The sequence below is a fragment of the Cornus florida genome, unplaced genomic scaffold (genome assembly GCF_030987335.1).
Source record: "Cornus florida cultivar Cherokee Brave unplaced genomic scaffold, ASM3098733v1 CherokeeBrave_3.0.0_Hap2_Chr10, whole genome shotgun sequence".
Lineage (NCBI taxonomy): Eukaryota > Viridiplantae > Streptophyta > Magnoliopsida > Cornales > Cornaceae > Cornus > Cornus florida.
In genome coordinates this window covers 107,654,475-107,782,444 of record NW_026775580.1, presented here as the reverse complement: position 1 = coordinate 107,782,444, position 127,970 = coordinate 107,654,475, and the positions used below count along the sequence as shown (strand labels likewise).

The following is a 127,970-nucleotide window of genomic DNA, read 5'->3' as shown; positions in this document are numbered from 1 at the left end:
AACAGAACCCCAGTCTATGTATAATTAGAGTAAAACCCTAATTAAATCCTAGTCGGCCCATAGAATAAAACCTAAATTATAATCTACAGCACCTAAGTTATAATTTACGGCTCGACATACGTGACTTCCAAAAGACTGTAAGTAATTAACGTAATTAAAAAAAAAAACCTTATTTAACTTAATTACATAATTAGACAATTATAAAAACCACGTAAGGACACACCATCGAACAAGTTAAATCCAATAATGTAATTAATGCAACCAATTCAAATAATGACAATTAAGTCCATTTATCCAATTGAACAAATAAAAAGTCAATCAATTCAAATATCACACAAATAAATAATTAAATAACTAAAAATGCAACATAATACTTAATTAAAAATACTAGAATTATCCTTTTAAAATTAGGGGTATTACACTAATCGGAATAGAACTGTATACAAATGCCACTTTTGGGTTACTAGGCTGTGGGTACCTTCCCCTAAGTTCACATTATAAAGTAGAGAGAACTAATCTCCCATACTAAAGTCTTACTTTAGCCATATCAAAATAAAAGATGCCCCAAGGATCCAAAATCAACAAATAGTGCAACAAATGTATATCATATATACTTAATGCACTTAGCCAAATACCATGCACATCGAAGTCATGTAAATCACACAAGATATACCCTAGGAATTTAAGCTACAATGGCATATGAAATGTCAAATATACAATGTGCAATTCATTACACAAGGCAACCATATATTCAATATTGGAAACATGTTCTCATGAATTTAAATATAACAACCATATTATCCAATGCTTAAAACATAACCAAGTGGATATATAACAAGTCCAATTACATGATTTAAATATAGAAACAATTTCTAAAACATAATTAAATTTTTGGAACAATTAGATAGAATTTAATTAAATAAAAAAATAATAATTAAATTCTGTAAATTTCAAATCAATTCCAGATAGCCTCAAATTAATATATATTAAAGAGTATACCATGGTCATCAACAATATCAAGTTAAAAATCCAATTAAGTGAATAAAAAACTTAAAATAAAATTAATTAATCTAATTAATTACTTTCCTCTAGATTTTAAAACAATTCCAAATGGCCTCAAATTAACATAGGTTAAGGAACATACCAAGGCCTATTTTAATATCACATTACAAGTTGATTTCATGCTAGTTACAACCATGTGAATTCAAATTTCATAAAAAAAATTATTAAATAAAAGTCTCAATACTTATTCAAATAACTCTAATTTAATATATGTTAATGAACATATCAATGTCTAATTTAATAGCATGCCACAATTTAATTCCAAGCTATATATAATCGTGTGAATTGAATCTTATACAGAGAAATAATTAAATTTTTAGATTTAATATAAAGGCATGTATACAAGTTGTATAAGCACAAAATACATTCAATACAACACATATATAATCCTAAAACATCCCCTACCTCAATTTGAGATGAAAATCTCAAAAGCCACCAAAAGGAAACCGCCCTGAATCCGACGATACTTCGGAGTTACGACGGGGACAACGAAAGGAACAATAATCCTTCACGAGACACTACCAAAAACCAAGCCCGAACTCAAAAATGGTTGAAAACGAATTCTAATAGAGGGGAAAGAACGGCCTCGCCAAGGCCTACAATAATTCCTAAGGCATCACGGTAAAATTCAAAGGGGAAGAAGCCGAAAAAGAAGAAAGAATGGTGACAGCCCCTTGTGTTGCCATGGCTGTCGGCTAAGAGAGTGAAAAAAAGAGAAAGTTGACCTTTTCTTTTTAAAGTTCCCTTATTTATAGAAAAACCCTAAAAGTGCCTCAAACGGGTCTCGTCGGATCCGAAAAAGTGAAATTTGCGCAGACGCGCTCAAACGGTAAAACACTGTGAATGAAAAATAACTGAAATGAAAAAAATAAAATAATCGACGGAATAAACGGGGTAAAAAACTGAATCTCGTGCAGAAAGATATGCCCGAGCAAGTTCGGCGACAACCGAGGTCAGAAACCCTAAAACTGGGAAAAACGACCAGAAGACATTTATAAGAGTACACGACTAGACGAAAAGTGAAAATTAATCCCATACGAGGATCCAAGCTCCCCCACAAAAAGAGATGATTGCATAACTGGTCCATAATGAAAGATATTTTCTTAAAAACCCCTGAAATAAATATCTTCAAAAGATATTTATGAAAAATACCCCAAGAAACCAAAATGTTTCTGAAAAATCATTTCATCCATTCCCCTACGAGAAAAGGAAGCAACCGGCGAGTTTTTCTCCAAAAGTAAAACTACGCGTTTCGAGAAAAACAACTGTAATGAAAACTCATGAAGTCAAAACTCAACTCCGAACACGAAAAGTGTGGTTACGCCAAAAAAGTGATGAACGTGGAAAAGACAAAAAGTGAATAGTGCCATAAAACGAAAATGTGGAAATGACGCGGTACTAACAAGGAAGTTGTCAATCCAAATGAAAGAGCCTCAGAAACTATTCTCGAGCACTCGAGACGACACCAAGTGATGAGAGAAAATAAAATAACTATGGAAAAAATTTATCTGTAAAATTTGAGAAAAATGAAAGGAAGAAAAATGACCGGGTCATTATAAATATGAAATCACAAAATAGTAAAATTTAAACAATGAAAATTAGAGAAAATTTGGAAAGTCACTCTTATTTTGTGCTTGTATGAAATAAAATATTAACTTGCATAGAATGCATGAGACTCAGAGTATCAGGGAGACCAACTAAAATTATCATGAAATTAAATTAATATGTAGTATATATTTAAGAGAAATTAAAAGTAAGATGGGAAATGATACGAAAGCTTGTACTAGACCTCATTCATTTATAACATGATATAAGACCTATTCATTATGGGAAAGGGGAAAAAAAAAAAAAAACCAATGATTATGATGATTTGTTTATAAAAAAAAAGCAATAATTTAGGAAAACAATAATTTGTTTAGGGTGAAATGCAAAAAACCCCCTTGACGGTTACCTAGTTGCGAAAAACCCCTTATGAACCTTTTTTGGGAAATAATCCCCCCCAAAAAATCCCCCTCGATTGTCCCAATGGGGTGTTTTTAGCTGATGTTCGTTTAAGTGATTTTCTGAAATAATTTTTTGTCAAAATTACCCTTTAACATATTATTCTCCATAAAATGTTTTAAAATAAATAAGCAATTGTTTAATTTTTATAAAAATAAATAAAGAATAATAAAATGTTTAATTTTTATGTAATTTTCTCGATCATCTTTCACTTTGAGGTTTTAAATTTATTTTATTCTAAAATTGTTTTTCCTTTTCTTTATTTATTTGTACTTTCTCTCATTATAACGACAAATCAAATAGAAGAAACATAATTTTAAGCAACCATAAAAAATCAAGATTTAATTTGATAAGCTATATAGCAAAAGTAATACTCAAGCCAGAAGAACATTACTAATATCCTCACTGCATATATATTAACATAAACAACCACCAAAATTCAAGCATCAACATAAGATTTATAACAATTACAATCACAAAAAGAGAGGCATGCACCCTATTTGAATATACGTGATTATTTGAATATTGAATTTGGAAGATGCCATATATGTCACACTCTCTGTAGTATCCATTTATTTTCATTCGATCCATAAATGCAACGATAAAGATTTGAATTGATAAGCTTGTTTGAAAAATAAATTTGTTAAGGGGTAATTTTGTCCGAAAATCACTTAAATGGACATCAGTTAAAAACACCCCCATTGGGATAGTTTAGGGGGATTTTTTGCCAAAAATATTTATAATGTGGGTTTTTCGCAACTGAGTAATAGTTGATGGGGATTTTTTGCAATTCGCCCACTTGTTTATTTTCTTAGCTTGATTGCTTTCAAAACATTATATATATATATATATATATATATATATATATATATATATATATATATTGTGAGTCGTACGCAGCGGAATGTATATAGGAAAGTTTAAAACAGATTTGTGTCGTTACCAACTTTACTTATTTTAACAGTAAAACAATTAATCACATGCAGTAAAATAAAGCAAAGTATAAAGCTATAGATGACACCAGGATTTTAGGGAGAAAACCCCAGTTGATAAAATACGTCAATTGTAATGGGAAAAAAACCTCGTGGACTTGTGCAATCCAAAGTAAACCAATCCACTATGCTTGAAATAAAGTATACCGAATTTTGACTCTGGCTCACACCCTATCATTTTACACCACACCAATCGCTGACAATCATCTAGCTTTGTGACTCCCCGTCCAACAGCAACTCGACCTTAGACTTACACTTGATACTTGTAGAAGAGAAGCAGGTAAATCAGACAATACTCCACGAATACTCCAACCCTTTCAAAGTGTGACTGCATTTACTCATATTCTTCAATCGTTTGAATGATTGACGGTAATACACCTGTATAATCACAATCAGGATTTGAGCACCATAACTCTAAACTCTGTTTATGTGTATGTGTTCTAAAAAGATATCAGATAAATCAACTCTGATTTTCTGCAAAAATAATCTTCCTAAGGCTTTGAATAAAATTTGAATAATAATGTAAAAGCCGTGAATAAACCAATGTATATGACATTGTTTATATAGAGTATAGAATGACCTAATATCTCTGAAAATAAGGTAAATTTCGTGCATATGATTTGGTATAATTCTAGACCAACTTGGAAATAAATCAGAAAGAGGAAACTGTAGTTGTATTGCAAACAGGAGTTCTTGAACCGGTTCAAGTTTGGCAGTAATTCAACCTTGAACATCTTGAACCGGTTCAAGGAAGCTGAATCGGTTCAAGGTTGGCAGACTTGGATATTTCGAATTCTTTCAGCCTTGTTTCATTCTACAGGAATTGTAGATCAACATGGTAAGGTAGAATGTCCAACCTTGTTCATATACCTTCCTATAACGATGTTTTTACCTTTTTCTTCATAAACTCTTCAAATATGGTAAGTTCAAACCTCTTCCCAATTTTGTAGTCCTTGTCGACCTCAATGACTTGTAATACAAGTATTACAATTACAACTCAACTTGGACTTGTTATGTCAACGATAATTGCCAAAACTAATTAATATCTTACATATATATTTTTTTACAATCTAAGTCTCACTAGTGAGAGCAGGAATGCAAAAGTGGCAAAATCTAAATCACGGGAATGAAAGCAAAATTGTGTATAGAGTGTAAAAGCGTCACCCTATTGCAAAAATTGTGTGATTTGGAATACAAATTTCATTTTATTTTCTATTACTTTTATTTATTTATTTCTTCATTATAATTTAAACACAATACATGAAATGTAAATTTAGTGGTGTTATAGATGATACTCAAAGAGCAAAACATTATTTAAAATAATTCTTTAGGATCATTTGTGAAGTATTTATTTTGTTACTTAAGATCATTCATATACACAATGAAGAGACTGAAGATAACGTTAGTAGTAAAATTGAAAAAGGTGGGACAAAGTGAAATAATGCTAGTGGGGTTGTTGGGTTTCCATGATAAACTCAAAACAATGATTAGGGTGACTATTTTATAGTAATTTATATAGTGGCAAAAATGAAAACTGAATAACCCATTTACGTGACAAAAATGGGAATGTTAAGAATAAATATGAAAGAAAAAAAAATAATAGTTGATATGGCATATGATAAAATATAATGGATCAATATAATTTATCTCACCGACTCACTTATATGTGATAAAAATAAAGGTGATGAAGGTTTTACATAAGAAATTTAATTGTAAAAATTCAAGATGATGAAGGCTTTACATAAGAAATTCAATTGTAAAAACTTCAAATTGTTTATTAGAGTTCAAGTAAATATGAGCAATGTTAGACATCTTAAAAAAAAAAAAAATTTAAGACATAAAAAATTATTATCACCTTTTCACATTATATAAAATGTGGACCGAAATAGTAGTATATTAGAGTCTAGTCAAATTTCATTACATTTTATAAAGTAGGGCTCTTTATTAATGATTTTGAAATCTTACCGTGTAATATATTGAAATTAAATGCATAAATCAAATGAAAAAAACAATTTAAATCATGCAAACATTTATTTAACCTTAATCCCAATCCCAATAAAATACTATTTCAATCCACACGTGTCACCTGATTATGTTAAATTAATTAGGGCATTAATTTATTTCATTTTTTTTTAATTTTTATTCTGTAATGACGTGTGTCATTAAAAAATCCCACTAGGTTAAATATTGGGTTTAAATGAATTAGATCAAATATATATTTTTTCATTTAAGTATTTTTTTTTGTTGTTCATTGTTTTGTTTATTTATTATTTAATAAGAGTCTCTTTTGCTTGACGTACAGTTCTAAAACCGCAGACTCGAAGATCAGATGATTCCCCCTCTTTCAACTGTATACACAGTACACCATACTAGCCTCTGTGCCTTCTTTATTTGATTTAAATTATTTTCCTTCATCTTAGTTACACTTAAAGCGAATTTAATCGGTTCTCTTTTTGATCTCACAGTGTCGCGCATGTAGAAACCCGATTCTTGGATTTCAATGGAGTTAGTTCAACGTGCTTCATGTTTAGTATACACTCCTAAGTGCAGTCCTCAGAACAATCAATACGTGAATCTGCCGAAAAAACTCCGAAAGCAAAGCCACAAGAGTGATTTGAGCTTGGGTTTGATAGAAAATGGTTCGAAAATGAAGTCGTTGGTTGTTAATGCGAGGGATGGAGGGGCGGTGGTGGAGAAGCCGAAACTGCGGCGGTTTCGGGTATTCGAGGGTTATCCGGCGCCGTTTGGGGCTACTGCTCTCGACGGTGGAGTGAATTTCGCGATTTATTCAACCAATGCGGTATCGGCGACTCTGTGCTTGATGACTATATCAGATATAGAGGAGGTAAATTGGTGGTATCAAATTTGTTTATATTTTTGTTTTTTTTTTTTTTTTATCTTTTACACGTGTTTTCTTGTTTTTGTTAATGTTTAGAGACAATTTGTGCTAAATTTTATACTTGAAACTGTTTACTTCATCAAACCGGACTAGTGCTAAACACTTTGTGTGTGTATATATCTATTATCCTGTCAAAGAAAGTCACACAAACCCCACATGCCCCTATGATGAGTTGCCTTAGACCTTCTACTTTGGGAGGTGGGAAAGCACACTTAGGCTACAACCTGTTTATTGACGTGCTTGTAGTTTCATACATTGTGAACCCTAATGTCAACACTCATGTTCTTGAATTTGAAAATCAGATTTTATTGCTGTGGTTGTTTATTTTTATTTTTTCAATGTTTTTTTTGGTGAAGGCTTGGTCTAGTAATGATGCTTTTATTTGAGTTGGTTAATAGAATATGATTAATTAGAATTGGGACTCAAGAGTTATTCATGACCCGACTCTACCTTAAAAAGACGAAATAAAGTGAAGAAAGGGAAAGAAATTCAGGAAAGTGTGAAAGCAAATTGTGATGATGTGAACTTGACTATTTTTCACATTTGGAACTGGTATCTTAATTACAACATTATATTCATTTTATTTATTTAGCATGATTGGGCTAATTAATGTGCTCTTACTTGTGATATTGGCAGAAACTCGTGTTTCAATTGCATCAAACTCAACTAGTAATTCCAAACCCGAAGATTTGGAAAATTAGTAATAATAATTGCGCATGCTATCATGTGATTAACTTAGAAAGAAATTCATCTAATGAACTTACCATGTGAAGAAATTTATCAAATGAGCAAAGAATTTTGGTGATTCTCTCGCTTAACACGGACCTATAGATGCATTAGTGAGAAGAGGAAGATTGGTTTGTATAAGAAGGTTAGAGAGAAACATGTAGACCAAGACTGAGTTGAGATATAATAGGACAAGGCAACACAGCTTCACTAAAATAATGAGGTTAGATGGAGCATAATTATGAAACTTGATTCATATAACGAATCCCAAATAGTTGGGAAGAGACTTTCTCGAGTTGAGTTGAGATCAATTGTGCAGGATTGATATGTATGAATGTTTTTGTGAACTTAGACATGGAGATTGGATTGGAGTGTTTTTTGTATGGTTACTGTTGTATATATTACTAAAGTAATAATCTTGTTTTGCTAAAACTTGCGAAATTTTATCTAGTTAAAATTCTTAATCTTTTTTTTTTTTTTTTGTTTTTCCCGAAAAGTGAAGCAAAAAATTCTTAATCTTTCATGAAGATAATAATGATATATTTTTTCCAAAGTGGAATCAAAGTATTCAAAACGTTTTTCCAAAAATTGAAACAATTGTTGAAGAATTATTAATTCTCTACCAATGCTTTTTCTTTACCTCTTTTTTTTTTTTTTTTTACTTATAAATTATAGTTTCCTCTTCTCTATTTATTTCTTTCTCATATCAAATTTTTCTGTTTATTTAGGTTGCAATTTTTTTTTGGATTTTCTCAAGGTTTATACTATAAACAAAATTATATTACAATTGATTCTAAAATAATTCATATTTAATTACATAGTACAAGTTGCCTGCAAATTCCCCCCACCCCCCACCCCCCAACCAACTAAAATTCCTGGGTCCGCCCCTGCATATATATATATGTATATATTTATTTATGAGACACATGCACCACCACACATGGCAACACTAATAGTACAAGTGTCTTTGGGTAAAGATTAATGTTTTCTTCACCTTATTTCATAACAAACACTTACTAGACTTGTTAAATAAATTTCCTTTGTTGGCTTTACTATCAACTACTAAAGGTATTGGCTCCAACTCAGGTTCAGAGAATAATTTGAACACGAAAGGAGCAAATCCTACGACCTTCATTCATAACATTAGCAAATACACAAAATGCTCCTCATTACATTTGAAAGCAATTGAGCAAAATTGTACAATGGTATAATGTATCACTCCCAAAACCAACAGTCTCAGATACATTTTATTTAGTAAACAAACAACTAATGAACATGACTGATATATATCTTATAGAGTTTGAATTCCACTGTCAAACTTATCATCACCTCTTATTATGACAAAGGCTAGGATCAGGTACTCCAACTTGAGAATGACTCCTGCAATCCATCAACAATCTTATTAAATGTCACCATTGAAACGAAGCTATTCAAATTTTAAAATACCCCACTCTTATATTTCCTATATTATTTACTACCGAGAGTTTTCATCTGGTGAAACCTCAATAATAACATCAATACTTTTTCTAACTAAAGCTCCACTAGTTCTATAACATCACCTTTATTATCATAGAAATTACTCCAACATTAGCAATCAATTTTCAACACCTGCTTGATGACAGAGAACATCATATCTTTACCCAGAAATGCAAACTGCTTAATTTAGAATGTGCAGGAAGTCTAGAAAATGTTTTCACAAACACTCTTTAGAGATTTGTTAATGATCTCTTTCCTGTCTATTTCTTACTTAAAAATCAATAACTCTTAAATATCAAAATCAAGGTAAACCTAGAGAAATAGCATCTCCCCAAGAGTAGCATTACACCAGAGAAACAAAATCCGCGTACAAGCCCCAAAATATTCATCATGTATCAGTATCTCACATAATCCACAATTTCTAACTTTTGTTGCTCAGAATATCATTTCAAATTGACATCCCTACTATTCCTCAGTTACTACACAACCACACTTTTATTAGAGATCTGCATCTCCTCATAGATTTATAATTTGACTAGTAAAACACAGTTACTTTTCTTCATTCCAATGAATGCAAACCTGGAAGTCTAGAATCCCTCAAAGTTGACACCGTCAAGAAATCTCTCAAAATTTTCATTATTGGTTACTTTGCCTTGTAAAGATGTTTGGGTCACATTAATGCTAAATCTTCTGCCAAATTATATATATATAGCTCCCAATAACTAAGTTCATCAAACATCTTAACCAATAGGATCTGAAGTTTTTAATATAACATCCTTTTACCCTAGTTAAATATAACTCCCAACCATACATTCGGATAAATCAAATCCATCATTTAAGAATTGATAGGCCTAAACTCCAAATTAACATTCAGCGATATTCTACCATACTTTAATCCATAGACAGATTTCATTCCGTAGTTCTAATTATGCACTTAAATTTCCAACAAGCTCATCATTAAGCTTATATACAACTTCCATTTGAAATCTGAATCTAAAAGCTCACTGATGAAGAAACTGGAAAAACTTGAGATCGAAGATATCAAGAAGCAGAGTTTCATTCTTTTTCTGGGTGAGACTCTTACAACATAGACAACCAAGAAGTCACTATCAATCTAGGTAGCAATTGGGCTTGGGCTTCGTAGTGGGAAGAGAGTCTTCGAGAGCAGAAGCAAATGTCTGTTAATAAAAAAGAGAGGCTTTTCCACCCTCTTCCCCTCCATCCCTTTCCCCAAGCTACAGGGGGGAGTAGCCTTTCTAATTATATATCGCTTTAGCCCATACTTCTATCTATCATGTACCACAACCACAGAATCAAGTTCTCGGAAAGGGTGCGGAGTAGAGCCTGAGGTCGATGTTTGGCTGCCACAGATTCACAACCTAGAAATCTAGAACAGATCATTACTCCACTATTTGGATTTAACATTGGCTCCATTGTCCTCATTGCATACTTGTAAAAATTCCTTTGAGAATGATTTCTAAGGTGCAACACCTAACCTCAAGTCAAATAATTGCATCACTCTTTCCAAGACCTCAATCCAATCGAAAAGTTTTGGTCCTCACTTCATTGAACACGCAATTTCTATTCCATTCTAAAATTGCAATACATTTCTCAATTTTCAATACATAATCCTACAGATGTAGGATTCGTTGTACTTAAAGAAGTCATCTCTTTTATCATCGAATATATTTCATATCACATATCCAATACACCTAAACTCCCAAAGAATCTACTACTGGGCTCTGATACCAAATTTGTCACGCCCTGTTTTCCGAAAGCGTAAGTTAACCAATTACTTCGAAATTTATAAGGAAATACTTCAATGGTACTTTAAGGAAAAATAATTCTAATGCCATGGTAACACCAAGGCATGAAAAACTAGTTCACTTATGAGAAAACAATTTTAGAAATTTCCAATATTTAACAATTTAGAAATCAACTCATTCAAAAATAGGTATGGTGAGGAAAAGTACCTCTTTGGGCTTTACTTTGAATTTTCTCCAGATTTCTTTCTCTACCATGGCTAGATCTGGGTCTTCCTTTTCTTCTTCTTTCTCTCTCTTTCTTTCTTTCTCTCTTTTTCTTCCTTTTCTTCTCTGGCCGTGTCTTTTTCTTGTCCTCCTTTTCTTCTTCTCATTTCTTCTATATAAATATACTACACTAGAGACTTAGTCAAAGCTTTTCTTGGAAGATTTATAATGTATGCACATATTTATATATATATATATATATATATATATATATATATATATATATATATATTTATGAGACACATGCACCACCACATATGAAAACACTAATGGTACAAGTGTCTTGTATCTTCCTTAATTTGATGACACACATTTGTTTTGTTTATTTATTTATTATTATTATTTTTTGACACTTGTCACTATAAAATCCATCCATCTTTTCTTCATTTATCTATTTTATTTTCCCACCACCTACTTTCATTATTTCCAATGTAATCACCGTTAAAATATTTTACTTACTTAATCCAAGTCCTTTTAACTTTTAGGATATTACACTCAATAAAGCGGAATGATGATATAAGATATATGTAATTAACTTCAAATTATTGTGATAACACTTTACTAAGTTTATTGAAGGTGGAGTTTGAATGTGATGTGGATCATAAAGACAAATCCTGAAAGTTGGACATTGGAATAGTGAAACTCAATAGCACAGAGTCTGGCATAAGTGCTACCAACAAACAAAAAATTAACCATGGCAACCATTAGGCTTTGGGGTCAATGTGTGCTTAATATGGAACTTGATACAATGACAATTCCTCAACTTGTGGTGCACTGAAGATTTTGATGCCTACCAATGTAAGCATTTTGTGATCAAATATTGACATGGGGAAGGTTGTAGAAAACCTTTCCTTTGAGAATTTTTTCCTCAAGATGGTATAAGCTGTGGATGAGCTCTTGTAAGATAATTATGTTGGAAAATTATTTGAACAGACTGATGTTGGGAGGGGTCAGATTCATTGGTTCAATTGGTAACACATGATGGTGAGTGGTTTGAAATGCTGTCTTTGATCATTGTGGTATCCTTTGGTTGTGTGAAGCTTTGGTTCTAGCTTCCTATGGGCAAGTGGGTTTATGTATGTTAGAGTATGAAGAGTGAAGGAGCCCAAATTGACGTCATGTTGAATGGCTGTGTTTTCTTACAAGATGTTTGGTTGGTCGTGTGGCAGCTGTGATGTGGGATACAAGTAGGATTCAGGCATATGTTAAAAGGCTGAGAGGCATAGATACTTCTAGGAAGAGCCGAGTCCATATTAGACATTTGTTAATATCAAATCACCTTGAATGTTGCTTATCCACATATAAACACACACAAGTACATTCATATAGACATTCATTGTGTCCTTTATCTCTCTCTGTGTTGTGATAGTGTAGATTATAATTCCATGAATCATAGATTACAAATTTCATGTTTTTATCATAGAATATCAATCTGTGTTGTATAACATAAGTTTCATATAAAAATAATATATTCTATTGCCTTCTTCTAGACACGGGTCCTACTTTTTAAAGATTCCTGTCCATATCCATGTTTCTTAGGTAAACAGAGGCTACTTGAGGTTAGAGTGATGGATCTCAATGGATTTGTCTTATTGTTTGTGTTCCATTCAGTCGAGGAGGCAAGGATTTTGGATGTGAGGGATTGGATTTTTGAGAATGAACCACCCTCTTTCTGCTGATGGGTTCCTATGAGTGATTGCTTCAAGGTCAAAGCCAGGCTTGACTCTCACTCACCCGAGGAGACAATGATGGGAACCCTGTCTTTAGCCACTATGGAAAATGTTTGGGGTGTTAGGTTTTTAGATTCGGTGGTTTGGTAGCAGGAAGGCCTCCAGAGGAAGTTGGGTTTAGTTGTGGGGGGGTTGGGGGAAGACTGCCCTTTGTGGGATAGGAGGGTCTTTAGCAAGATGAAAAAAAGGACTCTGATTTATTCAATCTCATGCTTGTCTTGAAATGTGGAGGATGGCTTCCATTGGTCAGTCTCACAGGTGTAAGGACCAATTCTAGAAGGGGTTATAGTTGTGAGAGGACTTGGTTGGAGTTGACAGTTGGTTAGCCAGGAGAATCTAACCAGGCAGGTTGTGGACACACCGTAAATGCCTAGTTGCTGGTCAGCCACGTCATTTAAAATTTGTTGAAGGTGTAGATAAAAATAGGCACTGCGTGCAAGTTAAAGCCCTGCTGACTGGAAAATGAGTGCATGAAACCACAAGAAATATGCTTTGTCAAATGATATCATTGTACTTGGCATCTGGAAGCCCATATTTTCATGATAAAATTCTTTTAGGAGTTATCTCATGTCAATATAGTTGTGGACTTTTTAAAATATGAGGCATGAACAAAGTGGCAGCCTGCAACAATTCATGTATTCTGGGTGTTTTCATTTGCTTTCATAGTCTTTGAGTTTTTTCATTTGTTTTGATAGTTTTGAGCTGTTATTCAACTGAATATATGGCAATCGTAATTATCTATATTCTTTTAATACCATTTTTTCTGATGCAGAAAAGAGTGACTGAGCAGATTTTTCTGGATCCACTGGCTAATAAGACAGGAGATGTCTGGCATGTATTTCTGAAAGGAGATTTTAAAGATATGCTATATGGCTACAAATTTGATGGGAAGTTTTGTCCTGAAGAAGGACAGTACTACAATTCTTCTCAAATACTGTTGGACCCTTATGCTAAAGTTAGTGGCCTATTCCATTGCATCTTTTGCTTAAAACATATGATATCCTTCTATCCAGTTTGTGCATCCCAATTGTATACTTTTTGCAATGTGTTTTACTTGTCTTTTGTTGTGCATTGATTTTCCTGTCACATATTCAGGCAGTTGTAAGCAGAGGGGAATTTGGTATTTTGGGACCTGTAGAAAGTTGCTGGCCCCAAATGGCCTGCATGGTACCTTCTGCCAATGATGAGGTAATGAATATGTATAGATACTTCTACTGCAGTAGTTGTGTATCTTTGATAAAGCATTGTAGTTAAAAAAAAATCCCAAGATTAGATGTGGATGAAGACGTCTTCTGACACTCGAAATCGTATAGGCTATAGCATTAGAAAAACTCCTGCATGTATTTGACAAGGCATTTCCTTCATCATTCTGGGATCTGACCTACTATCCATTCTTTGTGCTTAATCTTGGAACAGTTTTACCCTCAGTTTGGAGAATCATTCACCGGTCGTATCTTTAGGTTATAAATACTTTTGCCTGCGAATAGTTGCACTTTCTGATTTCCTTCTGCATCAAGTTTACTTCAAAATGTCCAAAAAAAAGTGTCAAATTTTTATTTCTAGATATCTTCTCTTTCTACAGGAGATTTATTCTCTGAAAATCTTATTAGGATCAAACATCAAAATTTTTATGCTATAATTCTTGCCTTTAAACGGGAGATTCTTTTTAAAATGTAATAAATCCAGATTCGGACAGGTTTTTCTCATTACTATGCTTAATTCCATTTTTCAGCTGATTACTTGTGAATCATGATTTGTAATATATTTGGTTGTTCACAAATCTTTGGTATAGGAATTTGTCTTCTTCCTTCTGGCCTTATTCATTCGGTTAAATGGGCTACCTTGCTTTTAGACAATCCTATTTCCATGTCCAAAGAACATTTCCTTTTGGTATGTGTAAAGAGCATTTTTTTATTGTGAAGCAATTGTACCATCTTTTTTGTTACTATGTCCTATTAATATGCATGCACGCGCGCAATGTTTTGAAACTGAAAGAATCTGTCCTCTGAGTGGTCTTGATTATGGTCTGGACAGACTCCTCTTAGCTTTTGTATGCTTCTGAAAAAGATGAGTCACTTCTATTGCAGGAAAAGAGCTATCTGTGCCGAATGTGGAGTTGTTCGTGCTTCTCACTCTTACGTAATCTGCATTTTGTTTAGTCTGCTTGAGCTTATGATGAGCTCTGCTGAGACTGGTCAAGCCTAGCCTTTTATTATTTTGACTTTCTTTTTAATTTGCTTTTTGTAGAATCTACAACTGATGCAAATATAAATGGTGATTAGATTGGAAAGAAAGAAAGTAGGTGAAGCAATTGGAGATAAAATGAAACAAAATCAACGATGATGGTCAGGCATCTGAAATGAAGGCCAATAATTGTACCAGTGAAGAAGAGTGACATGGTTTACATTGAGAGAAGTGTTAGGGAAAGAAGGATATGGCATGAAATGTTAAGGAATTATATTGTAGTGCATGGATTTATTGAATCTGTAGATTTAGAAGAATGGTGAATCATCTTGTATCCAATTCCAATTAATTAGGGTAGTGCTTTGTTGAGGTGAATTGAGTATATTTTTAGATTTTAAATTCCGGGAGAAGCATTATCACCTATTGGTCTCCTTTTTCCTATTCTTTTCCCCACTTGTTTTAAATTGAACATTATAACTGACTCTGAATAGTTAGGATAAAACTTTGTTGACTTTAACTGATTTTGAACTGAAAATTATGACTCTGAGTTCTGATTGCCCCCATCTTTCAGAAATACCATATCATAAGTTTCGATTTTTTATTTTATTTTTTATACCTAATTTGGTTTCATATTTTACTTTTGTTGATCTTTTACAGTTTGACTGGGAAGGAGATTTACCCCTTAAGTGTCAACAAAGAGATCTTGTTATATACGAAATGCATGTTCGTGGATTTACAAGACATGAGTCAAGTCGAGCAAACTTTCCTGGTACATACCGTGGTGTAGTGGAAAAACTTGATCACTTGAAGGTAAGAGTAATTAATTTTAGAACTTGATCATCTTAAAATGCTCCTTACTTGACAGCCTCAAACAGCCATTATATGAGAATTTCAATATGTAGACTACTAGAGCACTTGGATATAGATTTTAAATTATTGATCAAGTAAATATTTATTAGTTTTAGAGATATAGGGTGATGATCTCAGATTTTAGCCTGGAGGTAATGAGTTTCAGTTATTGAGCGGTGTCTGTGGTCTCTTTATGGGCGTATTCGACTAATTTATAATTGTTTTTATGCTGAGTTACATGAGCTCAATAGTTTCACAAAAAAATACAATTTATTGTACACTCCATATTTTTGAAATATTGGATCTGGAACGATTGCTTTAAGGATTAGCCATCTAACTGTAGTGCGTGAGGTTGGTTATAGTTTGTACTTATTTTGTATGTATCATAAAAAGAATGTTGTGCATTATTAATTTCCACTTTCCCGTTTAATGTATCTTTTATTGTGGCAGGAACTTGGTATCAACTGTATAGAGCTAATGCCATGTCACGAATTCAATGAGCTGGAGTACTACAGCTACAATTCTGCCTTGGGTGATTATAAGTACACAACTCTGACCCTTTCACGAACTATTTCTTTTCTCTATCTTTTTTCTTTGATTCATTGATAGTATGGAAGATTCTACAAATTTGGGGATTTATTTTTATATATAAAAAATAAATTTATACCACTACTAGTTTTTATAGGAAAATAATCCCTTATCTTAGCTTTTGTATCTTGATTAAAATTTTGTCTATGGTAATGCATATAATCTGTAACCTGTAGGTCATGGATGCCTTTCCATCCCACCTTTAAAAAAAAAAATGGGAAGAAGAAAAAATTCTGCATTTTTTAGAAGGGGAAGATACACAAGTTTGTGAACATAAAAACTCAATAAGAACATTTTGGCACTACAAGAATATTTGGTCTTATGGAAAATAATTCTTTAGGGTGAATTTTTGGGGATATTCAACGGTCAATTTCTTTTCACCAATGACAAGATATGCATCTGCGGGTACCGATGATTGTGGCCGTGGCGCAATAAATGAATTCAAACATCTTATTAAAGAAGCACATAAACGAGGAATTGAGGTGATAGCTTGTTTCAACATGGTCTAGGATTTCTTCTTTAAAGTTTTGGTGAGATTTTTCTCTAATTTATATATTAATTTATTTTTTAACAGGTGTTCATGGATGTTGTTTTCAATCACACCGCTGAAGGGAATGAGAATGGTCCCATATTGTCATTTAGGGGTGTTGATAACAGTGTCTTTTATATGCTTGCGCCTAAGGTATGACTGTCCAAATTATTTTTTCTTTCGGTGTATTTCTTCAGAAGAAATTGTATGATTCTACTTATTGAATTTTTTTACCTACATATCGTTTGTTTGAAACTTATAGTTAATGGAGGTGTCCTCTTTCAATGCCTTCAAATTCCTGTATAAATGTTGGTTAATTTTATATTTAAAGAAGGAGATCCTGTGCTTCTGTCCAGACTAATTTCTTGATCAGCCAGCATACAATTTTATCTTCTATATAAAAGAAACTGCTTCCCACTCAGAACTTTCTCAAATTAATGTAGGGAGCTTTTAAGAAATTGAGGTACTAATGCTTGGTATATGAGCTCCATATGTGTTTACAAGTTCTCATAGAACAAAATAAGTGGAACAAAAACTGATTTGTTGTTAAGATATTTTAAGACCAGGAGATGAAAACTGCAGCTTTTGTTAAACTGGACCGGTGGCTTAAACTGGGAGAATTACATCACTATCATCAATTTCGTTCTTTTTGGCTAAAAAAGCAGACGTGTGGGAATCTTTTAAGAAATTGAGATACTAATGCTTGATATATGAGCTCCATGTGTGTGTCTATAAGTATCTGAAAGTACAAAATAAGTGGAACAGAAACTGATTTCTTGTCACATTTTTTTAGGACAACGAGATGAACGCTGCAAGTCTTGCTAAACTGGACTGGTGACTTAAATTGAGGGTGTCAGATCACTATTGTTGATTTCTTTTTGTTTGGCTAAAAAAGCAGATGACACAAATTGGGCTGAAATTCAATTGTATTGAAATCACAATGAAATTACACTGTTTTATACACTTCAGAGGATCTAAATTAGGAAACTCTAAAACTAGGAAACTGTCTAATCCTAGAGATATTGACCAAAGACTAATTCCCTAAAATTAGGGATTTCAATGACTAAAAACATTACAAAATCTCCTAGCTAATTACAGCTATACACAAACGGTTTCCTTATTTATAGAACTGAATTTTCCACACTCCCCCTCAAGCTGGTGAATGGATATCATCCATTCCAAGCTTGCTTGCTAGTCTCTGAAAAAACGTCCCAGACAATCCTTTGGTGAGTATGTCTGCAAGTTGATTGCTAGTGGAAACGAATGGAGTGCAAATTAGGCCATTGTCAGGCTTCTCCTTTATAAAGTGCCTGTCAACTTCAATGTGCTTTGTACGGTCGTGTTGCACTGGATTATGTGCAAAATTAATGGCTGACTTATTGTCACAATAAAGCTTCATTGGACCTTCCCACTTGACTCTTAGATCTTCTAAGACAATTTTCAGCCATAATAATTCGGAATTCCAAGTGCCATTGCTCTAAACTCGGCTTCTGCACTGGATCTTGCCACAACATTATGTTTTTTACTCCTCCAAGTCACAAGGTTGCCTCCTAGAAAAGTGCAATAACCCGAGGTAGATCTCCTGTCAATTACAGACCCTGCATAATCTGCATCAGTGTAGGCTTCAAGAGTTAGCTCCTCCCCCTTCTTAAATAGAAATCCTTTGCCCGGTGTGCCTTTCAAGTACTGTAGGATTCGATACACAGCCCTAAGATGTGACTCTTTGGGATTGTGCATGAATTGACTTACAACACTAACTGCATAGGCTATGTCTGGTCTAGTGTGTGACAAGTAGATAAGCCTTCCCACAAGTCTCTGCTAGGAGCCTTTATCTACTGCCGTGTCTTCCAGAGCATCTCCAAGCCTGTGGTTGAACTCTATAGGCGTCTCTGCTGGTCTGCAACCTAACTTGCCTGTTACCATCAGCAAATCTGTTACATATTTTTGCTGAGATATGAAAATTCCTTCCTGAGAATGTGCTACCTCAATGCCGAAAAAATACTTTAGTTTGCCGAGCTCTTTGATTTCGAATTCTTTCACTAAACAGTTCTTTAAATTCTCTATTCCTTCCAAATCATCACTTGTCACTATAATGTCGTCTACATAGACTAACAATGCAGTCACTCCCCTTGAAGCCGAGTGCTTTACAAACAAGGTGTGATCGCCTTGGCTCTATTTGTATCCTATATTGAGCATTACCTTGGCAAACCTTCCAAACCAGGCTCTTGGAGACTGTTTTAATCCGTACAACGCCTTTCTTAACCTGCATACCACCTGTCTTGTATTCGAACCAAACCCCGGTGGAACTTCCATATAAACCTCCTCCTTGAGATCACCATGTAAAAAGGCATTTTTGACATCGAATTGTTGTAATTTCCAGCCCAAATTAGCAGCCAATGACAAAACACTCTAACGGTGTTCATCTTCGCAACAGGGGCAAATGTCTCAAGATAATCTATTCCATATGTTTGGGTATAGCCTTTAGCAACTAACCTTGCTTTGTACCTTTCCAACGAACCATCTGACTTGTATTTCACCGTGAATACCCATCTACATCCCACCGGTTTCTTCCCTCTCGGCAATTTCACCAAGTCCCATGTCTTGTTATTCTCAAGTGCTTCCATTTTGACGTTCATGGCATTCTTCCAATTCTCATTACCTAATGCCTCGGATATGGTTTTGGGAATGGAGATTGTGTTTAGGCTTGTGAGAAAGGCTTTGTGGTTATGGTACAGATTCTTGTATGACATGAATAAGCACAGAGGGTGTTTGGTGCATGCTCTAGTTTTCTTTCTAATAGCAATGGGAATATCATAATCACTTTGATCAAGAACTTCAGTGACACCATATTCATTAGAAATAGGTTCAGTAATTACCTCGCTAAGTCCAAGAGTAGGGGTTGATTTGGGTGATTGAACCTGCACAGATTGAGTGATTGGTGCCCTTCTTCTTGAAAAAACCAGCAGTGGACGAGTAGAGTCTTGAATTTGTTTTCCCTTTATCATCTCTTGTGGCTTGGGTGTATGAGGCTCGGTTTCAGGTTGTATGGATTCGGACTGAATGTTTGGTTCAGGCTGGATTAGCTCAGGTTGATCAACAGGAATGGACTGAGTGTCAATAGGAACAGACTGAGTGTTTGGCTGGACAACAAAGACAGGAACCGAGGAGGAGGATAATGGAAAATCAAGAAGAAAAAGATCCTTGTCCTTATCTTCCGTGAATGAGATCTCCCCCTGAAGATAAGGACGAGTAAAGTAATGATCTTCTTCAACAAAAGTGACATCAGCTGACACATAGAATTTTCTTGTGGGAGGATGATAGCATTTGTACCCCTTTTGAGTGGAAGAATAGCCAATAAAGACGCATTTGACAGCCCGTGGATCAAGTTTCCCCTGTTTTGAGAATGCACATGGACAAAAGCAACACGACCGAATATTTTGGGAACAAGACTACTTTGAAGCATTGAAATTTGGAAAGAATTTCGTTAAAATTTGCGTAGGACTTTTAAAATCAAGAACCTTTGTAGGCAATCTGTTTATCATATAAGCAGCAGTTAAAACCGCTCCCCCCCCCCAATATTGCTTAGGAACATTTTCTTGAAACAATAATGCTCTTGTAATAGCTAAAATGTGACCATTCTTTCGTTCAGCCACACCATTTTGTTGGGGTGTGTTAACACAAGAAGATTCATGTATTTTGCCCTTTTCTCGGAAATATGGTGAGAGAAACTAATTAAAATAGTCTTTAGCATTGTCAGAACGAAATCTTTTTATTTCAGTACCAAATTGTGTTTTGACCATGTTGTAAAAAACAGGAAAGACAGAGCTCATATCAGATTTATTTTTCATAAGAAAGATCCAAGACACACGAGTGCAATCATCAATGAAAGAAACGAACCACCGAGCCCCAGAAATGTTAGAAACAGTGGACGGTCCCCAAATGTTAGAAATAGTGGACGGTCCCCAAATGTCACTATGAATGAGTAAGTGGAACATATGTTCTTTTATCGCTTATTGAAAAGAAGCACGTTTGTGCTTTGCAAGTTCACAGACATCACAGTGAAAATTTTCAACATCTAATCCTTTGAACAATAAAGGAAACATAATTTTAAGGACTTTAAATGACGGGTGACCAAGACGGAGGTGTTGAAGCCAAATCTTGTCTTTATTGGATTTAAAAGACTTTGAAAGAAATGATAATGGTGAGGAATTCGCAACACTAACTTGACCACTGGGTTCTTCAAGATGGTAGAGACCATCTCTTTCTCTAGTATGTCCAATCATCCTCCTCATGCCCTGTTCCTGAAATACACAACGAGATGGATAAAACACCACACTGCAATTAGAATCTTTAGTGAGCTTGTAGATTGACAAAAGGTTGGTAAATAATTTTGGTACATGGAGAACATTTCTAAGTGTGAGGGTTCTGCTTATAAAAATATCTCCCTGACCAGCCACTGTTGTCATAGAACCATCGGTTATTGTTATCTTCCTATTGCTAGGACAAGGTGTATATGAGATAAATTTTTGTGATGAGTGGGTCATGTGATCTGTAGCTCCTTAGTCAATGACCCAAGATATTGTGGTGGATATATCTGAAACTTTAAAAGCATGAGCAGAGGAAGATATATCTGAGAACTCCAAAGTGCAAGTACCTGTTGTAGATGGTTTCTCCAAAGATCCCAGCAGATTCTCCAATTTCTCAATTTCCTCTCTATCGAACTCAATAGATGATTCTTGAGATTTACCTCCTCCAGCCTATTGTATATTTGCCATATACGCCTGCCCTTATCCCTTTGGTTGTCCACCTTTTGCCGTCCAATTTTTGTTTGCCGTCTCCGGTTTGCCGTAGAGTTTCTAGCATTTGTCCCTAGTATGGCGGGACTTTTTGCAATATGTGCACCATAGGGAATCTTTATTGACTGGCCTTGTAAAATCTGCCCGCTTGTTGTCTTCATTAGATGGCTGCTCTTGGCCAAAGTTCCTCACATTTGCAGCTTTTGTAACCAAGGCTGAACTGTCCACTGGGTTATTCTCAATCATAACTCCTTTTCTTCCTTCCTCAACACGAACAATTGCAATTGTTTCATTAAGTGATGGCAGATGTTCCTTTCCGAGTATTTGGACTCTTACTACATCAAATTCAATGTTCAATCTTGCAAGAAAATCATAAGTTCGGTCTTTTTCGACAAACCTCTTAAGGAGGGCTGCATCCTCACTGCATTTCATTTGAATGCACTGGTAATGATCCATCTCTTGCCATAAGCTCTGCAATAGATTGGAGTACTCTGTGATTGATCGACTTCCTTGCTTGGTGGATGAAATCTTGGTCTTGATTTCATAGATTTGTGCAGCATCCCGGACTTTAGAGTAAGTCTGCTTCACGGCCTTCCATATTTCTTTGGCTGTGTTAAGAAACATACATGTATCATTGGTTTTTGGCAACATAGAGTTCCATAACCAAGACATCACCATAGAGTCTTGTTCATCCCAAGCATCAAATTTGGGATCCCCTTTGTTAGGCCCAGTACCGAGTAAGTGACTCAGTTTGCCTCTTCGCTTAAAGAACGTGTGAACTAATTGAGACCACTTTAGATAGTTCTTCCTGTTCAACCTGTACGCTGCCTGGATGTTCTGCAATTCCCCTGTTGGAATCGAGTTGCTGCCTTCAGTCAAAGGAACCTCCGAGGTAGTCGTGGTGTTGCTGTTGTCGGCTGTTTCTGACATGGTCTTTTGGTAAAAGGGTTACGGTCTTGAGGGGTGATAGTGTGGGGTTGGAGATTGATAATAATCAGTCTAGCGATATGAGAGTTCGCAAGACCAGAAATACAATTCCCAGAATTGAGCCTACAGCTCTGATACCATGACACAAATTGGGCTGAAATTCAATTGTATTGAAATCACAATGAAATTAAGCTGTTATATACACTTCAGAGGATCTAAATTACGAAACTCTAAAACTAGGGAACTGTCTAATCCTAGAGATATTGACCAAAGACTAATTCCCTAAAATCAGGGATTACAATGACTAAAAACATTACAAAATCTCCTAGCTAATTACAGCTATACACACACGGTTTCCTTAGCTAATTACAGCTATACACACACGGTTTCCTTATTTATAGAACCGAATTTTCCACAGCAGACATGATATTTTCCATTTACTATAGGCTAAAATAGATTCCACTTTGGCTGATTTAGTTATTTTGTCATTTTGATCCATTTTGATCTTTTTCTTGTCAATGTTGCTTATTTTTTTCTCAATCAATTCTGTCTCTGGTTTTGTGTGTGTGTGTGTGTGTTTCTAATAAGTTTTTGATGCTTGGATTTATTGTTTTTTATTTTCTTAAAAAAGTATGACCAGTGACTGTTCTTATATATAAATTTCATTATGGTTGGTTTGACAAAACATCAAATTATCTGGTACCAGCAAATTGCATTCTACTGGATAAATCCCATTGCGTACAGCCTACTGAATTGACAATATTGGTTTTAATCAGGAACCGGTAATATCTGTTATTAGTTTTAAGGCTCGGCTCAACTGGTGAGTAGCCCATGTTGCAGGTCTTTTAAGCCATCCAGTTGTGTCCAGGAGTAAACAACTTAACAACTGAAATACGAGTATTTCTGAATTTCAATACTATGAATGCCTAAAATTCTATAATGTTTCTTCAGTGTTATAATCATTGTCAAGTAACTACTGTTTTACCCTTTTTCAGGGAGAGTTCTATAATTATTCAGGTTGTGGAAACACCTTCAATTGCAACCATCCCGTTGTACGCCAATTCATATTGGACTGCTTGAGGTAGATTTACGCAAGATTATAAATGAGTTTTTTTTTTTTTTTTTTTTTTTTGACCTGAATCAGTTATATCTGTAATGTGAGTACTAGTTGTACATATTTTGAGAAAAGTTCAAGTATGTTAATAACTTCGTTAATGGAAATTTTAAAATGTTATTATGAGTTTTGTTGATTTTTTATCCCAAATTTTAGAAATAAGAAGTGGTTCACTTGGTACATTACTAACATGATCAAGAATGCAGTATCCAGAAATTTATAACAAGTAATTTTAATCATGGATCATTTATTGATAATATACAATATAATTTATGTTTGGCAATATAAGGATAATTTATTATCTTATTTTATGTTTGTAATCTTTTATACTGAAGTTTTTAGTGTTAATTTTATGTGTAGTCATCTTTATTGCTACATGAGAATAAAAGATCTTTTCTATTTTAATGGACAACAGATATTGGGTAACAGAAATGCATGTGGATGGCTTCCGCTTTGATCTTGCTTCTATCTTGACAAGGGGAAGCAGGTTATCTACCTGATATTTTAGACATAGTTAAGTTTATAAGAAGATCAATTTTACACTTTCTCCCCTCTAATGTTGGTTTTCACCAGTCTCTGGGATGCGGCGAATGTATATGGAAATCCAATAGAAGGTGACATGCTGACAACTGGCACTCCTCTCAGCATCCCGCCACTAGTCCATATGATTAGCAATGATCCAATACTTCGTGGAGTAAAGGTATTTGCTACAGTTCCTCTTTGTGCTCATCTGAAAACCTTAACGTGTCCTTTTATCTTAAGAAGAGGAAAGTAGATTAAAAATAGCTTCCTTTTCTCTTCAAATATAAAATATAAAGAAGAGAGATAAGAATGTCACCATGAGGTAAGAAGATAAAAACCAGTCAGCATGATGATGACTCCATTATTCAGCCTCCTTGTTGGCTGCCCAATGCAACCAAGTGTAAATAGATACGAAATTCTTTCAAATACGTGAGTACATTGAACAAGTACGGTGGAATATTTTTGAAAGATATCCAGAGAAGGACCCATTTTTACTAACTACTTCAGATGGATTTTTTCTTTCAAGAGCCTGAGATCAATAAAATTTTTTAAAACCTGAAAAACAACTACACTTCAAAATTTTGGTTGGAATCATTCTGAAATTTTAGGAGATGAAATGAAAATTTGAAAACGAATCTGAACAGGCCCTGAATATTGTGAGAAATTGTCAAAATTAATTTTGTTCTTCCCAGGGTTGGATGCAGGTGTACACTTTCTATCTACTATACATGTTTGTGTTGGTTTCTGTCGTCTGTTGGCAATTTTCTGCATTTCTGTTTCTGCCATTCCTATTAAAAAGATGACTAAAACTTTCTGTACTTCTTTCAAACAGCTTATAGCAGAAGCATGGGATTGTGGAGGCCTTTACCAAGTTGGCATGTTTCCGCACTGGGGTATTTGGTCAGAATGGAATGGGAAGGTCAGTGAGAATATTTTGCTGTTTGATCATCATCTCATGTATTTTCATGATTGGAAGATAGAGACTACTGAGTATGATGCTTCAATTAAATGGGAATTTTTTTTTTTCCCCAAAAAGTATATGCATCTGTATACACAAATTTCATAGTTTGCAAATAAAGAACAAAATAGGGAGCAAATAGAATTTTATTAATTTATGAAAATTGAGTATAATCCTCTGAGATATTCTTTACAAAAGAAAGAAAGTATCCTTTGATTCGATCTCCTTTGTTGGTTGGATCCAAAGGCTGTTGGAGCTTGATCTTGAATCGGGTTGCTGACAATCTTCTTTAAGTATTTGTAGTTGAAGATGATCGCTGATGATTTTTGATCGAGGACTGATGAAGCTTGATCTCGAACAGTGCTGTTTGATGATTCTTTGAACTTGTCTGAATCGCAGGGAAAGAACGGCACGATTTTAATGTGCTTGTTATTCTTTGTTGAATTTGAGAAAGAACGACACGGGCTTTGGATGTGCTTGTTGTTCTTCGTCTTCAGAAATGAGAGAATTTGTTGAATTTGGTGAAGAACGGCACGACTTTGGATGTGCTCGTTGTGCCTTCAGAGAGAATTTGTTGAATTTGATAAAGAACAACACGGCTTTGGATGTGCTTGTTATTGATCACCGTGGAATTTGGATGAAGAACGGCACGATTTGATGTGTTTGTTGTTGATTACCGTAGAATTTGATAAAGAACGGTACGATTTGATGTGCTTGTTGCTCTTCGCCTTCAAGTTTGGGTATTGGGAATGAATGTTGGCAGAGCTTCTGTATTTCTCTCTGGGATTTCTGGCCCTCTGGATTTCTGAGTTTGAATTTCTAGACCCCTCTCCTCCTTCCTCTAGGCCTCTATTCATAGGCTTCTTGGATTAATAGGATGATGACACGTATCCTCTCCTGATAAGGACAAAATCATAACTGGGTCGGGTCGACTATATTGTGATGATTATCTATAAAATAATTATTCCAAATATATTTTATTAGGAATAATTATCTTTTTATTTAATCATCTGGGTTGGGCTAATTAAATAATTTAATTAAACATGAGACCCATATTTAATGGGTAAATTTGTCAAAACAAAAGTGCAAAAAATTTTAGTGTCTACAAATTGCCCCCATTTCGAGTCCCATGTTTGACAGGACTTGTTTCCTTTTTCAAGTGGGACTTGAAGTATCCAACTTGGTCTTTGAATTGTAAAAGGCTTTCCTATCCAATTTTGGATTATAATTTTACTTTCCCATTTGAACTGAATTATACAAATCCCAGTACAAATAGAAGATATTTTATTATCTATATATACATATCCATGCTATAGGGTTAGACATCAATTTCAAAGCCTCTGAAGACTTGTTAGATTGCGGCCTCTGCTCGAACAAATAATACGTATGACTTTTTTTTTTTTTCACTCCTTTTCCCTTTTTATTTTTCTCTTTTTTTCTTTTATTTCCTTTTTATTTTTTTTTTTTTTCTCACTTTTTTTTCACGCATTTTTTTTTTCTTTCGCATTTTTCTTTTCTTTTCTTTTCTTTTTTTTTTTTCACGCATTTTTGGAATGCATCTTTACTGTCCCTCTAGGACCCATTGTTCCGTCAGAACCCATTGTTCCGTTGGAACACATCTTTTTTTTTGATAAGTAAAATGTATTAGAAAGCGTTTAAAAGGGGAACGCGTCCCAAGCTATACAAATAAAAACAGAACCTATGATCTCAAGGAACACATCTTTACTAGTCCGTCCGGACCCATTGTTCTGTTGGAACACATCTTTACAAGTCCGTTAGGACCCATTGTTCCGTTGGAATGCATCTAGTCCGTTAGGACCCATTGTTCCATTGGAACACATTTTTACAAGTCCGTCAGGACCCATTGTTCCGTTGGAACGCATCTAGTCCGTCAGGACCCATTATTCCTTTGGAACGCATCTAGTCCGTTAGGACCCATTGTTCAGTTGGATCACATCTTTACTAGTCCGTCAGGACCAATGAGTTCCGCCGCTTCTTTTTATTTTATTTTTTATTATTATAATACAGAGAAATCCACTTTGATAAAAGTCAAGAATGAAGTGAATGGTGAAGGCAATCAAATTCTGACCAAGATCCCAAATAAAGTAAACTTGACAAACTTTTCAGCAAAACTCCATCAGAATCTTGACATGTTGCACAAGTATGAACCGCCTTTGAATACAAAACTCCACCAGAATTTGACTTTATATTCTTGTGCATCTAGACATCACTCTCGAATGTGAAATTTGACTTGAAGTTAACAGCTTACGCAAGTGGGCTTGAACATAATCTCCATAAGAACTTGACTGTGTACAAGTGCACTTATGCATTAGTTTCGAAGACAGAGCTTGATTTGGAGTTGACGGCTTGCACTAGTGTAATCCTCTTTGAAGATGGAGCTTCACCTTATCTTGGCAAAGCCTTATGTAATCCAAGCTTGAGTTCGGTGTGGACTGGCCTGAAATTTGAAGATAATTTAAGCTCATATCAAGGAGCGTTGTTGATTTTACCTTTTCTAATTTTTTTTGAAGGCTTGGAAGTAGTCCAAGTTTGAGTTTGACATGGATCAATTTGAATTTGAAGATAGTTTATGCTCGTATCAAGGAGCGTTGTTAAGATTTTTTTTTTTTTGTTGGGTTGACTGAACTTGGAACAGACCTCCAAGACGCCTACGTACCCTGAATAGGGATCAAGTCATCACGTAGTTCAAATTTTTTATTTTTTATTTTTTATTTTTTATTTTTGTAAACAGTTTATACTCATGTCAAAGAGTTTTTGATTTTTTTTTTTCTTCAGGCGAACAATTTATACTCGTGCCAAGGAGTGTTGTTTTTTTCCCTTCAGGTAGACAGTATAAATTCGTGTCAAGGAGTGTCATTTTTTTTCAAGATGACAGTTTGGGCTCGTATCTGAGAGCAGTTCAATTTTTATTATTCTTCAACTTTGCAAGAATCAGACGGCAATCCAAACCTATGTTGAAGGGTATGGACTATCTTGTCATCACTTTGAGGATTTTCTTCTTGGTTTCCTTGACTTAATGCCCCCTGTGATTTAGCACTTTCAGTTGAAGTCATTGTTGTAGCATGGTGCGCTTCTTGATGCAAGTCTCTCGAGTTGATGCTTATAATGAAAGATGATACTACTTCATCATCCGAGTTATGAAGTACATTGTCTTTTTCTTCGGACTCACTTCCCTTATCTTCTTGAAGGTTGTCGGGTATATCTGGAACATCTTTCCTAGCACCATGATTTTTCATGCTAAACTCCATGTCGTGGGCTCGAGTAACAAGCTCTTCAAATGTGTGAGGCTTAATCCCTTGTAGGATTTAAAGAATTTCCCAGTGCATGCCTTGCATGCATGCTGCAGAAATTTCAGACAAACGATCCTTGCATTCAAGACTTAAAGCTCGCCAACGGTTGATGTAGTTAACCATGGGTTCACCCTTCATCTGTTTTGTGTTTGTAAGCTCCAGCATACTTACAGTACGACGAGTGCTGTAGAAACGGTTGAGAAATTCTCGTTCCATCTGCTCCCAACTGTCAATACCTCTAGCTTTGAGGTCTGTGTACCAATCAAATGCATTCCCTTTGAGGGAACGAATGAATTGTTTGACAAGGAGATCTCCGTCTGTACCAGCATTGTCGCAAGTTTATATAAAGTGTGCGATATGTTACTTGGGATTGCCTTTTTTGTCAAACTGTTGAAGTGTTGGAGGTTGATACCTAACCGGCATTTTTAAGATGTTAATTCTTTCTGTGTAAGGCTTTGAGTACATGCGAGCACTTTGAGATACACTATTGTATTGTTCTCTTATACAACTCCCTATCATGTCTTGAAGTTGTTGGACAGAAAGTGAGGCGACATAGGCATCTTTAATTGCGTGGTTGGCGGATATGACATTTTGATCTTCAATTGGAGTGATCTCTGGCATGGAATCAGAAGGAATTCTGCCTTTGCTTGACTCAGCATTGTCGTCATGCAATTTCAACTTTTCTGTCAGCGAGGCAATTTTCAGATCTTACTCCTTGAGAGAGTGTTGTAATCTTTCAATTGCACCGGCCATACTTGCCAATTGCTCTTCGTACGAGGTAGTAATTGTCATCATGACTGCATAATGACTAAGTTAGAGGAGATTTGTGGCCTTGGGACCAGCCTTAAGCTTGAACTTGTGTCTAGAGCAACCTTTGAGGTTGTAGGAACCTTCGTCCTTGCCCCCAGCGAGGTAAAGGCGGTATGAGCTTGAGTTGTTAAGTAGACAAATTTGGCGGATTTGACGGAATTTACTTTTACCGCATCGTGTTGCCTTTTGGTTGGAACGGATGCTTTGGTTATGTTCCGCATCATTGGGCTTGCAAAGATGTTGGTACCACTTGATGAAGTTGCAACCTTCTTGCCACCTTTTGCGGTGGTAATGATGTTGTCCGTCACGACTGCGATGTCCTTGGGGGTATTCTTGTTCTTTGTCTGAATTTTGTTAGATAGAATCTGATGATGAATTTGTTGAGGATTTGATGTAGGAGAAAGAGATGAGAGGCAGAGGGTGTCCCACTGGGCGTGCCAAAAATTTGTACACACAAATTTCGTAGTTTGCAAATAAAGAACAAAATAGGGAGCAAATAGAATTTTATTAATTTATGAAAATTGAGTACAATCCTCTGAGATATTCTTTACAAAAGAAAGAAAGTATCCTCTGATTCGATCTCCTTTGTTGGTTGGATCCAAGGGCTGTTGGAGCTTGATCTTGAATCGTGTTGTTGACAATCTTCTTCAAGTATTTGTAGTTGAAGAAGATTGCCGATGATTTTTGATCAAGGGCTGACGAAGCTTGATCTCGAACAGTGCTGTTTGATGATTCTTTGAACTTGTCTGAATCGCAAGGAAAGAACGGCACGATTTTAATGTGTTTGTTGTTCTTTGTTGAATTTGAGAAAGAACGGCACAGCTTTGGATGTGCTTGTTATTTTTCGTCTTCAGAGATGAGAGAATTTATTGAATTTGGTGAAGAACGGCATGACTTTGGATGTGCTTGTTATTCTTCGCCTTCAGAGAGAATATGTTAAATTTGATGAAGAACGACACGGCTTTGGATGTTCTTGTTGTTGATCACCGTGGAATTTGGATGAAGAATGGCACGATTTGATGTGCTTGTTGTTGATCACCGTGGAATTTGATGAAGAACGACACGATTTGATGTGCTTGTTGCTCTTCGCCTTCAGGTTTGGGTGTTGGGAATGAATGTTAGCAGAGCTTCTGTATTTCTCTCTTGGATTTCTGGCCCTCTGAATTTCTTCCTCCAGGCCTCTATTTATAGGCTTCTTGGATTAATAGGATGATGACACGTGTCCTCTCTTGATAAGGACAAAATCATAATTGGGCCGGACCGGCAATATTGTGATGATTTTCAATAAAATAATTATTCCAAATATATTTTATTAGGAATAATTATCTTTTTATTTAATCATTTGGGCTGGGCTAATTAAATAATTTAAGTGGACCAAGTTTGGGCCAATTAAATAATTTAATTCAACATGAGACCCATATTTAATGGGTAAATTTGTCAAAACAACAGTCCCTAAAATTTTAGTGCCTACAGCATCTCACTATGCCGATGTTAATTTTTTCTTTTGTATTTTTTTTAAAGGAAAATTATGACCCTGAACCTTGCGCTAGAATGTTCTTTGTTGCTGACTAGCCGCAGTGGATAACAATCTCATATTTCCTTATATTTTTTCATTTTCATGATATACGAGTAAATTTCTTAACTTCTGTGTCTCTCATGGTGTGCTGGACACCAAAACCAGGGGCGGAGGGGTGTGGGGGCAATGTAGCACTATATAATTAAAATCATAAAAAAATTATATTTATAATATGTTTTCTTATAATATGTCTTAATATAGATTATTAAGATCATGTCTATCATGATGACACTCTCACCTAGTGGTTGACTTTTATAGCCTTGCAGTTCAATGGTTAAAGTGCGCAAGCTTAGTGAAGGCGCTCTCGTCACAACTTTTTCCTGTTCTTAATATAACCTAGGTTAAAGTGCGCAAGCTTAGTGAAGGCGCTCTCGTCACAACTTTTTCCTATTCTTAATATAACCTAAATAGTGAGGAACGTACAGCCTAAAAATATTAGGAAAAAACAACTTATATAAATAAGATGAAGAAACTAATACAAAGAAGTTGCAAACCGATAAATGAGACCATTGAGTGGCGACCATCTTTTTTTTTTTTTTTTTCTCGAACATATAGATTAGATATATTTTTTGAATGTAGCATTAATATGTTGTAGCAAGCACTACCTTTCTGATGGAATTACATAATCTTTCACTAAATTTGAATTTTCGAATGTTCAATAATTGTTATTAAAAGGAACCTATAAAAAAAATATTAAAAAACATTTGGGGGGACCATGGCCCCTGCTAGCCCGCTTTTGGCTCCACCCTTGCGACCAAACTTTTTCCTTCTATCTATAACTTGTGGAATATGGAGGATTCCTTTTAGGACTAAGTAGGTGATCAGAGTTTGAGATTTTCTTTCTGAAACTATTTGAATCTCTTTAAAAAATTCAAAGAATTTGGATGACCAATAATTCTCTACCCAGCTGGAGTTACATCGGAAAGGGATGTAGGGCTTTGAATTATACACAAAGTTCCACCTCTCTGATTCTACATGAAATTTGGCTATCATATTCAGTGTCCTGACTCTGCCAGTTGATATCTTTTTTGTAATAAGTACCTTTGGTAGAGAGGAGAGACTATCCAATTTTCAATGAAATGCTTCCATTTTTTTTGTTGAATAACCTAACATGCTGAGATAACCGTTTGTTAGATTAATAAACCTATAAAGGAACTAATTTCATAGTATTTTTGGAGTCTCCATGTCAAATATACTTACTTCTCTCATATACATCTCAAAATAAATAAATATTATCCTTGCAATCATGGTGCAATTTTTAACTCCATCCATTGCAAAAAAAATTCCTCTTTCCTTGGTTGAATGTTTCAAATTTTAACTTTCCCAAATTGTGCTTGGATTTTGAAAACTTATTCAAATGGAGTAATTGTATATGTTTAAATCTTGTTGTGTTAGTTTTGTAACATTCAAGGGAACAATGCATTAAATGCCTGTCCTGTTAAAAAGTTCAGATGCTTTTACTTTCTTATTTTTACTTTCGAAGAAAGTAAAATCATGATTTTGATTTTTTAAACTGAAATAAAAAGTAGAATCGTGTTCAATAATTTTTTCTACTTTCAATATTTTGAAAGCAAAAAAATAAGAAGTTTAGTAATTTTAAATTTTAATTTTATTTTTGATGGTCATTTTTCTCTCTCAAAAAAACGCTCTCTGTGGCTTACCTTCCATGGCCGCTTTATAATTTGCCACAAAGAGAAATTGGTGAAGTGGGTTGAAGGGATTGATGGTGGGCTTGTGAGAAAAGGTGAGCTGGAGTGGGTTGAAGGGATTGAAGGTGGCCTTGTGAGAAAAGGTGAGATGGATTTGGGTAGGAAAGAAGTCGTAGACATTTTTTCAAGTATATGGTATATACATATCTATCAATCTGGTCCCATTGTTGTTGGTGTTACTACTGGTTATCGACTAAAGGGGCGGTGGCGGCCAGGGACGGAGCCAGAAAAAAATTTCAAGGGGGGCACATTATAGTACTATATACCATATCATATATTTATAATATAATGTACATGTATATAAGTCAATATTTATGAGTATGTATATATATATAGAAAGAGATAATGATATTTTTGGAATGAAATTAATTTATAAATATAGAATATAAGGATTAAGGAAACAATTTAGGATAAAAAAATGTGAAACATATATAGAATTCTACGGAGAATGAGAAAATTGAGGGGGGGCACTTTCCATATTTTCATTAAAAAAACATATATATTATTATAAAATATATATAGAATATAAGAGAGGGAGAAAATCCAGGGGGGGGGGGGGGGGCACGTGCCCCTCCTGGTCCTTAATTGGCTCCGTCCCTGGTGGTAGCAGTTGTGCGATAGGGATGGTGGTGGCCGGATTTGCAGCAACGATGACGAATGCGGCAGTGAGGGTTTGTGCTTTCGATTTTTTATTTTCTGTGACTGGTACAGTTCAAGTTGATTTGCTGATTTGGTATATTGTTGATGGGTTTTTGAAGAATCTTTGTGTATGAGAGAGGAGGGAGATGGTTGTGAGCAGTGGCAATGGTGGGAGGAGGTGGGGAGGAGGCGATGACCATAGTGGGAGGAGGCGGCAGCCTGGGTGGAGGTGATACAATAATTTTGGGAATTTTGTTTTATAGGATAAACAGTGCTACAGTAAAGCTACAGTAGGAAAAAGTAATTCTTATACACAGTGGAGAAATCACAGAAAGCATCATTTTCTTACTTTCTCTTTCCTTCATTAAATCTGAAAGTACTTTCTAAAAGGTGAAAAGTAAAATTACATTAATAAACATAATTTTTACTTTTACTTCATATTTTAAAGAATTGATAGTAAAAATCAGAAAGTAAAAGTGTTAGGGCCCGTTTACTACGCTTTCACTTTCTTACTTTTACTTTCTTTAAAAGTAAAATCATAATTTTCATTTCTAAAGTTGAAATATGAAGTAGAATCATGTTCACTAAATTTTCATACTTTCAATATTTTCAAAGCAAGAAATTAGAAAGCAAGTTCATTAATTATAATTTTGATTTTGTATGTACAAAATTTCGTCAATCTTCTCTCTCATTTCTGCGACTCACCAGAATTGAACCCAAATTCACTATCAGTATGGCCCCTGCCCACCACCATCCAAAACCTTCATTACCAACACCTAAACCAATTTGCACCAAACAAATCACAGAGACACTGCAACCCTAAAAAATAAAAAAAAAATTCAGTAGTAGAGAGCTACCGTCGCTGACCGCCAAATGCAAACACCACCACCTCTATCCAAAACCTCCATCACCACCACCCATCACCGCCTACTGTAAAACTCAAACCATCGACACCCTAGCCGCCACTACAATCTAATCACAGAGAACCCAAGTCCCAATCCAAGGAACAAAAACCAAACCCACCACCGGAATTATGTAGTCACAACATCTCCGTCCTCGAAATTGTTGGTTGTTGTCACCAGAATTGTCAATCCTTCGTCGCCGGAATCTGTATAACTTTGGTCATTGGAGCCTGAAATCACCATATTCATAAATTAAACCAATGAAAAATAGGTCTTTGTGTTGATTTTAAACAGAGAGAAAAGAGGGGTGGGTGATGGGGTAGAGAGAGATAGGAGAAGGGGTGAAAATTGATGGTTGTGGCAGTGGTTGCAGTTGGCTAGGGCTTGAGGATGAGGAGCAAAAGAGGGAAAGAGCAGAAGAGGGGTTTTGATGGGTTGGTTGCGGTCGGCTAGGGCTTGAGGATGAGGAGTAGAATAGGGAAGGAGTAGAAGAGTGGTTTTGATGGGCTGCGACGAGTGTTTTTTTTTTTTTTTGGTGATAAATGATGCTACAGTAGAGAAAGTAATTTCAGTGAACAGTGTAGAAAATAGAGAAAGTAAGGATTTCTCACTTTCTCTTTCTCTTCACAAAATTAGAAAGTACTTTCTTAAAATTAAAAAGTAAAAGTATTTTATTAAACATAATTTTTACTTTTGATTCTCAATTTTAGGAATTGATAGTAGAAATCAGGAATTATTCCTGTTACTAAACAGGTAGTAAACGGGCCCTAAGTGGGACACTTATTTTGGGATAGAGTGTTTATGAAGTATTGAGCAAGGAATCTCCTTGGTATATCCATACTTTCATGATCACATGAATCCCATAAATGTTTTTCTGCAGCGTTTGGTTTGCATTTCATTTTATGTTTTATGTTGAGGAGTGTATATTACGATGCCAGTGATCACATTTAATTGTGTAAACGGGCCCTAACTGGGACACTTATTTTGGGATAGAGTGTTTATGAAGTATTGAGCAAGGAATCGCCTTGGTATATCCATACTTTCATGATCACATGAATCCCATAAATGTTTTTCTGCAGCGTTTGGTTTGCATTTCATTTTATGTTTTATGTTGAGGAGTGTATATTATGATGCCAGTGATCACATTTAATTGTGTAATTTTTCAGAAGTTATATTCTAGTATATATAATACAATAATGCTAAAGAGGTATAAACCTGCGGCACTTTCATCAAGCCGATGCATCCCCCCTCTCTATCCCTTTTCTTCCTCTATTTTCTCCTTTTGCATTAAATGGAACATCCATACAACTGTGTTCTTATACCATTTTTTACAGTATCGTGACATAGTACGGCAGTTTATCAAGGGTACAGATGGATTTGCTGGGGCTTTTGCTGAATGCATTTGTGGCAGCCCCAATTTATACCAGGTACTTCTTGTTTGTACACTTGGTTTTTAAACTTGTCTTTCTAGTTGTTGGTAACAAGATTGTTTATAACTTTATATTCTAACTCTCTAGTGTTTATATTTAACTTAAAATACCATCTTTTAGTGTCTTTGTTTTTCTTCCACTTTTATGTAAATCTCAAAAACTATGTACATTTTATTTTCATGTTTAATTTGGATGTGATATCCACACTCCACTTGAGTTTTCAATAAATGAAATGACAAAATCACCCCTCAAAAATGGAGTGCATGAGTACTTTTTGGAGTTATCGTGGAGAGTGAGTGTTTTTGAGGGGTAATTATGTCCTATTTTTATTTTTTTTTTGAAAAAAAACAAGTGGGGTACAAGTGGGGAAAAGGTGGAGCTTGAATATCATTTACCTTAGTTTCTTCTTGTTCTTTTTTAAATTTGGATCCTTTTAATGAATCAGGAAGGTGGAAGGAAACCATGGAACAGTATCAATTTTGTGTGTGCACATGATGGTTTTACTTTGGCTGATCTAGTGACATATAATAACAAACATAACTTAGCAAATGGGGAAGACAACAATGACGGAGAGAATCATAACAATAGCTGGAACTGTGGAGAGGTAAATTTCAATAAAAAAGTGTTATCAAATCTATGCACTGCATTTGGTTCCTTTTCAATTCTTACTGTTACTGTATGGTGATTTTTCTTTTTTTGGTAAGGTACTGTAGTATGAATAGTCATTATTTCCTCTACTTGTCAAAAAAAAAAAATGAATAGTCATTATTTTCTCAAATACTTGGAAATTTGAGTCTCCCCTTGTAGTATTATAACATGAAGGAAATTTTTTTCTTTCTGACACATTTATTAAATGATTTACTTAGGAGGGGGAGTTTGCAAGCATTTCCGTGAAGAACTTGAGGAAACGACAAATGCAAAATTTTGTTCTTTGCCTCATGGTTTCACAAGTAAGATTTAATTTATATTTACTCTTTCCACTTTTTTCCTCATTGCAATGACTTATGTGCATCCTGTGAAACACGTTTAACTGCTTCATTCCTTTCATATATTTAAAAATGAATGGTGAGACCATCAGGGCTTCTTTAATTTGTTGAACTTTTTGCTAATATGCGCTCTCGAAGCGATAAGAATCTGTTTGAGTCATAGACCAGTCTTCTGACCTTCACAGAAGTTTGGTATCAACAATTTTCAGGAAAGAAAAGATGTAATATGAATCGGCTACTGTGGATGTGTTTAGAGGTCCCGTAGATTTTGAATGGTGATGGTCTCTCATGTGAAAATTTCACTTAGAGAATGGAGCCCTTAATGAAAAGAGGGCTTGATCTATAACGCTCCATTCAAGATGATACATATCTACATCAAAAGGTATGTGTGATGATGCAATTATTTGCATTCAAGGGGTTTAGGGTGAGTATTGTGGATTCGTGTCTGACTGGTGACTGATGGTGACCTTCAATGACTACTTATATTGTTTACTTTCTTGAACTCTTTTTTTTTCCCCCATTTATTCAATGAATGAAGTTTAAATCATATTAAGGACACATGAAAACCAAAACAGTTGTCAATAAAAAGGCAAGAGAAGACAACAATTATAGAACTGAAACAAGTGTATCTACGTAGAATTATTCCATTGCCCGTTATCTGTACTGTGGCAGGGGCAAATCAAATTGAAGGGCCTTTGACATCTCATTAAGAAATGCGGGCTTTGAGTCACTATTTATCAATGATTTCTAGTATGTTTCTACTAATCTTAACGAACGTAATAAGAAAGGAAGTTAAAGGTGTATAGAAACTTGACTGATGCTATGCAACCACTGATTCTAATAAATTTTTACCTACTGAATCTGTTAGTGTGTTGAGCTTATGAAATTTGCCCTTGTTGTATGGAAATAAGTATATTCTGTTTCCAAGTAACTTTTATAATTTTCCAAATGATGCCTGTAATGAGAAATGAGATGCTATGCCTAAGTTATAATGGAGGAGGAAAAAATGGAGCTATTTCAGGACCTTTAAAAGTATTTTTTATTTGATATGAGCTTTTAAAGTTAGACATTATCTATTTGGTTATTTGGTATGAGCTTTTAAAGTCAGACCTTGCCAATCTGATAATTTAGAATCAAAATCTCGTGGTTATAGTGATTTCATTTAATTTTCATAATAAACTTAATATACCTTGTACTTGGTTATTTGAGGAGTCACTTTCCCCGCTGCATGTTATATTGCTTTTCTGACTGTGATCTTTATCTCACCAGGGCGTCCCCATGATCCATATGGGTGATGAATATGGTCACACAAAAGGAGGGAACAACAATTCCTATTGCCACGATAATTATGTGATTCTCCTACCCAAAACATTCTTCTGCATTTCTATCACCAGAGAGCTATTTAAGGTTTCTGTTGACTGACTGCAGCTTTGGCTGCAGATCAACTACTTCCGATGGGATAAGAAGGAAGAATCCTCATCTGACTTCTTCAGATTTTGCTGCCTTATTACCAATTTCCGCCAGTAAGTGCTTCCTTCTTAGTGTTTTCTTGTGTTCATCCTTGTGTCTTTGCTTTCCGATAGAACTTTGGCAGCTCTCTCATTTAGTTTGAGATGTTTTCAGTGAATGTGAGTCACTTGGATTAGATGACTTCCCTACAGCAGAGAGGTTGCAGTGGCATGGTCATGCCCCTGGGATGCCAGACTGGTCCAAAACAAGCCGATTTGTGGCATTTACATTGGTATACTATTTCGTTGCATCTTGCACTGCATACTCATATATAAGCATTTTTATTAACATTAGCTTTGCTACTGTATAAACTTTACTATTATGCAAAAGTGGCTCAAACGGTCATGTTTTGATTTGATTTAGCTATTGCTATCGAAATTAATGAAAATGTGAAAGTGAACCTGGAACTGGACATGGACATTTTCGCATGGCAAATCATAAAAGAGTCAAATGGACACAGCAAGTCAACAACAAAGAAATATGTTTTTATATATATAATATAATGTATTTGTTCTAGGCTCCAATGCATGAATCTGACTTAGAAAGAGACCTTCTTTCCACAGACGTTGGAATACCTTTCCCTCAATCTTAACTTGGCTCAGGTCAAAATAGGGAAGGAGCAGAATCGGACCCCTTTATGGGTATTATAGAATATAATATAGTTGATAAACATTACTTCACAATGAGTAAATCTAATATTCTATGGCTATTACATGCAAACTTATGAATCATAACAATGAAAAATCACTCAGTGCGCATAGAGAAAAACACAGAAAGGACATGATTAAACACAAGGATTTATATAGTATATGCATTTGTAAATACAGTGTATGGGGATATGCACACATAATCTTGACGATTCCTCTTCTCACTCGCTAATTTGATGAAGTCTTCCTCTGTTATACTTTTGGTTTTTGGATATGGTCAAACTTGTATAAATCTGTTGTAAACCTATAAGTTTTTTTTATTTTTTTTTAATTATAATTTTTTCCATGTTAAAATAAATTCACAAGTACCATCTAACGCTCATTGTGCCATATGTTGGTGACTGTTTGGAAAGTGTAGACCACTCGTTGTAAATTAAGAATCCTATTTTTGAGCTGTGAGTGTGTCCAAGAGGTGTCACACAGATGTCGGAAAAGTGTTGGAAAATTTTCAGTGAGCGACATGGATACGGCTCCTTCTTAGAAATGTTCATGCTGCTTAGGTTGCGAGCACTCTTTTCAAGTGTGTTATTAAAGGTAACATGATGCAGTTTGGTTTTTCCTCCTCCTTCTCTGAAACAACAAATATAATTTTTCACAAGTTAAGACTATGCTTTGGTAGTCAAACTTTTATGTAAAGTATTTGCAAAATGTTCAGAAAGTAAAGGTCTCAATGGGAAATGTATTAATCTTTTCAAATGATTTGTGAACTTCCTCTAATGGTTTTCAGATTATTGGCTTCTTTCGCATCTTGCCATCATTTCTTACCATGTTTTTTTCTTTTGGTTGATCATGTAGTTTGTTCTCTATTGCAAATAATTATAATAATTTTTTTTTTATATGCTTCTTTAATGACTTCTTGCTATTACCAATAATATGGATGGCTCACTTTCTCTCAGAGATGCTATGGTCTCTCTCTCTCTCTCTATATATATATAAAGTTATCAAATTTTATAGAGGCATTTTCAATTTTTAATCAATTGCCAAGTCTTACATACATGTATCTATATTTTAACACATTTAACACACACACACAAATATGGCATTAGGAGCAAGTAAATCTAGGGTTTGGGTTGTGAAACAATGGATGAAGATACCCGTTATCAATCCTAAAAAGGTTTTCTGTGTTTAATAGCTATCTTGCCTTATTTCTTTTACTTCGTACATTATGTTCAAATGATTCTGGTATCAAACCAAAATGCAGAAGGACTCAGTGAAGGGAGAACTGTATGTTGCCTTCAACACTAGTCATTTACCTGTCACCATTACATTGCCACAACGGCCTGGCTACAGGTGGGAGCCTTTGGTGGACACCAGCAAACTTGCACCATTCGACTTCCTCTCTGAAAACATTCCAGAAAGAGAGACAGCAATAAAACAGTATTCACACTTTCTTGATGCCAACCTATACCCTATGCTTAGTTATTCTTCTGTTATTTTATTACTCTCACCAGGTGATACTGCTTAGCTTAAATCCAGTAGCCCCAGGATTAAGTTGCTTCAATTGATGAAACTTTTCGATATCATGCACAAATATCCAGATCACATAACTGTGTACGGAGAAGTGGCCAGATGGATAGTTGTGAAAGAGTCTGTGGAACAAGAAGGCAAATGATGTAATTAGTGGAATCCATTATTGAGGAGGGGAAGGATAGATTACATTGACTGGAAATCTATATCATGATGGTGGAATTACGATTTATCTGCAGCTATATTAACTTTTAAGTTCTACTGTAAATACTTGCCAATGGTTTGATTCAATGAAGTATTTTTTATTTTTTGAACTCATGTTCTATAGTTTCAACAATTCAATCAATAACTTCTTTAGCTCTTGTTCTGGTAGAAAAGATGCACTTAATTTATTAATCATCCCTGCGCCTGTCATGTTTATTATTACTGGAAATGATGGTTTGGAGCCACAGAACATCCATATTTTTCCAATAGATGTAAACAGATTAAGTTGTATCCATACGGAATCTCCTCTCGAAGTGCCAGAATAATTTGACAGGTAATTCTTCACTCCAGGTTATCACCCGGACCTCTATGGATTGACGACTAACTCTTTCAGGGTTGTAAAGCTACTTTGAGGTTGCCAGGTTTGTCAAACTATGATCTTTCATTCAATTCAGTGGATTGATTGTGTGGCGAAATATCGTTGCTTTTGTTGTGAATCTGAAAGCCTGGACAAATAATCTGGGTGGAGCTAGCTCCTTACTCAATGGCTGCTATGGCATTCCTCTGTGCTGGAAAATTGTCTAGGTTGGGAAGGAATTTATCAAACCTAGCAAACTCACAGATTGACCCCAGTGAACTGGTGGAGAGTTAGTTTGCCTTGATATTAACCAAAAATTATTTCGGATGATGTCTTGTCCTTTATTTGATTGAGCGAATGAACTCCAAATCAATGTCTTTCAGTTTCTCTATCAGCAATATATATATATATATATATATATATATATATATATATATATATATATTAGTGACTTCTTATTGAGATCCTGAATTCTAGGAGCATGGCATTGGAAATGATCATCTTGTCATCTTATTGAGTGAAGAACAAAGCTATTTGGACCGATTTTTCTAATTGATGTATGTAGCCCCTTTGGCTATCTATGTCGGTTTGAAAAATTATTTTTCTAGAGTGAATGAACTCGCTATCAATCCCTTTATTTCTATATTAGCAATATGTATAGTGCTTCTTAATGAGATTTGATTTCAAGGGCAATGACATCTGGAGATGGTACGTGGGGATTTTGAATTTGTCTCATTTGATCACCTCTAGTTTCCTTTTTATTAAATATCTGCTCCTCCATTTGTTGAAATTTGGATGCAATTGATTTAAATGGTGTAATTGCTATTCAGCCTCGTGGCCTCTTTTTGACTTTAAATTTTTCTTCTTCTTCTTTTTTTTTTTTTTTAAATAAAAAAAAAAAAAATCAATTTGCATGTGTTTTCCGAATTTGTATTTTGGTTGTGAAATAATTTGAATACGATTTTATTTGTTTTTCTTCCGAGTCCAAGACAGACACCTACCACGCCTTGACCAGTGCTACTCCCGGCCAAAATGTGCCGCCAGAAAAAAATGAAAATGGAAAAAGGGGTAATATAGAAAAGATATTTGATTAAAAATATGGTCGTTTGTCAATTAAAAACTGGCAAACTGGCCTACCTATAAATTAATATTATTGGAGTATTAAATAAATAAAAGTTAAACTCCATTGTCGGGTAGTGACTGGGCCACGGCCCACAGGAGAACAAAGGCAGTTTAGCGCTGGATGATTTTGAATTATGGAAGTTGATGAGAATTTAATTCAACGTCTCTCTTGAATGATGAATCTGACTGAAAAAATAAATCATTTTATACACAAGAATACCGTGCTAAATACATATTATACGTGCAAATTGTAAAATAGTTTATCATTAATGGTTACTACATATAATTTAATGATATTTTTTTTTGCAAGTTTAATAGTATCTTTTTCACCATCAAAAAGTGAGGATTTAAGTTCTATATAGACTAATAAATGTTGAGTCTCTGGTCTAAAAATAATAATGATAAAAATAAAAAATAATAATAATAACATTCAACAATTGTATTTGGTTGGAAATCATATAAGAATAGAAAGAGAAATAATAGCCAACTTTATGTTTTATAATCGATAAGGAAAATATTTATTTATAGGAGGTTTAACAATATAATTTGAGATCAAAGAAGTTATGGACTTAAAACTCTTAACCTTTCACATTATGAGATATTACCATTTTAAAATTTCAAGACTTCTTTTGACTCTTAATAGCATAAATAAACTTTAATTTGCTGTACAAGAAAATATATAACACCAAAGAAGAATTTTTAATATCAATAAATAATTCGCATTCAATTTGTCCTTTGTTTTTGTAAAAATTTCAACTCTGAAACCTCCGTCCATTGTTAGAGTTTCTACAAACTCAATCTTTATTATACTAGTAGGAGTTTGGAGAGTTCAAAGCAAACCCATTTTATAAAAAAATTATATAAAAATATAAAAATTACTGTAAAAGAATCTAAATAAAATCTTAAACTCTACAAAAATATTGAAGTTTCTTTCACAGTGGCGTCTATAATCTTCCTCTCCTATTGTCTAATCCGATTAAGGCTGCAATGCAGCCCTCCTTTATTAACTTTAAAAATATATACCCTCCAAAATGCATAAACAAGAAAACGCGTTATCTTTGCAAATACTCCGTAAAGTTAAATTCACACAGATACAAACAAACAAACAATACATACATACAAGAGAGCCAATGTATAATATAGATGGTCCATACATATCAAGATTCAAGAATCAATCAAGTGCTCAAAATTTTTGAACCCAAAAGCGTTAGCAATGGCTTCATCACCAACCAGAAGAGCTTCTTCACCCCCGGAGGAGACCACAGAGACGGCGGGTCCCACTCATCTGTGTCCCACACTCCCTTCCGATCTCATCTTCAACATCGTCTCAAGACTGCCGGTCAAGGTTCTCGGTAAGTTCGAAAGCGTTTCTAAACAATGGCGCTTCATGATCACTGACCCATACTTCATTCTCACACACCGTAATCGATCACTGCAAAACCCTAATTTACTTTTACTGCGAAAAGTTCCCAATGATGATGATTCTGATAATCCCCAGAAGAAGAAAACCACTGTTGAAGTATGTGGGTTGGATTCTGATGGGAAGCTCAATATTGGGTTCACACTGGATGTGAATGATGCTATTGATATGTTGCCCTCGAAATGGGATTTGATATGTTTTGCAGGTGAAAATGGGTTTTATGTTTGTAATCCAAGTACCCAAGAATTTGTGAAATTGCCTGAGGCAAGTTGTTGTACTTCTGGGGAAATTAATGCTGGGATGGGTTACATTTCGTCTAGAAATGAATATGTTTTGATTCATTTGTATGATAGGAGTTTGGATATCTATGTTGATAATGATATTGGGTGTGAAGTTATACGTTTGTCGGATGGGTGTGTGAGGAATTGTTCTTGGAAGGTAGTGGAGGCGAATTGCCCTCATGTGGTTAGAGGATGGGGAGTTTTGGTTGAGAATGTGTTTTATTGGATGATTTGGGAAGAGTATGATCATCCAGGGAATGAAGCTATCGTGTCCTTCGATTTGGAGAAAGAAGAATTTGGGACGATTTCGCCGCCAGAAGGGTGTTTAGACCCTAATGGGGTTTGGTCCTTGGTGGAGTTGAGAGGGTCTTTATGTCTGGTCGACAGTGCAACACAACCTTCTACAATGGATATATGGGTATTGAAGGATTTAGAGAATCACAAATGGGTGAAGGAGTTTAGGATTGATTGGAATGGGTTTAGTGAGGAGTTGCTGAAATTCATCACCCCTCTGGATTATCAGAATGGAGAAATATTGATGGATGCGAAACAAGAGAGTCTTCACTATTACAATGTAGAGAACAAATGCTTCAAAAGAATGGACAACCTGGTTGCAGGTGGGTGGACGTGGCTACGACTTTATACCGAGAGCTTCTTCTCCCTTGGAAGTCGATAGATATGATATATACATTTTCATGAAGGTCATTAGTTGCTCTTTTATGCAGCTCTCCTATAAATACTTTGTTTGGTTAGCAATTTATTTTGCTGTCAATAGCAAGATTAGAGTTGCAATGCTAACCATTTTCAGGTTATAATCCTAAAGAACTGTCAAAGGACCACTCTTTTTTTTTTTTTTTTTAAGTTTTTGGTTCAATCTCCATTTTTTTTGGTTGAACTAAGAGAATGAATCTTAGTTTTGAAAGTGTCTTTGTATTTGGATTGAATAAGAGTTATTTCTCTTATTTTTTCCATTATATGTTTCATCTAGTTCTTTTGTGTTTCATTTCGTTCTTACTTTTATGTTTATGAGAAGTTCTATATAATGATGAATGAGATGATTTTTTATTGGGTGATACTAAACATTGCAGTCTCTTTTGTGACACTATTTTAAAATCCTTTGCTTGGTTAAGCCACAATGTTGGATTGGCTTTTAGCTTTAGAAAGGTGAAAATAGCATTCCTTTCAGAATTCAGATGGTGAGAAAACATTGCATATTTTAAATTATACTGTTAAAGGCCATTGGACATAATTCCCAGTCACATGGAATTAAAATCAGCTTGTTTGACAATGTTATTAGTTGAGGCCTTCGTATTCAGCCGGAAATATTTTTTATAGTAACAAAATAGAGTCTATCACAAGTGTCAATTCCATGGTGATGCATATACATTGGTTTACCTTTTTAACTCAACGTACATGCAATTGAAGGCTCAAATATTTGGTGCTTACTGATTTCTGTCAGGTTACAGTTGTTAGTGAAGTTGTTCATTTAATCCCATTTTCAAGAGGAACCTTCTGTCCTATTTAGAGGAAGAATTTCACTCTTGTTTAGTGCTTTCTAGACTGCTCCTTCTTATCTTTCCTCCCATCTAGTATCAGTTGTGGATTTTCACTTACTATATGCACAAAATATCTCCATTTTTACAGTAGTTGAAAATTGGGTATTTCTTGTACCAAATGAGTAGATTTTTGCCTATCTGACAGGACATTTTCTAAATTTCTGCAGTCCTAAAAACATCTTACTGTGCTTTTTTTAGACTTTTGAGGAGATTTCTTGCTAGTATAGGAGTGGTTTGCAAAGGAACTTGCCAGCAAAATCTGAAAACAGTTGACACTTTTTCTTTCTTCTGTTTGGTAACAAGTAAAACTGTTAGAAACTTGTGAGTTTTTGAATGTTTATACAAGGTGTTCTGTGTAAGGTTATAGTGCTCTACTTGAATAGTGTTTGCGACACTTGGTATCTTTTGGATAATGCAGCTGTAAGTATTATTTAAGACATGAAAATTGCTCTTAGGTAAATTTGAATTTCTTATATGTGGTTCATCATTATCTAGTATGTTCTTTTCGAGAATTGGCATTGTGATTATCTATTAGGGCTTTATTATTGTTTGAATTTTTATACAAATTATGTTATCAAAATATTTGAATATTTGTGTATGAAATGTGATTGGGTTTATTATATTTTAACATTTAAGGTTTTAATTTAAGTGGTGTCTCCTTCTCCTTCCACATAGGAGATTGAGGGTTCAAGTTCCCATGGGCAATAGTGGTCTGTATGTGAGAAGAAGTTAATGGCCTTGTTGCTAAATGTGCTAGACCAAAACTTATCTGGTTCAATCTGTATGGCAAATCAACCTAGGGATTCAAAACTGGTATTTTAATGTCAATTTCAATTTTGATTGTGCTTATTGTCTTTTCTCTTATTGTTGGGGAATTGGAAACAGGCTCAAAAGCATAAATTCATCCTATCTGCATCTTGTGTGGAGATTCATAGTGGAAAACACAAAGAACCCTTCATGTATTAACAGACAAAGTCTTTCTTTCACTTTCATTGTCTAAAGAATGGATTTTTGTGTGTCCTCCTGTAATGGTGAAAGTTGCAACTTCTTGATGTATGAATCACAGCTTGTGTCTTGAATCTTGTAGGAATGCTCTTCTGGTGTAATTTTTATGATCGTTGTCGTAGCCTTCGAATCAGTCGCTGTACCTTAGAGGTTGGATTCCTACATATATATGCTAGTGCCTTTTTCTTTTTTGGGGGTTTGGGTGGGTTCAATGTCACTGTATGTGACTTTAGTGCTCCATCGGGCAGTTGGTTAGTCTCTATTGCCTTATGTACCATGATTTAGAATGCTGTCATCATCTGAAGCTTGCTAAAAAAATTCCATATGTGTCTGTCAGACGGCCTTTCTGTGTGTGTGAATGCAGGCGTTTTAATAAGGAAGAGCTGTTCAAAAGCTTCTGTCGATGTGGACTTCAATCGAACAGGATAAACTTGGTCATCATTCTGTAGAGGTCTAGGCTCTTAAATTCTTAATTTATGATTGTAAGTTTTTCTTTTGGTCCTATTAGATGCGTAAGTCTTGTTGGTGTGACATCAGACCTTCTATTGGCATTATGTCTCAAAGTGTTATTTGTATTTAAGAATTTCAAAAGTTCGTTTTGATTTGTGTATGCTGGGGGCCTTTGCATTCACATAACATTTTTCTCTTGCGAACTTCCTCAAGTGCAATAATGTGGCTTATGGTCATTATTGTAGATGTTTGATGAATAATATAATAGATTTTTTTTTGATGACGTGGAACCCTCGCAGCAAGTTAAGTCGAAGGTAATAATGGAGGTGGCAAGGCTCGAACCTTGGACCTATGGGTGTCCAGGCTAATACCTTACCAACTCAACCAAGCCTCCCGAGCACTCTAATATAATAGATGCTAACAAATAAGTATATGTTTTTTGTCTGAACTCTTTAAGAAGTTCACCATGTTGAATAGCTTGGTTACCATTTGACATTGTTAATCCGTTGAAGTGTAAAATTTTGCTGCATTTTTGCATTGCCTTGAAAGAACGTTTCTTCGTCTTCTCGTTATTGTTCTTTTACAGTTAATTATTCTTGTCAAATTTGTATAATGAAAGAAAAGTGGCATCTATGAGCCTCGCTGTATTAAAAATTTTACTCCTGAGAAGGAGGAAGTTAGTGTTGGAAAACAAGGCGTGCAGTAATTGGGTAATGATATGCTAGTATTATTTTGTTCATTTTAGACTGATAATTTATATGGAAATCATTTAATTTTCTGTCATCATGATCCATCAACATTATGCAGTTCTAATACTAACTGATTCTGAATCATGGTGTTGGTTTAACAACAATTTTTCTTCATATGTAGAGATGGACCTTCTCTACATGTGCCTTAGGTTATGGGAAACCAGAAGTTCGCCGTGTTTACAGTGCTTGAGTTTGTGTAATCGGTGACTATAGTTGACTTCTCTCTGGGCAGCCATGGATAGTTTTTGCTTTACCACTATATCAGAAGCTGTGATGAAAATTTTGCCATTCTTTTCTTTTTGTTACCTGTTTTGCAGCAGATTCTTTGTGCTGTTTTGGGGAATTATAGAAGTTAAAGCATCTTTAATGACCTGTGCTTGAAAATGGAAGTAGGATATGTTTTACAATTTTTGCAAAGTTGTGTTCAAGAACATGGCAATTTTCTACTGATTGAGTTGGAAACTGTTTTCTACATACTATGGGAATTGGAGTGTCCTCAATTAAATGGGTAATCAAAATTTTGCTAATTTCGAGGAATTTGGAATGCCAGGATTGCACTCCCATGTAATCAAACAAGACCTAAATGATAGTATTACTTACCAGAAAAGAAAAAGAAAAGAGAGAGATCTATATGATCTTATTGTCAACAATGGTGGTGTTGTGTCAACAATGGTGGTGTTGTGGGTCACTTAGAGTACTTAATAATTAATCATTGGACATATATAGTCCTATTGTTTTATATGCATGGGACAATTATAGAAAAAAATTCTACGTGACTTCAAGGAGATTCAAACTTTCAAATTTTCAAACTCTAAGCACATTTTATAATATATTGCAACTTGACTACTCTAAAATTCTCCCAATTACTTTTTCTTTCTTTATAACCTATAATGAAATTTTCGTTTGAATTTTTTTTTTTTTTTTTTTTTTTTTTTTTTTTTTTCAAGACAAGGCAATGTTGGTGAATGAAGTATGAAATGTTATGAAGTGCTATATAAACTATGCCTTGCGTAAAAAAAATTATATTCACTGGTTGGAAAAAAAATCGTTAAGATTTCGTGGTCGTTAAAATTACAATGCAGCACTTATTGATAATTATATATGTGAAAGAAAAAAAGAAAGAGATTTTTAATGGCTACCAAGAGACTTTTTTAGCCTACCCAATTGTCCGTGTCCATTGAAATTAATTCTATGAGTACAACAAAAAAAATAAAAAGATATATAATTAATAATAGAGTCAATATATTTCTTTTCGGAGTAATTATAGTCATGGTCAAAAATCAATGGTCTTTATTAATCACTAATTTATACCAAATAAAAAAATAAATATACCGTAAATATAAAATGATTTATAAATAACTTTTGATACAAATAATACAATGTGTATATATCCCTGAGTCTCTTACAAAGTTATTTATTAAAATTATTATTTCTTTAATTTTTTTAAAAAGACAAAAAAAAATTTATGCAATATAAATTTATTAAGACCTATTATCGTATTTAATAAAAAAATAAATTTGGTAAATTATCATATTTTCTTCTAATTTTAATGTTATGTAACCTATGAAATGATACTTTTTGATATATATATATATTGTTTTAAAAAATTCGCATTAACAAAAATACATATTAGAAAATTAAATTTTATTTCTTTTATTTTTGTATATTAATTTTTGGACCGATAAATCTTTTCTATTTTTTTAATGGAGCGCTTGAGGTCCCACTTGTCTTTTGCTAGGGTTTACTTCTTTCGAACGCCAAAACGAGTTCGTGCCATTGAAGAGGGAAAGAAGAGAAGAGGGCTCTAAAAGACTTTTCAACAATCCAAAAAGATCGCATTCCTTAGCTCCTTTTCATTTCCTCACAATCATCACACTGTATCAGGTTCATTTCTTCGATTAGGGTTTGTGTTCTACCGGTTTCTTGTTTATCTTTGGATGGATTGATTGATAAATGATGAGTATTGTGTTAGGGTTTGTTTCGACTTTAATACCCATTACCAAAACGTTTTCATTTTTCATCGTTATCAATTTTCGACTGTATATATTTGCTAGCAGTAAATTTGACATACTTGCATGTGAATTTATGCATATTGTGCAGGTAAGCCTTACTGATGGCGAAGGATGACTTGAATACGAAAGTTCCTGTTGAAGAAGAAAAAGGAACTTCTAATCTTGCTGATGGAAATGAAGAAGCTAGTGACCCTTCTACATTGCAAGAAGAAGTTGAGGGGAAAGTTGATGGTCTAGCATTAGATGAGCCATCAGGTTATTATATCATAAATGTGTAATTGCATGTTATCATCATCAAACTCATCATCCTTGTCTTTATCCTGTACAAACAGGTTGGACACTTGTAATTGCACGTGATCCAATCTATAATTTTTATTTTTCTTGGGGATGAATAATATATATATTTTTATGGCTAGCGAGGTGTCAAAATACATTCAAAATGATATTTCATATGATCCAAAACATGATGCTATTCGAGTAATTGGCAAACTCAATTCAAATGTTATGCAAGTTTGAATAAATTTGATTCCAAGTTGGTAAAAATAAAATGAATTTGGTTCAATATTATATACTTTTCTTGCTGTGATTTGCTCCGCATAGGGCCAAGGAACTATAACATGCTTGCACACGATTTCCTTGTCTTTTTTTTTTTTTAATAATTTGGATGGGGTGAAAAGCTTGGAGGTCAGTAGTAATAGTGAGGAGGAGAAGGTCTGGTTTGCAAAGCCACTCACTTGGGGATGGGAGATGAGTTTCTAGATGGTCCAAAAGAATGTGGGAGGAGATAAGCCCCTAGCCCTGATGGGATGACTATGGTTTTCATTTATGCTCCGTTTGGTTGGAGGGATAGAAAAATGGATGGAGGGGGGGGGGGGGGGGGGGGGGGGGTGTGGTGAGGCATCCTTAGGGAAGGGAAGGTGTCTCCCTTACTTTTTGTTTGGTTGAATGGAAAGGATAGTAGAAAGGATGGATGGGTTGACAATTTTTTTTTTTTTGTTGGAAGGAAGGAAAGGAGAGTTTTTTTTTTTTTACCAATATACCCTTATTATATGTGTGAGAGAATTTTAGTAGGGTTTAACAAGTGATTTTGTAATTAATTAAAGGTTAAAATTGGTATTTCATATTTGTAGTGTAGCTTTTCTTTCTTTCCCTCCTTATTATATGTGTGAGTGAATTTCAGTATGGGTTAGGAGGGATGCTTCATCCCTCCTTGCTTCCTCCCATCTTTCCCTTCCTTCCAACCAAACAATGGAAGCTTCCTCTATCCCTCTTCTTTTCCATTCTTCCTCATTCCTTCCTTCCAACCAAACATAGCATTAATATTGTTAGTGTGCGATTCAGGAGGAAGTGGTGGATGTGTTGGCAGCATACTTTTAGGCCACAATGCGGTCATGGTGTGACAGAAGCATTGTGTAACATTATTAGGTGACAATCTCAGAAACCGCTTTGTAAAAATTTATTGATCTTGCATGCCATCAGATATTGTCTCATGTGATTCTAATTCTCACCGGTATATCAATGAAGATTGGACTTGGTCTCAGCCAAGTCCATTACAACTCAGCCATCGTGTGAAGATGTGTCCGAGTCTCATAATCAAGGTGTGTAGAACTATGAGAATGGGGACTTTGAGGAGAGAGATTTTTTTTCTTGATAAGTAATCACTAGCTTTGCTTCTTAAACTGGTGGATAAAGGTGATATTTATGTTCTAACTCATAAAATGCCATTATGGGAGGGTAACATATTTTGTATGAGTTGTTGGTACAAATGAGAGCATGAACTCTAGATCGGGAGTAGCAAGGAATCAGGTGTGGTTTTAAAATTGGATAGGGGATGCCTCTGACCTTGTGGGTTGGAGTTTCTTGCTTTATATCATGGAGAGGATAACTTTGTTAGTGTATGGTCGAAGCAAGTTAGTATATTCTATGTTGAAATTCTCCATTTTGACGTTGTTCTTTTCAAGGTTCTTTGTGAGTTCAATTAGGCTTGCTGCAAGGGGGATCTATCACCCTCCAATTTGTTAATGATGGAAGTCTTGAGTAGAGTGTTACAATAGAGATTTTAGGCAAGTCAATATGTTATTGTTTGTAGAGAATCGATGTGTCTAATTTGTATACATGCGTTGGACGCATCCCACATCCAATGTACATGTTGTATCAATATGGGTGTATTGAGGAAAGAAGAGTGCATGTAACAACACACAGGGAACATTTCAATCTTCCTAAGAAGCTTGAAATTTCCACATTGAAGATGATGCAATTGGTCCTCCTTAACACCACAAAAAACAATGGTACAATCTGTGTACAAACATGAGAAACCTCTTGAGTCCAACCTCTCAATAACAGAAGGAAAAGCTCAAATTTTATAGCAGAGAAGGGTTTTTTATTTGTGTGACAAGTGAGAACTCATTTTTTCACCACATTCCATTTAATTTGTATTCTAATTGAGTATATCCTTAAACAACATTATCATGTTATATGACACTGTTACATAACATATGTAGGAAATGTTTATATACCCATACCCAACTTTTGGACATATTTCAGGTCAAGTCCTTTGGGCATGACCTTTTATAGTGATTTTTCTTTGGTTGGAGCCATAAATTAATTGATTGAGAGTAATATCTTTATATAGTGGTGTATTTATGAGTTACTTAAATGAGAACTATTTTTTCCCGTGTTTCTCATACATGTATTTCTATTTTTTTGGAAACTGTTTCAGAAGGTGCAAAGAAGAAGAAGAAGAAAAATAAAAGCAAGTGAGGACTATCTGTATTTTTCACACACACACACACACACACACACACACACATGTATATACATACAGATATATATTACGTTTTGGCATAAACTACAGCTGAATTATCTTGTAATGTGCAGGAAGAAAAAGGAACCGCCACGGCAAACTGATCCACCATCTATTCCAGTTGTTGAACTTTTTCCATCAGGGGATTTCCCAGAGGGAGAAATTCAACAATACAAAGATGAGTTAGTACACACTAAACTTAATGGACTATAACCACTTGCACCCTATATCAAGCATGCGTCGATCTTTTTCCTTTCTTGGAATTAATTTCAACTTGGTTTTTTCTGCTTTCTTTGTGTTTGAGTAGTTGTACAATTATACTAGCCCTTATAGTTTCATTGATTAACTAGGAGTAGTAGTGTGAAATTTATGATACTCTGTAGTTGATCATGAGAAAATCTATATGTTTTTTACTTGGCTGTCAATCACATGAATAGATATTGTCTGAATTCAACCTTTCACTAGGAGTAGTAGTGTGAAATTTTTTATACTCTGCAATTGATCATGAGAAAATATATATGTTGTTACTTGGCTGTCAAATCACATGAATTAGATATTGTCCAAATGCAACCTTTCTTTGGATGATACAATTTCATCAGAATGTTTTTTCCTAACTTCCATTGACAGTGTGCCCTAGATTTGAGCTGAATTTATGATTTGTTTTTCATATTTCTGTCTAAATGCTCCGGAGCTTCATTCCCAAATTTGATGGTTATCCTGCAGTAATTTATGGAGGACTACATCTGAGGAAAAGAGGGACTTGGAGCGCCTGGAAAAACCCATTTATAATTCAGTTCGCCAAGCCGCAGAAGTTCATCGTCAGGTTACTATTTTCTCTTATGTGTATGTGTTGTCAGTCGTGTTATATGTTGTATATGTACATTTACATATTGTGGTTAAAAGCCTGAAAGAGAAAAAAGAAAAAGAAAAAAAATAAAAGAAAAGGAAAATCTCTGTTAAGAATATGAAAACATTTCATTGTGGATTTTTGCTTCCGGTTCTTGACATATTCCTTGAGTTCTGTTTATTTGTGGTTAGGTTCGGAAATACATTAAAAGTATTTTGAAGCCTGGAATGCTGATGACTGACCTCTGTGAGACACTGGAGAATACTGTCCGTAAGTTGATATCAGAGAATGGTCTGCAAGCAGGCATTGCATTCCCCACGGGATGCTCTTTGAATTGGTAAATTTTTTTAGGTTGGCATTTGAAAATCCTTATAGGTTCCGGGTTTTTTTGTGTCCTTTACTTGTGTTTGTGTTCAAATATCTTGTCATTGCCAGGGTTGCAGCTCATTGGACCCCAAATGCTGGAGATAAGACTGTGCTTCAGTATGATGATGTTATGAAACTGGATTTTGGAACTCATATAGATGGTAACACTAGGGCAATTTGTCTCATTTCATCTCTATATTTTACTGCCTATATTTGTTGGTAGATTCTAATCTTCAACGCAATATACCTCTCTTATCTTGTTGGCTTTTTTACTTGCAGGACATATAGTTGACTGTGCGTTTACAGTGGCTTTCAATCCTATGTTTGATCCATTGCTTGAGGCCTCACGGGAAGCTACTAATATTGGTATAAAGGTAGTTAATGCTGACTTATAACCAGTTTTTAGTGATTTAATTGGTTATAAACTTATTGTGTAAAGCAGATTTGTGCTAAATTCTTTTCCTGGATTGTTTCAATACTGATGGATATGGAATGACCTTTATTTTCGTTTTGGAATATAAATTGACTGTAGATCAGTCTTTGGTGCTTGACATTGTTTTGTGAAAGTATTCAAGTATGGGCACAAATAGATGTTGATGATTCCGTTAAAGATTTTTTTGGAGCAAGACAAGTAGTAACTTATAGTAACTAGAAAGAAAGAAGGGGATGAGAATGAGAAGATAAGATAAGGCTACATGAAGGAGGTGAGAAGACAGACGAATAGGGTTGAGAATCAGATTGAAGGAGGTAGGATAGATAGACGAGGGATTAAGAACATCAAGAACAAGGGGGAGAAGAGAGACAAAGGGAGTTCACAAACTCAAAGAAAACGATAATCAATAATCTCCAAAACTAAGTTCCCAAATTACAAAGGAGCCTTTAAATAGGCAAACTATTAAGAAAACCCTAAAACATAAAAATACCAAAATAACCCTAAAATTTAAACATGATAAAAAATAACAATAAACATAAATAAAACCCTAAATCACTAAAATCCCCAATTTTATTTCTCTTTCCCTCTTCCCCAAAAATAATGTTGAAGCATGTGCAACTCATGCATTCGAGTCATATCCCGTTCCCCATCACAGGGTTTGCATATGTGAATATTATCCAATTCCAGGACTTATTTTATTTGATTCTAGAGTGAATCTTCATCTTGCATTGTGGGCTTGTAGCTACTGATGGCAATTAGGTTGAATCTTTTCAAGGTAAGGATACTCGACTATATGGATCAATCCATAACTCCTGTCAAGATTTCAATCTAACGCCACCTCTTCTTTATGGGTGGCACTGCTGAAGGTTGTATAGAATCATATACGGCAATGTTTGAGTAGACATGAAATCAGCAAATGGTCCACAATCCTACTAATCCACTGTGACACGACCCGTTAAGAAATCCATTTTAACATGTTTCAATCCAAGCTTGCAGAAGCAATAAGTAAACAAACTGATTGATCTTCATGCATTTTCACTTCATTCTTAATTTGGGATCATAATATACCATAACATGGATGAAACAACTAATAAAACATTATTTCCAAAGCAGAAATAGAGAAAGAAACACTCCTTAATAAAGCAAGGTGGTTTTGAAACCAAAAAATCCTTAAATAAAAAAAGCAAAAATAGAAAGTAAAAATTATTGCTTTTGTTTTGACAATGCAGTGGAAATGCAGCCTTGAAAGGGGGAAATCATTTCTAAACAGAGGATTAAAAGAGCTTTGATGTAGGAAATTCTGTATTGAGACACAGCAAAGAATAGTAGAGCAGAAGTAAAGAATATTGAACAGCAGCCTCCTTCAATTTGAGTGGTTATAGTCTTCAAGCTTTGGAATGTGATCTATTTTTGGTTTTTTAAATAAATCGTGCTGTTTGACTTTCGCACTAGTTTCCAAAGATGTCCCTGCTCTAATAGACGATTTTGTTAGTTAACAAAAAAGCCCCTTTTTAACGTGTAACATGGTTTTGGATCATGTTAGTGTCCACGACACAAATACTAAACGGGTCAGATTGGGTAATTCAGGTTGGACGTAATAGCCTTAGTATGACCCATAAATTATTCGTTACCAGTCTTATTAGACCTAGACCTGGTAACGGCATAAACGTGATTAAGGCCAACACAGATCTTAGACCTTCCTGTCAAGTACAACCATATTCATGGGTCTTGTCAAGAATTCCCACATCTGGTAGGTGCAGTCTGAAAGGGGTAGAGCGCTTAGCGAATTGCTAGTTGGCTGGTTAAGATTTAAGAAGCAAGTATTGAAGCAAAGAGGCTCGAAGTTTTCGGGCTAGGCTCTGTTTGTTTGGGTGTAAAATATTTTATTTTTTATTTTTTGGTGCTGGTTGTCCAAAATGTAAGTAAAATATTTACCAAGTAAAATATTTTATCAAAACCTAACGAAAGTAACTTGTGCTTTTGTCTTGGAATTTTTTTTCAGAACCTTTGCCAAACACCGAAAAAAATATATATGTATATATTTACTTGAAAAAGTTTTATATATAAAATATTTTTTGAGGAAGATATTTTACGTCAAAACTTTTTTTTTTTTTTTTGGATACGTAATAATCAATTAGAAAAGCGTTCAAAAGGGGAACGCGTCCCTAATACAAAAAACGAAAGCTGAACCTAAGGACCTATAGAATCCAAAAGATCAACTAAATCAACAGTAGAGGAGCAGGTGCCTCCTTTCACATAACAAAAAATAGAGCGAAGAATATGAAGTTTCAAGGTCGCTAAAGACAATTCCTTTCCTTCGAAAATTCTGCTATTCCTCTCTTTCCATATGCACCACCAAACATAGTGTGGAACAATCCTCCAATAATTGTGAGCGTGGCTTCTCACTGGGCATCCTCTCCGTGAGTTAATCAGTCCTTTGGAAGACTGAGGCATTACCCAATGTACGCCAGATATGCCAAAGATTATGATCCATAGGACAATACATAAGAATATGATTCACAGACTCACCGTCTCGTTTGCATAGACAACACCTATTAACGATAATGTTGCCTTTCTTTCTCATGTCCAACGTCAGATCTTACCCCAGATGGCAGTCTAAACAAAGAATGCTACTCTAAGTGGAGCCTTAGAGCGCCAAATATTCTTCCATAAGAAAATAGGACCAACAAAGTTGGAAAAACGTGGGAACATGAACCGAACACCAAATCTTCTGTGGGAGGAAGGAACCCACAAAATGCCATCACTACCTCTTCCAACTTCCTCCTGCTGATACAACATACCCAGAAAAGGCACATACCTCATCTGTCTCCCAATCCTGAAAAGGACGCCTAAAGCATACATCCCACGTAATCCCGCTACTATCAAGCCGATAACAGTTAGCTACACAAGCGTGTCTATCTTCGGCTATACTATAAAGTCTAGGAAAGGAGCAAGACAACAACTGATCTCCACACCATAAGTCCTCCCAAAAGCGGACACACCTACCATTAGAAACCTTGAATCTGATATGGGAAGAGAAGACATCCCAACCCTTCCGAATGAATCTCCATACGCCGACCCCTCCTGCAACAGAGACTGGACAGGAGACTTAATTGAAAATATGCTTAGTCCCACGATATGACTTGCCTGACCTTTATGTAAGGTCTCCAGGGATGTAGTGGACAATTGGATTACGAGGTCGGAGCCAATCATAATACAATTTCAATTGCCAACCACCAGGGCCAGCCCAGGCCTTCTGGCAGACCAGCACATGAATTTTGTAGTTAGATTCGTGAAAGAACTGCAACGTGTGTCATAGCTACGACCGCTCATCCTTGTTATAGTCCATTGAAACGAATTCTGTTACCTAACAATTCTATATGTGTCCTATGAGTCCTGTCTCTGACCTGGCAAGATTAATGTGTTTGGATGCATAAGAAAAGGAGGTTCCATCTGGATTTTGTTTGGGTGGATTTAGTACTCTTTAACATTTTATGGTCTTTGCTGTGGTCTTTGTGCCACAATGGCCATGACTGATACCATGTGGTTGAAAATGCTTAAGAGAATAACATTTTGTCCATGCATGTGTGGCCCTGCATTTGGAACAAACTTGAAAATTTTGTTATTTTGTGTCCTTTACTTAATTTAATGTTATGGGTCGCATTGGCTAGCTGGGGACTGCATAACATGCATCTGTGGTAGGGATGCCATCTTGTGGCTTGCCTTGTTGAATGTTCTCATTACTGCTCTTGTGATAAGACCGTCATTTTGTCTGGAAGCATTTTTTGTTTGCTGCTTAACAAGTGGGCCCCCCCCCCCTTTTTGCCGATTTAAATTGGTTCTCTTATGCTACCGTATTATAGATAAGTTGTCACCTTTAACGTTAGTTTATACTTGTCATTGTCTTCTTACAAACTTATACTACTTGGGTAAGGACCAATTTTTAGGCTTGTGTCAGGATATACAGCAACACAACTGACATGTCGAAGACAATACTACATTTCTTTTGGTTCTGTCAGTATCATCTATGTTGATTAATCATTAATGTGATTCTGTACCTTCTTATGGCTGGACTGTGGGAGGAAGGAGTTGTTAGTTTGGGTTCTCCAAACATATAACTATATAAGTTATATGATGGAAAGTTGACGGGGTATAACTATATCACGTGGACTCTCCAGTTGCCTTCAATATTTCTGTTTGGAAATGACAATACATGGGTATTGGTATAGATTATATGTCCAACACAAATCCAAATTAGATACATAATTCCTCAACATGCGACATGCGATTTTTGAAGAAGAATGAACTCAGATTTGATTATATTTCCTGCTTTCAAATCAAGAATTGGATAGAAAATCCTTTTTTTACTCTTGATTCCTAAAATCCTTTTTTCTCTTGATCCCATTTAATTTAAATTTTATTCCAGTATATCCTTAGATGTTGATAACATCATAATTTACGATAAGAAAGAAAGCCATTACTCAGTGTTGGCATTATTTGCACAGATTGACAATCCTTGGCTGAACTCACATTCTCATACTTGAAAACTTAGGCTTTTAACTCTGAACCATGCAATGCTCCCTAATATCATGTATTACGGTATCATATAAAATTTAATATTTAAATGTTCAAAATGTGTTAAGATACCCATACCCAGCTTTTGGTGGTTGGTACATTTCAAGCCAAGTTCCTATATCCTGAAATATGGGATTCAAGGAATCTAATACGTTGATTTACACTTGCGCTCGGTCCATGTATCAGAGTTCATGTATCATAGGCAAAAGCTCAGGTTTGCCTTCGAAGCTGAGATTTCCAAACCTTTTAAGATTGGCGGTGGATGAGGATGCAATTATCTTTGATTTAATCGTGGTATAGTTTGGATCCTCGCCTTTTGAGGCCGTATTAAGATTGGGAGGTGCAGTCAGTTTAAGCCTTTTCAGTATGTTATATGGGTGGGGTGGAGGAGAGATTTGCTGGAGATGGGAGTCTCCTCTGAGAGGCCGTAAATTTTCTTGATCAGTACTGTCTGTGCTAGGGAACTGAGGAGAGTATGACTCATTTGTTGATCCACTATCTTGTAGTGAATGGACCTTTAGCCCCTTAATTTTCTTTGTTTGGGATCATTTGGATTTCCTTGAGGTTGGTGATTGAGGTGCTGGAGTTCTGGAAGCTGGTTGTATTGGGAGGCAGAGGTGGGAGGTTTTGTGGCGTGCGGCTTATGCCAGTGGCGGTTCTTGTGGTTTGCATGAAAAGGAGACATTTTAAAGGCGTTGAATCACCAATTTCCAAACTCAAGAAGACTTATTTGAGAACCTTAATTTTTTGGTTTCAGGATGCTTAGCATTTCTGATCATAATTGTGTGTGTGGTGAAAGAAAAAACGGGAGGGCTTTTTTTTTTTTTTTTTGTGGGGGGTTGTGTATTTCTTTTTTGAAACTCACACTCACTTTGCCCCTATGGGGACTTGAACCCGCGACCTTCTACTTCGGAAGGTGAGGGAGTACCATTAGGCTACCGCCGTTAGTGGTAATTGGGGGGATAGTCATTGCTTATATTTTTGTGTACCCGGGGGTATAAGTTGTTAATGGTTTGCATTTTGGTTGTCTTTTTTAATTCATTTATTTTTATAGTGTGTATGTGTATATTGTATGTATTGCATGTATCAGGCATGTCCCCCTTGATGCTGATTAAGGAAAAAAAAAAAAAAGAAGGAAAAAATCTTTATCTAACATGCTTAACTTCTTTTTTATATCCTGTGAACAAGTTGAGAAATTCTTATTCCTATGCTTAAAATAGAAATTATGGTCCTTCTAGGAACCAGTTTCATCTGAAGTGATTCTTATATCCAGTCTAGAAATTTTCACTTTCATATGAAGTGTTTGACATTGAACACTTGCTTACACTTGCTTAAATATATTAGAATTAATTTGTTCATGGTGACCTTATAGTGTTAGCCTTGTATTAGACAATAGTATTGATAATTTGTTTTGTGTTATTTTAGGAATCTGGTATTGACGTACGCCTGTGTGATGTTGGTGCTGCAATCCAAGAAGTTATGGAGTCATATGAGGTTGAAATTAACGGGAAGGTGTTCCAAGGTATAATTTGTACCTAAGACTAGGGAGTAATAGTTTTATCAACTATTCTCTGTGGTTTTATTATTTGTGCTGCATATTACTACTGCCGAAAGGTATGGAAGAATCACCATAACTCATGCATTAGTGTATACGACATGCTTCTTTGGCTTGGTAACAAGCCAGCTGGTTTAGCTTTTCTTCATAAAGTCGGGTTTGTTTTGACATTTCGTGAAAATCAATATAGTATGTATATATATATATATATATATATTCTTTTTAATGTCAATTATATGCAAAAATCAATTTTCCATCATTTAGATCGGGCTTGTGAATAGGAAATGTGGCCATGACCTCAGACTAGGGAGTAATAGTTTTATCAACTATTCTTCGTGGTTTTATTATTTGTGCTGCATATTACTACTGCCAGAAGGTATGGAAGAATCACCATAACTCATGCATTAGTGTGTATGACATGCTGCTTTGGCTCGGTAACAAGCCAGCTGGTTTAGCTTTTCTTCATAAAGTAGGTGTTGGTTTGATATTTCGTGAAAATCAATATAGTTTGTTTATATATATATGTATATTATTTTTGTTGTCAATTGTATGCAAGCATCAAATCTCCATCATTTAGATTGGGCTTGTGAATAGGAAACATGGCCATGACCTCAGTCAAGACTTGGTCATTGTTGAAAACTGTCTTAAAATCTGATTCAGCATGCAGCCCGGAGCTTATAATAGTGTCAAACTGAGATCCAGGTCCTTTGTGTGTGTGTGTGTGTGTACCATGAATTGTCTTCTTATGACGACTCAATCAGATGGATGAATTTTTATTTGTTGTTGTTGATAAATTATGAACCTGTTTGCTCTCTAAAGCTATTGAAATTTGGTCAGTGCTCTCTTAAACCCTAAATGGGTTAGTATCATTACATATTATGGTGCTTTTCTCCCATAATTTCTTTGTATAACTGCAATTAATTTTTAAAACAATATTCTTCCATACCATTTTGACGATGCCCAACTTTTCTTCTATTTGGAAACTCGTGATTTCTTTTTTCATTCCTCCCATCTCTTCAGTTTTCACAAAACACATTGTATTGATCTGTATGGAATTTGGCTGTTTTGGCAGTTAAAAGTATCCGTAATCTGAATGGACATAGTGTTGGGCGCTATCAAATCCATGCTGGAAAATCTGTTCCTATAGTGAAAGGAGGAGAACAGACAAAAATGGAAGAGGGTGAATTTTTCGCAATAGAAACTTTTGGCTCTACAGGTAAAAATGATATTCGGTCTAAAAAAGATAGATAGTGGATGTGCATTATGATGTAACATGTCCTTATTTTTTTGGTGTTGTATGCAGGTAAGGGATATGTAAGAGAAGATCTGGAGTGCAGCCATTACATGAAGAATTTTGATGTTGGTCACATTCCACTGCGGTTACCAAGAGCAAAGCAACTACTTGCCACAATCAATAAGAACTTCTCCACATTGGCTTTCTGCAGACGTTATCTGGACCGCCTAGGGGAGACTAAATATCTAATGGCACTAAAGAATTTGTGTGATGCTGGTATTGTTCAGGTTTGTCTCGAGACATGCCTTGCATTTGGTTTTCCTTTTTCTTTTTGCCTTTTTGAAGTGTGCAATTTTATTATTTGTTATGGGAGTGAGTTCATTTTTGCTTAATCTCGCTTTCTTTTTATTTGATTCTTGTTTGTTAAAATTCAAGACTATGGAAAATAAGTAATATTGAGTTGTAACTTAAATTCAAGAGTTTACAGCATAAGGTGGGGGTGGTTGCTATTAGAAATTTTTTTTGATTCCCGGCTGGAATTTGTAGAGGCAATAGTTTTGTGGCACCTTTAATACAGAAAACAAAAAACAAGAAGAATGAAAGAAACGATCGTTAAGATGGGCTGGCTCTCTATTTCTATATTTGTACATTTAGTGTGTATATCCTGCCTACGTGGGGGATGATGATAACAGATTATTATGTGAAATGCATAAGATTAAAGGAATTCATTTAAATTTTACTTGATAGCGTGGATCTCAACCTTTTTTAATGTGTTCCTGATTTATCTATAAGAATGCTATTTCTTTTTGTATGTGAATTGAGACTAATGAAGAGCTTTGCTAATATGTTTTTGGCAGCCTTACCCTCCTCTTTGTGACATCAAGGGCTCCTATGTGTCTCAGTTTGAGCATACTATCTTACTCCGACCAACTTGCAAAGAGGTCATATCAAGAGGTGATGACTATTGATTGTGACGAATCAAATCTTGGCTTTGGCTTGGTGATACCCGCACGTTGGCTCTACATTCCAATTCAGATGTGAAGGAATTGCGCCAGATCTTCTGTTTTGAAATTTATGATTATTCCACCGCCAATTGCCATCCCAAGAAAAAATCTAGCTTATACAAGTATATTAAATAAACTTGTCTGTCTAAAAGAATACACTTGATAACCTTTTTGGTACTGCTTTTTGGGAGATACTGGGTAAGGTTTGCTTGTACCCAATCTCTGTTCCACATCCCAATCTATGATTTAGCTATTGATCCAAAAAATTGTGAAAGCAAAATATTTTTAGTGAAGCATGGGAAATGAATGAATACGCATAGATGTTGGCTTGTGCTCTCCTTCTGTACTTACCTAAAGACGAAAAGTGCGTGACTAGCGCATTTTAGACAGGTGCTTGGTTTGGGTTTCTTCTTCAATTCTCAACTCTTATGCTGCAGGGCACTTCTGTCTCCCTTTTCTTTTACATTTCAGTTTTGGGCCAGTATTCAGCTTTTCTATTTATCATGTTTACATGAATTTAAATGCAATTTCAATTGTTGATCTGCGTCGCACGCAAAATTGAACATTAAGGAATGAGTTTTCATGAGTTAATGTTCCCAAAGAAAAGGAATGGCTAATCTTATTATATAGGGTAAAACATGTTTTTATTTTTATTTTTATTTATTTATTTATTTTTGCATGCCATCTGTGTGAAGCCAAAATTGGAAATAAAGTGATGTCCTACTAGGTCTCCTGAATTAAACGGTGTGTCATTTGGAATTTGAAGCAGTATTAACTATACACAAGTAATGGTGACATTGTGTTTTTTCTTATTTAAGATAACTCTCATGCAAGATCTTAGACATTCAAAACTAACAAGATCTTAGATATGCCAAAGGAGAATGTTTCAGGGTTCAAAGATTCATAAGAGGCATGGATTCACCTATTTATAAGGACATTTAAGGGTGTTTTTTCGTTCAGGATAAATATACTTCTTGTACCACAACAAATGGCTTGTTTGATTGACTTGAAGGAGCTCAAGTACACATTATCAGCCTTTAAAAATAATGCCAGAGGATACTTCATTTTTTTATGGCTGTATGGTTGGATCGGGTGGAAGAGGGAGACTGCAAGGAGTGGTTTGTCGGAAAATAAGATATGAAGAGAATCGAAAAGTCCCAAGTCCACGAATAATGTACATCAACACAGAAGTAATTCTATGAACAAGTTTTCACTCTAAACATGCATGGTGCATTGGTTTGGCTAAACATAGATTTTGATATGATTCCGAGTGAATCTCCCACTTTGAAAATGATATGCTTTAAAATCTTGTAAGCGAGATTGTAAGTGAAGAGCTGGGGATTACTGGCAGTGACTTTCTAGTTAAGGGGTGTTGCATTCATCTGACTTAATTATCAAACCCCTCAAACACGCCCAACAAAAAAGAAACTGTTTTTAACAGTTAACAATATATCAGACCTAGATTATCAACCCTGGAAGGAACACACATGGTAAACAAATATGACAATTAGATGAATTCTCTTTCACAATGTTCATTCAGCACGTGCACGTTCAAATGCAATGCAATTTCTATTACACTGGATCGGTTTCTATTTTTCCAAACAGCCAAATAGTTTCAATATCAGAAGTGAAAAGTTAAAACTACATTGCTCTTATTATGCAACACGTGATCCTACAATGCAATATATTAGCCATTTGACTTCTTTTTCTGCTAATAAAATTAAATATTTCAGATTTGCACAGATAATCGTTCTCTTTGATAATGTGAACAAAGACCAAAAATAGGATTTCCTCTCATTTTCTAGACTGTCAGTGTCTGCAAATTTTATCTTCGTCATCTTGTTCATGGTCATTGACCCAAGTGATCCTCACCGGCCCCTCCTTCATCTCCTCTTCCTCCATAATCAATCCATGGTAGCATAGACTCAAACAAGACAGCTAATGCATTTCGATTTGCAACATCACGAGGAGCACGTGCCCCACCAGCTGGGTTGGCGAATTGATCCCTGTTCTGCTGTTCTCTCATCCTCGGATCAGCTAGAAAATTTTGCAGGTTATCAGGTGGCAGAGTTGGCACTGAATCAGAAAAATCTGATACCAGCAGATGCTTGTACCTGGCAATCAAGAAATTTCTGCATTTAAACTCCCTGCATGTGTAATAACTAAACTACAGTACTAGCATAATGGGTGCTACAATTGTACATTTTACATAACGACCTGATTAACAATACTAAACTTACAGGAATCCTTCCTAAGCCTTCTAATTTATCGAACTAACGTAGCACACATGCTTTTTGGGAGACCAAAAAGATTGATGCTATGTGTTCCTTGACTTGAAATATTTGTAATAATTTTTACATGAAGAGAAAAAATCAATTTTCTGATATATATATATATATATATATATGCTTGGTTGAAATTTTAAAACTATTTGCCAAATTTAAAAAATGCAAGAAACATTCATATAGAGAAAAGCATTAGCAATTTATATTAGCGTACATGTAAGTTTAGATGTCAGACATGTATATAAGTGAATATATATATGAAAATATACAAGTGTGAATATCTATGTAAATGTAAATATATATATATATATATATATATATATATATATATATTTAATTTATTGGAAAAACTGAAGTAAATAAATTTATATGTACGCAAAGAGGTAAGTGTACATGTACTGTAAACATATATACTAATGAACATGTCTATACAAAAACTATTTGGACACATGATGGACTCTAAAAATTTAAAGAACATTTTGGAAAATGACATGGAAAAAGAATCAGCAAGTCATTTTAGATTTTGCAAGTTACTTTTACTTGCTGCAAAAAAATTTGTAGAACACTTTGTGCAACCAAATGCCCGAAAATGCTGATATATGTTTCAAGAAATGTTATATATAAACAAACAGAATCCCAAAGGAGCTGCATCTAAAAGAGAGAAAAATAACACTGTATTCATTTGATAAACTACTTACTCATTTTTCTCAGATGAGAATGCTTCTTTTCTCACACAAGCCCAATCTTTTGCATCACTTCTATTATGTTCCAGCGTCTCAACCACCAGTAGTGCAGAGTCCTTAAGCAATTTTTGCATATCAGGGAGCCTCCATACAAGGTAACTCCTCTCAACATATATATTATTCAGGTGATCCAAGGATGGGATTCCGGTTTGATCTGACCCAAAGAAGCTATGCTTGAGTATCTTTGTCCATATCTGATCCTTTAAAGGTACTTTTGCCACTAGTTTTTTTAAGATTGAAGGATGAAGCATCAAAGCCTGCTTCATGAGATCAGTTGAAGAGGCTTTTCCAGTGTCTGTTTGACTATCTTTTGAGAGCCCCTCCTGCTCAAGATAAAACCGGCACACGGCGAGAGAGTATGAAAAATTTGGAAATAACCACAAGGAATTATCACTTCTATATTCTTCAGAGAATCGTTCTAGCCATGTGTACTCTTCTGCTCTCAAAGAGTAGTAGTCAATGCAATAAATGGCACCCATCGGATCATCCGAATCCAATGAAAGCAATAGTTTGCAAATTTCAAGTGCAGATCGATGGCACCCACGCCTATCCATATTTTTCATGTGACTGAAAAGTGTAGTGAACAATGGCTTGTTCGTGTCATGGCCATATTTCAACTGGCAATTACTCTGCAAGGGGCTGAACATTGGATGCCATGCACATTCCAAGGCATATAGACACTTCGCAATAAACTCTGCCGACATTTGATGCTCACCCGAGAATTTAAAATACTCTGCCATAGTAATGAGCGAATCTACATGGTAAGGATTGTTAAATAGAACACTTGCTATACCATTAAGATCATTTATTGCTTTGGTAGCTTCGAATGATCTCTGAGCTTGGCTATAGGAAGATGAATGTACATATCTACATGATATTGACAAAAACCAAAATAAGAGACATGATAAACAATAAAACCAAAAATTACTACAGAGTGAAATTCTATTGTATGTCATTATGTTCATAAGTGACAAAAAGCTAACTTGTATATAATGCATATGAAGTAGGGGAAAAAAAGAAAGAAAAAAAAGATGAAGACTAAAGTTTGGAAGAGGTTGTGAGTTCCACTCCTTGAAGATGGATATTGCACCCGAACTTTGTGCATCTATCAAAAAAATAGGAGACTATTCAATCATAATACACAATTGTGGTTGCTTATAAATGGGATATCTGGCAAAAGTAGAATTTGTCTAGAGATATAAAACAAGCTGAGCTGTAGGCCAACATAGAGGCTCAGATCAGCGAGATGCGTGTGCATATGCAACAAGTAACATTTTCATAGAAGAAGAAAAACAAGCTGAGCTGTAGGCTAACATAGAGGCTCAGATTGGCGAGATGCATGTGCATATGCAAGAAGAAGAAGAAGAAGAAGAAGAAGAAGATATAATTAAACTGTAAGTAAGACACAGATTTACGTATAACTTCAATATTTTATTTTTGATGGAATGATATTTAGGCCTTCCTTGAAAAGCAATTTTGTTGATGGAAGTTTTCTTGAGCTCATATTACAGGATCCTGAGTGATAGAGGGCTGAAAGCATCTTAAGCTTTCCTTGAAAAGCGATTTAGCTTAATAAAGTACGCTTGAAGGTGGGTTCCATTGTGTGCCAAGCAGTAAGAGATGCCACCTTATAATTTGAGAAGGGGAAGCCTTTTTATTCTTGAGTGGTGGAATGTGTATAAGAGAAGAGAGAGAGCACCGATCATCTTCCCTTTCACTGTGACTTTGCTAGGGATATGTGATGGGTGCCTCTTATTCTCTTTGTTTGGGATGCTGGGTCATGCCAGAGACTTGGTGGACAGCCTTTAGGCTTTCCGACGGGGGCCGCATAAGGTAGGATGTTTTAAGCTAGGACTTAGTTCCCGTGTATCTCATGTGCAGCATAGCAAGTGAGAAAATAGAAGATCCTTTGAAAAAGAAGTGTAGTCCACCCAAAGAGGTGATGAAAATATCAAATTCAAGTGCTGTGGTATCAACTTCTTTCGCTCAATGAGGTTATGAAAATATCCGTGGATGCTTCTTGAGATTTTGGCAAAGAAATATTTATCTTTTTGACTCGCTTCTGCATTCTCGCACCCGCATTAAAAATATATATATATATATGAAAAAAAAGAAAACCTATATTGGTAGCTTCAGCAAATTCATTGGAGTTTCATATCAGAGGTCGAGGATGAAGCAAATGTTATTACCAAATGTTATTCATTGCTCATCATATACATCATTTGTAATTTATCTTTTTGACTTGCTTCTGTATTCTCTCACGAAAAATAAAAAATAAAAAAAGAAGAAGAAAAAGAGAAAAAAAAAAAAAAAAAAAACACAATATTGGTAGCTCAGCAAATTCATTGGTTTCATATGTGAGGTCGAGGATGAAGAAAATGTTATTTGGGAGATAGTTATAGCAAATGTTATTCATTGCTCATCATTTGTACATGAAATGTGCTCCCTTGGTTCCTTTACCCAATATCTTTTACTCATCAGAAAAATTATAGTGAGTAGAAAAACATGAATTTAAACATTTCACTAATTAACTTGGGGGAAACATAGTGAAGTTGTATATTAACAGCTGCAATAAATAAATACATATATACGATGCTATTCCAACAATGACTAAAGGATTAGGGATGAAAATCACCTGAAATAGTTGTATCCATCTTTGGTTTCCAGAAGTTCCATGGACAAAGAGCCATCCCAACGAGGCCAATGGTCTGACGGAGAGACAAGAATAGTCTTCCTATGGTTGTGGACTCCACGTCGACCCCCACGTGATTGTCTAGAACTGCCTGTTTGATTACTTTTTTCAAATAAATTCACTACCTTAGAGCCAAATATTCTTTTTAGCTCATTTTCTGCACTTAGAAATTTGGGATCCACTTGTAAAATAGACGGGATACATTGTTTAACCAGGCTGTCACCAACTTTTACATTTCCTTGTTTAGCTTTTAAAGGACCAGGCTGAGGACTAGCAGACTGAGCTTCAAAAGATAAACCTTCTAACATCACATCCAAGGGTCTTTCAACATTTTCTACATTTGAAGAGGGAACCTCCTTTCTTTTTTTCTTTTTCTTTTTTTTCGCCTTGTTATTAGACAATGGAATTGAGTTCACAGTAGCTTTCACCACAGAGGGTTCTTCATCATCAATGTGTCCTACCAAGGATTCATCGGCAATTTCTGACTCAAACACCTGCAGCTGAAAATATTATTAGGTAGCGAAATCAAATAAAGTGCAGATGCAATATGACTGCACTTGCTGCTATTGCCAATAACGTGTTAAGAGATAAATAAATAAAACCTGAGCGTGTGTCATAAAATCAAAATGTCAACAGATGACAATCAAAGATAAGGAAGAAGCGTCGAGGAAAAAAAGATTCATATTAATTACTTATTCTTGCAGGCACACACCTAGTATAATTGCTTATCATGTTTCTGAACAGTCTTGCAATATGCATTATAAGCTAACAGTGAGGTTTACACCCTCTAGTCTTCAAGATGTTCACAAGTGAGCTAATCTGCGGGCAGAATCTATAGAGGACTTGGCTTAACCAAAAGCACAAGAACATGATAAAACACAAAGAGCAAGTAAAAGTTTCATGTAATTCCTCATTTTTCATCATTATCCTTTGTTCTTAGTAAGGAGATAGTAACCTGGTGCAACCATAAAGCTTGAGTTGACAAATGATGATATAGATTTGACTTAGGTTAAATTCTTTTGTTTTAGGAGTTCTCAATTCATAAAAAACATGACCGAATTGGCTATCAAGCGGGACGAAAGTAATAGTCTGGTTTTGCCCACATCAACTCATTGCAACGAAGTTGGATTACTTCACAAACTAAGAAGGATATAAATAATTCCAAATATGTTTAAAAATTTAAATGTACGGTTGGAATAAAGAAAAAGTATAAAACATTTAATGGGGTAATTTATGAATTTATCCATAAAATAGGTGTAATTGAGAGACGCAAAATAAGTATGGTGATGGTCCACAAGGTTTGCCAACCCTATCTTGGGCTAGGGATTGCGCACCACTGTGTGTGTGGTTGGGCCTCGGTGGCCCAAGTCATGGTTACTTGTTTGAAGTGTCTGTAAATTGGACCCTAAATTAGAGGCATAGTAATAAATAAAATAAGGTAAATAAAACCTGATTAAGCGAACAGATTAGTGGAAGCTATAGAATTTTATTTTAAGAAGAACAGTAAGTAACATTACCCTAATTGAAGTCAGAACTAAAGATATAAATATTCTAAACTAAGTAAGCGTGAAGTTTTAGTTTGAATAGAAGAAGGAAGAGGACTTTAAGTTTTATTTTATGCCTAAATCACATGTTATATGCCATTGTCTAGGTTGATTCGATCATGAACTTATATGCTGGCATCTGTTACTTGTGTATAAATCTTATATTGAGATATATTTGCATTTCATTATATGTTGGCATCAAAGACGACATCCGGAAGGTGTCTATTATCCATGTACGATCTTGTGAGAAGAAGTCATTATATATGGAATCTTGTATTGATTGGAGATCATTTGGATCAAATAACAAATTTATCCCTGGGGCATGAAAGGGCTGTTGGTTGAAGCAAGAAGGGACCTACGTGACAAGCAAGAAGGGACTACTATGAGCTTTTGGGTGAGAAGCTCTAGTCACCATATGTTGCCAATATTTCAATGTGGCAACGGTCTGTGCTGCATTATATTTCATGTTGCCAGGACATCTGAATTGTGATCCCATTTATTTAATAGTTATTCATATTATATGTCTATTTTCTTAGATCATGTTATTAGATCACGAAGTGTTTTTAATACTATGTATAGGTTGTTTTCCTACTGGGAATTACTTATTCTGACCACGTTTGCAGAGAATGATGGAGCAAGGGAGCAGTTGACGCTTTGGTTATGTTGTAGATTTTTTTTCTTTTTTTTTTGTTTTTTTTTTTTTTTTTTTGTCCAGTAGATTATTAATAGTATTTATTTTGGTTTGAGATATTTAATGATACTAAAATTTTTAGTGGTTTGTAGCAGTTTATGATATTAGACTTAAGATTTTAACTTTATTATAGTTGATTTTCGGATCAAATTATATTATTGTTAGTTTTTTTCAGTAAATAAAGTTAGATTTCTGTACATTCATGATTGTTTTGATAATATTACAACAGAGACATTCATCTGACTGGTTAAAACTTAAAAATCATAACGAAACAATTCAATTGATTTTTTTGGTGAAATTCAGAAGTAATAACAGATAATAGGCGAAACCCTCAACATCTCGAAACTCGCATACATACATCAATTTTATAAATACAGAATACGTAACGCAGATATCAGAACAGGTAAGGAACCAAACCTGATCATCGTCGTCGTTGAGAAGATCAAAGAGATTTCTGGAAGAGCGAGCGGTCGATTCAGGGGAATCCTCGGAGTCATCACCGTCCAATTTATTCTGAATTAGTTGTTGTTCTTCTTCTTGTTCTTTGAGGACTTTCTTCAGCAATCGAGCCGACATTGTTAACCCTTAGAGCTCGATTTCAATGGTTCCTGATTGCTTTCGAATCAGCTTATGCAGCTGATATGTTGAGAGATAGTAGAGTATATGATAGAATATTGTTGTAATTGGGCTGAGAAAAGTGGTTTAGGGCTAACTCGTGCCCTATGTCAACTCGGATTTGGATCCTTTTTGGAGAGATCTCGACTTTTTTTAGTTGGGCTCAGTTGGTTGAAGTTGGATACAGTTCTTAGGCCTACTCTAGTTTCTGCTAAGCCCAGTTTGAAAACAGGCCCAACAGGGGTCGAGCATCATAGTCCAACTTGGATTGTTGAGCCCAAGAAAGTAGTGGGTTGATGGCATTAGCGAGAAATTGTCATCCCGTGAAGCGTAAAAAAGGCTGTCATCCAATTACATTCTAATCTAGGAGGTTCTCGGACTGATACGTACAAAAATTAAAAAGAATATTGATAAAAAATGTGACAATCCTCAAATTAATTTTATGTAAGTAAAGATTGACGTTATAATTACATCATGACGATGTTAGTTCTCACCTACATAAATTAGTAAGGCTTATAACGCATGTATAACTTTCCGACTCCAAATTATTAACCAAATGAAAAACAAAAGTGAGCATTTTGAAAAGGAACATTGCGAGACAAATCATTATCTTTTAGCTTTCCCTCAATCCTAGTCCTCACGCACAACATATATTCCTTAATTTAGCTTAGTATAACTTAGCAACCACCTTAAATTTATAATTGAAGAAAATTTAGTTAAAAATGAGTATATTTAATACAAAATTGTTTCTGTTAGACAGCGAGAGAAAGACTAATTTCTGTGAACTTGATTGTATCTCATGCAACCTTTTAAGATGTAGTTTTTGTATCTGTCAGATATCAGCTTCTGCTAATTGATATAATATTTAAAAAAAAATGTCCACTGCAGGTTTAATTAACGTTCATATCATTATTTAGAATGCAAGTATGGGCAATTAAGATGAAATGTATGAGACTATGCAGATTTTGATAAACTGTCTGAAATTGGTTCAAGTTTGAGTCTTACCCAAATTAACATCCAATAGACAAAAACTGGCCCGTATATGAAAAAAAGTAGTAGATCGCCGAAAGGGTACGGATAAAAAGAAGAAAAACAAGCACAAGCACAAGACTGCATCATAGTTGGAGCACTGTGTATGTTCCTGTATACAGAATAATGATATCTTCTTGCATGCTAAAGTGAAGAATTAGCAGTACAAAAGAGAGAATATTAGCTTCATACCACACCTGCAGTACAGTGACAGACGTGACATGGCCACACTGGTCCCTCCATCCCCTAGCTTGCCGCCGCACAATGCCAGTCCGCATATTGCGGACTTAGGGTTCTTTCATAATCGAATGCTGTGAGAAGGTGTAACGATCCACTCCACCACATGGTATGATATTGTTCGCTTTGGACCTGAGTCCCGACCACGACACACCCGCCCATGAGGTCATCACAATCCACCTCCCTTAGGGGCCCGACGTCCCCGTCGGCACACTTCCGATTGAGTCAGCATCTGATACTATTTGTAACGACTCACTCCACCACATGGTATGATATTGTCTGCTTTGGGTCTGAACCCGCACGGTTTTACTCTTAAGCTTCACCCCAAAAGGCCTCATACCAATTGGAGGTGACACACTTACATATAAGTACTTCACATTTTCTCTACCCAGACGATGTAGGACTGTGCACCCGTAGCTCACCAGTGTGATAGCTTGACAGTGTTTCTCGCACCCGCCCACGACACACCCGCCCACAGAATTATCACAATGGGGATCAGGAATTATATATGCGTATATATATAATATGTGGAAGGCATGTGAGTGGGATTGGGGCATATGATTAGGCACACCACTAAAGGATGCAAACATCATTACAAGCACCATTAGCATGGTATGGATCAATAATTTGCATGCACACAACAAATATAATTAATTTACATGGTATTGATTGATTTGGATTTTGTGTCCATCCCAAATCATCATTGCTAATTCTATATCATTACATCTGCCTTTATCTTTCTCTACTTTGGTAAATTAAGTGTCAAAATTGTGAATTGGGCTTATACTTTTTGGGTTTGTGCTTGGATACTTGAACATATCTTAACCTGCAAAATTTCCAATAGGGAATAACTGCTCAATATTGCACCAAAGGGCTTCAATTAGAGGCAATTGCAATCTCATAAAGAAAAATATATAAATTACTAGCAATATGTACATGGAAGTTTGATGCAACTATCAATTATCTTAGTGAAACTTTTGGTGCGACTATCATTGCCTATGATCTTTAAGGATACGTTTTTCTTAGAACTGAATATCATCTTACTTGGGAAAGGCATTGTTAACTTGTATTATGGAGCTTGAGATGTTATGACTCATGCAATGCCTTAATCATATATGTAAAAGCATTCTTAATAATAATAATAACTTCGTTGAATTGAATGCCTTGCCTATAAGTTAGCTTGATATATTGAAATAAATCTGACATTAAGCTCGTTGCCGAGTATCTTCATCTAAATAGTTAAAAGAACACAAGCACAACATCGTCATTCTTCTTGTTTTAATGAGGTTGGGTAATTTAGGGGAAAAAAAATGAGGTCGGGTCTATGAATTTTTTTTTTACATTTTTCTCCCAATATTTAACTATTTCACCTCACATCTTAAAAGTTGAGAGTTCAAATTCCTTTGAATATATAACTCCCGGAAAATTTTATTTTTAATTGTTCAACACATGTGAGACCAAATTATATGTAATAAATAAATGGGATATTTTAAGAGGCCCGAACACATCATTGTGGACTGAAAAAGAAAATATCTATATTTTAATTATTTCTATTAATTTCATAAAATAAAATTAAAAAGAAAAGTTAGTTACTAGGTGTGTGGACTTGAGAATTTGAAATTAAAGTTACCTCGTATCCTCCCTACGATGATGATGAGCCTATGCATAAAAAAAAAAATAAAAAAAAGCTAGTATAAAAGAGGTTGGTTGGGTGTGTGACTAGGGCAAGGCCAAAATGGGGCATAACGGTGGCGTTGCTAACTTGAAGAACGCTCTAATAGCGTTGCTGGCACCTCTTCCCTCCATACTTTTCTATCTCTCCTTCCTTCACCATGGTACTCTTGCTGAAGACGATTTTCTCTCTCCTCTGTGGATGTGGTGCTATAACCACCCTCTCCTATTGGCCAATGTCCTCTTCTTCATCAACGTTAACCTCCTCTTCTGGATCATTGGTCTCATCCAGTCAAACCATTGGGTAGCTCATTAATTTCATACTTTTTTTTTTTGTCCCTCATCCAGATTCTCATATCATGCACTCACTTTTTGTGCAGATGATTGATCCATATTGGACTGTTATACCAGTCTTGCTTGTTCATTACTATGCAACTCACCCTCTCGCTCAATACAACGCTTTGAGGTCGAAGATTGTGATCTTGTTGACTTGGGTTTGGAGTACCAGGCTCAGTCATAACTACTTCCGCCGAGAAAAGTGGCAGTGGGGTGCCAGAGAAGACTGGAGATTCTCCGATATGCGCCATCAATACGGCAAAAACTGGTGGTGGGTTTCCTTCTTTTCGGTCTATCTCTCTCAGCAGGTAAACTTTTTTTGTCCCTATCCAACACTTCCTTATCTTGCAGCGCTCGATGAGGTTAGAAATAGGTAAATTATGTGATGAGGGATATCTGTTCGATGAATTGACTGAAAGAGATTCCTTGGCAGTTAATCGGATGCTTTGTTGTTTTTGTTTGTTAACCAACATCAAGGCTTAAAACTATTAGAGAGCAGTGCAACATATCCATATTAATACAAATGCTTCTATTTACGGGTTGGTTGCTTTGGGTCTTAACTTCCGAGTCACATGTCATGCTTTCAAGACTGGTAAAGAGAAGAAGAAAAGAATGCATCTAATTGAGTGATTCCATCACTACATGTCTATATTAGTATAATGTTATTAGTATCACCGTCGTATTAATTTTTTTTTTCCTTCTACGGGAGGCACATATTGGGTAGGGGTGAATCTTATATTTTTTTAGGGAGGTGGTATTGTGGTATGAACGCGAGACCTTTCGACACTGTTAGTATGTTATCCATCATTTGCTCCAAAAGTTTATAACATAGTTGTTTCAATATTATTAAAATTCAAAACTTTGCAGGTGTTTTTGATTGGAGTATGCCTTCCATTTTATGTCGTCCACTCCATCAATGAGCCATGGAATCTTTGGGATGTTGTGGCGACAGTGATCTGTCTGTCTGGTATTGTTGTTGCCTATTTTGCTGACACACAACTTCACAGTTTTGTGAGTAGAAATGAGAAAGTAAAAGAACTTGGCAAGCCAGTGGTTGTCAATCTTGACAAGGGCCTATGGAGGTACTCTCGGCATCCAAACTACTTTGGAGAGCAGTTATGGTGGTGGGGACTGGTCGTCTTCGGATGGAATTTGGGTTGTGGCTGGATCTTTGTTGGGGCACTCATAAACAGCATGTGTTTAGCATATGTCACCATGCTTGTGGAGAAGCGCATGCTAAACCAAGATTACAGAGCTGAAGCATACAGGCAGTATCAGAAGACCACATCAGTATGGATTCCTTGGTTCAAGTCATCTCCAAAGGGAGGAAAGGATAAAAACAGTTGATTCGTTGTTTCTTCTGGTGTGCCTTCCTTTATTACATGTACCTTCTTTTATGCATTTAGTTGTGTTCCTATCTTGATAAGGTCAGTATTTGTTCATGTACTCTGTTGTTAATTTGGAAGAAGGGAGAATGTTATTCGAGTGTAGCCACATGGTTCGTTATATGAAATTGTATAAATCTTTCCTGCATTTACGAAAGCACCACCCTTGTTTCAGTTGCCTAATGTTTATTAGGGCTCTAGCTTTATTACCGGTTCAAGATTGTTACACCGGACAAGAGATCGATATAAATGCTTTTCATCTCATGATTTGAATGGAGCTAGACAAAAGCTTTAGCTGCCCAGAAGCTGTAGCTTGTTAAGTAAACACCTTTGGTGTCATACGATGCATTTCTATATGTCTATTGTGGATTTCCTGCATTCCTAATGATAAATCATTTTAGACATGGGATGAGTAACTATCTCATTTGGGATGGATATAGTCTTAATGTTCAACTTTCTCGTTGAATTAAAAAAAAAAAAAATGCAGAACAGTTATGATAATCTTTGTTAGAAATGTTGCTTAGATTGGATTCTCTGCTGCAATGATCGTGAATACCACTTGTTCAATATACTTTGGTCAACATTTTTTTTTTTTTTTTTCGCATATTTTTAGAAATTGTATTTGTAACTAACACAATCTGTCAAGCAAGATTCAGGTTAAGTTATTGGGGAACATCTAAATTCTCATTAGGCATTCTAGTTTCTACCTGAATTGGTATAAATTGACTTTTATCAGTCGTGACTCGTGATGTGTATAACCCCTAATGACGTCTTAGTTTTTTTTACCCCCAAATTAATTTTATTGGAGATGATGTTGTCATGTTGAATGTTTAGTTGCAATTTTGGTCGTATGTAAATCTTTGGCAGAAGAACCGTCAGACTTCCAAATTCAACCGTTAAGACATCTTATTCACCAAACCATTGAACCCTAAAATAAAACACATGCTTCAAGCATTTCTTCACAATATCTTGATTTTGTTGATAGACAGAAAGCTAAAGAGAAAGTAGAGAAAGTAGAGAAAGAAGAAAGAAGAAAGAAGATTGGCAAGGAGAAATTATTACATGGTGGTCCGGGACCATGTAGTTCCGGGCAATAACAGACTATTACGTAATTAAATGTCAATTTTTATGTAACTTTTTAGTTGAGTGGTGGCTTGTTATTGGCCGGGATCGCATTGTTCCAGACCATATAATATTTTTTTTCCAATGAAGTATTTTCACTCACACTTTTTTGTTTTCGTAGAAATTTGATTTCTCAACCTCTTTATGTTGAAAAGGTATAGCTAGTTATACTACTTGGTTTCATTAAAACACCTAAACAACTTTTATTGAATGTTGAAATCCACTAAAGACAGTGGTTGCATGAGATTATCTCTATTTAAATGAAGTATGAGAATGATTTTGGACAAATATTACAACTTATCTAGAACCTATCAAATAAGAGTAACTCACATAAGAGTCACGACTCATGAATCCTTTCACATTTCACATTTTTTAAGATTAATAAAAAGTCAAATGAATTAATTTTTCAAACAATAATATCACAATATATTTATTAAGAAAAATTTAAAATATACTTATTTTATGTTTGTGAAAGGAATAGTATATAATATCTATATTATATTAGTGATTGTATTTAAATTCATAATATTTATAAAAATTAATAATTAATTTTTTATTATCATATCCTGCTTGTACCCGAATTCTATTTATTTGAAATTTATCGCATCACAGCTCACTATATTTACTTATTTTTTAAAAAATTAAAGAAAGAGATAGAAAAGTAAAGGTTATTATAATTTGGGGGCTATATATACAATTGTGGAAAAAAACAAGATTATTATGCAAATACTAATAGTTAAAAGAGTAGGGTTTTGGGAATTGTTTGTCGCGGAGATAATCGCCGAGGGAAAGAGAAGACGGTCAAGACGAAGAGTGCAAACCTACTTTCAGCGCTTTTCCGACCACCATTGTCGCTTCTTCTTCTTGCTGCATCAATAGCTTCTTCGTCTTCTCCCAGTTTTCGAGACCTTGTTTTGTTACATCTACATATATATACACATACTCTCTCTCACACTCATATATCATACCAGTAAGTAGTGCTTTCGTCGGGGAGAGAACAGTGGTAATGGGAGGGAAGCGAAAGAAGAGCGATAGCGAGGGGTTTATTGGAGACGGAGAAGAAGAAGATGCGCGCAGTGGGAGAAAGGAGGATGAGAATAAGAAGATGCAAACGAATGGGCAACAGTTGCTTCCATCGATGATAAAAAACAAGGAGAAGAGATCTGAGATCCACGCCAAGCTCAAGCACCAGAAGAAGCTCGAGAAGCGCAAGAAGGTTAAAGCTCGCGACGCTGCTGAGAAGAGAGCCCTTGAGCTCGGTGAGGAGGTCCGTTCCACTTCCCTACTCATATCTCTCTCTCTATATACACACACATGTACTCTCTGATGTTCAGAACCCAATTGAGATATTCAAAGAATTTTGAATTTATTTGATTGTATGAGGATTATTGCCTTTAATTGACTTGCTCTGATGGTTTGTTGAGGTATTTTTCTTCTTTTATTTCATGCGTACAGCCTCCGCCGAAACCGATTCCTCGGACCATCGAGAATACCAGAGAATTGGACGAGACTGTTTGCAAGCCAGATGATGAAGAGGTTTTTTGCCCTACCAATTTTCTATGTTATTTCAATGAATCTGTTTGGACATTGATAGTTTATGAGAAAAATGTTGCAGCATTTTAGTAATTGAAGTAGCTTTGGATTGAATAACTCTAATATTACTGTTTGATATATTGTTTAATGTTTATAATGTTACACTATCTCTCGTTCATTATAGTAAAATCGCGTCTTTCAATATTTAGCAACAGGAAGAAAAATATGGGCCTTTACTTGTATTTAGGTGCCCATTAATTGTGTGTTGATTTGCAGCTATTTGCTGGTAATGATGCGGATGAATTTAGTTCTATTTTGAAGCAAGATGTCACTCCGAAGATATTGATTACCACTTGTCGATTCAATTCTTCGGTATGTATTCCTTTCCTATTCACCACTTGTTGTAAAAACAACCATTCAATTTAGCTTAGAAAATATGTTTGCTTCTGATATATCTTCACATATTTAAGGGTATTCATGTTTCTTTTCTTTTTATTGCTCTGTTTGTAGAGAGGACCTGCTTTTATTTCAGAGCTTTTGTCTGTGATCCCAAATGCTCATTACTACAAGAGAGGAACCTATGACTTGAAAAAGGTGCTGCATGATCTTATTCTTCATCATCTGTTCTTTTTCTTTTCCCCCTATTGTTATATCATAAGAATTTTTAGTTATAAGACGACATGCTTAGATATATTTTGTTATACTACTTTCTTATATAATATGATATCTTAATATTTATGCAGATTGTAGAATATGCAAGGAACAAGGACTTCACTTCCATAATAGTTGTCCACACTAATCGCAGAGAACCAGGTTAGTGCTTTCATGCTTTACATTACATTTCTCTAAACTATAAATGTGTATTTATTGAATAGAAATGCAGCGAATTTCTTTCTGTTTCTTCACTTTATTGTAATTGTAAGGTTCAATGCTGGTGGTTTTTCTGTAGATGCTCTTCTAATCATGGGCTTACCTGATGGACCCACTGCTCACTTCAAGCTCTCAAAACTTGTTTTGCGCAAGGATATTAAGGTCTTCTTCTGGCTGATGTTTTAATTTTTTCTTTTTAATATTACAAACTTCCTCATTCTACCTTCTATGCAATCTACTGTGCATGCAAACTTTTTTCCCGGAAGTTGTGCATACAAAATTTTCGCTAGTCAAGATAGATTTTTATTTTCTTCAAATAGAGAATGAAAAAGAAAAAAATAAGTTAGAGAGGACACAGATTTGTGCATCATCAATCTATTGCAAATGCTAGTCTTATTTGTTCGTTATTTTTATGATAATAATATATATTTGTTATAGCAAGTATAACATACCAATACTCTCTTTCAAACAAGCAATTGTTTCAGTTAGATACAAGCAGATACAACTATCTTTTGTGGGCTAATATTATATGCATAAAAAAATAAAAAAAAAATTAAAAAAAAAACAGATGCATCAACATTTTATGAGGTTTGAACATTATAAATATATCAATGTGCATCTTTAATAGATGAGATTAAGCATGAGATTGTCTTGCTTCAAGTTGGACTTTGCATTATTTTGTTGTTTTTCATATGAAGGGAATTAGTATCATTTGTATGTTTATTAATTGTCATTATGTATATTGCTTGCAGAATCATGGAAATCCAACTGGTCACAAGCCTGAGCTAGTGTTAACTAACTTCACGACACGACTGGGTCATCGTGTTGGGAGGTTGCTTTCTTTTTTTTCCTTATTTTCACTACATGTAGATATTATTTGTGTTTAATCCCAATTATCTATGACATAACTGCTATAATCATGCTTCATCATATATGGAGTCTATATAAAGAAATGTCTCTCTCTCTCTCTCTCTCTCTCTCTACACACACACATACATATCTATATATTCTGACAATTATGTGTTTTTCTGTTTCATTTAGGTTGATACAATCACTTTTTCCACAAGATCCAAATTTTCGTGGCCGGCGAGTTGTAACCTTCCACAACCAGCGTGATTTTATATTCTTCCGCCATCATCGGTGTGTGTCCATTACACTTATGGAGGTTCTATTTTAACAATTTGTACTTGTCTATGGGATGAGATTTTATGATAGTTACATTTTGTTATCTTATGTAAAGGTACATTTTTGAAAGCAAAGAAAGTAAACAGAGTTCCTCAGAAGGTAAAAAAGACAAGAATGCTAAGGATGAGAAGATCTCTCAGGAGAAAGTTATTGCCCGTCTTCAGGTTTGCCTTTCCCAGATCATTTGCTCTCTATAAAGAATACTGTTTTTTTTATGGGGTTTTAATGACAAAATTTCCAGCTTCTAGAACCTTCAGCCTAGACCTCACCCATGTCAGTTTCGCTGCTTAAAAAGGCTCAAAAGTCGCAAAATTTTGAAAACTAGTTCAGTTGATTACATAAATTCTTGGACTTGGTGAGAATTAACTAGTTCTTGTTGAAGAAATTAAGATGAAATTTGTATTCTAAATTATGCTAGTCTCTTGTTCAAGGAATAAGTTGTGGAGTTCGGCTTTCGGGGCTACGTACTTTAGGTCTTATGTAATATATAAAGAAGAGATGAAACTTATATTCTAAGTTATGCATGACTCTAGTCAAGAAATATTCACTGAGCTACTTTGGTAAGCTGTAAATCATTTTGCCATGGAGCACTATTAGGGCAATTTTTTGTTTACGCATTGGCCACCATTTCTATTATCGCTGCCTTGAATAATGAATTTCACCGCCTTTTATCCTTGTAGCACTTTTTGCTTGAATCCATCACTAAGCCTTGTTTGTGTGGTTCAACTGCACATGATCAAACACCATTCAATGACTTTTAATGTTTTAAGTAATGAAAAATACTGAAAAAGGCAAAAAATTTGACTATTCCTATGCCATTTAACCTCATATGTCCCTGGAAACCCTGCTGTTTTTATTCACACAGCCATGCATTAATTCCATAATTCAATTCTTATTTACCAATTTTCAATTGTTACAGTTTCCAAATAGTGGTTGAAAAAGATCAGTTAGTTGAGAAGAAATCACATTGTAATACATCCATTAAAATGCCAAAAAAAAAAAAAAAAAAAAAAATTGACATTCATCATTTGTGGTCAAACCAAATTGCAGACATAAACCTGAACTGCTGGATTAAAAGTTAGTTTTTATTTTTATTTTAAATAATAAAGTGCCATTGCTTGGTGGAATGCTAAAATTTTGAACCATTGTTGCATGACAAATCGGGGTTTAAATCCGCAAGTAACCATTTTGTGTAAAAATAATAACATTCTATCTATCCCAGCACCCTGTATAAGCCGGACAAATGTTAGGTAGCAATAGTGAGATTGAATAACAATCTCTTTGAAGGGATGATTGAGAGTAAGAGAATCTATTGTGATTTGGTTGTGATTGGAAAGGCTTTTGACTCAGGGTTTTTAACAGAGGACTGAAACAATTTTGCAGTTGGGTAAAACTTGGTGATATAGAAGAAATCAGGACCTGTGACCCAAATAATATTATAAAAATGGCCAAACCTACCTAAATATTATGAGTATGAGACCTAAGGTTTCATCTTTGTTTGCTCCAGCAAAATCAATTGTTCTGGCATTTTAAGCTATTTGACTACTTATTTTGACTAGTAAGTGTAAGATGTTTTGGTCATTCCACTATGATGTGGCCGACGACTAGACTACTCTCTCAAATTTAGTAAGTTTTGTTTCAAATTAATCAATTTTCAGTTCACACAGATCCATTGCTCCTTTTGTTCTTTCCTTGTTTCATATTCACGGTGGATATTTTGGGTGAGTGATGTACCCTAAGGCTTAAATTGTTAGGGTGACATGTGGAAGCCTTTGTCCCTCAAAAATGTTTTTCTTATTTTTTCTTTACATATATTCAAATCTTTTTCATTTGGGTGAGTGGTAACTTTCTCTCTTTGTTTTTTTATTATAGGCTTGTTCATTGTATATTTTTAAAAATCCCTAAGATGTACAAAAAATACTTGGTAATAGCTTTCTCATCTTGTAGTTTCTTATGATTTTTTTAATCTGATTTTAAAGACCCCTATCAGCTCAATGCATGATCCCAATTTCAACAATCTTGTCATATCTGTGTAACTACATTTGGTTTTCTGTTTCTTTTAAATTATATTGCCATTTGGTTTTCAATGAGCACACCCCATTTAGAATGACGATATTTCAGGAGAAAATATATATGGGGTGTAGATATGCATGTAGTGTGTTTTGATGTCTATTAATAATAGAACATGATACCACTTTACTTTGTGGGGACCACTTGTGTCATGAATATGTTTTTTTTCTCTTCTTATGGCTATCCCTAGACCGGAGGAGTGAGGATTGTGCTAACTGATAATTAGCTTCCAGCTAATGTAAAACACCATTTTGACCTAACCTTAGCTGGACAGGGTTTGAACAATGATATCGAACTATAGATATCTTTTCCCTAGTTTCGGTTAGGACCTACTTGGAGTCTTTTCTTGACAAGATAATCATAATTTCAGTGGTCATTGAAGTCTGGATTATTGTTTTTAACATCAGTTACAGCGGCCTTTATCTATTGATTGAAAAGCCTGTTTAGTGTATGAATGCTTCTTGGAACAATCTCTCTCTCTCTCTCTCTCTCTCTCTCTCTCTCTATATATATATATATATATATATATATTTGGAAGGTAACAATTTCTCTATTCTGAACATGTAGGAATGTGGTCCTCGTTTTACGCTGAAGTTGAGCAGTCTGCAGCATGGAACATTTGATACAAAGAGTGGGGAGTACGAGTGGGTTCACAAGGTATTATATTAATTAGCCAAATTTGTTTATATGTTATTTGTGCACCTTTTTTTTTTTTTTACTTCTTCGCGACCATAAGATCTCTTCATCATCTAACTAATCTATTGTTTGCCCCCCCCCCCCCCCCCCCCCCCCCCTGAATGCTAGCCGGAAATGGACACTAGCCGCCGGAGATTTTTCTTGTGAAGTGCTATGGAATCTTGCTCTAGAAGCCTTTTTAAGGCGAGGATAAGAGTTGCCGTGCTGTAACCAGGAATAAGCTTAGGAATTTGTACCATCTGCCATTATTGATGTGCTACACTACCCTTAGCTTCTAAATTTTTTGTGGTGCAATTTTTTATTACCTTTTGAGCAACTTCACATTGAATAGAAAAAACTGTAATTTATGCAAACACATATGCTTCTTCCCTTTATTATATTTTTCTTTCATGTTTGTGATGCATCTTATTCCATCTTATTTTTCGGACCTTGAATGCCACTGCCACTGTGTAAGCTGAGTGCATGCTTTTTTGAGTACATGAAGGCAAATCAACACTAGGGAAGCTGCAAATGCAGCATCACGTGACAGAGATCTTTCAGGAGGAGAATTCACTATTAGATGTACAGAGTCCATAGTTATTAAGATCCAACCTAAATTTTCCAATATGGACTTGATTATTAGGGTTTTTCCTCTGTTCTCAGAGGATATCCTGTATATAATCCTTAAACAAAGAGTACCCGCGACCAGAAGTGTTGCTAGTGACCACCCCCTATAGGAAAACTTTCCTCCCACAACCAGGGCTTCTTTCCGACACACGCAAGATGTACACTCACCAGAGAAGGTTGATGACACTAGGGCATCAAAACCTGTATAGTAAGGCAATATAGTTGAATCCAGGTACAGGCTTGCATGAAAAATTCCAGAGACTGTTGATGCCTTGAAGAATGCGTACTTGACATCCCCGTCAGCTTCGCTGTCAAATGCAAGAGCTGAGATTTGAATCAATTGGAGGATGGCAGGGCCGATGCATGAAAGGGGAAACACTGTGTTGATCCGGCGGCCCTTGGCAATGGCCATGACGAATATTGGGAGGGAAACTGGACCAGATGGTAGCAAGTATCTTCTTAGTTGGCCAAGATGAGTTTGCCGGCTTCTGCCATATATCTCCATGACCATCAACAATAGGGTTGCCAGGTATGAAGCTGTGGTAAAGAAAACTAATAGAACATCCACAGCGGGCGGATAATTCCCTGGGTAAGTGCTGTCGCAGAAGTAATGATAAGGGCAGTTAATTGGATCCATGGTCTCTTCGATTTGCCATCTGGTACATTTGAAGAATGTTGTGCGGATGTCTTCCAGGACCCATTCGTGTTGATAAGTTGGATCTTCTGGGCGTAAGAGTTGCATACTCAATATGCTGGTTGTTTGGCTTACCAACTCTTCTGCACCCACTCTTTCATAAATATATTGGAGAAGGTCCTGCTTTTCTGTCCAACAAAAAGATAATGGCAGTTGAGGGGTTACTTTAGATGTGGGTGAATTGATGAAGAAAAAGTAACCAATTACTGTTTTGAATTATGTTTTCTTTGTTCAAGATAGATCTTTTCTGCAGAGTAATGGATTGCTTGCTTATAAAATGGTCTTATTTTCATGTATTTTTATGCGAATGTCACCCGACTAGTACCAGATATTCATTGTCAGCCGCACGTTTTATTATTATTATCATTCAATAGGGGAATTGAGTGGATTTATATGGGGTTGAAAGTAGAAGATAAGTTCATATGGAATGAAGAGCAATGAGGTTTGATGTGGCAGCGGTAGGGGACCAATGTTGCAGGTGAGAGGGTGCCTTCAGTGAAGGAATGGAGGTTGAGGCAGCTTGACTTGCAAGCACTGCAGTTTGGTAAGTGATTGCAATTGGTTTGACGGTATAGGTTATGGGTCATTTATGTGATGCATTCGTGTGCTTGTGACAATAACATGTTAAAGATGTTTGTAGAAAATTTGACTTTATAATTTTCTTTATAAATATATGTCCGAAGATTCGGTGGCAGAAACTTGTTGGGTGAGGTTCAGTTCAGATCTCTTTGCATAGAATGCTGTATATGAATCAGTTTTTGTTCATTGGGAGCTTGAGGTTTGGTTTGGTTCTGGAGATGGTGCCAACAAATAGAGAGAAATTCAAACTCTGGCCTCAGGATGACTCCCCAAGCTTTAGGGGACAAAGTTCAGGTGGTACTTTTTATTCCAAAATATTCAAAAATTAGTACTCTTTTCCTACTAATCAATTTGAATAAAATTATGAAGTCTTACTTTTTTATAAATATTACCCATATTAATTTTGCATATTTCAAACTTCCATTTTTGCCCTTTATGGTTTATAGTATATATTTTCAATTTGTTGGTAGCTATAACCAATTTTAATTCTCTTTTGAGAATTTTTAATTTATTCTCTAAAATAGTAATATTATTTTAAATTGAGAAACATTCGCATACTTTTCTTATAAATCTAAGGGTTAAAATTTATTTATTGACCAAAAAGATTGCAATTGCTAAGAAAATTAGAACTCCTACTCAAACCCTACAAGTCTCAAATTCATCTTTGGAACTTTGAATTGAAGCGACGAAGGGCACAGTGGAAATTTAGGTGGCGCAACTCATACCGAGAGGGGGCTTGTATGCACTACAAATGACTATTTTGTCACTATAAAATTTTACATATTAGAGAGAAATACATGTGAAAGGGGCAACTATAGTCTAACATCAATCTTGGGTTAACAAGGAATTAACATTTCTAAGTTTATTATTACTATTATTATTATTATTAAAAATAAATTAAAAAATCCTTCTAAAGGAACTCGTTGCCCTCTAAAGTTGACAACAGAAACCAAATATTGATTTAATCTCCTCAGGTAGGGAATGAGTTCATTTGAAAGAGCTTTACCTGTGATAAAATGGAATCATTTTCTTTAACGTTACCCTGTCATTTAAAGAAAACATAATCAAGTGTACTCCAAGTGGTTTGGAGACCTTAAAGGTAAATCCAACAGATTCAAATTTCCTTTCTCAACATTTCCTGCTAAGAATTCAATTAACAACCTGAATCCAACTCACAACTACAAATTGGAGATGACTGCATGCTGCAAATTCCAGATTGTACAGAAGACATTCTTTACTGAAAGACAGTAGAACAATTCTACCTCTTTTTTTTATTAAAGCTCCATTCAGATGACTTGCTGTGCAACAAAAATTTCAAACTTCTAGTTTTGTGGGCATTCCCAGAAAAAAAAAAGAAAAGAAAAGAAAAGTGAAAGTAAGAAAGAAAGACAGAAAAGAAAAATAAATGCAGGTTAAAGAAATGAGGAGATGACTATACAAGAATTCGAAGCTTGATGACTTCAAGTGCCATTACATTTCCTGGTAAGAAGCTAACAGTGGATGGTCTTTATGATTTGATTTGCTTCTCCAAAAGTACTGACAAATATTAAATTGAATAATTCGTGCAGAGACCTCAAAAGCCAGTTTATCCATTCTTACAGACGAGGTATACTGCGCTGCTTGAACCGAGGGCAGGTGGTACATCATAGACAATTCTGTTCCCAAAAAATGACAAAAATCCCGATGTTCATCATATCACATTTGTATCACTCAAGCCCATAATTAATGTCAGTAGGGAAAAGAATTTAGTGAATTAAGTGAAAAGAATGCTTTTACGCATTTGGGAACAATATGTGTTGAATCATCTCCATGATCTTGGCAGATGATGCCGGGCACTTGTCTGGCAAAATAACTTAACAGCATATGCACAGAAGCAAGCACTCATGCACTTATTCATTGCTGAGTCGGTAATCACTGGTTCACAAGAAAAAACTGACGCTTATCAGTTGATTATAAAAACAAAAGCATGCATTTTATCCAGTAAACTATATACATCCACTCATTCTGCTATGTTCTACATAAACATATCAGTCCAGTAAAAGAACAGAGCTAGGCATTATCAAATCAATTTATGCATACATTCATAGGATCCTACACAATCACCGATTTACATCACATTAACATATAATCAGGAACACATTAATATTCTTTTACTCTTTCATGTAACGCTGGTATCTTAAAATTTTCATATTTTTCCATCTTATAATTATTGTCCTACAATTAACATTTAGAATAAAATGAGGACAATTTATGTAGGCAAGTGTTTGTACTTCTATTTATACATGGTCTGGAAGTGTCATTATCCATCAACCACAATATCTTAATTTCAACTAAATGCTAAAAGATGTTGCTTATAATGGCTCTTCAGTATTTTGCCCTCGAAACATTGGTGGTCTTGCAATTCACTTGTATGATCTTTTCAGTTCTCTAAAAGGTGACAAAAGTAGATTTCCCCTCCACTACCAACTACAAAGCCAGTTGCCATTTGTGAAAACTTTAGGAGGATAAACAGCCGAAGGCCTTCATCGCATATTAAACTGATCAACCAATTTCATGCAATCAACAACTGAGATATAAAGTATGACATAGCTCATCCACAGGATAACATGTGCAAAATCCATTATGTATGTGTACGCAATACATATAAATATATATAAAATGTGCAGAAAAGCTAAAAGCATATATCTTTGACGTAAGTTTATAATTTATGGAATTTCGTTGGTAACACCCGAGTCCTCAAAATTTTCAATACTACGTAAATGCCTAATAATATCAATGTAGTGGTGCCTTACCCAGTGCTAGTCCTGTCATTTCTGTATACCATCAATTTTTTTTCTGCACGAAGTGATGGTCCTTACTCGAGTTCTCACCCTTAATTACTCAAGCTTTTACAGTTGCACTAAACAAAAACTCGTCTTATAGATCCATTATAATCAATATCAATATTCTAGCTCAAGAACAATATTAACCAAACAAAAAAAGGAGGAAAGAAAAAAAATCTAGTATTCTTCGTTTAGAATCATACCAACAATTGTATAGTAAACATGAGATGATGTGACTTCTCCAAAATTAATAACATTTAATATAATTATAATTATCTAACTCAGAGGCGTAAAATAGCTAAAGAAAACCCAAAAGACATTGATTTAGTCCGATTTTAAAATAAGCATATGGAGAATGTACCACATGAAAACAATTTTGAAATGCGAACCAACTTGACTGACCTTAACCAATCATGGCAAATTGTCATGTTTACATACTAGAAAATTAACTCTACATTAAGAAAAAGAAAAAAATTTATTCAATTCCTTGAGTAATTTGTTAATGCTCTTGTCGCACTCCAAAATTCACTATTTCAGGTTTTTTTAGGAAAAAGTGTGTTTAAAAGGGGCTTAGTACGACAAGCAAAGTGAAGAAAGGGGCTTCATGAATCAGATGTAGTTGCCACTTAAACTGTAAGGTAATCCTTATTTTTAGAAAACTGTCTTCTGAAAATAATTTTTAAAAATAAGTTTGAAGGAGGCTTTTTTAGAAAATTAATCATGCAACTTGCCCTACTCAACCAAAGATTAAATGTTTGGGGGGCCAGTTATGCAAGAAAGGTGTAAGCTCCCATGAAACAGTTACCACATTCTTTTCAAGATTTCCTTGTATTATTAAAAATAAATAAGATTTCTAAATTGTCTCCATAATATGTAAATTATCCAAGTAAAAAGAAAAGAAGAGAAAGACTTTCAGTAAATGGTTTGAAGCATCATATGGGTGGCATCTTCTTCAAACATGATATTAGGAAATCTCATTGCTACTACTCAAACAAGCATGAAACATATGTTTTCTGCTGCTTGTTTTTTTTTTTTTTTTTTACTCCTTATGCTACAACAATCTTTTGTGCTCTCTCTCCCCCCACTACACCCATTGTCCAGGTGACAATCCACATGACATTACCAAGAAATTTCTATGAAACTCCAAGCATGTTAGTCCAGAGGTCAGTGTGCACATTGCCAGCACATCACCAATCTTACGGTTCTATCTTTGTTATCTCGCACCATGTACTCCACAGTAAAACCAACACTTTCTGCTTCGTGGTGGCACATCCCCAAGAGGTTTGTCTGTACACTTCCCTGACCATGTATACAGTTTCAACCAATTATCTCCAACTTGTTTTGTCCCATAAAACAAATTCAACTCAATGCACTACATCCTGATGCATCTTATGCATCGCTTGGGTCAAGAGCAGGACCTAGGAAGCTCCTGAGCTTGGTGGGCGGCTACGGATGAATGCCCTCAAGGTTCTGCCATGGTCCACTTGAGATACTAGGGGTACTTGATTTGTTGACTGAAATCTAGGTGTTCGTCAAGGTCGTCCTCGTAGTACACCATGATTTAGCTTGAAGATAGAAATCATGTGACCATGTGACTTACAACAGCATATGCCCTAACATGGCAGCGTCTAATAACATGTGGTGGCACATCATTAGAACACATCGATATTGCATTATGGATGTTGACATCACCCTAGAGTTGCATTGCAGCAGGGTAAATTTTTTTATTATTATTTTTTTAATTAATTTTTTATATGATCAGGCAAGTACTCATACACACTTTTTGCCCACGCCCAGGCACAAACCCCTCCCCCCTTTGAGGATGGGGAGGTTATACCATTGGGCAAGAGGCCCTGTGGTGGCACAGGGTACGATTTTAATCCATATTTAAAGGATGCCAATAACATGTACACGGACTCTCATCCCTTTTAAAAAGAGATCAACTAAAAGAGCAAGGATGGCCTTGGGATTCCTGGTCTTATGCCACTTCCATTCTCTCTTTCATGAGATAACCTAAACTATATCTTAAACAATTGGGATTTTTTAGTCTTTCTATTCTTGATACTTTTGGGGTAATCTTGAAATGCTTTGCGGATCTATCCATATAGGGAGAGTCTAGTTTGTGTCTCCTGTATACAGCATGTGATCCAGAGATTCCCAAATAGTTATAATCTTTATTTGAAGAAAAAAAAAAAAACCTTGGCACTTTTAAAGTAATGTTTACTCTACATATTGAGAATGTATAAGTTACTCCGAGCGTGAGGTTAACGGTATTTTTATGCAAAATAAACACAATTTGAACAGAAGCACATACCTAACAAGAGAAACAATTTTCTATTAATCTAATATGGGTTCCAAACCTAAAAGGAGCGCAATTCTACATTTTGGGTGGCTATAATAGCTCCCCTATCAAATACTCTGTATTTCTAACTTATTTTATTAAAAGAACACACAAAAAAGCCGAGAGTTGTGTCCTACATGGACGTGTATTTTGGACCAAATAACACATGATATCTCAATTCTTTTTCAGTAATAAATTCCAAGTAGTTAAAACACTTGTTACACTTTTTCTAACAATTATACAATTGATAGTAACTCAGAAATGCTGAATTTTAATATTCAGATGTATCATCAGGAATATTTGAGAAGTTTAGGATGCGTGTTTGAAATAAATAAAAATATATATATTTTAAAAATTATGGATATGTTCAGGAATATCAAATATGTATCCTGCAGTATCCAAAGAGTCAATATTTGATAACTATATCGACAAAACTCTCTTATAGAAGTTACCATGCTTATGGGGAACATCGGGAGACGCATCCCTTGTTTGCAACATTTGAATTTTAAATTTTTGCTACCAATTAATGGTAGGTGGGTACTAAGCTAATAGCCATGCACTATGAATGAGGTGTAACTCTGGTTGTGAAGAAGAAATTGTAAATGTACAATAAATAGTATATTTAGAATCTTGTAACAGTTTAGGGTTGGAGTGGCTTTTGTGACTTACAACACTACAAGTTCAAATTTCTTCTTTCTTGTGACTTCTCAGTAATCCAATGGTTTGCAAGAGAAGGGAAGAGGATGAACTCAATCATCTCTCTTGGTGTGGCATGACTCATTATTAAAATTAATGTGGCACCTGGCCAGTGCTGATGTTACTAGCTGCGTATAAAGGCACCCCTGAAATAGGTAATGGAATTTTGTAGATAAAGTGGCTTCAGTGTAAAATGCTGCAACATTTCAGTCGCAGGAGCGGTAGAGACAGTTAACCTCCTGCAGTTCCCATTCTGCTGAATTGATTTTTAAATATCCTTTTATAAGAGAAAAATCTCTCACTCCAAAAGGCCTTAAAATAAGATGGAAAATATGTGCAAGTTGGTCAAAGTTCGCTAGTGAAAACAATATCTGATGAAGTTTGTATACGACTAAATGTACAACTCAAGTGTAAGAAAGTTATGTGACATTCAACCGTAATATGTGGTTCAGAACACAATTAACGGTCCCATCTCTCTCCACCTCTGCCTCTACAAGAACTTAAAAATTCATCTTATAGTTTCGAAAGCATTATTTACAATAGCAATTCAAAAGAACTAATAGAAGAATTAGCTATTTTTGACCCAATTACCCCCTCTAAGAGGAGAGCTTTTCCCCAGTCTATTGCAACTAAACAGTCCCCCCTAACTAGAATAAATTAGACAGCCAAAAATGTTACAGGAAAATGAACATCCCATTGACAAAGTGTTGCAGGGTTTACACTCTAAATTAATAGATATTTTAGCTATCACCCACAGAAGGTGGAATTAGTTTGCCACCTGTAATTCTCATTTCAAAATAAAGTCATATCCAAATAAAGAAGAATTTAGACATGATTGAAAATTGAAATAGAAAAGAAGAACTCTAACTTAAGGTTGGTCCGCATGTCTTGGTTGACAACTCTTAACTTACGTTAAGTTTAATCCATATCATTGGTGAAAGTAGCATGCATAGTATTAAGCATCACTAATAACAAAAAAAAATGTGACAATTATTATAGGACAAGATTGTAGAAAAATGATGCATAATTATTACTTGGTACTTTCTCAAATCTGTGAAAACCCATATTTCTGACCTTTCAAAGCCACTGTGTTTGATGACAGAACAAACATATCAATGATGAAAAGCACTGAAAGCGGAAACTCCCACACCTGTAAATTGCACACCCAAAGTTAAAGGGTACAGTAGGTTCCAAAGATATTATAGACTACACTCAGAAAATGATATATAAAAGGAATGAAAAATGTAACTTATTATCTACTATTACACTAGCTAGGAGCATAGAATTGATGGTCAATTGACAACAAGAAACCTTACCATCATGGCAATAAGAAAGATCTTGAAGTAACTTGAAATGAATATTGTAAACAAAATGTCCTTGTACCTGCTTAGAAAATAGTAGTAGAATGACACAGATTAATAAAGTTACTGTTATTAATTAGAAAAGGCCAAAGAACATATAGAAAACACAAATCTTCTCAATAAAGGTCTATCCAACTACTTAAGGTCTGATACATGAATTTTGTTTGCCAAATCGCTATTTTTAAGGCCATATTTCAAGATAGGTCATAGACCATGTCTTTTCTCACCAATAAAGTTTACACTCTAGGATTTCTTCGTACGGCTCATAACCCACAACTAAACTGATTAACTCTTTGTGCTCCAATTCTTCATTCTAGAATGCACATGTTCAAAGCATCTGAACTGATTCTCTCATTTTTCCCTGATTACAAGTGCTGATTTCTCATGGATGCATCTCTCTTTGGCAATCATATCTCTGTGCTACAACCCACATTCTATTCAGGCTTACCTGTTGTCCTCCTGGCACTTTCTAATGTCCAAGCCAATGGTGATTGAGAACTTTCTTATACTAATATAATGACTTAAGGATTAGGAGTTGTTAATAATCATGTACCAGAAAAAAGGGTTGTTAATCACTTGACTGATATATGGTCCTCATTAGATGCTTTGGGACTATTGAACAAATCATCTAGTAAGGTCATCCATTCCTGGTCTTGTTGGTGTAGAATTTCTTCATGTAGTCTTAAAATGTATCCTCTGAGCACCAAAAAAAATTTCAAAAGCTGCATTCCGATCTTATGGCAACATCCTCTTTAATTTCCCCCAATATAAAAAGGGATCCACGATTAAAAAAGGAAAAAGGTGTGTGTGGTGGGGGGGGAATGATTTCTTGACCATCAATTCTTTATTTCCCCTAGTCTACTACTTAACTTACAATAAGGTAGACACAGCGAAAAGGGAGGGCGTGCACTGTTTTCAAGGTAATCCTAGTTCTAGCAATTTTGTTGAATAACAAAATCATCTAAAATTACACCCTTGTTAAACAAAACACAAGTTATGGGCTTGGACCCAAACAAACAAAATCATGCTCAATTCCAAGACTACTTCTAGTGGAGGACATACTAGGTTTAATGTTACAGCTACACGATGATTGAAGAATCTAAATATTTACTTGAAATTTTAGATTTTGTGCAAAAATTGTTTTTTCAACATATCATCTTCACTGTAAGTTCTTGAGGGCTTGACTCAATGATGTATAATGATTCTCCTCACCAAGAAACCACCTTATCAAAATTGCAAGCTTGAAAGAAGAAGAAAAATGGTTCAAAATTAACTGAAACATTTACCGAGAGACTCCAGCAGATTCATCCAGAAAAAATCTCGTCATGAGCAGTAACGTACAAAGGAAGACGAAATTTCCAAATAAGAGATCCATCAACATCTACAATTAAGATTGGTAAGCTCATTTCATCAAGCACAATAAAAAATCCAATCCATCATAAAAAAAATTATAAATTACTTATAATTAAAAAAAAAAAAAAAAAAGTAAAACCTTTCCACATCTTGAAACTAAAGAAGGAAGGCTTACGGATAACCCCCATTCCTCTTCACTCCTATTTAAGAGCAGAATCCTGTCTGAGAATGCTAAGGTTCACCATAAATTGGATAATAAAATTGAAAGGATATTGAAAGATCTTAATGTTTAAAAAAATCGTCATCTTTAGATTTTAATGAAATGGATACAAGCATCCAGAAGAAGAAAACCCAGAGCCAATTTCCAGAACAAGCACTGCATTGTCAACAGAAACAACCATATGCTCTTGTTAAAGTTAAAAATATCTGCAAATGAACACAATTGCGATGCAAGTGTTGTACAAGAAGGTTAACCTGAATAATTATCAAATGAATAACCATAGACTATAATCAAACTACCTCAACACTGGAACAAAGGATTGAAATTGATGGAAATCTCATAAGCAGTGAAAACTCTCTCGATCAATAAGAGTCGCATCAAGGATGCCAAGTTTTTGAAGACAAATAATAGGGCAACTAAGAATAAACTTAGACAGTTACACTATAATATAGTGGTACTCACACAGAGAGGAACTTCTGCAGCATATCAAAATCCATGAAAAAGAAAATTCAAAAGAAAAAGCTAAAGCAAATTCATTTATACCTCAAGATTTGCCGCTTGTAGATGGATCATATTATAGAGTAGATGTCTATATGCTTTTGGCTTGTGCAGAATCAAATCAATTAGAAGAATCTACACCAGACATATACAATATTGGAATTAAACAGCAGAAGAGTAGATTGCATTCCAAATATAGAAATCTGAGATACAAGGCTAAAGTAATAAATAAATAAATAAAAATAGAAAGAGAGAAGAATAAATGCTTGCTTTTGTAGGATTATAATTAGTAATTGTATATAGTTTACCATGATTTCGCATTCAATGTACTCATCAGCAACTGCTCTGCAATTGTCCTACCAGTATCAAAGAATACAATTTTGATACGAGAAATTTAAACATGAAGCAGAAATAAATAATAAAAAAATTAAAATAAAATAAATAGAAAATGGAAAGAGAGAGAGAGAAAAGAGTGATTACACATTTCATGAGACGGATGTTTCCAGGTGAATATTGCACGAATAATTCCTTATTAATCCGATATCCGCACTCCACGCATCGGAAATCCATCTCCTCCTGCTTCTCCTCCTCCTCCTCTTCTTCTTCTTCGTCTTCTTCTTATTCTTCTTCTCTCTCTCTCTACACACAAATATGTTGTGTGTATATAATGTAAAACCCTAACAAAATTTTGAAGTCGAATTCACAAAACACAGTCCGAAAATAATCGCATTTTAAAAAATCAACCTTTCTTTCTTGCTTTTTTCTCCGTCAATTTTGTTGATCAAAACACCATTGAAGTTTGAATTGCTCTCTTTTAAACCAATTATGATAAATCCATATATATAAGAGCTAGTGTATTTAGTAAAATTAAAATCCAAGCTGAATAGAAAAACAAGAAGCAAAACAACTGCAGAGTACAAAACATCTAATGGGAAAAAATGCATATGAATAATGTATATGTATGTGGGTGTAAACTCGATTGCAGTCTATGACTCTATGAAGGCAATCGAGTGTGTTGTGGGTGGTCTAACTGTGAAGGAACTTGTAACTTTGTTGGGCTTTGCTCTACGTTTTTCTTTCATTGATAACTTCAGTGAGTTGAACGGCCCAAACCAAAAGGATCCAACCCCCATCGTTCTAACAGACAATTACTTCTTTCTCTCTCACCTTTTTTCGTTAAAAATACTAAATACTTTTCTGCAATGCAAGAATTTAAGTTTGGAATTTTAAATTGCTGTAATATTAAGTATTACATTGGAATTATTTGGATTAGGGTTTTGGACTTTAATTGTTGGACTTGTACTTAGGTTCTGCCAATCTAATTAGACGGTGGCCTGGAATTAATTGAAGAAATAAATGTATATTTTCTGTCAATTGTTGAAATACTAAATACTTTTCTGCAATGCAAGAATTTAAGCTTGGAATTTTAAATTGCTGTAATATTAAGCATTACACTGCAATTATTTGGATTAGGGTTTGGACTTTAATTGTTGGACTTGTACTTAGGTTCTGCCAATCTAATTAGACGGTGGCCTGAAATTAATTGAAGTAAATGTATATTTTCTGTCAATTACCTGGATGGATGCTGGAATTTAACTTGACGAATTTGTAAACTTTGTCTCGTTCAATTACATGGATGGATTTTGGATTTTTAGTTGATGACTTGTTTAAATTCTGTATTTATCAACTATATGGATACTGTGGACTTTATTTGATGTACTGCCTAAATGTTGCATCATTTACGGATCATTTGCATGTATGCACCGGTATGGGACGGTGTCATACGGAGGGATGGATTAGGTCACAACGCTAATTCCTACCCATTCATACATACGGAATGGATTAACTAAAACAGTTAAATCCTACATGGTTTCATGTCCTGTCAACTAACACAGTTGAATGACATACTGAATGATTGTTTATATTTCTGTATTAGGAAAGATAGGGTTTTAACTAAAACGTTTAAATCCTAATTTTATGTCGTGTCATGACAATGAACAGTTGAGCAGCACTACATTGGTTTGGATGAGAATTTATATATATAAATTATGGTACCGCGATCTGAGCTTGAGTCTCATAGTCGACGGTTAGGGTGCGTATATGCAGTAGGATGCGTAGCTAGCTATGTTGATTGAGATATACCCTGTTAGGCTTAGGTAGTCATGCCCACTCATGTGCGTATTACATGTTGCCTTCTCTTCAGGTTGAGACCCTCAGAATAGTTTAGTGAGAGTCCTGTAGTGTGGTTATATATATATATATATATATCTAATTGCGGACTATATAGATATGGTTGAGACATCTAGGATGTATCTGCGTATCGGGTCTCTGTTTGGATTGTAGTTAGGATAGAACTTGTTCGTGGGCCTGACCCACTATTATATTTCAGGTAACGGACGATGCCAGGTCTTAGATCTTGTTCGTGCTGAGCAGAGACAACTTCTCATTCTTCCAACGACATAGGCGGTTCCTGTATGATTTAGCATTGGATTCTTTTCCTGTGTTTCATTTCTCAGTGATGATTTTATTAGGGGTCCACCAGATGGATTCCCCAGTTGTATTAGAAATGGAGAATTTGGATGTATCAGAATAATTCTTTATTAATTTAATTTTATTCTGAGGTTTTAGTATTTTGTTTATCATTCTAGTTTCTTTTCAGCAAATTTTTATTTATTCCTGTTTCCTTAATTGTATTCTGTGTTCGTTTATTGCTAATTGGTTTGATATCCTCGGGTAATCGGGCGTGGGCCTGGCCAACCCGCATTCGGAAATCCGGGGGTATCACAGCTGGTATCAGAGCACTCCAGGTTCTAGTGTCCTTAGGAGTGTTTTCGTTATAAGACTTCCGCGTTGCGTCTCTTAAAACTTAGAGCCATGTTAGGATTCGTTATACTCTATTTGCAGTTCGTTAGGAGGAGTTGATGTCAATTGAATTCTGTAGAAACATAATGGTTTGCACTAGGAGGAGGATGGGAGCGAAAGCGATACGGACCCAACGGCGTAAAGGAGTACGTTGTCGAGTTCTTTGGCAGAAGCAGAACTTGGGATTGAAGGTAGTTTCGAGGTTGGCATTACTTGGAAAGTATACGCCAAGAACAGATTAAGGTGTAGGTATTAGGTCACCACATAACGGGGCCAACACAACTTCAATTGTTCTCAAAAAGGAGGTAAGCGAAGAGTAGGATTCTGAAGAGGATCCTAAAGGAGAAGATATCAATACAAAATAACAAATTTAACTTTATTATTTAATTTTAAATTAAAAATTACTTTTAAAATTATAAAAATACCCTTTAAAATTACAAATATATATTATGTTTTACGAGTTTTAGAAGGGTGAAGAAAAAGATTAAAGGGTATTTTTGTAATTTTAAAAAATAATTTTTTATTTAACATTAAATAGTAAGGTTGAATTTTTCATTTCATAACCCGGTTAATGGTCGGACACTGATCAAAATTTGAAAGTAGTGGGGCTTTTGTGATTTTAACCCTAATATATATAGGGAAGTAAAAACAATTCGCTCACGTACCTGGCCTCCATGTAGTTGGAACCAGACCTCCTTGGGTGTGGTACTGTTGGGTTACTGTTTGGTTGATATTTTTTTATCAAAGAAAAATGATGAGTTCGAATAAATAATGTATGTCATTTTATTCTTTTTATTATCATCACTCGAATAATTAAAATTAAAATAGATGAATATGTAACATAAATCAATTTTTGTGATACACAAAAATCTCACACTTCAACTTGGTAGAGAGCTCACAAGTCGGCATTCAAATTAAGACGACCTAGAACAAGTTTTTATGCCAAAGATGTTCCCTATTAGTGGTGGTTTACCATATACTATTGATCAGTTTATAATTTCAATGTATAATGGAGTTGGAATGACAAATACATGTAAAGTTGAGTATTTGTTTTATTTTTATAAGAAAATCGTCAAAAAAATTTCAGAACCTTATTTGTCCATGATATTAAATTCGTCTTATTTATAATTTGGACTTTTGTCAAGGAAAATAAATAAATAAAAGAGCTCTCTCTTTGTTAAGAAAAGATTACATAGTAGCAGAAAGAAAGATTTGAAGAAACGGATATAAAATATATGTTATATATAACTATATATATATATACATATATATTTTTTCATTGCCTCATAGCTAAGGATCTTAATTTGATACTCTCAATTCATTGGTACGTGACATAGTCGTGGACCTCGTGGTCCATGATGCAGGTTGTGCACGCTTTCTGAATACAGTAAAAAAAATCCATAAAAGAATTGTCCTAATTAACATAGCAAAGTGAAGAAAGATTAACTTTGATTTCTATGTATCTTGTATATGTAGCTTCTTTATTATCCTCTATTATTCCTATGACCCTAATCTATAATCTCATTTTAAGTTGGTGTGTATATATATATATATATATATATATATATATATATATATATATATTCTGTGCCTTATACATGTAGTTTCCTTATTATAGTATTGCCTAGATTTTATAGAGGAGAATTTGCATGTGTTAGTCACAGTGCAGAGGTTATCTAGGAGTGATATTAAATCAACCAATATTGGGCGACGTTTTAAAGATTATATAGACACATTATATCCTTAACATTTTATATACTTTATTTATTAATTGGTTTAATTATTTTTGACAAATAAACTTGTAAAAAAAAAACTCTACCAACAATAAGAATGAAGATACAAAATTTTACGAGATAAACATACTAAACACACAATATGCTAGACTTAGAAAGCCCTCGTATTCTCAATTTCTTTGAAGTTTACAAGATTCTTTCATGATTGGCTTTACTTGGCTCAGAGAAAATTATATATGCTTATGCTATTTTATAATTGATGGTTATTTGATGTATAACAAATAAGCTTAACTCTCAAAAATCTAGAGATCGAACTATAACAATTATTAAAACTAAGAGAATTAATTACATACAAATGTAAATAAATAAAATTAAAAGTGCCTCTCCTTCCTCCACCTTTCCCATCCTTTCAATATTGGCATTGCAGATCACACTCACTCTCTTTGATTAGAGTTATACGACTCTTTCTACACAAACATTGAGACGAATTAAGATGCTTAGCTTCTGTGTCCACACACTCTAAAAACCCTAACTCAAGCTAGATTCAATGAAGCACATAAACACTCTCTCTCACCGATCTCTTTGACAATTCTGAATTAACACAACATTTGAAGTGAATTCAAGCACATCATTACCTCATGAAGAGAAACAAACTTATGGCTTGACAATTGGCTCTCATGTGGTCCCGTATTACATACTTTCATGAACCGATGTTATTCCGCGATTGCGATTGATATCACGAACCATGGTTGGAAATAGCCTATTTCGTATCTCTAGAACTTGAGACATGAAGTAGATCTTGGACCAAACCGTTGCCTCTTCCCAGAGATGGAAAAGATCATATTGTTTGGGCGCGCTGACAAGTACTGTTAAACCATTCCCTGCTAGAAATACTTATGAATCCTTCACAACTCACATAGAAAAATTGGAAATGGGATTCTGCCATCTGGTTCTCTGGCAGCAATATTGACACAATTTCATTTTATGGTTGGCGGCTAAGAATAAAATGCAAACTACAGATATTTTGAAGCCGAGTGGCATTCTATGTAGGAGGAACCTGAAAACATACAGCATCTGTTTTTTGGTTGCCAGTTTCAAACAATATATGGACTGATCTTTCAGCTAATGATGGTATTGAGTGGCAAAACAATGGCTATATGCTCTTCCAGTTGAAATTTAATGGATAGCAACTAATTTCAATAAATTAAAAAATGTTGGAAGGGACGTCAGAATCACAAATTTGCAATAATTGCACATGTACTGTGATGATCATTCTATGGTGCTGAAGGTGATGGTGAACATTAGATGTATTGAAGATTTCTAATGCAGCTGTATGGGAGTCACTTGAACTTTATTTTTTTAGTTCTTCTTATATACCATGGATGCACCTAGTTTCTATTAATCAAATAGCTTCTTTATCAAAAATAAAATTAAAAAAATATGAATTTGTGTGTGTACGCGTATGTCAAACAACTGTATTTGCTCTTCAGTATATGAGCAATGTCTTTAAAGAAAGTAAACCAATATGTACTTTTTTTTGTTTTTTTAATCATAACCAATATGTACTTGTGAGGGTTTTAGATAGAAAGAAAGAAAGGGAAAAAGAAAAAGTAAAAAAAAAAAAAAAAAAATTATGTAGAGTTATAAATGGCAAACCCTTCAAAAGAAAAAGAAATAAACACCACCTTCCATTTCATAAATGCATCTCTTCTATAGTTTTGGATTATATACACTAAAACGTACTAGACCATAAATTTTGCAACTAGATTGGAGACTATTTGCCTTCTCCAAAACCATAGTCAATCCTATAGACTTTCAGTATGTTCTTACTACAGTATTTATGACAATGGTAAGAAAATAAAAACTTAAATATAAAAACGCCAGCTCAATGCATGAGACTCCAATATATAATTTATATTAGAAGAAGAAATGATAATCACTAATAGTAGATATATATATATATATATTAAGCAAGACTACTTGAAATTTAGAATCATGTGCATGCATATATATACTATTGAATCACATGAAATACCACTTAAATGTTTGATTTGAGTATAATACTACTCAAAAAAGATGCCAAATTTGGAATGTTTTGAAGTATACACACAAAGCGTTAGCTTGTAAATCTCGAGTTCAGGGACCATTTTTTTCAGCAACAATGAAGATAAAAGATTATGCAAAACATGTATACATACATATGACTAGCTTGTCTACGCAGTATGATTGTTGACAAGAATCAAACTAAAGTTCTTATTTCTCAGTCCAAACTTTAACCATTGTACTAAACAAAAATAAGTAAGATAATATATACAATTAAGAGGAATTATATAAATGAATAAAAAAGCTACTAGTAATTAATGAGAACACAAAACAGAAACTACATATACCTTTTACAGCTATTTAGGGGTCAGTGCAGTACAGTACCTGTAAGCGTGCCGGACTAAGCAGTAGTAGCATCAACCTACTAAGCTACCACAATCAAAAGAAACTGTTAATGTTGTTCTTACCATTAACTAGGCATGGGTGTCAGTATGGGTGGGGAGAGAGAATATATTTGAGAAACAATGAATTAAACAAAGACCAACTAATTCAATAAAATTCTCCCATATATACACACAAGCTGAATGGAGTCTATGCCATATGGAAGTCCAACACTCATGAAAGTAAATATGACAGTGCAACCATTATGAGAGACGACTATATATGCCGATTTATCTCTCTCTCTCTCTCTCTCTCTAGATATATATATATATATACCTGCATGCATATCATCAAGGCATCAACATATGCATATATAGTGTATATACGCAATTTAAAGATATCAACTCAATATGTTGGTACTCTTTTCTCATCTCCCCACTCTTAAAACCTCAGCCAAAAACTCAGATAGCAATTGCAATCTTAAATATATATATATATATATACAAAACCCAATTCAAATTCAGTATCCATGGTAATGAGATGTGAAATGATGGATCAGATGGATTTGCTTTATAGCTTAAGCATATAAGAGACAGCTATAAATTAATACAAAATCAAGCTTAATTTAAAAACAACTCACCATCCTATATATTCACTTGCGCCTTCCAAGGCAAAATACACTCAAAAGGTATAAAACCAAAGGACAAGAAGTAGTCTTCCCCGGCCATCTTTGAATCTCCGGTGCAAGCGGTCGGCATTGGGACTCACCCATAGGGCGTTAACCGGAAGGAGGTAGAAGTGAATAAGAGGAGGGAGGATGAGGAGAAAGTGAATTCATAGTAACATAGGGTTTGGATTCGTGATCTGGTATAGGGCACTCCATATTTACTCCGAAAAGCCTTAAACGCTTTGATGCACCTGGAGTACTACTTTTTCCGAGCACCGTCGCCGAGTTTGCCACCACTGGAACATCCCCAATTCGACGAGAAGCCGATGACCGTAGACCCGGGTTTACAGCGGTACTGTAGTCATGAGAACCACTACTATAATTCACTGTTTGATGATGAAAATAAGGCTGAACATGATAGGGCATGGACATAAATGGAGGGAACAATCTGCCCAATTGGAGAGACTGCGGAGGTGAGAGGTAGGCCGGATCACGAGCATCGGGTCTGTGCCTACAGTCTATGAACAATTGGTGCTCGCCGGAATCCACCACGCCGCGTTCGAAAGACACGATGTCGCCGGACTCGAGCTTCTTCTCCTTGACAAAGCGGCTCCAGCCTTTGGTCATGACATAGCTCTGGCTGCTGTTCCAGTAAGAGTACCGGAACCGCCACGAGTTGCCGTTCCGGTCCTCGAAATTCAAGAGGAGGCCCTTCTCGTTGACGGAAGAGTTGAGTGGGAAGTACTTCTCAGCGTGCTGTTTTGGTATCACTAGGCGGTTCAGCTTGCCCACATCACTTGGCGTCACAATTTTATGAAACATGTGTTCTCTCTCCTTAAACTCGCCGCCGCCGCCGCCGCCACCGCCACTGCCTCCGCTGCCACCACCACCACCACCGTTAGTTGTCGGTGTCAAGTACTCTATGAGCTCTGGCTTCTTGGTAAAGTTGGTACTACCTTGGATCTCTAATACCGTGTGAGCTTGGTGATAATTTCGAATTGAATCTTTTTCAAAAGTGGTTGTTCCTAAAGAAGAAAATTGGAAATTGGTTGTATCATTGATGATCTCTTCCTCTTCTTCTTCTTCGTTTTTGTGAAACCCTTCTTTTTCTGCCACAAATTCCATGATGACCCAACAGTACTGCCAATCTTTTTATCGATCTTTATGGTCTTCTTTTGATCAGAATAGCTAGATCTTAGAAAATAAAACCCAAAATGATTGAAGAACAAGAAGTGAGTGGTGGTTCTGATCAGAACTTTGTACCTATATATATCTCTTTCTGATCAACTTGGTATTGATATGTGAGGTGGTGGTAAAGGAGCAAATTCGGTCGGCGCCTTCTTATTTGACCCTGGAATTTCGGTACCCGGGCAAAGAAGACAAGTCCATGGACGACTAAATGACCCCGAATTCTTCTTCTTGTTGACCCATCACTGAACTAACTATATGGGTGATTGGGGGTGCTTGTGTGTGTATGTAAATGTGTGTGCGGGTATGTGTGTGAGAGAGAGAAGGTTTGGAGGGTGGTTTTGATGAATAATGTGGTTAGGGAGTCATGTGAGCGTGTCCCTTTCATCATATTGAACATATCCCACTCATTCTGTGCGCTAAGACCTAACTAGCCAGTTGTTCTGTACGCTAGAGAGAGAGGATAAGCCTGTACGCGATGAATTTGTCTCCAAGATACCTACTAACATTCTTCATATATTTGTATATGTATGTTACGTATGCGTGTGTATATATATATTCCCTCACTATATATCTCTTAATTCTTTCTTTTTTTTTTCTATAAAAATAAAATAAAACCACTAATTAATGCTAGTTTAACATGTTTCGACTTTGGTGTGTTGTTGGTTGATTTAATAGTGGTTTGGTGGTGTGAAAGAGAAGATAATGAAAGAGGGTTTTACCTGGAGTCGGCTCTCCTAGTGGGAAAAGATTCCTTTAATTAGTTCTACAACAACAGACTAAAGTCACTAAACCCTCATTAATTGTGTGGTTCTCAGCTATATGTACTATATAGAAGCGATAGGGATTTAAAAGTACGCACAGATAACCATGAAAAAATTACTTCAATATTTTTGTAATTTGGATGATAGCTTGTCAATGACCCATTAAATGCTAGCAAGTACAAGTTATTGATATAATCCGCTATATATATTTAATTACTACGTATATAATATAAGACATAATCATTTGATAAAACTAATTACATAACAAACACGGTAATAACTCTAAAATATTACTACAAGGGAGCTTGATATAGCATTTGAATGGATCAAAATGCTGCTGCTATTACTGAGTGATAATAGAGAGGGCGTAGGAAGCACATAGCTACAATCCTTTTTGCATCCATAGCTGAGAAATATGGTATATTCTGACCGGTGGGTAACATAATATCATATATTCCAAAGTACTCATTTAACTAATAAAGTTTGTCAAACCAAACCATCCGACTTTGTGTGAGACAGATTACAATAATACTAACTAGTAAGCTTTATTTTCATCTTTCATGCACATTAATTCATCATCCATTTACTATATATATATATAGTAAATGGACATGTAGCCTTTTTCCCTATATATATATATATATATATATATATATATATATATAACTCTATTCTACTTTACTACCTACTTAATATCATTTGCATTTCTAGTAGCAAATTAAGATAAATAACCTTTTATTTAGGATCCATTTGTTTGGATGTAAAAAATTTTATTTTTTATTTTTGGGTGTTTAGTTATTATAAAATATTTACAAATATATATATATATATATATATATATATATATATATATATTAAAATTTAACAAAAATAATTTACTCATGAATTTTCGGCAAGTCACACATTGCCCGATAAACTCGACCTTAATTTCGACCTAAAATTTTGTCAAACACCAAAATATAAAAATTAAAAAATATATTTTTGTCAAAACAAATGGAGCCTAATATTGTATACTATTCGCATCAAATAAATAATGATAGTGTTCTTATAGTGAACCCATTCCAAATACTTAATTAGATTAAATAATTTGTAAATGCAAGCCTGGTTGGTTGATTAAATATGCCAGAATATTCATGTATTATTATTGATGTATAATGATTCATGTAGCTAATGTCTAATGCAAATATATATATAGTTGGATCCTAAAAACCGTCAAATTCAGTAGAGCTATGTCTAGTGAAATACTAATTACATAGGAAAAAGACACACATGAGCATATAGTAAGAAGTATGTATTTTTTACCTAGGATTTCTCAAAATATTTCACTAATTCACATCAAAATTCAGGCAGTGGCATGGGGTGGGGTGGAGAGTGCTCTTTAAAAGCTACGCCTATTAGAAGCCTATCTACGGCCCTTCTCTCTCTCCTCACATGAGATCATGAGAGGAGCTCACGCTCATCCATGAATTCAAGGCCATAATACTTAACATTCATGAACAACAAAATTATTTTTTATTATTATCTTTTTCTACTGCCACTTTTTTTTTCTTTTTCTTTTTCTTTTTTTTGGTAGAGTAGTTTTACCATTGTAACATTCATAAACAACAAAATAATTTTTTTTTTTTACTGCCACTTTTTTATTTTTTTGGGTAGAGTAGTTTTTAAAGGACGGATATGTATTTTGGATGTGTGTTTGTGTAATTATACATTTGATAATAAGAGGACAATTGTTTGTACGCACAATCCGGTATAGGTGGATATATAGGTAGAGGACCACACGGCAGAGAGAAGACTAGAGTCCAGTTGGCGGATATGCTGTGTTTCATAATTCCTGTGGTGGCTTTTTGTCCCCCTCTCTCTCTCTCTCTCTCCAAGGACATCTCAACCATCTCAACCATGCCACATTCATCCTCCACTTCACTTTTTTACTTGAGCTTTTACAGTTGATCATCTACTTTTCCAACCAACCAATATCATTATAAAATTATTTAGTACTGTGTAATTTTGATGCCTTGATTGTTAATTTATATCATGTCATTTGGGATGGTAATTGGGCTGCTTTTGGACTAATCATAAATGAACGAATCAATAGTAAGTCACCAACATATCTCAATAGTTCAAGTTCGTGTGTGTACAACATGTATAGTTGGGATGTGCTCGGTGTATGGTGCACCGACACACCAAATATCGATTTCAATTCGCAACTAGTGAAAGAGGGATATTAACGGGATAGGTAAAAATCAAAAGAGATTCGTATGGTCTACTGTAAATAAATTTTAATACACAATTTTGACTATATAACTCTCGTACAATACTCTTTCAATCGGTAAATTCACGTCTTAATATCTTATGCATGATCATTATAAATAAATGAGAAAAGTCATAAAAGTAGAATTTAGGGTAACATGCTTTACAATAAATTCCTTGTTTTGGAGTGAAAAAATTCACATGTGGGGATAATTTCAAGTGGAGTGGTAGTAGCCCTTTAACTTTAATAATGGTATACGCCTTATCTGACAAACCGTTGAGGCTCTGATCTCTAGTCTGGCTGTGGAGTCGCTTTCTTTGTCAAACTTGGAACATTTGTAGGGAACTGGAACTCTGAATGGACCGGACCACCCGCCATTTGATCATTTTGAAAATTTTATTACAACTTTTGTGAGACACAGATCAGAACAATAATCTTTCTTTTCTGTTTTTTTCTTCTGATTCACATGCACTTCTCATATTGTAACAAGTACAGCGTCTCTCAGTGTCCTCTCTATAAAATCGCAATTTTTTAAAAAAAAAGGAATTTGAACCCAATATGTTTTGTGCCAACTGCCAACTGTTATACCCTCTTAGAATTCAAAGTGCAAATATCTCTAAAAACTGGGTGAGAAATAGTTTCCCCAAAAATAAGCCCTTTTTTTTTTTTTTTTTTTGGTTAATTTCATCTACACTCACTCCCTGATGTTTGTCCATATTTCACTTATACTCTTTTAACGTTTCAATATTCCACCTATCCTGTGTAACTACGTTTACTTTGCTAACAGAACTTAGTGATTTTACAGTTTTGCCCATCACTTATATATGAATATCTATACATATATTGTTTATAAAATTTAAAGACCAAAATGCCCTTTCTATTTTCTCTCTCATATTCTCTCCAACGTGGACGTGCTTTTAATTAAAAATAAATAAATAACGCAGACATGCTTACCTCCGCAACTGCAGCCACCATCCCCCACCACCAGCACCACCAAAACTCCATAATAGACTGGTGACTTGGTGGGTATTGGATGAAAAAATACCCTCTTATTTTTTCGCATACTATTTATGTCTTCTTCTTCCATCATACTCTATATTTTTATGCTTTGTTGATTTCATTTTTTATGGCACTAATTCACCCCTACTTGCAGCCTATGCTTGTATTAAGTTTTCTTCTCTGAATCTATAGTGGTGTCTTCTAATTTATCAAGGTCTGTAATGTATGTACGCATTCACATGAAATTTTATTTTTTAGCCAAAAATGAGTTGTGATAGAGACTCTGAAAACAGACACATTCGGTTTTTTTATTTATTTATGTGAAGTGTTCAATTATTTATTTATTTATTTTTATGTAAGACTAGACTCAATTAACAAAAGACATTCCTAAATTCTTTAATCCAGGCCAAGAAGAGGCCTTTCTTTAATAACTTCTCAGATCTAGCGTAATGATGAAACAAAATCCCAAGTTAATGCTTAGTCCAACCACCATTTCACCTTGGTTTTCCCAGTTCTGGTGTTTTATATATATATATATATTTAAATTTCATTTTTATTTATAATAAAGCATCCTCATAACAACTGTAAAATTTGAAACAATATGCGATTGGGTTAAATCTTGAATTTTACATGTGCTTATGTCATTTCATGCATGAATTATGATAAATCCGTTCTACATATTAGTTTGAATGTCATTTATATAATACTGAATTAATTTTATTTTTCCCCATACGTTAAAATTAATTAAAGGAAAAAGGGATTATATATTAATATTTATTATACCCCGATTTGTACTTATTTTGAACTAATTTCTTTTTCCATATCAATTTTACCTACAAAAAGAGTGGCAAAGTGAGACTAAAGCATGCCAACATATATAATGAGATTTGCAGAGGTTCGTCAATATGAGGCACGGTTGCAGAGGGTGTTCTGGGTTCAGTGATATGAGGACACAGTTGTCCTTTTGAGTTTATAAATTAAGAGTAATTTTGTAAATTTGCATTGGACAGTGAGTTAAAAATGTCATTTCAAGTATTATAAGGGCAAAATTGACCTTGTACCAATTTGTTCATGCTGACACCGTCAGTTGGGGTATTTTGTTACATAGGCCAAAAGCTCAAGGGAGGTAGACGGAATATTGAAACGTAGAGGGAGGGTAACTGAACTATAGGCAAACGTCAGGGGGTGTAGATGAAATTAACCCCTTTTTTTTTTAATTAAGTTCTCAAAAACTATCAACCAAGTATTTTTTTGTACAATTTTCTAATTTTAGGTTCTCAAAAAACATAAAACCGAAGCAATATTGAGCATTCCTGACTACCTCTGATTGTGGCAATGCAGCATTGAGCTTCAACTTTAGTTAGGAGGGGTTACATGGAGAAAATGGCATAGTTAAAGAAGTAAATTCTAAATTGATCTTATAATAAACTTCAAATTCAAACATTAAAAGGTAACAAAAATTCCCTGGTAAACTCTTCCCACATAATTGTTTTAACCATACAACCAACAGTAATCATATAACTACCAAAAAGAAATAATTATTCAAAATTACCAAACAACAACAAATAAAAATAATAATAAATAAATAAGAAAATATGCAAAGGACTTTCAACTTCTGCTTTAATTGTCATTAGGAATGAGTACTGACTTATTGAGAAAATTGGAATATAGTTTGTGCTTCTCTGCCTATCGCCTCAAGGTGTGCATTATGTATTCAGCATAAAGGTCCCTGCACCATATCATTCCAGAAACCATGTTAGGGTTCAAAACCAATCTAACAAACAAACAACCAAGTAGTGACCTAGCAGTCTTAGAAAAATCCTGTTTTTTAATCGACTATGTTCATAATTTCCCATTTCTCTGGCAGGCTTATTTTCAAAGATATTTTGTAATAATATTTAATGTATATGTGTAGGGTTTGCTCCAAGGACATTTTATTTTTTCAGAGTAGACTTACATAGCATACTGGATGGCATCAGTGGCAGTACTAGAAGGTAAGAACTCATTAACGGCAACCGTTTTGTTCTCATTCTTCTTGTCTGTGCAATTAAGTTAAGGTACCACTATTTTCGATACTGCAACTAAACATCAAAAACTTAAAAATTTGAGATGGAAGTTCAATAAATAGAAGTAAAAGGATACAATCTTCGAAGAAGCGGCGGATCTCAGTAAGGCGATGAGGGGCAAGCTCTTTGATGTCAGTGTAGTGCCTGTACTCTGGATCATCAGCACAGACTGCAATAATCTTATCATCTTTCTCACCCTGTTCAAAACATGTAGTAGTTATGGCAGAGTGTGAACTAATGGAAAGAGACACAAAAGGCTCGATTTGCCTTAGATTTCAAAGAATACCTGATCAATCATTGGCATCAGTCCAATGGCTTTGGCTCGCAGAAAACAACCAGGAAGAACTGGCTCCTGTCCAATATGCCGATTGCGTTAGTATAGGCATTAGGCGCTTCTGTTGACATGAAGCTCAAACAAGCAGCAGACTTGAAGGACTGAAATGAAGCCAAATGCAAGGAGGCATATATATTTTGCCTCTTTTTTTTCCTTTTTTTATTTTTAAGATAGGACATGGTGACAGGTTGAGGACGTGGTAGTATGGGAATGATTGAAACTAATAAGTTGGCGGTAGCATATTAACTTAATTTGGAGAAAATCCAAGTAAAATTTAAGTCTGGGAAAAATTAGAAATGCAAGCTAAATAAAAATGAATGTTACTATCCTGTATCATTTGTAATAAGATGCTGGGGTCATTTATAGTTATACAGAATATAATGCGGTTCTCAAATTATTCAAGGATTTTATTGCTTCGGAATTGAAATATTTCAGAGCTTCTACATATGTGATAAGCAAGTGTTTCTGCAAGATGAATAAATTTGAAATAGTTTCATATCACCTGCATGAGGACTAAAACATCCATTGGGTCATTGTCTTCACATAGAGTGCGAGGAATGAAACCGTAGTTATGGGGGTAGACCACTGACGAATATAAGATCCGATCAACCTGGGCATTCGTTTAAACAGTAAGACAAGAAGCAGATTGAGAGGGATAATTAATGTAGTAGAAAGTTAAAATCAAAATACCAAGATCTCAAAGATGGAAGTCCTTTATTTGCAGTTCATGAAAAGGTTAAGTAAGCTAAGGGCCTAAGACTAGGTGGTACAATTTTCAAATCACAAATATAAGCAAAAAAACAGCTGCGGCTTTGTTTCGTGCCTTTTCCTTTGGAAAATGTTTTCATACCTTAATCAGTCCTGTCTTCTTGTCTAGTTCATATTTGACCTTACTTCCTTTTGTTATCTCAACAACCTGTGGCATATACATAAATATTTCTAACATCACCATGAGGAATAAACTTTCAGTAAAATAGCTTAACTTCCGCATCTATATCATGTAATAGTTGGAGTTTAATTGGACCGTTAGGACAGAGTGAACTCTTGAACAAGGTTGAGTTGGGAAAAGAAAAAAATGAATGATCTAAATCTTGATCAACTATGCCCTTTTCCATCTCCTTTCAATGAGGAAAATATATGGGAGTAACATGTACGGGTGGCTCAATGGTCAGGAATTACGGTGGGGCAAATTGTGAACTCCACGTCCTATATTCGACTCTCACAAGTTGTAAAAACACCTGAACTTAAGCAATGTATGTGGTTTACGGACAATTGCACACATTGGAGAACTACCCTGCTTGGAAGGGTTCCACATTATGTGTGTGTGTGTGTGTGTGGGTGGGTGTGTGTGGGAGTATACTTCTATGCACCAAGGTTTCATTTCGCATGATCCCATGGCATACTTGAATATCCCGAGGCCTCATTTTGTTAGGATTTTTTTTTTTTTTTTTTTTCTGCCTTAATGACTATATCTGCTTCATAAATTTAGCTTGAGAGTTGGAGGAAGACTTACACAGTTGAAGATGAGAGGTGCTTCGGGTCCTGCAGGACAGATTTTGCAACATTATTAGCATACTGAATCTATTTATATGCAAGTAATCTATTACAATAAAAGATCAGCATTAAGTGATACCAATCTCAAGATCGTGCCAAGGATGAGCGGCAACTGATCTCCTTGACAAAGTAGATAGGATCCTCTGATTGAGTTTGGGAGTTGGACGTTTTGAGTGAGATTCTTGGGCTTCGCTACCATTTGCATCCTCACTCATATTTGACCTGATAAAGAAGACAGATTATGCTACTTATTGAAGCTGCAAATCGTAAATGACAGATTTATTATTTTGTATTGTTCAGACCATGGTTGATGAATTAATAGCATAAACTGCAAAAGACCATAAATTTAAAATACTAAAGACGTTTTTTTCGAACTGAAATGCAAGTTCATATCAGGATCAGCAGATCAAGTTATAGTCATTGATTACTGGGCAGAACCCATTTAAGGTTGCACTTAATGCAATGAAAACATTTAAGGTTGTTGGATTTTATGGGTAATACTCAGCCATGGCTTTTCAGGAATTAACTCGAGCATTTGGTGGTATTCTGAACATGGAAGAGATAATGGACTCGTGTTCAATAATGTGAAATACAGAGTCCAAATTACCATTCAAGCTTCCAAGAACCCATCAGATTTGTTCATTTACATACCCAGAAATTTATTTATATTTTTTTCGGGAGGTTAAGCAAAAATAACCAGAAATTTAACGACAACATATACACACACACACATAAACAAACATGGTCAAATTAAAGCATGAAAAAAGGAAAAATAGATTAAACAGACATGTTATGTAAACGGAGAAACAAAAAGACATACCTGATATGGAAGAAAAACAAAATAAAGGAAGCTAAAATTGTCTGAGAAGGGAGGCAAATGAACAAGGAAAGAAGTAATGAACCTTGGTTTGTGTGAAGTTTGTGATTAGTATATATATAAATAGAGAGAGAGAGAGAGAGTCAATGACTCAATTTGCCTGGGCATTTTTCTCATCGTGGCTACAAATGAGAAAAGGTCGCTGTCCAGATCCAACTAATTCGCAATTAATTTTCAAACCCCTCATTTTGCAACATTATAGAGTAGAAAAATAAAAAAAATAAAAGTTGTTCACCTTCCCATATTTGCCCTCAATCGGCATCTGCACATAGAATAATATACCAAAATCTCCATATCTCGAGGAAAAAGTCATGATGTAGCATTGTGGGTTCCACGTACTGTGTGTGACTGTGTGTGTGTATTGGAAGACTTGTTCCCTCTGATAAGCGACTCAACCAACTTGCAGACTCATTCCAGCAGCTGCATTTGTTTCTAAGCGGACCAACTTTACACTTCACAGTTCCTCGTTAAGTTTGTCCATGTCTTTTCCAATCTCAAAGAAATGGGCAACGCATTCAATATATATATATATATTTTTTTTAAGTCATTGTTGGGTTATTCACCATGAAGTCATAGAAATATACCCAATCTCAAGATAATCTTTCTCGCCATTTGTATTGCAAAATTGGGGTAAACATGATGAGAATTGTTCATCGCCATACCCTCATGGAGATCTCAACATTGCACATGTTCATACAGGCATTTATTCTCGTACCTGTGACTGAGCACTTGTACTATGTTGGAGTTCCAGCAGTGCTGCTCAAGCATGCATGCATTTGATTATTGACACTATAAACAGATTAAAGATCCTACTTTCTACCAAATCACAAATCAACCTCATGGAACTTTGCCTTCAACTTGTTAGGAGGATTATTGAATATTATTGAAGAGAATAGCTACTCCAAACAATTTTTCGAACACTTCAATGAAGAATTCACAGCAGCTCAAGGACCCACAACACAAGCTTGTTTTTCTATATAAATATGTTCAAATTTTGAATAAAATTATTATACCTATCAACATAAGATCTAAGCAATGAGCATCCAATTTTTTTTTTTTTTTTTTTTTTTTCATTAACACTCCTTAGGTTTAGTCAAATATCAATTTCAAATATTTTTCGAAAATAACTATCATTTAGATCCATTTTTACTTTTCCGTCGTAGTCTCCGTTAAAAACATAAAAAAAAAATACAATTTTGTCCCTAATTTTTTAATCCCATTTATTCCTAAGTACCAAGTTACTTAAATGATCATTATACCCTCATTATTAAACCCACCTATCATCACTACCTGCATACCCACCAATACACGGATCCGACGAAAAGATAACATATATATATATATATATATATATATATATATATATATATATATATATACACACACTCCGTATAACATATATAATATATATACATAACATAAGAAACAATAAAGATATATAATATGATTGTAAATTTATAAAATATTTAGAGATATTTTAGTCTTTTTATCTAATTATTCAAGTTAAAGAATTGTTTTATCAAAGTCAAAGGATATTTAAGTCATTTTACATTATGTCGGAATGGTGCAAGTAACGGTTAGAGTGTGAGTGAAAAACGGAGTAAAAGTTTGTAATATGAGTGATATTTATTTTCGAAAGATGTTTGAAGGTAATATTTGACCAAACCTAGGGTATTAAGGAAACAAATATCAGCGAAGTAAATGCAAAGGCACAAATTAGTCTGAAAATAAGATAGAAGTTTGAAGAAAGAACATGTAAGCCTATATACATACATTTCTGGTGTACAATACATAGAGAAACGGTGGCTTTTCTATATCCAAAATTAATTGAGCCCCAGCCAGCAACCCTGTGAACGCAGGCATACACGCACACCCACAAGTATTTCTTTGCAGGGAAACGGACTCACAAATTTGGTTGATACATAGTTCAGGGGACGTGTATGGAGTCAGGAGACATAGATATCATCTGAAGGAGGCTTGAATTCGAAAATGTTTCCTTCAGTGCAGGTTCCCTCCCACTACCACCATCCACGTTCTCTTTTGTTATGTGCAGCAGCTTCCTTGCAACATCTACCATTCCAAGTTTGCCATCTCCGCCAAACAACAAGCACCTTGTGGCAAGGTCTGCAACTATCTCTATCTGCTCTCGGTGAAAGCGTGGCTGCTCATGATAATAAAGAAGTGGGTCCACAATCTCTTCTAGCTTTCCATTTCTAATCTTTTCCAAAGCAATTGTTGGCAGATCCAACTGTCTGGCACCTGCAATAATCTCCAAGAGTACCACTCCCAGGCCACAAACATCATTTCTACCAAAAGGAGAACCATCGGAGTTGTTAACTGAAAGAGGTCCATCTCCAATGCTGGTTGCCAGTAACCCAAACCCGGCAATTTTGATGGAAAAGTTTTCATCTAAGAAGATGCAACCAGATCGGAGATCATGGTGGAAAATAGGAGGAGAAATCTCATACTGTAGGAATGCAAGAAAGCTTGCTGTTTCAGTGGCAATGTTCAACCTCTTGTACCAGTCAAGACCAATTTTTTGTGCTTTGTTGTGATGCAAATGTTCCTCCAGGGTGCCATTTACAGGATACTCGTAGACCACCAGAGGAGTGTAGCCAGAGTCAATACAGCATCCAAGGAGACGGGCCATGCTCCTGTGTAGAACTGCAGATAAAAGCTCCACTCGAGATAAAACTTGAACGAGGTCTCTTTCACTCTCACAGTGTACCTTGTGCACAGCTACATGAGACCCATCCTCAAGAATTCCAGCATAGAACGTGCCCTTAGTGCCACCGACAAGTTTCTGGGCATCTTCAAACCCCTTGGTGGCTTCCTCTAGCTCATGGTAAGTAAACAATCGAGTTCTGGAAGCTTTACTAAACAAGATACTACTTTGAATGTGGGTTTGATCAAGGTCAAAATTACCTGATTTAATAGGCCGTCTCAACAGACAAAAAAGTGCAATCAAGGAGGCAATGGTGAAAGCTGAAGTAAGAACCCCTGTATGTGGAAAAATGTCATTTGGTGATTCTTGCAGCAACAAATAAAAAGATAACATTTGTGATTGAGATTGTCAAGTATCTGAACTTAGATGAAGTTGCTGAGATAACTGTATCCTACGTAAGTTATAAAGAAATTGCATTATTTCAGCCAATAAGGATAAAGCTTCAAAGTTTTTTCTTCTTTCTTTTTTCCTTTTTATTTTCTCTTTCCTTTTTTTTTCATCTTAATTTTTTGGTTGGGCTGGGTTTGGGTTTTGGTGAGGAACAGAGAATGAGAAAATGACCGTGAGCAGGAGAATTTCCCACTAAAGAAGAGAGAGAGAGAGAGAGAGGGTCTAAAAACATCTTTCTAGTTTTTCTTTGGTATATTCAGCATAATATAATTGGATATCTCAAATCTTTTGTGAATGGCATATATCTTCAAACTTCAGACCATAACGCACAGAAAATTCAAGTGTAAAAGAATTTTCTTTTGAATACATACCGGCCAGAATTTCCACTTTCTTACTACTGTGTCTCCTCTTGTCACAATCCTCCCCGTGTAAATCCTTCCCCTCCCTGACACAGGCTGTTGAAGGCATCCAGTACAAAAGTTATAAAGCAGGTCTTCATCAAACAATTACTTGTGAATTTTGTAGGTATATATGTTAGTATCTCTTGTAATACCAACAATGAGACAGAAATTTAGTAGAAAATGCTATAACAACTTGCACTAAGCAATTGTTCTAGTGTGCTGTAGGTTATAATCAAATGTTGAAGGGATTAAACTCTATAATCTTCACATCATCCATGTTACAAAACTCAATGTGTGACCACAACCTTTAGCTCTGCTGGTTTGACTATAGGACTATAGGGTATGTTTTCTAGAGTTCTCACCAAGGTTCTTATAGCTTACCGATAAAAGGTAAGAGGGAGAAAAAGAGAGAGAGAGCTACATTGTGTTTATGCATTTAATAGAAAGAGGACGGGTTTAAAGCAAGCAACCCCAGATAAGTTATGGCCAGTGATGACATCTTCTCTGATTGTGGATGTCATTCAGAAAGGCCGCAAAAAGTAATTTGCTTTAAATGAGGACATCTCTACAGTAGGATAGACAAAGTCACAAATGCAGTGCAACATGCAACAAGGTACTAAAGGTAAAATTAAACAGCATATTTTATAAATAAATTTAACAATTTAGTATACTCCATTATTTGCCCACAGTAGATATAAACCAGCCCTATGTCATGATATATTTATTGTTTTAAATTTCTCATTTCTATAGTTGCAGTAACTCACTGCAGTGTGTTTCTCTGGAACAGGTGTACTTAATCCACTTTCCTAGGTAGCAATTACAGTGTATCACAGCAAAATTTTATATTTTTATGTTTTAGTTCGATACTGTTAAAACATTAGTTAAATATATACTACTGTAGGTCATATTTTTTCTTCAATCAACCTCCAAATTATTTTCAACAATTTGAAATAAAGTTTTGACAATCCTTAAATTCTAGCAAATTATAAAATGAGCATAGTAATCCCACCATGCCATGTCTGATTCTGCAGCTTGTAAGATATTCACAAATCTCCTACTTAAGCAAATAATTTCTGCAAGATCTGAAAAATGAGAATAATTTCAAAATGACGAGTCATTCTAATTTTATTATACATGCACTGTTTTAGTTTTACTAAATTCTTACTGCATTATTATTTATTTAATTATTTATATTTTTCTTTTGTAGACTTGTGGATGATATTTCACAAAACAGCTATAGGATAATTGGTACCTAGTCTAAGGATTGAAGAAACATGATGCCCATATGATAGCTGTAGCCAAAAAAGAAGAGGATGTTTTTTTTATAAGTCAAAAAAGGGGATGTTGAGACTGACAGAAAACAAATATTGCTAGTACAGAATTTTTTAACTTGTGTGAACTGAAGATCACCATCTGCATGGAAAAGACTAGTGAGTTCAAATTGATTGTGCCCAAAAAAATTGAGTTTTGTACCAAGAGAAAACAAATACAAGTGTAATTTAAATGAAGATACAACCCAGATAAAAAGATTAGGGGCAAGCAATGGAAAATGCTGTTTCTCTCGTTAAGGAGTATAACTTATATTTTTTTGTTAAATAAAAAATAAAAAAATACGCTTGATACAGTTTGGAAAGAGCCTCGCTCAATAGGACCAAGTAGTATTTCTCATGTAATAGTAGTATCTCGTTTGATGATTCACAGTGCTTTATGAGGACCTACAAGACTCTGACCTTACTAGCAGAGCGCAAATGACGAAAATTAGAATGTTATCATTATCATAGCGAATATCCTAATTCAGCTGTCTTGAGTTCAAATGAAGTTGAACTGATTTGCTCATAATATGAAACCAAGCAAATGTCCCACTCAATTGGATGAAGGAATTACCTCCTAGTGAGTAATCTAATTAACTGAATGAACTCACAATTAGATTGAAATAAACTCACACCTAGATTGAAAGTTAATTCTTGGCCAAATTTCAAAGTTCAGAGTAGACAATTAACAACAGTGATATGGGAAAGGAAAAACAACTCACATTTAAAGCATCCAACTCCTTGTGCAAATCCATCACCCACAAACCCATCCTGACATTGGCACCTCAATCCTGAGGGCACTGAAGTGGCATTGATAATGTATGCATTGGCAGCACAGGTTGCTTTGGATGAATTGTTTGGCACTGCCCATTCCAACTTCACGCCACGCCTGCCGGTAATACTGCCCTGAGGAACAACCCAGCACGAGAATCCCCTGCACCCGAACTGTGAAAACACGGGAAACCCATCTCCTGCACGCCAAGCACTCCGATCGGAGAGCGGGTAACAGCAAGCAGGGTAACCACCTGCCCTGCCATCACAACCGTGCATTAGGGTTTTCTCACAATCTGCTTTGCACAGTGAAGAATCCTCACAATCATACAAACCCAAAATGTTCTCAGTCGAAATCCCAAAATAGTCATTCCCTTGGAAACCGAATGAATTCAAACCATTGTACTCGCGACAGGATGAGGAATTTGGGAAGTCCACCAACATACCATCAGTGAAGAATTGGAGGATTTGATAGCTTTGGGAGGCAATGTTGAGAAAAAGTGAGGTTGAATTGAAGCAAGAGAGACGGAAAGAATCAGAGAGTGACCCACAAGAAGTGTTGACATGAAAAGGGTATGGGATTTGAAAAGCCCCGCATTTCTCACCGCACTGATTTGGTTGAAATGGGTATTGTGTGAGAGAATGAGAAATGGGTTGTTGAAGTAGAAGTGTGAGGATGATAGAGAAGCCAAAGAGGAGATGAAACCTGTACGGAGACATGGCAAATTTGCAATGAAAGCTGAGGAACTAGAAATGGAGGAAAGAAATGGCGGTGAATTGAAGTAGTTGTAGTTGGTGGTGGTGGGTGAAAATGAGAAGGGGGGGATGAGAAACGTCCATGGGATGAGAGCATTGTTAGAGAGAGAAAGGGGGGGTTTTGGGCTTGGAAATAAGGGAAGAGAAGACGATTTGTCTGTGGAATGGGCTACAGCCGTAGTCATAGGAATGCTCGCGACATGCGAGCGCGTCGTTGTTTAGAGTTGGAATCCCCGCTCCGGCGTTCGCTACTCATCTCTCTCTATATGTATATTAGTTGCTTGTATACGAATTGCTGCTATGTGACTTCGAGATTCGATTATGTCGCCAATTTCGGAATGTCAGCATGTACGTGCGTGCATTTATATACTTTTATGCATAATATTTGTGTATTAATTTTTTTTAAAGGGCATTTTAGGAAGTATGGATACCAGTGTGCACGTACTGTACAATCCGGATTCCAAACACGACGATATGACAAATTGAAAAAAAAAAAAAACAATGGGATATGACAAAATTAATAATAATAAATATATTTTATGTATTTTTTTTAATTAATTTCTTGTAATATTATGAATCTAAATGCAATCATTCAACGTCAGATTCATTCCAAAACACATATAACAACAAGTATTTATAATTATCACTTAATAAATTTTGAAAAATTTTTAATCATTATATTATGTTATTATTGTTAGAAAAGACAAATTTTAATATTCAAAGTATCCAAAAAGTATTGCGTATGCATTTGAAGTAAAACTTATCGGGTAAGCAAATTAAATTAAATACATATATTTTTTAAAATTATGAATATATTTAAGAAGGCCATCTGAGAAGTATTGATATTAAACACGCATATGGTACGAGTACGTTATAGAAGTATCTAAACATTTTTGTAGAGTTGGAAGCCCCACTCCAACGTTAGCAACTCTACAGAGTGCAAATCGTCTGCGGTGGAATTGCCATCAAGTTGCCTAAAGTTTGTTTTACTCGGATCTTTGTTTCGCAGGACTTGATGCCGCATTTGGTTGGATGCAGCAATTACAAAAGTGAAAATGTTACTTATTTGTTACTACATTCACTCTAAAAAAAAATGTAACAAATAACTTCATGGTTCACTTTTAAATCATAACTAAATATATTTTTTTTTTAATACTTAGAAAAAAATAAAAAATAATAATAATAATAATAAGGACGTGGCTCTTTTCATTATTTTAGAAATCATCAAGTATTTTATTTGTTATCTAAAGTTAGTCTAAGTAACTTTAATCCTGTAATGGAACTCTTTAAATTAACATATGAATGTGTTTTTTTGGTGGTTATATATTTTTTTAGTAAAATTTAAATTTAAATAACAACATAAATAATATGTTAATTGAATTAGATTGATATGTGACTTGAGCAATATGTAAATACGTTTTTTTAGGATGAAAGTAGTGATAAATAAGTCAATATTCTTCATTTTTGTAACTGCTGCATCTAACTAAACGTGATCTCAAATGTTGGAAAGCAAAGACGTACATCACCAAATGTTAGCTACGTAAAATAAATTTTAAGGAACTTAATGGCAACTCCACGGCAGGGGATTTGCTCCCCTCTCTCTCTCCCTCTCAATGTGTATTATGTAGGGGATTTGGTTATGTTGTGAATTTCGGAATGTCAGCATGTATGTGTGTTCATTTTTTTTTTAAGCATAGTATTTATGTACTAGAATTTTTTTATTAAGGGCACTTTGGGAAAGCACCGATACTGGCAGTGCAATACGACAATTTTTTTTTTCTTTTTAAAAAAGGAAATTTTTTTTCAAGAAGAAGGATACCGGTATAATGGGATGTAGCAAAAATAAAAATAATAATAATATATATTTGTAATATTATGAATCTAAATGCAATCACTAATATAAAGTAACGGTTCATTCTAAACAAGGGTTGATACTTGATAGTCATCGCTTAATTTTTTTTAAATATTTAGTATACAATGTTATTATTATTGTAATAGACATATTTTAATCTTTAAAACTTGTAAAAAATGTGTTATAAGTATTGAATATTGAGGAGGCCCGAGATGACATGGGCCGGATATGACTTGCAAACGCGACATCCGGTCCGTACAGATGGGTCAAGCCTATAGAAAGACACTGCCATATGGGCCGAACGCGAATAAGCCCATCAAAGATGACCAGGACTCATGGAGGAACGGGCCTAAATCCAGCAGTCCATCAACATTTGTAAATATCTATAAATAGGAGAAGTAATGGAAAGAAAAGGGGGGGAGAGATATTTTTGGTTGAAATACAAGAATTCTAGAGAGAGAAAGAGGGAAGGAATTTCTTGTATCTTCAATTGGCGCCGTCTGTGGGAATCATGGAAGATTGGTTGATCAATGATTAATATCGCGTGGATTCAGACCAATTCGGGGGATCGAGACTCGATCTTTGTGAGTTGGATCCAGATCTGAGCGATTGTGACATACTCTGGAGGAATTTTAGTTCCTGTAGCTTTGGCAGAAGTGGCTTCAGATCTACGCAACAACGAGTTGTTCGATTGTGGCAGGATCTGACGGATTTAGAATTCGGACAATTCAGATCTCGTCAACCGTGAGCATAATTCGGAGAATTCGAAACCAGATCTGAAAAATTCCCACTCACGAAGCTTGAATCTACTCGCGAACTTGAGATTAATGCCTTTACTCCGTTCAGGAATAATGATAGGTGAAAGCTCCAATCCGATGGAGGCTGTCCAGCAAACAAAGCTTGAGGAGTTGATGAACTTGATCGAGGCTCTCAAAAAAGAGAATGCAGAATTGAAAGCTGGAATGCAACATCAGCAAATGCCCGCGGTTTCGCGTCCACCTCCGGCCGGAGAAGGAGGTGTTCAATCTAATATCGCGTATCAAGGCGAGCAGGACGAGAACAGTCAGTCAGCTCTCCACCGTGATGAAAGAAGGATGGATGATTTGCCGCCAAATGCTTGTCGAGTTGAGGATCACGAAGGATCGACTCACGTTGATCCGCGACATGAGCAAATCAGACAGAACGAAGCCATGACCTTAGATCCGCATCGGGAAAGGTTCAACCGAGATGAGGTGATAGAGGTTGATCGCCGCCAAGTTGCGTCGCCTTGGCAAAGAGGGCTCATAGAGGAACGGTTGTTCGATCCGTCCTACCGGCCCTCCATGGCTACAATCACTCATCGTGGTTCGGAGAGCAGAACCGTAGCCCACAGAGCTACCACTGGGCGCCAAAGAGAGAATGAAGCGCTCCGATCCGCAGCTCGAACGGTTGATTCACCATTCACTAACGAGATCCTGAATGCCCCGCATCCAAGGAAGTTTGCTATGCCAGTATTTATTCTGTTTGACGGAACAACCGATCCGATTGATCATGTGTACCATATCCAGTTGAAGATGGCCCTGAATACGGAAAACGACGCTTTAATGTGCAAATGTTTCCCTACAAGCCTAGCTGGACCGGCGCTTAGCTGGTTCAAGAACTTGCCTAAGAGCTCCATTGGTAGCTTCCGAGATCTGTGCGATCGGTTCATAAGTCAGTACTATGGGAACAAGCGTCCGCCAAAGGACATCTCAAGCCTATTCACAATGAGACAGCACAAAGATGAACGTCTCCAGGCTTTTCTCACCAGGTTTAATCTCACTAAAAGTATGGTGATCGAATGCCACCCTTCTACAGCGGTTCAAGCCTTCAAGTTAGCCATGACGCGTGGCACTCCGTTCCATACCAGTCTGGTAGTGAATACGCCGACGACTATGGATGAACTCAATGAAAGAGCCGACGGCTTTGTGCGCCTAGAAGAAGAGGAGGCAGCCAATGCTCGGACAGCGTCGCTCGTGTCGACCGAAGAAAAGTCCAAGGCAAAGATTAGGCAGAAGCAGGCTCAGCCGCAGCGTCAGACCTCCTGGAAGGCAGAAAAGAGGTCCAGGGAGGAAGAGCTGATCACTCCGCTGAAGGTCACTCTGGCGAGGCTATATCAGGAGAACAAAGATAAGTTTCATCCACCACTGCCAATTAGGTAACCCCTCGAACAGAGGGATCAGACTAAACATTGTGCTTTCCATTCCGATTTCGGTCATCAGACTAATGAATGCAGGAATTTGAGAAGGCAAGTGGAGATGTTGATAGCTAGAGGGGAGTTCGCGAGTTATGTTCAAGGCTCGGCGACAGAGCAGAATCGACCGATGGAACAAGTAAAAAGGAGCCATAAACAAAGCTCCCACAATTCACAACCAGTTCGTATAATCAATGCTATCCACGATCGACCCGAGCCCAGCGAAGATTCAGATGAGCTGCTCCGAGCGCGCCTACGGCAGGCGCAGATGAAGAAAAGGTCAGCAGTGTGAATACTCTACACCAGCAGATCACATCGATACAGATAAAGTTCGACAGGACGGACCTGCAGCGTGTTCAAATCCCCCATGAAGACCCTTTGGTAGTCAGTTTGACAGTGGCGGACTGCCTGGTGCGCAGAGTTCTGATCGATCCTGGGAGCAGTGCGAATGTCATGCCGAGGGACACATTTGATCGGCTCGAGATTAAACCAGAGAGGCTCAAGCCCACTTGGAATCCCCTGTTAGGATTCGATGGCAAGAGGGTGGAGCCCGTCGGAATGGTGGAAGTAGAAGTTCAAGCTGCAGAACGAGTTCTTATGGAAACTTTTGTGGTTGTAGAGATTCACCCCTCGTACAATCTCCTGATGAGAAGAGGATGGATTCACAGAGTCTAAGAAGTACCCTCAACTTTGCATCAGGTCATGAGGTGCCTCGGACCCGATGGAAATAAGGTGATAGACATTCGTGGGGATCAGGTTGCAGCCAAAGAGTGTTATTCCGTCACACTAAAGTATGCTAGGAAAGGGAAGGCGCCCGTCCGACCGGCAAGCCCCAGATAGCAATTACAGGAACCTCCGCCCAAGCAGAACAGGGTGAATGAGTCAGTTGACTTGACCGAAGAGCCCCTTCTGGATGTGCAGATCGATCAGTCCAGGCCAGAACGAACTACCAGAGTAGGAATAAGACTGACCAGGGAAGAGCGGCAAGAGCTAGCTGACTTCTTGTCTCACAATGCCGATGTATTTGCATAAAGTCACCTAGACATGCCTGGAATTAATCCGTCCGTATCCTGTCATTCTTTGAATGTCAATCCCAATTTCAAACCAGTAAAACAGAAGCAACGAAGATTTGCTCCAGAACGCAACCAAATCATAGCCGAGGAAGTTGATAGGCTGCTTGATGCGGGATTTATCAGAGAAGTACACTACCCTGATTGGTTGTCCAACGTCGTTGTCGTGCAGAAGAAGAATGGGAAATGGCGAGTATGCATTGATTTCACCAATTTGAACAAAGCCTGTCCGAAGGATAGCTTCCCGCTGCCAAAGATTGATCAAATGGTGGATGCTACCACCGGGTATGAACGCTTAACCTTTCTGGACGCTTATTCAGGTTATAATTAGATCCCTATGGACCCGGCAGATGAAGAAAAAACTTCTTTTGTAACCGAGCGAGGGACATACTGCTACAAAGTTATGCCTTTCGGACTAAAGAACGCGGGAGCAACTTATCAAAGACTTGTTAGCAAAATTTTCAAGGATCAAATAGGAAAGATTGTGGAAGCCTATATTGATGATATGGTGGTAAAGAGTAGGAAGAAGAATGATCATCTGAAACATCTGCAAGATATATTTGATGTGCTGAGGCGATATGGGATGAGGCTCAATCCAACCAAGTGCTCGTTCGGTGTGAATTCCGGTCAGTTTTTGGGACACGTGGTCAACCGCAGAGGCATCGAAGTTAGCCCCGCTCAAGCAGAGGCTTTGATTAAGAATGCCGAGCCAAAGACGATCAGAGAGGTGCAAGCCCTCACAGGACGAATAGCTGCATTAAGTCGATTCATTTCAAAATTGTCAAACCGCTGCAAGCCGTTCTTTAACACGATTCGGAGTCATGGAAGACAGGTCTGGGGAGATGAGCAACGACAAGCATTGACCCATTTGAAGGAATATATGCAGAATCCACCAGTCCTATCAGCCCCGGATCCAGAAGAAAAGTTATTTTTGTATCTTGGAGTATTTAGTGTTGCGACAAGTGCCGTTCTGATTCGTTGCAAGGAAGGCGTGCAACACCCGGTATTTTATGTCAGTAAAACAATGACCGAGGCAGAACGAAAATACTCGAAGGCCGAACGGGTGATACTTGCACTGGTAAATGCAAAAAGAAAGTTAAGGCATTATTTCGAATCCCACCCTATAGCTGTTCTAACAACTTTTCCAATCAGAGTGCTTATGCACAAGCCAGAACTCTCGGGCAGAATGACAAAGTGGGCCATAGAGTTAAGTTCATTTGACATAACATATGAGCCGAGAACAGCTGTCAAAGGACAAGCGGTAGCCGATTTCCTGCTAGAATGTGACTCTGAAGATACGGAAGAAGACCTCAGGTGCGGCTCTTGGAAACTTTATGTGGATGGCTCCTCTAACCAGATGGGGGCTGGCATTGGGGTTAAACTGCAAACCCCAGAGGGTACTTCTTTGAGTCAAGCACTCAGACTTGAGTTCCGAGCCACCAATAACGAAGCGGAATACGAGGCGTTGTTGAATGGGTTAAAGTTGGCCAAAGAGCTACAGGTCAGAAGTTTGACTGTTTATAGTGACTCACAGTTGATTGTTCCGCAGGTAAATGGTGAGTACGCGACCAAGGATGACACGATGGGGGCATATCGTTCTGCCGTTCTGCATAAAGCCAAGGACTTTGCAAAGATTGAATTCATACAGTTACCGAGGGAACAGAACGCAGATGCGGACCGGTTAGTATGTAGTGCTTCGAGTTCCGGTGAAACATTGGCGAGGGTGATTTCAGTAGAAATATTGACCCAGCCATCTATTTTCGAAGAACCTTTGGACTCTGACCTTTGGCAAGTCAACGTCATACCATATGAACCGAGTTGGATTGACCCCATCATTACTTATATTCGAGATAGCGTTTTGCCTATGCAAAGGGATGAAACTAGGAAACTCAAAAAGAATGCTGTAAAATACGCCATCGTGCATAACCAGCTGTACAGAAGATCCTACTCTGGCCCATACTTGAAGTGTGTCACCCCCGCAGAGTCGCAGCAGGTATTGCGAGCTATTCATGAAGGTGTGTGTGGCAATCATTCTGGGGGAAGATCGTTAGTGCATAAAGTAATGACACAAGGGTATTTCTGGCCGAACATGTCAAGAGATGCGGAGGAGTTCTCTCGAAGGTGAGATAAATGCCAACGATATGGACCATTGATCCACCAACCACCTGAGGAATTGCACGTAATGGCCTCGCCATTGCCTTTCGCGCAATGGGTGATGGATGTGGTCGGTCCTCTGCCAACGGCAAGAGCTCAGAACAAGTATGTGTTACTGGCCATGGATTACTTCACTAAGTGGGTGGAAGCAGAACCATATCCTAGCGTGACTCAGACTCATGTGAGACGATTTATTTGGAACAATATTATCTGCCGTTTCGGCGTTCCAAGATCAATAGTCATGGATAATGGCACGAACCTCGACAGCAAGCAAGTAAGAAAGCTGCTGGAGGAGTATGGAATTAACCAGAAGTTGGCTGCAGTAAGTCATCCTCAGGCCAATGGACAAGCAGAAATTACAAACAGAACCATTTTCGCCTGCATTAAGAAGAAGCTGGAGGACCATAAAGGGAAGTGGTTGGATGAGCTCCCGAACGTCCTATAGGCTTACAGAACCACCCCAAAGCGGCCGACTGGGGAGAGCCCGTTTGCAATGGCATATGGTACCGAGGCAGTTATACCGGTTGAGCACTTGGTCCCAACTATCAGAAGCTTAGCATGGAGTCGAGATCAGAACGACAGGATGTTAAGATTGAACCTCGATATGATAGACGAAAGGAGGGACGCTGCAGCAATAAGGTTAGCATCGTACCAGCAAGTATTGGCGAATAGTCACAACAAAAGAGTGAAACACAGAGATTTTGCCCCTGGCGATCTAGTTCTGAAAAGAAAGGTGGGGATAGTCAAAAAAATGATGCCACCCTGGGAAGGCCCATACAGAATTGCAGAAGTCATAGGCAATGGAGCATATGCGTTAGAAACCATGGCGGGAAGGTTGGTTAGCAAGCCCTGGAATGCCACGTCTCTGAAGAGGTACTACCAATAAAAGCTAAGTTTCGGCTTTATTGGGTGTTGTTTGTTGTCAATCAAGTACGTATGAATGTGCAAATTCCTGAAATTTATAAAAATAACTTTCCTCTTCAATGGGTTGCTAAAAAAAAAATGAAAAGCCAAGTGGCAAGTGGCATTCTAGCTGAGCGCCAGGCACTTAAGCAAGATAAGTGGCAGCTGGCACCATAAGCCGAATGCCAGACACTTGCTAAAAAATGAAAAGCCAAGTGGCAAGTGGCAAGTGGCATTCTAGCCGAGCGCCAGGCACTTAAGCAAGATAAGTGGCAGCTGGCACCATAAGCCGAACGCCAGACACTCGCTAAAAAATGAAAAGCCAAGTGGCAAGTGGCATTCTAGCCGAGCGCCAGGCACTTAAGCAAGATAAGTGGCAGCTGGCACCATAAGCCGAACGCCAGACACTTGCTAAAAAATGAAAAGCCAAGTGGCAAGTGGCATTCTAGCCGAGCGCCAGGCACTTAAGCAAGATAAGTGGCAGCTGGCACCATAAGCCGAACGCCAGGCACTTGCTAAAAAATGAAAAGCCAAGTGGCAAGTGGCATTCTAGCCGAGCGCTAGGCACTTAAGCAAGATAAGTGGCAGCTGGCACCATAAGCCGAACGCCAGACACTTGCTAAAAAATGAAAAGCCAAGTGGCAAGTGGCATTCTAGCCGAGCGCCAGGCACTTAAGCAAGATAAGTGGCAGTTGGCACCATAAGCCGAACGCCAGACACTTGTTAAAAAATGAAAAGCCAAGTGGCAAGTGGCATTCTAGCCAAGCGCCAGGCATTTGAGCAAGATAAGTGGCAGCTGGCACCGTAAGCCGAACGCTAAGCACTTGCCATAAACAAGCACACGACAAAGTTAATATAAAAAAAAAAAAAAAAAAGAGAAAAGGTATATATATATTGAAAATGGGTTTGAACAGAACGCAACACAAAGGAAAAAAAGAAAAAGAGTTCTGTCATCTCATTCATAATAAGCATTGGGTTTACAAAAAATAAAACATTCAAGTCACATTGTTACAAAAAAGTATGGAATCGAAGAGTCTGGAGAAGTCCTAGCTAGCTGCCTCAGTACCGACAGCCTCCTGGTTGTGCCGACCCGCCTCCTCGGTCCCATCAGCCATCTCACCCTCACGAGGTGGGGAATCAAGATGAATAACAGAGTCATTCTGCTGGGGGCCAACGTTAGCAGTGGCTATGGGAGGTACTACAGTTGACGATTGAGGAGCGGTTAGAGGCAGAGCGGTAGGAGGAGCTGTAGTGATCCTAGAGGAAGCAATGTCCTGGCACTCATCAAATATGTGCTCCGCTTCGGTGGGTTCTGGGTCAACATAGACCCCCAGAGGGTCAATCCCTAAATCCTTATCGACCTCATCTGGAGTTGAGCTGGTCTGTCCCTCATCCGGAACTCGGTCGGAGAAACCTTCTCGGAATCCTTGAGC

General features: G+C 35.7%; 11 protein-coding genes across 18 annotated transcripts; 5 read left to right on the top strand and 6 right to left on the bottom strand.

The window, feature by feature from the left end:
- The first annotated feature begins 6,330 nt into the window (after positions 1 to 6,330).
- Positions 6,331 to 40,747, top strand: LOC132276873 (isoamylase 1, chloroplastic). Its single transcript, XM_059778507.1, has 19 exons — positions 6,331 to 6,414; positions 6,521 to 6,900; positions 13,689 to 13,871; positions 14,012 to 14,104; positions 15,758 to 15,910; positions 16,400 to 16,491; positions 16,878 to 17,019; positions 17,112 to 17,219; positions 23,785 to 23,870; positions 24,319 to 24,390; positions 24,477 to 24,603; positions 25,258 to 25,344; positions 35,665 to 35,757; positions 36,206 to 36,364; positions 36,627 to 36,710; positions 38,016 to 38,096; positions 38,187 to 38,269; positions 38,370 to 38,487; positions 40,164 to 40,747. The coding sequence occupies exons 2-19, from the start codon at positions 6,556 to 6,558 to the stop codon at positions 40,425 to 40,427; spliced, it is 2,370 nt and encodes a 789-aa protein (XP_059634490.1). The 5' UTR covers positions 6,331 to 6,414; positions 6,521 to 6,555; the 3' UTR covers positions 40,428 to 40,747.
- A 2,579-nt stretch (positions 40,748 to 43,326) lies between these two features.
- LOC132278354 (F-box protein At5g18160-like) lies at positions 43,327 to 44,490 on the top strand. The gene has a single exon (XM_059780149.1). The coding sequence runs from the start codon at positions 43,327 to 43,329 to the stop codon at positions 44,488 to 44,490; it is 1,164 nt and encodes a 387-aa protein (XP_059636132.1).
- A 4,809-nt stretch (positions 44,491 to 49,299) lies between these two features.
- On the top strand, positions 49,300 to 62,844 carry LOC132276872 (methionine aminopeptidase 2B-like). 3 transcript variants are annotated; one of them, XM_059778504.1, is made up of 12 exons: positions 49,300 to 49,458; positions 49,675 to 49,841; positions 52,306 to 52,342; positions 52,464 to 52,571; positions 53,113 to 53,212; positions 53,428 to 53,573; positions 53,672 to 53,763; positions 53,882 to 53,976; positions 60,036 to 60,132; positions 61,238 to 61,381; positions 61,469 to 61,686; positions 62,257 to 62,844. In XM_059778504.1, the coding sequence occupies exons 2-12, from the start codon at positions 49,688 to 49,690 to the stop codon at positions 62,365 to 62,367; spliced, it is 1,302 nt and encodes a 433-aa protein (XP_059634487.1). In that variant the 5' UTR covers positions 49,300 to 49,458; positions 49,675 to 49,687; the 3' UTR covers positions 62,368 to 62,844. The 3 variants fall into 3 exon arrangements, with proteins under 3 accessions (XP_059634487.1, XP_059634488.1, XP_059634489.1); XM_059778505.1 differs by having other exon boundaries at positions 49,300 to 49,477; XM_059778506.1 differs by having other exon boundaries at positions 49,300 to 49,547.
- Positions 62,845 to 63,894: 1,050 nt separating this feature from the next.
- Positions 63,895 to 71,037, bottom strand: LOC132276871 (uncharacterized). 2 transcript variants are annotated; one of them, XM_059778501.1, is made up of 4 exons: positions 70,776 to 71,037; positions 68,067 to 68,623; positions 65,387 to 66,298; positions 63,895 to 64,517 (listed from the first exon to the last, which is right to left on the bottom strand). In XM_059778501.1, the coding sequence occupies exons 1-4, from the start codon at positions 70,932 to 70,934 to the stop codon at positions 64,253 to 64,255; spliced, it is 1,893 nt and encodes a 630-aa protein (XP_059634484.1). In that variant the 5' UTR covers positions 70,935 to 71,037; the 3' UTR covers positions 63,895 to 64,252. The 2 variants fall into 2 exon arrangements, with proteins under 2 accessions (XP_059634484.1, XP_059634486.1); XM_059778503.1 differs by having other exon boundaries at positions 68,067 to 68,617; positions 70,776 to 71,036.
- A 2,861-nt stretch (positions 71,038 to 73,898) lies between these two features.
- On the top strand, positions 73,899 to 75,791 carry LOC132276870 (uncharacterized protein C594.04c). Its single transcript, XM_059778500.1, has 3 exons — positions 73,899 to 74,214; positions 74,291 to 74,554; positions 75,114 to 75,791. The coding sequence occupies exons 1-3, from the start codon at positions 73,975 to 73,977 to the stop codon at positions 75,591 to 75,593; spliced, it is 984 nt and encodes a 327-aa protein (XP_059634483.1). The 5' UTR covers positions 73,899 to 73,974; the 3' UTR covers positions 75,594 to 75,791.
- Positions 75,792 to 77,499: 1,708 nt separating this feature from the next.
- On the top strand, positions 77,500 to 83,510 carry LOC132276867 (uncharacterized). Its single transcript, XM_059778498.1, has 11 exons — positions 77,500 to 78,020; positions 78,209 to 78,289; positions 78,563 to 78,658; positions 78,797 to 78,880; positions 79,030 to 79,099; positions 79,236 to 79,318; positions 79,909 to 79,988; positions 80,198 to 80,296; positions 80,397 to 80,505; positions 82,979 to 83,068; positions 83,216 to 83,510. Exons 1-11 carry the CDS (start codon positions 77,760 to 77,762, stop codon positions 83,252 to 83,254), a joined length of 1,092 nt encoding a protein of 363 aa, XP_059634481.1. The 5' UTR covers positions 77,500 to 77,759; the 3' UTR covers positions 83,255 to 83,510.
- LOC132276869 (uncharacterized) lies at positions 83,187 to 84,672 on the bottom strand. Its single transcript, XM_059778499.1, has one exon. The coding sequence runs from the start codon at positions 84,453 to 84,455 to the stop codon at positions 83,523 to 83,525; it is 933 nt and encodes a 310-aa protein (XP_059634482.1). The 5' UTR covers positions 84,456 to 84,672; the 3' UTR covers positions 83,187 to 83,522.
- Positions 84,673 to 86,377: 1,705 nt separating this feature from the next.
- LOC132276866 (protein ARV 1) lies at positions 86,378 to 95,392 on the bottom strand. 5 transcript variants are annotated; one of them, XM_059778494.1, is made up of 10 exons: positions 95,022 to 95,390; positions 94,758 to 94,916; positions 94,586 to 94,633; positions 94,323 to 94,412; positions 93,890 to 93,935; positions 93,699 to 93,781; positions 93,493 to 93,587; positions 92,162 to 92,228; positions 91,920 to 91,995; positions 86,378 to 86,900 (listed from the first exon to the last, which is right to left on the bottom strand). In XM_059778494.1, exons 2-10 carry the CDS (start codon positions 94,845 to 94,847, stop codon positions 86,788 to 86,790), a joined length of 708 nt encoding a protein of 235 aa, XP_059634477.1. In that variant the 5' UTR covers positions 94,848 to 94,916; positions 95,022 to 95,390; the 3' UTR covers positions 86,378 to 86,787. The 5 variants fall into 5 exon arrangements, with proteins under 5 accessions (XP_059634477.1, XP_059634478.1, XP_059634476.1 ...); XM_059778495.1 differs by having other exon boundaries at positions 93,735 to 93,781; positions 94,758 to 95,391; XM_059778493.1 differs by having other exon boundaries at positions 94,758 to 95,390.
- A 6,440-nt stretch (positions 95,393 to 101,832) lies between these two features.
- On the bottom strand, positions 101,833 to 103,621 carry LOC132276865 (B3 domain-containing transcription factor NGA1). Its single transcript, XM_059778492.1, has one exon. The coding sequence runs from the start codon at positions 103,086 to 103,088 to the stop codon at positions 102,075 to 102,077; it is 1,014 nt and encodes a 337-aa protein (XP_059634475.1). The 5' UTR covers positions 103,089 to 103,621; the 3' UTR covers positions 101,833 to 102,074.
- Positions 103,622 to 108,551: 4,930 nt separating this feature from the next.
- Positions 108,552 to 112,159, bottom strand: LOC132276864 (soluble inorganic pyrophosphatase 3). The gene is made up of 9 exons (XM_059778491.1): positions 111,937 to 112,159; positions 111,196 to 111,338; positions 111,076 to 111,104; positions 110,413 to 110,478; positions 110,065 to 110,172; positions 109,515 to 109,580; positions 109,305 to 109,425; positions 109,120 to 109,201; positions 108,552 to 108,891 (listed from the first exon to the last, which is right to left on the bottom strand). Exons 2-9 carry the CDS (start codon positions 111,329 to 111,331, stop codon positions 108,849 to 108,851), a joined length of 651 nt encoding a protein of 216 aa, XP_059634474.1. The 5' UTR covers positions 111,332 to 111,338; positions 111,937 to 112,159; the 3' UTR covers positions 108,552 to 108,848.
- Positions 112,160 to 113,732: 1,573 nt separating this feature from the next.
- Positions 113,733 to 118,664, bottom strand: LOC132276863 (probably inactive receptor-like protein kinase At2g46850). The gene is made up of 3 exons (XM_059778489.1): positions 117,542 to 118,664; positions 115,480 to 115,563; positions 113,733 to 114,993 (listed from the first exon to the last, which is right to left on the bottom strand). Exons 1-3 carry the CDS (start codon positions 118,308 to 118,310, stop codon positions 113,921 to 113,923), a joined length of 1,926 nt encoding a protein of 641 aa, XP_059634472.1. The 5' UTR covers positions 118,311 to 118,664; the 3' UTR covers positions 113,733 to 113,920.
- Positions 118,665 to 127,970: the final 9,306 nt, after the last annotated feature.

Coding starts and splice junctions, on each gene's coding strand:
- LOC132276873 (XM_059778507.1), top strand. CDS start 6,556: ATGGAGTTAGTTCAACGTGCTTCATGTTTAGTATACACTCCTAAGTGC. Junction 6,901..13,688: donor CTATATCAGATATAGAGGAG/GTAAATTGGTGG, acceptor TTTCTGATGCAG/AAAAGAGTGACTGAGCAGAT. Junction 15,911..16,399: donor AAAAACTTGATCACTTGAAG/GTAAGAGTAATT, acceptor TTATTGTGGCAG/GAACTTGGTATCAACTGTAT.
- LOC132278354 (XM_059780149.1), top strand. CDS start 43,327: ATGGCTTCATCACCAACCAGAAGAGCTTCTTCACCCCCGGAGGAGACC.
- LOC132276872 (XM_059778504.1), top strand. CDS start 49,688: ATGGCGAAGGATGACTTGAATACGAAAGTTCCTGTTGAAGAAGAAAAA. Junction 52,343..52,463: donor AAGAAGAAAAATAAAAGCAA/GTGAGGACTATC, acceptor TGTAATGTGCAG/GAAGAAAAAGGAACCGCCAC. Junction 52,572..53,112: donor ATTCAACAATACAAAGATGA/GTTAGTACACAC, acceptor GTTATCCTGCAG/TAATTTATGGAGGACTACAT.
- LOC132276871 (XM_059778501.1), bottom strand. CDS start 70,934: ATGTCGGCTCGATTGCTGAAGAAAGTCCTCAAAGAACAAGAAGAAGAA. Junction 66,299..68,066: donor GATGGATACAACTATTTCAG/GTGATTTTCATC, acceptor AATATCATGTAG/ATATGTACATTCATCTTCCT. Junction 64,518..65,386: donor TTCTCATCTGAGAAAAATGA/GTAAGTAGTTTA, acceptor CTTGATTGCCAG/GTACAAGCATCTGCTGGTAT.
- LOC132276870 (XM_059778500.1), top strand. CDS start 73,975: ATGGGGCATAACGGTGGCGTTGCTAACTTGAAGAACGCTCTAATAGCG. Junction 74,215..74,290: donor TCATCCAGTCAAACCATTGG/GTAGCTCATTAA, acceptor CTTTTTGTGCAG/ATGATTGATCCATATTGGAC. Junction 74,555..75,113: donor CGGTCTATCTCTCTCAGCAG/GTAAACTTTTTT, acceptor AAAACTTTGCAG/GTGTTTTTGATTGGAGTATG.
- LOC132276867 (XM_059778498.1), top strand. CDS start 77,760: ATGGGAGGGAAGCGAAAGAAGAGCGATAGCGAGGGGTTTATTGGAGAC. Junction 78,881..79,029: donor GAACCTATGACTTGAAAAAG/GTGCTGCATGAT, acceptor ATATTTATGCAG/ATTGTAGAATATGCAAGGAA. Junction 80,506..82,978: donor AAGTTATTGCCCGTCTTCAG/GTTTGCCTTTCC, acceptor CTGAACATGTAG/GAATGTGGTCCTCGTTTTAC.
- LOC132276869 (XM_059778499.1), bottom strand. CDS start 84,455: ATGCAACTCTTACGCCCAGAAGATCCAACTTATCAACACGAATGGGTC.
- LOC132276866 (XM_059778493.1), bottom strand. CDS start 94,847: ATGGATTTCCGATGCGTGGAGTGCGGATATCGGATTAATAAGGAATTA. Junction 94,634..94,757: donor ACATCCGTCTCATGAAATGT/GTAATCACTCTT, acceptor TGATACTGGTAG/GACAATTGCAGAGCAGTTGC. Junction 94,413..94,585: donor ACATTGAATGCGAAATCATG/GTAAACTATATA, acceptor TGTCTGGTGTAG/ATTCTTCTAATTGATTTGAT.
- LOC132276865 (XM_059778492.1), bottom strand. CDS start 103,088: ATGGAATTTGTGGCAGAAAAAGAAGGGTTTCACAAAAACGAAGAAGAA.
- LOC132276864 (XM_059778491.1), bottom strand. CDS start 111,331: ATGAGTGAGGATGCAAATGGTAGCGAAGCCCAAGAATCTCACTCAAAA. Junction 111,105..111,195: donor TTGGCACGATCTTGAGATTG/GTATCACTTAAT, acceptor TCTGTCCTGCAG/GACCCGAAGCACCTCTCATC. Junction 108,892..109,119: donor GATGCCATCCAGTATGCTAT/GTAAGTCTACTC, acceptor GATATGGTGCAG/GGACCTTTATGCTGAATACA.
- LOC132276863 (XM_059778489.1), bottom strand. CDS start 118,310: ATGTCTCCGTACAGGTTTCATCTCCTCTTTGGCTTCTCTATCATCCTC. Junction 115,564..117,541: donor AGGAGTTGGATGCTTTAAAT/GTGAGTTGTTTT, acceptor TGCCTTCAACAG/CCTGTGTCAGGGAGGGGAAG. Junction 114,994..115,479: donor GAAAGTGGAAATTCTGGCCG/GTATGTATTCAA, acceptor TTCCACATACAG/GGGTTCTTACTTCAGCTTTC.